This window comes from Xenia sp. Carnegie-2017, unplaced genomic scaffold, assembly GCF_021976095.1.
Source record: "Xenia sp. Carnegie-2017 unplaced genomic scaffold, XeniaSp_v1 HiC_scaffold_16, whole genome shotgun sequence".
In the NCBI taxonomy this organism is placed as follows: domain Eukaryota; kingdom Metazoa; phylum Cnidaria; class Anthozoa; order Malacalcyonacea; family Xeniidae; genus Xenia; species Xenia sp. Carnegie-2017.
Window position 1 is genome coordinate 3616792 of NW_025813469.1, and position 141616 is coordinate 3758407.

General features: G+C 34.8%; 15 protein-coding genes and 6 long non-coding RNA genes across 30 annotated transcripts in view; 5 read left to right on the top strand and 16 right to left on the bottom strand.

The window, feature by feature from the left end:
* The window catches only part of LOC124437002, a 7469-nt gene extending 5340 nt beyond the window's left edge, over nucleotides 1-2129 (bottom strand). Inside the window, exons 1-2 of one of the 2 annotated variants that reach the window (XM_046987008.1) lie at nucleotides 1864-2029; nucleotides 1-432 (exon numbers count right to left, since the gene is read on the bottom strand). The exon at nucleotides 1-432 is cut by the window's left edge and continues 1309 nt beyond it. Coding sequence is in view for 1 of the 2 variants with exons in the window: in XM_046987009.1 (XP_046842965.1) it covers nucleotides 1864-2017 (154 nt within the window). In the remaining variant the exon portion in view is untranslated. Of the gene's footprint in view, nucleotides 433-1863 lie in introns of both variants that reach the window. The other variant, XM_046987009.1, reaches the window with a different exon arrangement.
* A 9403-nt stretch (nucleotides 2130-11532) lies between these two features.
* On the bottom strand, nucleotides 11533-14987 carry LOC124436766. Of its 2 annotated transcripts, none has more exons than XM_046986729.1 (3): nucleotides 14657-14987; nucleotides 13304-13613; nucleotides 11533-12572 (listed from the first exon to the last, which is right to left on the bottom strand). In XM_046986729.1, exons 1-3 carry the CDS (start codon nucleotides 14847-14849, stop codon nucleotides 12515-12517), a joined length of 561 nt encoding a protein of 186 aa, XP_046842685.1. In that variant the 5' UTR covers nucleotides 14850-14987; the 3' UTR covers nucleotides 11533-12514. The 2 variants fall into 2 exon arrangements, with proteins under 2 accessions (XP_046842685.1, XP_046842684.1); XM_046986728.1 differs by having other exon boundaries at nucleotides 13304-13616; nucleotides 14657-14983.
* Nucleotides 14988-24975: 9988 nt separating this feature from the next.
* LOC124437320 lies at nucleotides 24976-29887 on the bottom strand. Its single transcript, XR_006945650.1, has 3 exons — nucleotides 29603-29887; nucleotides 27345-27708; nucleotides 24976-26773 (listed from the first exon to the last, which is right to left on the bottom strand). It is a non-coding gene; the product is annotated as an uncharacterized LOC124437320 (long non-coding RNA).
* Nucleotides 29888-30998: 1111 nt separating this feature from the next.
* Nucleotides 30999-36182, bottom strand: LOC124437012. Its single transcript, XM_046987020.1, has 3 exons — nucleotides 35879-36182; nucleotides 34336-34735; nucleotides 30999-32983 (listed from the first exon to the last, which is right to left on the bottom strand). Exons 1-3 carry the CDS (start codon nucleotides 35943-35945, stop codon nucleotides 32887-32889), a joined length of 564 nt encoding a protein of 187 aa, XP_046842976.1. The 5' UTR covers nucleotides 35946-36182; the 3' UTR covers nucleotides 30999-32886.
* A 1683-nt stretch (nucleotides 36183-37865) lies between these two features.
* Nucleotides 37866-45720, bottom strand: LOC124436759. The gene is made up of 2 exons (XR_006945470.1): nucleotides 45388-45720; nucleotides 37866-38531 (listed from the first exon to the last, which is right to left on the bottom strand). It is a non-coding gene; the product is annotated as an uncharacterized LOC124436759 (long non-coding RNA).
* LOC124436758 (52 kDa repressor of the inhibitor of the protein kinase-like) lies at nucleotides 40074-44502 on the top strand. Of its 3 annotated transcripts, XM_046986723.1 has the most exons (3): nucleotides 40074-40251; nucleotides 43382-43476; nucleotides 44418-44502. In XM_046986723.1, exons 1-3 carry the CDS (start codon nucleotides 40127-40129, stop codon nucleotides 44486-44488), a joined length of 291 nt encoding a protein of 96 aa, XP_046842679.1. In that variant the 5' UTR covers nucleotides 40074-40126; the 3' UTR covers nucleotides 44489-44502. The 3 variants fall into 3 exon arrangements, with proteins under 3 accessions (XP_046842679.1, XP_046842678.1, XP_046842677.1); XM_046986722.1 differs by lacking the exon at nucleotides 40074-40251 and having other exon boundaries at nucleotides 42595-43476; nucleotides 44321-44502; XM_046986721.1 differs by lacking the exon at nucleotides 40074-40251 and having other exon boundaries at nucleotides 42595-43476.
* Nucleotides 45721-47220: 1500 nt separating the features above from the next.
* On the bottom strand, nucleotides 47221-50735 carry LOC124437674. The gene is made up of 3 exons (XM_046987651.1): nucleotides 50518-50735; nucleotides 48099-48483; nucleotides 47221-47562 (listed from the first exon to the last, which is right to left on the bottom strand). The coding sequence occupies exons 1-3, from the start codon at nucleotides 50693-50695 to the stop codon at nucleotides 47502-47504; spliced, it is 624 nt and encodes a 207-aa protein (XP_046843607.1). The 5' UTR covers nucleotides 50696-50735; the 3' UTR covers nucleotides 47221-47501.
* A 1028-nt stretch (nucleotides 50736-51763) lies between these two features.
* LOC124437673 lies at nucleotides 51764-58624 on the bottom strand. Its single transcript, XM_046987650.1, has 4 exons — nucleotides 58447-58624; nucleotides 55212-55364; nucleotides 53609-53927; nucleotides 51764-52912 (listed from the first exon to the last, which is right to left on the bottom strand). Exons 1-4 carry the CDS (start codon nucleotides 58508-58510, stop codon nucleotides 52813-52815), a joined length of 636 nt encoding a protein of 211 aa, XP_046843606.1. The 5' UTR covers nucleotides 58511-58624; the 3' UTR covers nucleotides 51764-52812.
* A 2294-nt stretch (nucleotides 58625-60918) lies between these two features.
* Nucleotides 60919-71613, bottom strand: LOC124437672. Of its 5 annotated transcripts, XR_006945797.1 has the most exons (5): nucleotides 69400-70060; nucleotides 68404-68523; nucleotides 64969-66513; nucleotides 62993-63322; nucleotides 60919-61264 (listed from the first exon to the last, which is right to left on the bottom strand). XR_006945797.1 is itself a non-coding variant. In XM_046987645.1 (4 exons), exons 1-3 carry the CDS (start codon nucleotides 71600-71602, stop codon nucleotides 68409-68411), a joined length of 678 nt encoding a protein of 225 aa, XP_046843601.1. In that variant the 5' UTR covers nucleotides 71603-71613; the 3' UTR covers nucleotides 65826-66513; nucleotides 68404-68408. The 5 variants fall into 5 exon arrangements, 4 of the variants coding, with proteins under 4 accessions (XP_046843605.1, XP_046843601.1, XP_046843603.1 ...); XM_046987645.1 differs by lacking the exons at nucleotides 60919-61264; nucleotides 62993-63322 and adding an exon at nucleotides 71371-71613 and having other exon boundaries at nucleotides 65826-66513; nucleotides 69400-69730; XM_046987647.1 differs by lacking the exons at nucleotides 60919-61264; nucleotides 62993-63322 and adding an exon at nucleotides 71383-71605 and having other exon boundaries at nucleotides 65826-66513; nucleotides 69400-69730.
* A 3686-nt stretch (nucleotides 71614-75299) lies between these two features.
* LOC124436888 lies at nucleotides 75300-77721 on the bottom strand. The gene is made up of 2 exons (XR_006945527.1): nucleotides 77409-77721; nucleotides 75300-75790 (listed from the first exon to the last, which is right to left on the bottom strand). It is a non-coding gene; the product is annotated as an uncharacterized LOC124436888 (long non-coding RNA).
* Nucleotides 77722-86432: 8711 nt separating this feature from the next.
* On the bottom strand, nucleotides 86433-90774 carry LOC124437247. The gene is made up of 4 exons (XM_046987241.1): nucleotides 90463-90774; nucleotides 88118-88228; nucleotides 87222-87531; nucleotides 86433-86490 (listed from the first exon to the last, which is right to left on the bottom strand). Exons 1-4 carry the CDS (start codon nucleotides 90668-90670, stop codon nucleotides 86433-86435), a joined length of 687 nt encoding a protein of 228 aa, XP_046843197.1. The 5' UTR covers nucleotides 90671-90774.
* Nucleotides 90775-92320: 1546 nt separating this feature from the next.
* Nucleotides 92321-96666, bottom strand: LOC124437257. The gene is made up of 3 exons (XM_046987249.1): nucleotides 96398-96666; nucleotides 95580-96054; nucleotides 92321-93372 (listed from the first exon to the last, which is right to left on the bottom strand). The coding sequence occupies exons 2-3, from the start codon at nucleotides 96038-96040 to the stop codon at nucleotides 93291-93293; spliced, it is 543 nt and encodes a 180-aa protein (XP_046843205.1). The 5' UTR covers nucleotides 96041-96054; nucleotides 96398-96666; the 3' UTR covers nucleotides 92321-93290.
* LOC124437258 lies at nucleotides 95830-97568 on the top strand. Its single transcript, XR_006945630.1, has 2 exons — nucleotides 95830-95900; nucleotides 97259-97568. It is a non-coding gene; the product is annotated as an uncharacterized LOC124437258 (long non-coding RNA).
* Nucleotides 97569-98195: 627 nt separating this feature from the next.
* LOC124436633 (histone H1-delta-like) lies at nucleotides 98196-99234 on the bottom strand. Its single transcript, XM_046986603.1, has one exon. The coding sequence runs from the start codon at nucleotides 99131-99133 to the stop codon at nucleotides 98618-98620; it is 516 nt and encodes a 171-aa protein (XP_046842559.1). The 5' UTR covers nucleotides 99134-99234; the 3' UTR covers nucleotides 98196-98617.
* A 599-nt stretch (nucleotides 99235-99833) lies between these two features.
* LOC124437358 lies at nucleotides 99834-105013 on the top strand. Its single transcript, XM_046987335.1, is given in 4 exon segments — nucleotides 99834-99885; nucleotides 101020-101476; nucleotides 102784-104174; nucleotides 104177-105013. Coding segments are annotated over 2 exon segments (2043 nt in total). The 5' UTR covers nucleotides 99834-99885; nucleotides 101020-101476; nucleotides 102784-102796; the 3' UTR covers nucleotides 104842-105013.
* An 823-nt stretch (nucleotides 105014-105836) lies between these two features.
* On the bottom strand, nucleotides 105837-111553 carry LOC124436667 (golgin subfamily A member 6A-like). Its single transcript, XM_046986637.1, has 12 exons — nucleotides 111129-111553; nucleotides 109904-109962; nucleotides 109447-109501; nucleotides 109295-109339; nucleotides 108626-108725; nucleotides 108230-108309; nucleotides 107085-107162; nucleotides 106873-106974; nucleotides 106606-106671; nucleotides 106439-106509; nucleotides 106286-106357; nucleotides 105837-105975 (listed from the first exon to the last, which is right to left on the bottom strand). The coding sequence occupies exons 1-12, from the start codon at nucleotides 111459-111461 to the stop codon at nucleotides 105915-105917; spliced, it is 1122 nt and encodes a 373-aa protein (XP_046842593.1). The 5' UTR covers nucleotides 111462-111553; the 3' UTR covers nucleotides 105837-105914.
* Nucleotides 111554-111609: 56 nt separating this feature from the next.
* On the top strand, nucleotides 111610-113117 carry LOC124436668. The gene is made up of 3 exons (XM_046986638.1): nucleotides 111610-111899; nucleotides 112051-112185; nucleotides 112871-113117. The coding sequence occupies exons 1-3, from the start codon at nucleotides 111698-111700 to the stop codon at nucleotides 112975-112977; spliced, it is 444 nt and encodes a 147-aa protein (XP_046842594.1). The 5' UTR covers nucleotides 111610-111697; the 3' UTR covers nucleotides 112978-113117.
* Nucleotides 113118-113206: 89 nt separating this feature from the next.
* Nucleotides 113207-118182, bottom strand: LOC124437252 (the record flags this gene model as incomplete). Its single annotated transcript, XM_046987244.1, has 3 exons — nucleotides 113207-114476; nucleotides 115527-115634; nucleotides 115990-118182. A coding segment is annotated over one exon (1077 nt), but the record flags the coding sequence as incomplete, so codon positions are not given.
* A 1688-nt stretch (nucleotides 118183-119870) lies between these two features.
* On the top strand, nucleotides 119871-137952 carry LOC124436792. 2 transcript variants are annotated; one of them, XR_006945489.1, is made up of 6 exons: nucleotides 119871-119877; nucleotides 131570-131699; nucleotides 132367-132502; nucleotides 132935-133023; nucleotides 133570-133773; nucleotides 133854-134030. XR_006945489.1 is itself a non-coding variant. In XM_046986763.1 (6 exons), exons 3-6 carry the CDS (start codon nucleotides 131610-131612, stop codon nucleotides 137288-137290), a joined length of 450 nt encoding a protein of 149 aa, XP_046842719.1. In that variant the 5' UTR covers nucleotides 119871-119877; nucleotides 124726-124730; nucleotides 131570-131609; the 3' UTR covers nucleotides 137291-137952. The 2 variants fall into 2 exon arrangements, 1 of the variants encoding a protein (XP_046842719.1); XM_046986763.1 differs by lacking the exons at nucleotides 133570-133773; nucleotides 133854-134030 and adding exons at nucleotides 124726-124730; nucleotides 137156-137952.
* On the bottom strand, nucleotides 136590-138679 carry LOC124436793. The gene is made up of 2 exons (XR_006945490.1): nucleotides 138559-138679; nucleotides 136590-137260 (listed from the first exon to the last, which is right to left on the bottom strand). It is a non-coding gene; the product is annotated as an uncharacterized LOC124436793 (long non-coding RNA).
* Nucleotides 138680-139459: 780 nt separating this feature from the next.
* Nucleotides 139460-139970, bottom strand: LOC124436878. Its single transcript, XR_006945522.1, has 2 exons — nucleotides 139787-139970; nucleotides 139460-139706 (listed from the first exon to the last, which is right to left on the bottom strand). It is a non-coding gene; the product is annotated as an uncharacterized LOC124436878 (long non-coding RNA).
* Nucleotides 139971-141616: the final 1646 nt, after the last annotated feature.

Genomic DNA, 141616 nt, shown 5'->3' on the forward strand with positions numbered 1-141616 from the left:
TGAACTGTAAGATAAAATCCTTGAGATCTTAAAATATGTACGACTGTCTTCAGTTGTAACTGTTTGGGAAAGCATTAAAATTTTTTTCTGATCCCCACTGATTCTTTTTCCGTTTTCGTGCATTCTTACGTATAAAGATGACTAATATCACCAACAAGACGACGATCGTAGGTGTTGTAACTGAAACAGGTATGATCCATTTATGTTCTGAGTGAGAAGTGGTCGACGTCTCATCGCTATGAATTTCACTGGACGTAGATAGATATCCTTTGTATCTGCATGGGTTTTTCGGGAGTTTGTAACCGTTTTTTGTGGTCAAGATTCTCTTGAGACTTGAAAGTTTAGGACTGGTTGTCATAATGTCGTATTTTGTACTTGTTGACGATGTACCCATTCTGGTAATCGATGAAACAGACGTTGAAAATAAGAATTCTGCAGTGAAAACGTTAGTGAATGTGTATCATATACAAACCTTTTAAGAACAAATTATAATTTGAACTTATGCAAATATAATTATTTGTCCGATGTAACCGTAGAAACAGTTGAGTGAACTCTTCAAAATGATTTTGAAGAGTGCATGAGCATAAAATGCAATCGATAAGAAATGCCAGCCATTGTCGAAAATACTGCTCACTGTAACTGTACTTGTCCTTTGCCAAACTGAAGCGCATGCAGTGCATTTCATTTATACAGAACTGCTGGGGCACTTGCCCCATTTGGCTTAAGCTATCCACGGTTGTATACTTATATAATATCATTGTTGGGATTTGTTTAATGAAATATAGCAAGCTGTTTTTTTTATGATTATCCCAATGCATGGTTGTCAAGATTTAAAAATGTCCTGAGCACTTGTTGACACATGGGGGAATCCCCTTAGGAAAAATTGTACAATGACAAACTCGTTCCATAAAGGCTCTTTTCCACTCATCGCAAAACGTACTCGTAAGCTCGCAGCGAGCTTACTATGACTTGCAGCATAGTTAAATTATTTGAACAAAATTTGTTGATTGTGCGAACAGACTCTCAAGCTTGAAGCGAGAGATTTTGCGATCAGTGGAAAAGAGACATAAGGCCCAGTCATTCAAAAATTCATTGCACTAATTTTAAATGAATACAGAAGGATTGGACGTAAATAACAAATTCAAAGTCTTATCACTGAGCGTTGGCGTAAATTAATTCTTTGGATGACGGGAGGGTTTTAGCCTTTGTTTGGCGTTTCATCTTGTTTGTCGTATATACAACAGCGCATAAATTATTTTCATAATAGTTATGTGGTCAATGTCTTCGATACGCTTGCTATGTATATCTGGACTAAAATATCTAGCTTTTACTAGAAATTGGCAGGCAAATGTCGGTCGCCAAATTGAATGTCTTTTCAAATGCTTCCATCGCTTGAGTGAATCAGTCTGAAAGTTTCTGAACTTAGAATCACTCTTTCAAACCAATATGACAATAATACATCGACAAACTTAAACTTATAAATAATAAATTGTTCTTCTGAGCACGTGAATTGTGTTTATATTGCTCTTGAATACTGACAGTCAAATTTAAAAAATTATGTAATTAGCAAAAAATTTGAGCTATGCAAGTAAAATTTTAATAGATTAAAATCCTCAATTGGTCGATGTCTACGAATAATAATGTGGCATTAAAGCTATTCTGATTGATTTCATGATTTGATACCTAATTTGTTGTATTGATTTATGAGTCCAATTAATATAACTTTTATTTGAAGAGGACACAAGCTTCCGCATAGAATTTTAAGAAAGAAGGTAATAAACAATTCGAAGTCAAAATATCGAAGGCAAAATATTTCCTTTCGAAGTCATAATTTCAAGTCAATAAAATGAATGGTTCACTTACTACAAGAATCCTCGCATTCCTTAGCGTCCATTCCTTGGTATTCACAATTTTCCAATTTATCCGGGCAGGGATGACAAGCTTCATCTAAGAATAAAGCTAGATATTGTCCAGGTTCACACGATTTGGACAATCGAAAGAGGCAAATAAAAGGCATAATGCACAGAGATCATTCACCAAAACTGGGCATAATATTGAACCTTTTTATCGAAATATTCAGTGTTTAACCTTCCGTTGGTTCTCGCTGATAGATCGAAAAAGTGTTGTGATGCATGCTGGAATAGCTGTTGCATAAAATTGTTTTTTGAGGGGAGGGGTGGGAAGAAAGATGACGTATTTTGCATAACTTCGTTAAGAGTAAAGTCATTAGGTAAAATTATTTTCCTCGTCATTCTTTTTAATCGTATTATATTTTTGGGAACTGACATGTATCTTACGTCATGGTCGTGAAATGTGCTAACTAGCTTCTTAAACTGCAGTTTATATTTATATTTTCTCAGATGTATTTGCTACGCATTGTCATTTTACGGTCAAGATGGGGTAGAATTCAACTCTGAGTCATGAACTGTGAACTCCTTCGTGACCATTTAATGTTCTTGAAAAAATAATCTTGAAAAAATGTAACGATTTTCATCTTATGATCATGGTTTTACAGGCTTGCGCTTTAGATGAAATATCTTATCATAGTAACTGTTTTCCATCTTCCCGCTACTATTCTCTTGTGTCGTTCTTTTGTTTGTATGACTCCTATTCTCAGTATGTCCTTGTGACGTGTAGAGCCTTACCAATCAATATGGAAGAAACCTAACGCTCTCAAAATTCGTTGTTTACTCTAGTAATTCGTAGGAGAAGTTATCAATAGTATATTAGAGTAGTCGAGAAAATTTATCTAACTTATTGACTTTCTACACTTGTTCATTGGGCTCATTGCTGAGTTTTGCAGACATCACACAAGAAGAAAAAGGTCCGACATTACTTTCAATAGATATATGTACTTTTTAAACCTGTTCTATCGTTATACTTATCGCTTCATAGTTAACACATTTGGGGCTTTTTACTACCAAAACTAAAGTTATTAAATGTTTTTGTGTAGTCAAAACCCTCCATTTGCTCAACATATTTAACGATGTTTAATATTCATTTGAAGCGTGATCTTTATAACAGTAATACTTCAACGCTATATTTCTACCGCGTGCTATACAAATTTTAACCTTAAAATATTCATTGCTATTGTCGTTGTTGAATTTTCCATGCCAACGTACATGCACAGTGCGTGTTGAACTGCATTGAGAATGTAGCGTTTTATCGTGCTTATTGAGACCGCGCGTTTTATAATGACGCTTTAATAGTGGCAGCATCTCCCACAGAACGAGATTGGTACGCAAAAGTTCTTTATGACCTTTGAAATTTAAACTTTCGAAGGTCCCAAAGAACAAAAATTTACATGTATTTTATCATAAGAATAGAATGATGCCAAGCAAAAGATTAAGGCCGCGTCCACACGTATACGGAGGTTTTTTCAGTTTCTCCGATATATGAGGCGTGGCAGTCGGAGCAGTTTATTTTGTAAACTGCACCGTGTCCTTCATTGGGTTGCTCTTTGCCCTTTGTGTTCGTTAGTACTATATACTACTGTCTTTTGATGTGAAATCAATGTTCACCAGTATTCCACTTAATCTGGCTCTTACTTGTAGAACAACCCTCATTACAAACACCACGGACGTACTGCCATTACCAACAGAAGACATTATGGAGCTACTGAAGCTCGGCCTGACCTCAACATACTTGCTGAAATTATAATGCAATCTATAGAGGAACGGGCGCTCACGACTTACAAACATGCACTACCTTTTTGGTTCCGCTACGTAGATGACACAATCACAGCACTACATGCAGACGAGATTGATGACTATCACACTCACATCAACAAACAGAACAGCCACATACAATTCATCAAAGATGTTGAAGAAAACAGAATTCTTCCTTTTCTCGACTGTTTGGTAAAATAAGACAATCAAAAATTACGAACAACAGTTTATCGCAAACCAACACACACTGACCGACTAATAGACCAATCATCTTACAACCTTACATCAAACAAAGCCACCACAGTAGGAGCATTAATAAGACTTGCACAAATCATGTATGATTCACCGGACGCTCTACACAACGAAAACAACTATCTCAAACGTGTTTTTGACAAAAAAAAACTATAGCTCTGACTTCATCAAACGCAACACTTACAAACCCAACTAACCCAACGAAACGAACAACTCAGCGACAACAGCAACGATACCTTACATCAAGGGTACGTCTGAGACTATCTCGCGTATCTTACGACCATACAACATACGTGTTGCTCATAAACCAATCACAACGTTACGACAAGTACTAACGAACATAAAGGACAAAGAACAACCCAACGAACGACAAGGTGCAGTTTACAATATATACTGCGCCGACTGCCACGCCTCCTATATCGGGGAAACTGGCAGGAACTTAAACATAAGACTTACTGAACACAAACGAGGTACAAAGAAACAAGACAAAACTAATCACATTGCCAAACATCACCGACTCACAAACACAACAGTGACTGGGACTCGGCAAAATGCATTACTTTCAGCATTGACTATAGACAACGGCTTACAATTGAAAGTTGCAATACCAACTTGGAACAAACCCCTCTGAACAGGTCACAGCAATTACCGGCACCTTACAAACGATGTATTCACAATACAAACAGACGATTAACTAAAAACATTACACTTCACACTAATCCACAATGACAATACTCAATTGACACCCACGCATTCCCTGTACACACAGTGCAATGACATAAGAACCAGATAACAAATACGGCTAACCTGACATTTACTCCTCATTTGACTCTGAAGATGAGTACCGATAAGGTTGTCGAAACGTCAGTCAATAACAACAAAAATAGTCCTTCTCAGGACTATACCAACCTGGATGATGCACATTTACAAACATGTAACGATACTCCCTGGTTCAAACCATTTACTTTAAACACAAAATATATTTGTAATCAAGGCTTTGTTCGACATGATTACTCCAGTTGAAACGTAGTGTTGAAGATCAATGTAACATGTTTTTTTGTGTAACTCAAATAAAATCATTTTTCATGATCGGTTTTAAAAATAACATTTTGTTCAATGAGGGTGCACAAAGTGATAAAAATTTTTGTGCTTCTGGTAAGTTTCCAAGTAAAAAATATTAGCCAATGTAAGGGGAAAGACGCATGGCATTGGTGAAGTGGCTAATGGTACATGGTACATGGCATTTGCAGGCTGCGGCCTACAACCTCCAGGGATTAAGTTAACAAAGAAGAAAACGACCAATGTTGTTCGAAACAAAAGTTGTTTTTTAATTAATATCAAATTGTAAACCGGCAGTGCCTCTATGACGTCAGGTGAAAACGGATTATATCAAACAAGTATTCAAATTAAGGACCATATATTTATATCGCACAATCCCTAAGAAATTGCAGACGACACTACCCGGCGTTGAGAGCAGATATTTGGTTTAATTCTCAAAAGGCAGATAACAAGGTAAAGCAGATTTCATCTTTTTCCTTTATGCTAGTAGTATTTGTTTCTCGAAAAACACAATACATGTCTAGTGCAAACGTGCATCAAGCATGCCATACTTAACATGGCTTTTCCTTCCCTGAGAAGTAAGAATAAACTATAAAAACTGCGAAAGTCAATCGATAGTTTACATTGAGTATCGCTTGAAATTACCCTAAACGCTGGTTTATGAATATCAAAATCCACGGTCTCGCACGGTATCTTGTCATATATAATCATCATTTATAAAATGTATGATATCGTAATTAAGTAAGGTTTCCTCTTGTTGTTTCACTTAAGGTAAAATGGGACCGAGGGGCAATAAATATGAATCTAATCTACGTGCCTTAGTGCCTTCAAACTTTGTTTGACTGCTGTCTACGGCATACTATGGTGAAACATGTAATTTTACATGGTGATAAAGAATACCTAATATGTTTCTGTTTATACCCCTTTGCTGACTATTCTATCAAAATTAACCTGGTAATGGCTTCTGTTCGAATTTGTAGCTTGAAATAAGATTTTCCGCAGATGGGGATTTAAAGTGAGACGTCTAGACAAAATATAATGCAAACTTAATGCATTTATGAAGTCGTTTTTGAATACAATTTACATAATTTTGTTACGATTTAGGCTTGTTCTATTTTGCTCAAACTTTCGCACGTTGAACCTGTCTACCAGATGATACTGAGGGCCAATATTTGTAGTTTCAAAAATATTTGTTCGAACTGACTGCCATGCTGGTGCAATGAAAATACTACAAACTAGCAAAGAGTAGCGATTCTTCATACTTTATTAATGACTGCACAGCCATACTTCGTTATGAATTCGATGAGGCAAATTGCTCACATGGGAGTGTCGATAACATATCGTAGGTTTTGGACAGATATATTCTAAACGTCCTACAATTAAAAAACGCGGTTTTCACGAAAGAAGGCAAAATGACTGTCTTATGTTTGTTACTTGCACTGCTATTATATAAATTAAAAGTAAGCCGAAGCTGGAAAAAGGCGAAACATATTTAAGTGTGAACGACGTTTACACAAGGGAGAGCTAATAACCATTCCTCACCATTCAATTACGGAAAAGAGACCAAAATTTTCAATACACTACATGTCAATTAGCCTTTTTAAAAACGAGTCAGGGCGTTTGGTATCGTTACTGGGTATAGTGTTTGTTGTTTGCTAGTGAAAATAGTGCGAATTCAAAAGGAGTTCATTTGAGAACCCTTAAACACCGTTCCCAGTAACGATCCCAAAAGCCTTCGCGCACCGGAGCTTGCCCCACTCCTATGCTCATTTTTGAAAAAGTTAATATACATTTCATTTCGTTACACATTTTACTCCAACAATGAAACCCGTCACTTCAAACGAGTGATTCTGATCCATGCAGGGGCGAAACTAGAACGTTAATTGGGGGTATATATACATATATTCAGCTCTGACCTGCGGACTTCTTTTGTTTGCGATGTTAATTTCAAAAGAAATCAGCAGGGTTGAGCTGAATTTATGAATATTTACCCATCGTTCTAGTTTCGCCACTGGATCCATGCCATCTATGCACCCAACTGGTGACTCGTCATCTTCAATGGCCAGTTGTTCAATAATCATTCTTTCTTCAGTTGACATTAATTTTCGTTTGTGAACGTTTTTGTGAAGCGTTGTAGACATCATTACAAGGAGATGGTTAACACATGTGCCCATTGACATAAGAAATCAGTGGTAGAATCATATTTTGTCCAAGCCGAGTGAGTTATGCAATTTATGTTTGTGCTCTAAAAGTGGCCAAATCTTTGTCTAAATAACACGTTTTTATTTAGTTATGCTCATTGCATTTATTTTTATTTGATTCGCCCTGAATTACATAGTGTAAGTCCTCGAATATTTACAAAATTAGGTATTGCTAAGAACCTTCAAGAAGCCATATAGGGCTTTTGTTCAAGGTTCCTATTAAGTGTTTAAGGTAGTTGTTATTTACATAAAAAACAGTTAAAACAATCAATATAATGATGTGATAAATGTTAATAATTAAGCATACGTAAAGGGAAACTACAGAACGAGGTACTATATACATTGTAATTTATAATATATTATTCAAGTTTTGCACTAAACTTTGAAGCTCCACCGTTCGAGCACATGCAACCAGTAGAAACATCCGGGACAACTTATATTGATAAATCCTGTTCATTCTTGTTCGATACGACAGAAGTTCAACGCAGAGTGCTTCTTAAAATATAATTTAAGTGTCTGTGTCAAAGGAGAAAATGACCACGTACAATGAATTCCATGCCCTACCCTCTTTTCATGGACAATTAAGCTATTCATTGGGAACAATTCAACATCCCATAAAAATACACTGTAATGGTATACTCCTCCCCCTCAGCTTTTGAGCATGCTATAGTCATTATTTGTACCTCCCAAGGATCAACTGTTTTTCATGTGAGATGCATTTTATTTTAGGTGACGATTTTTACATGATGGCAGGTGGTGTTTTCAGAACAACTCTCCTTATGTTTACTTTTGCTCAAATGGTAAGAACTCATATGTGACGTAAAGCTGTTGTCGACTCACTCCAATAATGATTCAAGTTAATTCTATAACTGTGAGGAGGAACAACAGCTTTTACGCTCTTTTTATCTTAGTTGAAAGGATAAGATGCACGAAAATGCTGTTAGCATAATACATAAATATGTATCTGAAATGCACAGTAGCTACAAAAGTTTAATCTTCTACAAGATGTACAATACTGATGTTTATCGGTGACTTTAACGAAGGTTATTTCTATATTAGAAACCGGTTTTAAATTAACATAGAGGTAAATCAATCAGCCAACCATGAGCCTTAAATCATTGTAATCTTACCGTTCCCTAAAATACACGAAATTTACATTCCTCAGATTGTTGCGTACGCTGCCATGTTGTTTTTCAAATTTAATATCAATACCACACAAATTTTCCAAGCTTCAGTGCGTAATGCAGCGCAGGCTCTTTGAATTTCAAGTGCACGGTTGGCAGATCCATCAAAGATCATAATAAATTTTTCATCACCATTTTTATAAATGCATTCATAAAAATGCTTATGGTTATTAATTTCTACATAAGAAATTCTCATCCAGTCACAAATATTAGAAAACGCTGTTTCAACTTTTTTTATAATTTTATCCCCCTTCCTTAGATTTGCCACTGCTGTCAGTCTATAGTCATGAATATAATAAGCAAGGAGCATGCATATGTAAACCAGCGAGCTGGTTTCAATCATAAATACATGTTAAAGGAAAATTAAAGCGTTTGTCTTAAAGTTATTTGTTTTGCACTGTAATTTTGCAACAAAAATTAAAAAAGTTTTTCGGTTATAGCTATTAATGTGACAAATCTATTCACTGCCTTCTCCTTTACGATAGATAATGATGGTGGTCGCGATTGCCTCAATATCATCCTTCATGGACAAAGTTGCTTACAGTTTGCCAGACATGAATAAAGATACGTTTATGGAGTCTGGGTTTTACGGACGACAGGAGTGCTTTATTTTTGTTGCAGTCAGCGGATTAATCATTTCCTTCCTATCTTGGCTTATTGCATTTGTACGAGTTCACCATAAATTAGGTCTTGCTTCATGTGTAAGTACAGTACAGCCATGTTTTTATCAACTACATCACTAGAAACGGGTGTTTACAGTTTGTTCAATTTTTGGGTGAACGTGCGACTTGAGAAAAGTTAAGTTCAGATAAAAATGTTTTCAAAGCCCATGCAATACTTTCACTTTGTCACATTCGAAACGATCTTGTGTACGTCATTGCTGCAGTGAAATATTAACAAATATTGGCTTCGGCTAACGCCAACCTCTGCCTATACTCGATAATATTGAATATTACGCTTAAAGTGCCTATATCACGTTTCTGCAGTTAGGCTATACATGTAGATAGTTTAGAATATTTTAAAATATTGTCAATATATTTTATAATTTGAAAATTTGATCTTCGTACATTTTTTAGAGCTTAAATTGTTGATTATTTTCCTGACCGTGACATTAAAAAAATTAGTGCGATAGCTAGATATGACGTCATATCGGGAATGCACTTCAAGAAAACACTGTATTTTACACATAATTTTCCCAAAAGCACAGCTATGTTGTCGCATTACATACGTGTAGGGCATCTTGTGTCGAGGATGCTCAAAAACGTCTAATTTTCAGAGCCCGTGCAAGCTCGATAATTGTAGATATGACGTCATAGTTACAAATGTCTGGGAATTATATGCAGGTGGCCGAACCAGTCTTAAGGCTCTTTAACACTCATCGCAAAACATGTGCTGCGAGTGCCTGCGAGTGACTCACAGCGAGCTTACCATGACTTGCAGCATAGTTAAATTATTTGAACAAAATTTGTTGATTGCGTGAACAGACTCACAAGCTCGCAGCAAGAGCATTTTGCGATGAGTGGAAATGAGCCTTTAATTGAGCTTGTTTACATACAGTAAATAATATTGTGATTTATTCTTACGGTAGATGGTGGGGTTACATTTGTTCATGTTTGTTCTCCTGATGGTGTCAGGATCGCTTCTAGCAAAAACAGACATGGCTTACCATGCCCTATTTATATGTGAAAATAAGAACACTTTGGGCAAGGATGCGCACTGTTATCAGTTGAAGATTGGATTGGTAAATATCAGTATTTTATATTTTATGGCATGGCAACATATCATTGATTTTTGTCGTAGTCAATATATCGATGTCTTCTGTCAGCATTTGGAGATAAACAGTCGCTTTTCGTAACATCTGTTTGACTTCGTTTAAGTCATAGTTTTTGGAAACTTTTCAATTATTATTTTCAAATACTTTGATTGCTGGTTTTTATAATCCGAGCTCTGCGCGTGATCAATTATCTTATATAACAGCAAAACACTGACATTAAACTCAGTGGCGAATCCAGGGTTGGTTAGAATACATTAACGGAAATATATTTCCATTTTAAAATACTTTAGAGTGAATCCTATCGAGAGTATTTTGGCCTAAATATTGCTTGGAAATTTTTAACCACCAGCATAGCTAAATAAGCATTTGAATTTAAAATGAGCTATGATTCACTTTGACTTATCCCAGACCCTCCATTGATTGTTTTACTCCTCCTTTCGCCAATTGTCCTGGGACTGTGTATAACAAAACACTTAATGCACATGCTCCCTAGGGATATAGTAAGTTTTGTTTTCCTAGAGTGTCAAGACTCGAGGAAAACAAAACTGCTATTTCCCGAGAGAGTGTACATTAAGTGTTTAGTTATATAGGAAAAAATCATAATTTCGACAGCTTTTCAATAAAATCAACGTCTTTCGGGGGACATTCGTCCGGCGAAATTTCGTTTCAAAATGTCTAAGGAAAACTGCAGCATTTTTTGTCGATTTCCAAGTGTTTTCTGAATCTTTTTTGAGATTAATAGTTGAAATTTATCGCTTTGTAAGATTGACATCATTTTTTTAAAGCAAACATGTTTTTCGGCCACATGTTTGCCTTGAAGCAATTTGTCGTGTATTTTGAATGCCTTATGACGATTGTACTGCTACTACGAAATTATGGCATTATATTGAAATGGACGTGCAACATTTTTTCACTTGTGCAATAGATTATACAATTATCCAAATATATCCTTCCATGTATCCCGATCTCAGTGGAGAGAAATACCAAATTTGGTTGTTAATATAAAATCCAGTTGTACAGCTCGGTATACTTTTATCGTTGTCAACACCACAAATTCCGGACCTCTGACGAAAATTATCGGTAAAACAGTTTTAATGTTCGAGATGTAGGTCTAACCTTATCAAACTACCCTTTAAAATGGCCGTAATTTTTGTTGACTTTTGAAAATTAACTATTCATTTTCAACAATGCTTTTGAGTGAAATCATAGTGACGTTTAATCAGAAATGGTGACGTCATTAGGAAACGTTGAAAACTTTATGTCTCTTACAGATTTTTGGTTTTATGGCTGTCCCATTGTTTCTGGTATGTGCTGTTATTTTCTACGTGTCAGCGTTTTACGGTGAATTGTACTTCCAGGAATTGGGAAGTGAAGTAAATTAAAAGTTCCGCGAAGACAGTTAGTATAGTGTTTAATTTGTATCTCTTCATTATGTACACGATTTATAATGTCAGAAAATATTGAGAACACGTCACGTGACAGAGAAAAGTCACGGGGCAGTGCAGGTCTCATTATAAATTTGATTGTTAAACGCAATATATAATTGTCTCGTAGTTATTTCTGTAATTATTATTTGTAATTATCATTATATTTTATTTTATATTGTTACTGAATAATTATTCTTCAAGTAGACGGTGAGCGATTTTGCTGAAAAGCTCTTGTTTGATTTCAACAAAATATCTTGCTAAAAAGGTTTGGCTTATTTTCAACTGGGTCAACCTATAGACTACCTAAGTGCTGTTTGTACTGCTATGTCAAACTTGTGGTATTTTGTCTCAGTATTAGCAAGTTCAATAAATACTATTTTTGGATGAATATCAAAGTTCATGACAAACGAGGCATTCAACTTCGCCCATAGACGGGAGGATGAAAGTGAAATTGGTTAAAGCCAGACACGACAGATTGGTTTTCAAAACTTAAATTTCTTCCTGATACCAACCCAAGGGTAGTACAATACGGCTTCCTAAATCCTTTGAAATCATTTATTTTGCTGATGATATCAAAGCACAATGTTATTGCGGTCTAGAAAAAACTTTTGCATGTGTATGAGCTGCTGCATAATCTTTAGTCTTTACATTTCTCTTAACGTAGACAATTAATTTATGACCTCAGTACACGTGTTGTTAAGTTCACGTGACTATATCTAGGACAATAAACACTATTATTAACACCAAATAAACACTATCTATGTATATATTAAAAAAAGTATATTAAAGCTGCATAGGTAATAAATATTCCAACCAGCAAATTTTCTTTTCTCTGCTTGTCGTTGATAGATCCACAGTTGTTTTGTAGGGAGGTGTGGTCTTGTTTGGACTATACTTAGTCGGCTACCTGCTGCTGAAGCATGTCATGGTTTTATGATCTCGAAATCGTTTAAACGGACGTCGTGTCCATTTCGTCGATGATATCTTGAGACTTGTACAAATTTTTCCTGAAAAATGAAGATACGATAATAAAATCAACGTCCACAAATACGGGTGCCGTGTAATAGAAGTAAAGTTCCGTTTCTTCTATCTGATTTAAAAATCGCCGTGGTAGGGTTTCCTCGGGAAGTAATTTCATTGGATCCCCCAAGCTAAATTTAATTTCTGATTGGTGAACAATAAAGCATTTGTATGATGAGTGAAGCTGAATATTGTCGATAACTTTGAGTTTGAGAGATATTAAAGCTGGTTCAAAGGATACATTGTCCTTTCAAAAGAAATCTCAGTGTAAATTGAATAATAAAGTGCTCAATATGAAAGATTGTTATATGCAGTGCGGTGTGCGAAGATCATATCTTCATTTAAAGTGCTCAATATAACACACAAGTTTAATAAAAATAAATTCATCGATTTTGAAACAATATCATTATAAACTACAGCGTTAAAAAGAAGCGTGTTTTACAATGTAATAAATGTACGTGACGTAAGGTGAACTAGACCCACTCACAGCACCTCACGGTCAAACACAAAAAGCGAACTTCGAGGCCCAATAAGTAAAGGAACATCAAATTTTCTTCTTATGAAATATAATGCAATTGTTCAAAATGGTCAACTCTATCTAACTAGATTATTATCCCGTGGGTCAGATAGGCACTTTAATAGAGATTGTTTGTATTTTAAAGATTTTATGTATAATTTGTGCATTGTCATTGCCTTTTCTTGTTAATTGCTTGCTTACCTTGCACGCGTTTTATGACGATAAATTAACAGAATTACGGCAGCTAGAACTAGGAAGAGCACCACACATAATATGATTATCCAAACAGGAAAATCTTTGCCATCGACGTCAATTGTTACTGGTGCTACCTTTGTTCCTGACGAAGAAGTTGACATAATCGTTGAAACATGGTGGTCTTTGCTTAGAGAGGGAATTGCAGATGAAGGAATTCTTGTAGGTTGTTGGGTAGTGCCTCCTTTAAAGGTGCTAGTGAGGGATGGAATTATTGTTGCGGATGGAGCTAGAACAAAGGCGGTAGAAGGTGATGGTTCTTCTAAAGCAAAGTAAAAATTTTATCTTTAACATCACAATCTCTATAATACCAAAACACGTATTGATGCATGCATTTGAACACATAATACCGACGTTGATATCTCGTGAAGGATAACAATAAGATCTTAAAAAGAATCCTTTTGGGAACTAAGTATGATCTGACTATGGGATTCTTCAAGACACAACTAAGTCTAGCTCTTAAATGTTTATATAAGCTTGGATTTTTTTTCACAAATCGTTTCATAATTTTTTTAATTTGAGCAAGAAATTGTTTCATGACAAAGTTAACGCAAGTGCTTATTCATAATAGCGTAGATCATAAAGGAATTATTAGGATTGTGATGTACTTGTGAAGATTTCAGGCACATCGGCCGCATAGCACAAATGACGTGCGGCGGCAGGGAAAACCCCGAACGATAAATGTCTCACTCAAGAACTTTAAATATGAGTTATCGATGATTCCGATGGTGACACATCAGTAATGTACTTGTATACAAACAGATTATAATATAGACCTTCCTGGCCATGCAAGTGTCATATAGAATTGATATAATTATAAGCAATAATTAATTACTTATCATTGCTAAGCCAAGTTGCAATGTCATGCACGCGTGGCAGCGTGGGCGACCCATATTGTGTAATCAAATAAATCGACGTAAACATTGGTGTTTTCTCTCATACTTTTCATGTTTTTAAGCATTTTGGACGTATTTTGCTCCCAATCATTGGTATGATTTTTACATTTAGTCCATAAATCTACTACATTCTATGAGTCTATACCATTTACCATTTCTATAGCTCTACTAGCTACAAATTTAACTATAAGTCTACGACAATATAAAACATTTCAATACAGGGAAAATATTTTCTTTTCCAGTCCCTATGTAGAAATGTAAGCAATTGAGTTTATATTGTGTTGCTGGTATTGTATTACGGTATACTTTATTGCAATATAGCATGAGTAATGGCTGACGCAATCCAATGCAATAGGCTCGTTGTAGTTAAAGAATGCGCAAATGATACATGATATTGAAAACTTACTATGACAATGTTTCTTGCAACGATCTTTGTCTAATCCTTGATCCGCACAAACTTCTGGACAAGGATGGCATGTAAACTCATCACCAAAAAACTTAGTTGGGTAAAATCCTATCGGACAGTTTATTGATTGTACAAGAGAAACGAGTAAAGCCAACAAGCACAGATTTTTGAGCCACAGAATACTTAAATCCATGGTGAAGAAGGTTTTGATAGTTTAAAGGATGAAGTTTGTCCAATGCGTTCAAGTGAAGTAATTTCGATAGGTTATTTGAAAATCTTTGTTCGCTTCGTTCTCCCTTCGTCGAAGTGCTACAATGAATAACCTTAACGCCACAATGTTTGATGTGTTAATGTGACTAGTATTTCCGTTGACGTAAAAGGTATCCGGTCGTCATTCTTTGCGGCAAAGACCTTATCTGTTGGGTTTTGAGTTATACAATCAAAAGCGATAAAACAAATTTTGAAAGATTATACTCATGGTAAGTCCCTTTAGCGCAAAAGAACATCACAGAAAGATCTCGAATTTGTTCCAACCTAAACGACATCCAAAACATGTTGACTGATTGGCTGAATTATTTAATAATTAAGTTTGATGTGTGAACATGTAAAGCTGAAATAGTTGTGGTAAAAGATAGCGTCGAAATTTTAGTGCTTTAATTGCTGTTTTAAGCGCTACTGTCTGGTAATTTTCATCAACTAAATTGGGTTGGGATAAAATGCGGATTCGGACGGACGGATAAAAAGAATAAAATGTGGATTGAGGACGAAAAGAATAAAATGCGGATTGCTGACAAAAGGGGGAAATGCATAGTAATGACGAAAAACATTGTGAATTAAGCTTAACAAAGTAAATAAAAAGAATAAAATGCGGATTGCGGACGAAAAGAATAAAATGCAGGTTGCTGACTAAAGGGGGAAATGCACAGTAAAGACGAAAAGCATTGTGACTTAAGCGTAACAAAGTAAATAAAGCTGATTACAGGTCAAACATGCACTGGCAAATCAAAACAAAATACTTAAATATTTTATAGCCCAACAAATATCATAAATATTGAACTTTAACAACTTTCCAGCGATATGTCATGGCCAGTTCATTTCAAATTTATACTTACTTGATTTCGAAATTGACGTAGAAATATAATATGTTCTGAAACTTATAATGATCTAACCCATGATGGTATTGACAGCAAACTTGGAACGAAATACGGCTGTTTTTAGATAAACACAACTTTTGTTTGCGTGGAAATAAACATTTCCTTTTTTGTTCTGAATTTCACCGGAAAGAAGAAAATAATTTTTTGCATTCTTGAAACGATTGTCAAATCATGAGGAGGGGAAGAAGCTTGTTCACCATGTTTCAGATGTTGAGAGCAGCTAAAGCATGTCCCTAGCATAGAATGACAAAATTGCAGAAGATGAAACTCCATTTGTTGGCGTTGAGTGATAAGGTGCTGGTTGAAGGTTTTATATGAGATATGATATATAGTTCATTGAATTTTTTAATACATGCTAATATAGCTTTATCTTGCAAAGCGATTATCCAGAGTTAAGTAAAATTAAGATACGCTCTTTAATTCTTCCTGTCATTAAAAACTAACTCGAGTGTAAGTAATTTAACGACTGTTTTCGAGAGTTACTTATGTAAATGGTTTGAACCCGGGAGTATCGTTACATGTTTGTAAATGATGATCGTCCAGGTTAATAAAGTCCTGAGAAGGACTGTTTTTGTTGTTGTTGACTGACGTTTCGACAACCTTAGCGGTAGTTATCTTCACAGTCAAAAAGATGACTTTTGACTCTGAAGATGACTACCGCTAAGGTTGTCGAAACGTCAGTCAACAACAACAAAAACAGTACTTCGCAGGACTTTATTAACCTGGACGATCATCAGTTACTTATGTGTAATCATGGCAATATTTTTTATAGTTTCTAGACGTTTCTCGTTATTCTAAATAAACCGTATTTTGTAAAGAAAAAAAAACACATTGTATTCTTTGTATTGTGCTTGTTACTTTACTTTTCTAAATTGTCGTATGGACATTTTTAGGTTTGTGAAAGTTTTCGACTTTGGATGATACATTTTTGTTCTACGTATTTACTGATGAATACTTCATTCAAATTAGTTCGAGGAGTATTGTTATTGTAAAAATTCTCATAAATCGGAAAATCAAGAAAAGGAATTTCCACTCGTAGGAATGTGTAAGTTATTATCAATCCAGTTTGAGGACTATAAATTGGTAACAGAGGATGCAATGTTGATTCAATGGGTAGAAGTAAAGGTAGAAGATCAAGTTTGGATATTTTGGTAGGGTACGGTGTACCGCTAAAATAGCTAATTCGACAGTTGCATGTTCACAAACCAAAAAAAAATGTTGTGTATAAAATGCTTCTCGAAGGAAGCATAATGTCTACGAGTTACTCGAAGCGAGCTTACCATGACTTGCAGCATAGCTAAATTATTTGAACAAAATTTGTTGATCGCGGGAACAGACTTGCAAGCTCGTAGCGAGAGCATTTTGCGATGCGTTTTAAACGTCGCATTTTACATGTGCCGAATGCATTAAAGACAAAAGAAAATGAAATAAAATTCCTCGTCATCTTAAGTTTTAAATGCATTCGCCTTTAAACGAGTGAAAACGACGCTTGAAACGAGCAATCCGCATTTTATACTTTTCGTCCGCAATCCCCATTTTAGTTTTTCGTCCGCAATCCGCATTTTATTTTTTCGTCCGCAATCCGCATTTTATTTTTTTCGTCCGCAATCCGCATTTTATTCTTTTTGTCCGTCCGTCCGCATTCCGCATTTTATCCCAGCCCAACTAAATTGCTAGTGGAGAAAGCCTACAATGTGACGACCGCTGTTTATTGATAATTGGGATTCTTTCTCAAGGATGTTTGTTTATAATTTATTTGTGTTCTTTGTTTGCAATATGCGTTATTTCCGCTGTTATGGGTGTTCACAAATGATGTAGACATAAAAATAATGTCAATGCAAGTCTCACATTGATACACTCACTGGAATGAGAAACTTCAGGTATGAATAATGTGTGTCAATGTTTTCGTGCTTTTATAGTTTTGTCCGACAGTAATATTACATGAAATATTCCTTTAACCTTGGTCTATGTATCTCTGTATGAATTTTTTCCAGAAATAGCAACAATGATATCGACTTTTAATATTCATATAGTGTACTTTCAGGGACTTTTGTATCGTCATTAACTATCGATGATTATGAAACGGTTTTCACATTAGTTTGCTAGTGATTTCATTTTGGAAAAACAATGTTTATAGCGAAAATTCTTTTTTCTTCACGAAGTTGAACTCGAATATATGGAAAGATTTGCAAAAATTTTCATAGACGTAAATAACTAAACAAGGGCATGTTTTTGTCCACTTTAATCTTTGACACGCCCATCTGCCAATCACTGTTATTTTGATGGTTTCTTGGGAGTTGAGGAGCATTGCCTCGATGATGCCAAGCCAAGTTTTTTTTACACAGTCAAACGTTGAATGTGTTCATGCAATCATGTTATGTCGTTTGAAAAACGCTACGGAATAACTGTTTGACATTTTTGTAGCTTCTGAATACAAACTGTCTGGTTGATGAATTTCTAAAGCGGCTTTATCATACATTTTGTGTGATTTGGTTCTAGCTTGCAAAAGTGACGTTCAGTTTACTAACGGCAAGAACGTTTTATAGGCGTTTATGTAAGTTTATTATTTTTCGTTTTTCTTCAGTCCAGATCAACACAATAATGATATGTCCTACAATTGTTTTGTTATTTTACGAAGAGCTTTATTATGAAACGTTTTGACATAGCGAAGGAATTTGTTATTTTGCATCTTAGTCTTCATTTGTATTCTCTCTAATAATGAGCGTTTCCATTACAAAATCTCGTGACAACGAGGCTTGTGTACGTTGTAATTATTTCTACCTCCTTTAAATTGGTGTGAAATCGTATTGTTGACGGGAATTTGTGTACGTATTAAGGGTTGTTTACTTTTAAGCCCGGCTTTATATGGCAATAATTGCGAAAAAACCTAACATGACGAACATTTCTGCACTTATAACGACTCTTGTATTAGTTGCTTTTGCTTTTTAGATCGTTTTCATTCAAATGTACGGCTTTTTGGTCATCAAAATATTAAAAAATACATTTGTCCGACGCCATTACACAAAAGAACGAAGACTGACCGTAGCTAACTACCATGGTAATTGTGAGTTTAAGATGCAACTGCTACGATTAACGGCTACGGTGGCCCGTGTAATAGGTAGACTGAGGCGAGTACGGTCAATTTGGGCGCGAAATTTAACCGTTGTTTACTTTAAGAAACGTGTGGTGCTCGCGACGGTAAAATATAAAATGTCTTTTACACAACTTAGAACAGCTTTAAATTTGGCTTTTGCGGATAAGTTTTTGACTGGAGAAGAGTTCCACGTTTTATATAACGAGTATGAGTCAACAAATCCCTCGTATCCTTACTGGGAATATGATTCTTTTTGTTTGGATAGCCTAACTTCGTGTGAATGTGAATCAAACTTCAGATTAGCAAAAGAAGATATTCCACTGTTAGTCGAATATCTACGCCTTTTTTTATCACTTTGTGTGCTCCCAAGGGACTCGATGCAGTGGTTTAGAGAGGCTATGTATACTGTTAAAGAGGTTGGCGTATCCGTGCAGATATTTTGACATGATTCCAACATTTGCTCGGCCTGTGTTCAAACTGTGCATGCTATCGAACTCTGTATTACACTGGATTTACGAAAATCATGGCTTTCGTCTAAGATCTTGGAATCAAACATTTCTGTCAAGAATTTCTCTGCAAGAATACGCCAATTACATTTCGATGAAAGGATGTCGTTTAAATAATTGCTTTGGCTTCGTGAATAGGACAGTTTGCCCTATTTACAGACCAGGAAAGAACCAAAGAATTGTGTATAAAGGGCACAAACGTGTACATACTTTTAAGTTTCAATCTGTGTCACTGCCTAATGGTTTGATAGAAAATCGTTATGGCCCTGTTGAAGGCAGTTGCCATGATGCCACTTGCTAAGAGAGTTTCATCTTCTAGAATCATTGGAAAAAATTGCTGTTAACTCTGCTGGAGGTTTGCTGTGCATATAAGGTGACCTGCATACCCACTGCGACCAAATTTGATGTGTTCCTACCGTGTTGGAGAGGTTCCTGTAATTACAGCAAATATGAAAGCATTTAATGAAGGTATGAGCTCTGTGAGAGTTTGTGCTGAGTGGTTATTCAGAGATGTGTCTGACTATTTTAAGTTCATTGACTTTGTTTAGAAATATTCTTACTTGCTTTTATGGAAACATTACCTCACAGGTGTTTCAAGTGAAGCCTCCAACAGTTTATAATAATTTAGCTTAAATGAAAGGTTACAGGGTATTCCAAATAAATATTTTTACTTGCTTTATTGAACATAACAATACGTTCAATCTCAATGTTCAGCATAAATAACAAAGGAAGTGAGTATTATGTTTTAAGGAAATGGCAGTTAAAAATTTACTTGGCTAATTTCCCCAAAATGTCAGTCATCAACTTAAGCTGATCATTTTGCATTTTCAATTGCTCTCTCTGAAGTTCAGCTTGAAATGTAATTCTTTCCTTCTCAGAGCAAGTTCTTGTTTTCGTAACTCTGTGTCTCTCTCTGCTTTTTCTGCCAAAAATGTCAGGGCATCAGAGCTACGTCTTCTCTTGCGTCTTTTTCTCGGACTTCCTTCTCACTTACTTCCTCCGAGTCTGTATCAGGGTCTTCATTCTTCTTTGCTTTGGCCAATGTTGTCATAGCCTTATCTCTGCAATCCAAAGCCATTTTCTCTTTTTCTTTTCTTTCTTTTCATTCTTTGTCACAAGTATTGAAGGTGATTTCATAATTTCCACTATTTCTTCCAGTATTTTCTTCTTTTCTGTTGGAGGGTCAGGGGCAATACCACTACTTGATTCCTCTTCTCTACACTTTTTTTTGTGCTCTGTTAATAACCGATAAAAGTGTTCTCTTACACGTCTTTGATCCCTAGGTACACTGGAGAAAAGTGGATAGCCATTTATCTTATTGGACACCTCAGTCCATTTCACACCAGCCCCTTTAGTCCCAGGTTTATAAGCAAATGGTTGAGTAAACAACACCTCTCTGAGAAAAAGCACATCTCTTTCCTTTGTCCATTTAAATGTTCCTCTGAAACAAAAAGCATGTATACATATTGACTTCAGTGATTACAAAAAAACAGAAAACTGTGAAGCCAAAAGCTTGACATTGAAAGGACAAAGAATAATACAAATATTTGTCTTTTAACATGTTATCAAGCCAATAATTTTCTTCTTCTTACTTATTTCGTAGCTTTTCTTTTACCAAATTTTTCTCAAGGATTTGCTAGCAAGAAATCGTGCTAAATGTATAAGCATGTCAATATCATAGAAAAATTTGTCATAGATACTAGAACTATATATAGCAAGCCACATATTGTATGACTCATAACATAGAGTAAGTTAAATTTAACACTTTGGAAGACATGACTTAAAAATATATATGAATATTAACCTTACCTGTCCGTTATATCATTTCCATCCATATTTTCGCAAAAAAAACACACTTTGAAATACAGTATTTTCACCTAGATTTCGACCGTTGTATTTACTACGCTCAACAGCTCCAAAACTAACCGTCGTAGAATAATGACCGTCTAGTTTTGCATTTCAGACATGTGCATTATTACTCATCCCATCTATTTTTCTCGGCCAACGGTAGCCGTTTAACGTAGCTGTTGCATCTTCAACTCACTACTTCTACTTTAAGCCGGGTCAGCCGAAATTTTAAATTGACTGAAGAATGTGGACTGGTGACGCTTACTGGGGATTCAGATTGTGTTTTGAAGATTAAACTTAAGAATCCAGCCTCAGGCAAATATACTATTTTATGATCTTGCAATTGCTAAATTACACAACATGGATAATATAGACAGGTGAAAGAAATTGCAAGAGCGTTTTCATGTTTCGCAGTAGCTAATTACCGTTAGTATAAATTGATTTTAAAAATTAATTCCAACAGATAGCGAAGAAATATGCTAATGATGTATTGTACTTGTCGTTTGTAAAATAAAAAAAGGTTAAAAACGAAGAGTATCAGTGAACCAGCTATCGAGCGGATTCATCGACACTACATGTGACACAAACTAGAGCTGCCCTGTCAAATATCGTGTGTATATTTCCGTATATTCCCCCTCCACAATTCCTTTCTATCCTCGGTCATTTCCCGTCCATTCTCCTGTTATTTCTCAGTCCCTTCACTTCCTCGCTGTTTTCCCTTTCTCTAACCCTTCACCTATTCCCCTTTTCATGTTTTAAAGATAGCCGCCAAAAAATTATATGAAAGTCCATTATGCTGGTCCAAATTTGAACGATAATTTTAAATATGCTTCAGTTGAAAAATCATATTTCAGTGATTAAGGTCAATGAAAACGCTTTTGCAATTTCTTTCAACTGTCTAAACTATCCTTGTTGTGTAATTTAGCAATTGCATGATAATAAAATATTGTATTTGCCTGAGGCTGAATTCTTAAGTTTAATCCCCAAAACACAATCCGAATCCCAAGTTCGCATTTTTCAGACAATTTAAAACTCCCTCCATTCTACCCATTCGGCAGTCTGCCAGTCCGCATGTCCGCCAGTCGGAGTCCGCATTTATCCACGCCCCTGATTTATTTGAGGCCCATGCAAAGACTTGTAAACGCAGTTGAAAACAAAAAGACGTAGGTTGTGTGGGGAGAAATGGGTCAATGGTAAGATTTTTGCAATTTTTGCAAACATTTTCAATGAATTGAAAGTTTGGCAGTAAGAACTTTACTGCTACATAAAAAATGTATTTTTTGGCGTAACTGAATTAACATTTTATCATATATGACTGCCATTTGACTGCTATTTTCTTTTTCCAGCATTCTTGAGTGTTGACCTTATAAATAAACCCATCTCAGGTTGGAAAACATTGGGGGTCATTCAGAATATAGCTTGAAAATCGTCAGGGCATAATGCTCATTGAATACAATAAGTCAAATTGCATTTCACCAGTCTTCACTGTTTTTCCTGCATTTTGCCATTAGCTCATAACATGTGATTTATTTCTTTTGGTTCTCTTTTACAAATAGTTCGTTAATTTCTTTAATTTTGAGATTGGGTACTTTGAGGTTATTTAAACAATATTTTATCGGAAATGAAACCGATTCATGTCTATGCAAATGAATTTTTTGAGCTGTGCTCCTCGTGTGTCTGAACGTTCGTTTTCACGTTTTTGAAAAAGTGTCAATTCATCAGCAACTGAATATACATTGGCCAACCCATTCTTCCCCGGCAAATCAATTAACAAACACCTCATTATTAAAACGCTAATATGGCGAGACCTATGGCTTAGCACACCAAAGTCTTTTTTTGTTCCATTACGTTCCTGAATGGCAATTGATTCTTATGAACATGTGCTGTTACGTTTGTTTCAAAAGATTTTTTACGGAAGCTAAACATGCTCTCACATTTACCAATTTTGTCCCTCCTCACCCTATGAAGATTTAATTAATAAAAAACTACTCGCCTTTTAAATCAGTCGACATTATAAATTTGAGGGAATAATTGATCCTCAAGGAGGTGTAAACGCAATTGAAATGGATTTTATTCTTGTGAATTTGCAATGTACACAGTAGCCACAATTCATAAGTGCTATCGTTTTTAATTGTTTGTAAGTTCATGCTGAATCGTGTGAATTTTAAACTTCGCTTGATTTCAAAGTGAAGCAGTTTCTTTGATACTACCATGTAGAGTGGTATATATCGTATATACAGGTTCAAGGGTGTCACAAGTACCCCTTAATCTTATCAAAATCGAGATTTGTTATAATTTGATTGTTAGTATTACACGTGTCAATACGTCGTTCACGAGAGTAAAATAATCATAATTAAAGGCCAAGACTTCTGCTTCTTTTCTTCTAAGGATTCACAAAGACATTGAAATTGGATTTTTCTATTAAATAAATTTTAATCTTTCAGCTAATTGTCTTTTCTATACTATACTTTTCTATTGTGCTTACATTTATGCTTATGTCACATGCTTTGTTTAAACTTTAGGCTTAGGATGTGCTTATACTTATTTCATAATGATCCTTTGGAATTGCTGTATGCATATCACGTGTTTTCTTCTTTTTGATTTGTTTCTCAAACGATTTAGTCAAAGAATTATTTTCTGCAAGGAGACAAGAAGGGTATTTTTCGGAAGGTATTTTTCACTAAGTCGTTACGTAGTTATCTTAATTATGAAAGATGCCGACTGTCCATTGTTTGGCATCTTAAACGCTGGCGATAACTCAAGACACATGCTTAGAGCAGGACTTATCATGGAATATTATTTGATTTTTGTTTTAATATCTTTAGCATAATTTTAATTTAGAAAATGATCAAAATTAAAAGCATGAGAGGTGATGAACATCTTCAGCTCGAGTGGGGCATATATATATAAATATAGACATGAAGCTGCATTGTTACTAATACATTGAGCAAACGTTGCAAGTATTAATTCAGCCAAATCTATCAACACTTGTATTATTTTGCCAGTTACAGCAACCATATTCTGTGAATGACTGCTCAGACTTATAATTGACTCAGGTAACGGCTTTTGGAAAAGTAATTTTATGCAAAAAAAAACGCATCGTGGAAATTTTCAATCAACCAATATAAATGACGTCATCTGCATTAATCAGCTGTCAAATGCAGTAGATGATGAAAGGATTTGTATGAACTGCTTGACATCTTGTTTACTATAAATTAAAAAATACAGGCCATAGCTTTCAGGTTTCAATGCTCGCAGAAAAAATGTCCTTGTGGTTCCTGGTGCGCGCAGCTCCTTATACTGTGAGTTTACACATCATCATTCAAGTTATAAGCTAAATTAGGTAATATGTACTCAAAGCGTGTATACCTTGCTGAACAGTAGATAAAAAGCATATTGAGCAACTATATTACGTAGGATTATAGGCAGAAAAACTTACTAATATTATCGTATTGCAGCTGTATCAGCACCATATGCACTGATTTATAGCAATAATGTCAAAATTCTTAGAGCTCATGCTTAGTAAGTGCGACATAAAATTACGCTGTCTCTTATGGAAATGAAAATCACCCATTTCAGATGAAAATGTAATGACGTGATTTTGTACAAAAATTAAGTTGCCTACCCCATTCTACATTTTAAACCATTTTAACACTTTTAGTTATGACAGAAAATCGATCCTGAAGAGTATTTAAAGAATGTTGTGAATCATTTGAATTTTGTTAGAAAAAATAATTTTAAGTTATTCATCAGTACACTTTAAGTGATAATAATCACATTTGTATCTTTGTCTCACACATACGTAAATTAACAGTAATCAAAATAATCATTATTTACAACCATGTTCTAAGCTATCTCCAAAAGTAAATTTACGGAAAATTTAATTTATGTAGAAAATTTCAAAGATCGAAAACTTTTATGGAAAAATAAATTATTGAAAACTTTTGAACTGCAACGAAAATTAAATAAATTTTTAACTGCCTTTATCGATTTTCGTTTTTGATCTCTTCAGACTATCTGTCACTACTCGTGATGATTTTCGCGTTAAACATAGTTGTCGCAAAACACTGGAATATTGTCATGCCATCTCAAAAGAGGCGCCGCAATCAAAACTGTATTTCGTGGCTTATTCATAAGTCATTTGAACCTTTCAAGCTTCTGTCGAAGGAAGATAAACGTATCTGTTATTTTTCAAATTTAGCTCATTGTGAAGAGAATCAAGTTTTGTACACAAATCTGAAATGATAAACCTTGCAAATGGTGATGACCCGACAAATGAGTGATTGCACGTATGAAAACAATTCGTTATGACGTTGTATAAACTTCCCTGTTGGTCAGGCATGTTCCAAATGAACTATATGGCAATTCGCATTCGATTTCAGTTCGCATCATGCACGAATTTTAGACGCTAAATCGTTGCCACGATATACTTGGCAACGCTTATTTGTCGTTTTGCGTATGTAGCAAGATTTTCTGTTTTCGTATAACTTTCGTTGATAATTTTATATTTAAGAAATAAAAGATGTATACTGTGTTTACAGGCTTATATAAACCGAGGAGACCTTTGGAAGAACTCGAGAATAGATCAGTGCAACAATATAAATATACGAAAGTCGTATATAATATTGTGTAATGAACGGTTATCATTCCGGTTTTATATGGATAAACCCTGAATTCATTGAGTGTCGCACAACAATACGACAACATTCATATCAATTTTATATATAAACTAAAGTTTAGAAAGTGTTAACTTTAGACGTAGAAATGTCATTGTGCAAAGCTTGTGGTATGGGCACCTCGAAGCAAAAGATTGGAAAATGAGCCTGTTATGATATATATGATGAATATATTTGTAAAAATTAAAAAAAATTTAATAAAATGTATCTTCAGATGCATGTTCATATGATACAGGCGGTAATATCACTCCAGACAAGATCCCACAACCAGTGTGGGAAACGCGGACCAGCCCGTTTGTATATGGACCTCATCTGAATGGGACGATATCTCACATTAACCAGGCTAATAGTTCCCTCTAGCACAAACTCACTTCTTTGTTATTCACATTTCTCCGTCAAATTTATACAATAAGTTTTTGAATGTTTAAAAGAGACATGTACGAGAACAAAAAGAACTAACTCGGTTTATGGCCAGTTTACAAATAAATTACATGTAGATAACTCAAATGAATTATGCGTTCCAGAGCCAGCTCAGGTCGCATATATATCTGGTTGCATACCGATGCTCAGAGAAACTTGGTCTGGTTAAGCGAGCTATACGTCTTACCTTGCCCGCCTGTTCATTTGAACTGGCATTAATCAAATCACGTCCTTTAACGATGATCATGCATATACAATTCTGTTGTTATAATGAAGCAGCTCAAGAGTTTTCCTGTGATAATTTTAAAGCTGCCCAAAGTGTTCAGAAGGAAGATTGATCATAGTTTGCCAAGTTTCCCCATGAATGCATCATTTCTTCACTTCCTGTATGTGGTACCACCACACTTTGGAAATTGTTCCTAGTTTTGTAAAACATTAGGTATAGATTTGCTATCATACTCAAAACACTTCATTTAAAAAATAAATGATAAAAAAAAACTCCAAAAAACTTAATGTTGTAAGTCATAAAAGCAAGAGACAAGATTTAAAGCAATATTTCGACTTTATTTCAAGTTAAGTCATTATCATCTAAAATAAAGTCGAAATTAATATTGCTTTAAATCTTGACATATTTGAAAATAAGTCGAAATGATGCTTTAAATCTTGTCTCTTGCTTTTTTCAACTCGAGTCTGGACTTTACAAGATGATGTTTTTTGGAGTGCGTTTATCATTTATTTTTTAAAATTGTCGGCTAGAAAAATTTTGGACATTTCATGTTGTTATTGATATATGACACATAAATGTATCCACGGCATGAGTTACATTCTAGCATATGTAGTTTATCGATTATCGATGGTAGAATTGGTCTTTGAAGGATGTATGTATACTTTATCATTATTGCACTAAACTTCAATTCCACCGTATCAAATAATTTGTTTTACCACGCGGCTTAATTATAACCATCCGTATAAAACACTTATTCTGCTTACCTTGGAATTGATGTCATTGTGGCATTTTGCGTATTTCATGATTTGTCGATGTTTGTAGATACAACCCAACACCAACATTACGATAATGGTGATCAGACTCAGAGGTACGAAAACCGCGACGAGGATGACCTCTGTAGTATCCGACTTCGAATGATGATTCAACGGCAGCACTAGGTTGCTGGTGGACAAGGATGATTCATCCGTTTGGTTGATCGTTATGTTTGTTTGAAATGTTATCCAGGGTTTGGAAACATGAGTGACGGAAACGGACAAAGGGAAGTCGTAATTTTGATTTGTTTGCTCCATGAAGATGAGCTGGAATGGTTGCTGATGATGGCAGTCAGAGTAGTCAAATATTTTGTCTCTGTGAAAGGAAAGGAATCAGTGTTCTTTGCTAAACTTTCAGGTAACATTACATTTTATTGTATTTGCAATCTGATGGGATTTTATTTAACCGTATCTTGTGGTAAAGCCCCTACTATGCCATGCCCTGCTGCTATTTAATCGTACAATAGCAACACTTTCTTTGAAAAACAATATAATACTCGGAAATTTAAGACCTCTTTATTTCTGTGTTGACGAACATCCTTAACATTTTTTTGAAGGTATCCACTTTATGTTTATACATGCCCCATACATCCACACCTAAACATGGATTACATTTCAGGGTGGCTAAGCCCTCTCCCCTACTTTTCTTAGAACGGGGCAGTGCCCACTTTTCAATGAAACAGCAAATTTATTAATGAAGAGAATGTTTCCTATAAAGAATATGTATCTACAATGTAGCTGAGTGGAATTCTAAAATTCAAAATGGCGCGTTTACTTAGCAACATGTTGTAGATTGGTACTCATAATTTCTAAAATTCACCCCCCTCCCCCCCCCCTTTACACTTTTATGTTTCTTCCGATGCCCAGGACTACATTTCGAAAATGTGTCTGCTTGCCAAGAATTTTTAATATGTGTACTGATCAAAATTAGGCAACTATTCTTCGAAAATTTGCTCTTTCATTTCAGGGGTCAGTTGCACAAAGACTGCATGGATAGCGTTACCCATTGGATAGTAAAACTATCAAACTTGTAAAAAAGTTATTTGTACTTTCCTTACGGCATAGAAATTTTTGTAATCTTGGAAGCAATATTTTTTTTAGTGAATGCTCATTTCAAATCTTATATTTTCCCATTTAAGAATTTTTTTAAACGTTCGATAAAATTTGCTATCCATTGGATAGCGCTATCTGGCCTTTGTCCAACTGGTCCCTGACTATTAGCTGTCATGATTATATATCACTCATGACGCCAAACACGGCCGAGAAAATATTTTATAATGTTGTTTGGATAGCCGATTTTATTTCCATTTTAATACCCACACAAGAATTCAGCTTTGGTCAATATATGCTGGCATAGATTACTTGTTGTTGAGCGAATTTGATATTGCTAGTTTAATTATGAACATAAGCCGTCATCCTCCTCGTATTGTTTCATACAACTTGATCGTTTGACACAAACATTGAGAAAAAATAGCATTTAACTATTAAATAAAGTATTCCGAACAGAAAAAAATTTTATTGACGTTATTAAAATTAGGTGCAATTTCTAAGGTATCTATGATAAAATTTTTCAATTTGGTGAAATTGTTCTTTGATGATGGCGATCGAAAATTTGCTTTTAATGGAACTCGTCTGTGATGTCTGGGTTGAGCCAGATTTTGACGTCATCTTAGATAGGTCGCGTTTATAATTTGCATTGACAAAAACCTAGCTAGCATGGTTTAACAAACTTAAGCCGTCCTGACAACGGACAGGGTTTTGAAAAAGGGAACTTTGCCAACTTTATTCCGCGATACACATGGAACGGATTGAGCAAATTAAATACTTTTTTAATGGATACGCTAGAATCACATCTAATTTTAATAAAACCAATAAAAAGTTTTGTTAGGAGGTACCTTACGTGAACATAAAAAAGCACAGATAAATTACTTTAATGCAGAACTGCGTAATTGTCGAGTCTTATATGTTGTTGTTTAGTCGAGTACGGAAACTGACTTCCTGCTGCAATAGGGGAACTCCCTTTATGCACAAAAAATTTATGGAATGTCAGCTATGATTTTTATAAATATTTTGAATAACAATATAAGACAAGAATTCAGATTATAATAACGCTCGTATAGCTTTAATTACATTATATATCATTGTCGTTTTCCTCTTTCAAATCAAGTAGTTAACAATAGCTCTGTTTGTATAATAAATGATTTACTTACTGCATGAATGTTTACATATGTCTGCATCTGAGCCCTGATCGTTACAACCTTTCAATGTCTCCGGACAAGGATGACATGGCCCTTCAAGAAACCTGACACGATACTTGCCTGGCTCGCAATCTTTTGACCCATCCACATGTGTGAGAACACACCTTAATATAAACAAAATGATGGCTTGTTGAACACCCATGATATCGGATTTAGTGCGAAAAGCGAAGTTGTGATTGAAGTTATCCTTGATGAATAGACATCAATTCAAATAATTTCCTTTACGTCATTGATTGTCACATGACAAATGTCGCGTTGTTGTATGACGGTTATATCATTATACCGTTGTAGGAGATGTGCTAGTGGGGTGGTATTTGTTTATCTTAAATGCGCTGATGAAACAGTTACACACGACTTATTCTATAGTTGACGACAAAGAGTACACAATCTAGTCAAAACAAAATGCAAACTACAATAATTCGTTTTTGAGTATATTAACATTTGAAAATAATTTAAAAGCCGTTCGAATGGTAAAATTTTATTCCTTAATTCATCGCCCATAGCGTGGTTATAAAATATTTTAATTTAGAATTTACCTGCTATAATTTATTAACAAAAAAACGCTGGAGAGCCAACCAATGTTTTGCAACACCGGAAGTATAACTTATGAATATTTGAAAGGCAAATTACATGTTTGTTTATAAAAAAACACGTTATAAAAACAACTAGTAGCTTGCCCTTGACAAGTTTCCAACTAGTCAGAACAAAGATACGAACTGACAAATTACCGTATCTCAATTAAGTATTTACTAACATTGAGTGAAAGGTCATAAAAATCAAATTGTCATCTTGTACAACGACAAGTGTGAATAGTTTAAGACACTCAATTCACAAAAGTGATTGCAAGAATTGCAAGAATTTCTATTATAAATAAAACGCATTTATTATGTATGTTCTCATAGGCAGAATGGAGTTCGCGTTTGAATGATAAAAGCGTAATACAGGAAACATAGAGTAATGTTTCACCTTACTTTAACTGTATTGTTGTTATTATTCATTTTTTATTTGCTGCATGAACACGAACGCAAGCAATAATAAAAGATATAACAATACGAATGCATTCATGGAGTAACAACGTGGCTTCAGCATATAGCCACGTTGGTGCCAGGACTAGCTCGTGACCTTTACACGTGAGTATCACATGTCAAGAAATAGTTGTAGGGAAATCCCAAGACTTCATTATCACTGTAAGTAAGCACCTAAACAATCTGCTATAAAAACTAGTGCAATTTTGCAAAATGAAATAAAACAATTTTGAAACTCAAAATAATAACATTAAATGTTAGGATTAGATCAAAAAATTCAAAATAACACCTAATGAAAACGAAAGCAAAATAAGCAAAAACTCTTTTGATTTGTAACTTTAGGGATTTTATTGAAGTTTGCATGTGACATATAATAAAAAATTTTAAGTAAACATACAAATCGTGCCAAATTTGGTAGCAACAAAGCATGTACACAACTAAAACGACATTAAGAAAAAAGTCTTTCCATCAAACTATATAACATCTCTGCAATTACAAAACCAAATAAAATAAATCAAATTTATAAATATAATAGTATTTTTCAAACAATATATTGACATGCTGCATGCCTTATATTATTCTCATTGCTCCAACTACATAGGTGACAGCAAACGTCTCTCTGGTTAGCTGCTGAAAACGTAGTATTACTTTAATTTTTCTTCAATGTCACAAAACAAAATACAAAATCTTAAAACGTTATGTAAGCGTCAAAAAGTACTACAGATGCTGCAAAATTTTGTTTGAAATGTTTCAGATTGTATGGTGAAAACATATTCGAAAAATTAACACTCCTCAATTTATCTCAACGTACATATTCACGATGAATGTTCCAGGAGATCGAGGTGTCACCTATGCAGTCAGATTACATAATTATGTGCCTTTGGCACTGTAAAAATAGATAATAGATAAGTTTCGTCAAAAACTATATACAAACTATAAGATAATTTTTTGGTAATCACACAGGAAGGCGTGCCATAAACGATTGCATATCTTCGCTGAAGACTATAGAGACACAGAAACTTTTTTTATTTTTATTTAGACTTTAGCTGAAAGCAAATTACCTAAACAGGTATTGGGCGCTGGTCCTTTAAAAGTTTTTTAAAAAAGAAAATCAATAATTCAACAAGAATGAAAAACACAATTTTCTCTTAAGTTTGATCTTAGATTGCTGTGTACAAGTTTAAAATTTTCCATTACCGTTCCCTCCAGGCTATACCGGTTCAACAATCGACGTAGTATCTAATCCTGCTCGCTTGAATTAAACTGCAGAGATAGTCAAGATACGAAAAAAGTAAGTGAGAATGAATATACGAATTACCAAATGATTGAATGTGCGTTGCATTTAGGGAAAGTATTCACGACAGTTTTCATTATATGATTATCAATCTCATAGGGCACAAATGTAATTTCAAATGGACATCAAGGCAAGTTCAATATCATCCAACAATTATCTATGGCACGACTTGTCCATGTGATCTTTTAATTTATGAAAAAGACAATATAAAATAACCTCTGTAAAGTATGAACGCAAATATTTCAACAATCGTTATTAGATTACTTACATGTCAAAATTCTACCACAAAAATTAAATTTCTCAGCTGAAACAAATAGTAAATATGGCAAATTAAACATAAACAAACAATTCAATTATTTATCCGAACTAATCAAATTATCGAAACTGTGATATCTTTTTTTATTTTTACGATTTTTATAACATTTTTTATAGAAATTTTTCGTCTTATTAAGTTGCTATTTCTTTTGAAAGACAATGTAAAATAACGTCTGTAACGTAAAAACGCTAATATTTCAACAACCCTTAATAGGTTACTACAAAATTCTACCAAAAAATTGAAATTTCATAATTCAAACAAAAACGAAGTGTAACAAATTAATAGAAATTTTTGAACGTAAATAAAGTCAATAATGCATGCTCTTTTTTGTTTTTTTCGATTTTTATATTATTTTTTGTGAATTTTATTTTTCTAAATGTAAAAATTTTTTTGTATGTTTTATTTTTCGGTAATTGACGAAGTTTCAGAAAAATCAGGGCTCGTAATATACAGATGCTGTATTACTAAAGTGGTTTTTTCTTGTCTGGCAAAAAATGGAAAACATGAAATACGCAAATGTATGTACGTCTAAATAGACTTCTCGTTGAAACTTAAATATTTAATTATGATATTTACGAGTCTTGATGAAATCCATTCAACTTTAATGTGATCCTTCGAAGAATTTATTTGTTAGATTTTCATGCAAGTCCATGACATGGGATGTGGCTTTTCCAGGCGAGGCAATTTGACTTCCATCACTGCAACAAGATATTATTCAACTTAAGTATTATGATATTTTCAATTTTCAAAGTAATGGAAAAGAAAATTACAAGTTAAATATTTTGCTGTTCACAATGTTAACATGCAAAAACTTATAAGCTCCTACTTGCGCATTGGTGAAAAAGTGCTTTAATTGCTTGCATGATTAATATTCTTTCAATTTACTAATGCTGAAATGTTCTCTGCTTAGTTGTCTTTCCGTGTATCTTCTTCATTCTACATGCATGTATTCTACATCATGGTTTAATCTCAATATGAACTAAAATGGCTTTGGTTTACAAGAGATATTTTTTATATAATAACCAGAAGAATTTAAGCAATTTCATTGGTTGAGAGCTATGACCTATAAGAGGACATACGCACGGAATCGACGTCACAGGAAGTTTCATGTTTATGAAAACCAATAAAAACAAACAAATGGCGGATATATTTGAAAATTTATCGCAATACCTTCCTGAATGGGAAAATAAACATTTTCAAAGACCTAGTTGAGGCAGTTAACGTATCTGAGTAAAAAGTAAAGAAAAAACCCGGTTTTCAAACATTAATTTGCATTTCGTCTTCGATAACAAAATTTCAAGAAAATTGATCAGCCATTGTTTGTTATTTTATTAGCTAATCACATTTTATCACGTGATCAGGCTAGCCAATAGCATTTCTTAAATACTATAGATCACTCGCACCGGCAGCTCGTGGCTACTTTTCAGTTTTTATCACAATTGACTTCATACCCGTGTATCTATACCTGTATAGACAACGGTTAAATGTTATCTATTTGTTAAATAACAGCGTCTTGATTTTTGCATGATAGCAACAAAGTATAACTAGATTGTTGTATTGTCATTAGCGTTGACTTTTGCATTGGCTTTACCATGAGCACGAATGTTTGCATTATTATAATAGCATTTCTCTTAGTATTATTATTAGTATTAGTATTGATAATTTATACACTTGGCTAATAAAAAAAATTGTAAATGCATATTAAAATCTTAGTCTGCATTTTTCTCTAGCACTCTCTTGAATGTCCCAAGAAACACTTCTTAACACAAAATATTCGCAATTTTTCTTTGCCATCAAAGTTTGTAATAGTTTCATTAAGTTTTAGCTACAGAAGAATGAAGTGCTGATGCTCGTAGGATAATGCATGAGAAGTGGAAGCTAATTAAGGCTTTAAGTTCGCGTGTGCTTTCCACTCATGTATTGAAGCCATACGTCATTGAGAATTCATATTGAGACTTGGAGAGACTCCAAGTAGTAAACTTTCAGGGGAAAAACTATGAAATAACTAGCCCTAAAGAAACCTAAATTATCGAGGAATGTTCAGGCGTACCTGCTTGAAGCCATCAGGACATTTTGCCCTTCATTGATCTGTTTGTTTTTACCACGTTTACAAACGAACAACTTGAGAATGACCCCTAAAGCTGCAGTGACAATTACAACCAGGCAAGCAAATGTAGGAGGTACCCACGAGTTTTTCCAAAAACCTCGTTGACTCGAACTCTCAATCACAGTCCGTTTTGTCGTGAAAAGAGTTACCGTCTTATTACTCGTCTCACTCGAGGTATTTCCTGGTAACTGATGGTGAATTTTTTTCCAGGCCATATGTATTGTGCTCGTTGGATTAATGAAGGCAATCGTCGTTGTCGCGTTTATTACTCTGGACAGTGTCAAGTCGATAGTTGTCGCGGAGGTGGTCGTTGACGGGAATATACTAGTCGAAAGCAATCCTCCTACAGGTAAGATGTTTAAGAAAGTGTTCAACTTTACATGTATTGTATGAGATAGACATGTAAATCACACTGTATAAATTTTATAATTTTTTTAATTACTGCTAGAGAGAGTGATGTCAGATAAATGGATACTGGTTAGAACTTAGTTGCTCCAAAACGAATTCGATATTACGTTCATTGTGTATTGGTTTAATGCAAAACTTGACACGTTCTGCGTAAACAATTGGTCATGCAATGCCAGTTGACAGCCATTTTTCTTTGTTTGCCGGTTGGCCACTCATTAATTTGACACTTCATTACCATTATTCTTAATGGTCACCTTAAGCTAGATTTGACACTATAACTATACTACAAAAATGCATTGTCGCCATATTAGAAAAGGGGTCGGCAAATTTAGATGGGTCTATATTTTCGTATGTTACAGTGGTTTCAAGAAACTTTCAAATTACTATTCTTCATATCAAATAGCTGTCTGATTAAATTTCTTAGCTAAAATTTGATATATTAATCCAAACCACAGAAATTTGTGGTTTGATGTTTGCTGGAAAAGATATACTTCAATTCACTGTAAACATTTTATGAAGTCAAAATTTCGAAAAGGAATCTTTACAATAATAATATCAATCAATCTCTTGAGAGATTTGTTTGTTTTCCTCTTTTGAAAAAACATGTCGTTCATGTCAAGTGATTAGTTATTTTGTGATGTTTACATCCGCTTGGGCGGTATTTGATATGCTTAAGATGTTTTCGACAAATTTAGGCTATTAAATACCTTATATGAAAAGGTAAATAGGTAAAGGCATTTACAGTTGATATGCTGCCTAAAAAACTAAATAACCTTTATCAAAATATTGCTGGCAAACTGTTGTTCCATGTATGCCGGTTTTTCCCCTCATTGATGAGGGAAAGCCCCTTTCAATGCGAGTTTTAACAGTTTTATTATCTTAAAAATACGCAAAACTGGGCTTTTTGTCACTTAAATAAATGAAGAGCGACTACGTGCACTTCGATATGTGAAAAATTCTTCAAATTGAATGCAGATTTTGACTTTCGTAACATGTATGGCGTAAGCAAAACAATGAACTTTGACACATTGAAATACGTTATTGTTAAATAATATAGTTGTATTCAATTTTCACTTACTGCATGCTTTATAGCATCTATCTGCATCCCGTCCTTGATTTTGCAATTTTTCAATTTCTTTGGACATGGATGGCAATTCCAATCTATGAACTCGCTCAGATATTCACCTGGTTTACAACCCGTTACGATGACGATGACACTTGACACAAACAGTATATTGATTAACACTTGATGCATGTTTCTAGTTTATATACTGAAGCGATATGCGTGAAATTTAGATAGATTCAAAAGGAAACCTTTCTCGTCCAAATGCTAACGTTTGCTAGACGTTTAAATAGCATCACAAAATAACATAGTTTAACAATAATAATTATTTCCGATATACATATTTATCAGTCAATATACATTCCGGCATAATTTCTTGAGGGGCTAAATTGGTAAATAATTATATAGTGCATTGCTATGCGACAACTTTCCGGGGTCGAATCGTCGTGTCAACGTTTGAATGAATGCCGCTCTAATCTCTACGTTAAGCAATTTAATTGTTGTGATATCCATATACTTACTTGTCATTATCCACAGATATTTATTGAGATCTAATGGGTTTTTTTACAAAAAATGTCTAAGTTAAAAGTTTTGATAAGAGCATTCACAGTCATGCTTGTTAACTTATATTTCTTTTTAAAAATCCCTTCTGACTTTCTTAATTAACGAGATGCTAATAGTCGTAAACGTCATCGTATCCCTATCACTATTAATATCAATATGAGTAGAAGTGCGGTCGAAGAAGACGTAATGGAAACAGGAATGATTGAATTTTCTAAATTGCCTTTCGTTTCGACGTATCATTGCTCTGAATTTTACTGTATATGGATGAATTTTCCTTTGACCATGACCATCCAGTTGAAGGTGATGATTTCAGATCATTATGCAGATCGCAATTTATGTGCAAGGAAATGATCTAATTGATTTTGATGGAGCTAAAATGACTTTACTGTTCAGCCATGGCAGTGGTATGTTTCCGTTTAAAATAGCCTTAATTAAAGACTGGAGTCATGGAACACCATAAACAGATCTCTTCTATGGATTCTATTTTCAGGAAGTGGTTGCAAACTAAAGATATGTTGTAGGGTTGTATCAGTTTTATTAGGGAAATTATCTCCACTTTTCTTAAAGTGAATACGACATTTTATCAAGCTAAACAGCTCTATCATTAATTTATATTAGTTTTTCTCCTAAACTTAGAATCGTTTTGCTATAGTCTTGTCTCGAAACTAACATCATTTAAATTAGTTCTCTTCTTAATCAAAATATTTCAACTCTGGCCGGGGTGTTGATTTTCCGTCAAGGTATCAAAGCTTGTATGAATATAGCTATCAAAAAAGATCAATAATGTAAATGAGTTGTAAAACGAAAACTATTTTTAAGCAGTTGGCAATCACGAGAACACAAACATAAACAAGGCATCCAAAATAAGATGTACGTCTATGAAAACTCACTACAGCCGGTTGATGCAATTGCAGAGCTGGATTAAGGTGGCTCCAAGGGGGGCACCAAAGAAAACGAGCGAATAGGGGCCATCCACCAAATCAGTCAACATGCTCAGCTGATTATACAAGTGACGGCGTGGCAAATAATAACAACATTAGTCTTTTTAAATGTGCAAAAGATGTTCAACAAAGTGGTAAAAAGTGTCGAAGCTCTCAACTTAACAACCTAAAAATTACAAATATTATAGGACAGCCAAACAAAAATGTTCTACTGCTCTTTTTCTATCTCCAAAATCACGTTGGAAATTTGTGTTTAGGGACTGGTTGTGCTTCTTGCATGCATGCTATTAATTGTTTCCAGTATTGTTCAATGCACACGCCGTTACATGCACTTCCAAATTTTTAATTTGCTTATGCATCAAATATCACACACAATAGAAATTTTTTAGAGAACATTACCTACGTAAGAAAGGCTACCTATAAGGTGGGCTCCAGGCTTTTTAAAAGGTTAATCCAATATACACTTCATATGGCACGAAAAAAGGAAACTCCCATCCTTCAGAAAGTGGTCACGTGATTTTTAAAGTTACAAGCCTACTATTACACTCATGATGTATTCTGAAATGTCTTTCCTAAATATTTAATATGGCATTGACATTATGGGTAATTAATATAAATACCATCCTATAAAATGTCTTATTTGTTTCTTATTACATGTTAGTGATAGTGATTTGTTGAATCAGCTTTCATTTTCCGAGATGAAATCTTATTTCACAAGATTAAATCTTTGTTATCTCAAAATTTGTACTAGTGTATTTACTAGTCACTGATATAACACGAGCGGATAGAAAAACACACTTGTCCTAAGAACATTCACACATCAATTTTCCAAAAATTCCTTTGCAAATTTTCGTGCGAACTCGCTCCATCTTCGTAAGTTTTTACGTAACAATATCACTAATAACAGCAAGATAACGATAGCAGGTGTAACTGAAACAGGAATGATCCACTTGTCATCTGTATCGGTAGTAGTCGACGTCTCATAACTATGAATTCTACTGTATGTAGATGGAGCCTTTGTCTCCCATGAATTTTTGTCTGGAGTTTGTAACTGTTTTCGGTGGTAGAGAGTTTAGAACTGGTCGTCATAATGTAGGTTTTTGTACTTGCTGACGATGTCTCAATCGTGGTATTCAATGAAACAGGTGTTGAAAATGAGGATTCTGCAAATGAACACGTTATTGAACTTGCACTATGCACAAATCTTTTAGGAACAAAGTATAATTTCAACATATTCTCATTTTCCCAATCAATAATCATTTTCCAAATTGGAAAATGGATACAGTTGTGAGTGGTCTTTTTAAACAAATTAGAAAAGTGAGCATAATGTAGAATTGATAGCTATTAATCAACTCTCCGTGTGATTTCCCTTCTATTTTGACAATCGACAAAATAACAGACAAATATAGAAGTGTTGGAGAAATCCTCGGGCTCTAACTTAATTGGAATAGTAGATTGAGCTTATCTTATTATACGTAAGAAATGCTCGTTAGTTAAAGTCAAAATATTGACTGTGGCTATAAGGTTATTCTTCATATGGAAATTTCGAGCGCGTGCAGTGATAATTAAATAATATAACTGCAAGGGCATTCACCCCATTAGTCCTAATCTTGTCACAGTAATTTCATAAGCCTTATTACCCAATAGAATGGTTCTTTAAAGAATCTCTGTAAAGGATTTGTTTTTTATTACTTATTTGAAACATATATCGGTCTTGAATTTTGTTTCATGAAGTATAATTGTATCGTACATTGAACCTAAATGTGGTCTAAACTCCTTGGCAATATGCTGAGCTCTTTTATTTTGACACATGAGGAATCTCCCAATAAGAAATATTGGGCGGCGCCAAACTCGTTGCATGCAGCCCAGTAATTTGAAATTCCATTGCACTTATTTTAAATTAATACATAGACCAAGTTCAAACGTCGAACTTCATATTAGCCAAACGCATTAAAAAACAAAAGATAATGAGGAAGTTCATCTCATTTTCTATCGTCTTTAATGCGTTTAGTGTATTAAAGTTTGACGTTTGAAACAGGCCTCAGTCGGAAATAAATAATTTAAACTCTAATCAGTGAGCATTGTCGATAATTATTCTGTTGATGTCAGGGGCGGATCTAGGGGTAGGCACCATAGGCAAGTGCCAATGGTATGGTGAAATTACCAAAATATACTTCGACTTAGATTCGATACGAATTTATCGAATTATGAAACTATGAATAGCACTTTATCGCAGTCAAATCATCTGACTTTTGTTTAGAAATGTTGTGCAATTAAATGACGTAATTTTGATATGAATCGTAGTCCAGATGCGTATGATTATCTATAAAGCTCCGTGTCGTTAGGCAAAGCAGCCATTTTGCCTAAGTCAAGAAGGCGATCTAGCCATTTGATTGGTTGTTAGCAATTTGCCTAAACAAGATGAATTTGCCTAACTTGACATCGTGTATAGGTATTCTGATTGGGCAATTTTTGCAACCGTATGCTTTCATTGGTCAATTTTTTTAACTTGAGCAATTCCAACCAATCATTGCTGTTGATAAGCATAGTTGAGCTAGGCAAATTAGGCAATTGAAAATTAACATACACTCGTATTGTTTCTGAACAGCCTCTGTGCTCAGTTTACGGTTTTGTGATATTTTATAATGTCTTCATTGTGTTGTGGTAATTTATACGAGACTGCTCAGTCTGCGTTGGCCAAAACGATTTAAAATGCCTTAATGAGCTTTATTCTCGTTTATTGGTCGACGTTCGACCTATGTTTACTAACGAGCAGCTGTTAGATAGAATTTATGACCCCGACCATACTCTGTGTCGAAATTTTGGAGCTGAAATATATGTGCCAAAGCACGCTCATGACGGAAAGACTTGTACTGCAATAAGGTAAATATATTATAATTATATATATCGTATTGTAGTATTTATATATACGTGTAAAATGGTTAAATCTCAATTTCGCTAGGCTATATCTTTGTCTACAGTCAGCAATTCATTCATACAATGCAATCAATCTACCAAACAAAATATTAATTTCTTTTCTTGAATATTTTTAAGATCTGAAGCTTCTGGCAATTGCCTCTACAGTTCAGCTTCCTAGTTCTGGTAGGTAAATAGGTCCCTACTTTGCGAATTTAACATTGCTAGCTATTTATTCATGCTGCTTTTTATGCTTCAACACCCACAGCTTTTGTCTGTTATAATTGAGCATTTATTCATGCTGCTTATGCTCAACAGCTTATAACACATGATTACTTTGCCCAAAGCTTAAACAATCTTTGTTTGTCAGTGTCTAAAGAATGTTTAGACACTGGATATACAACAGATGAACTGGTAAAACAGGAGGCTATTTTAAATTGTAATGACCAGAAATGGTCATCTTTTCTTTGTATTTTGGGCCTATCTTCTGTTTTAGGTAGAAAAATTCATACTTTTTATCCTGATTCTGGTGAAAGTAGATATAAATTGTTATTTAATCGTATTGTTCAGCCCCGGTTATTAAGCCAAAGAGGTTTGGATGCTATTAATATTTTGTTTTGTCATGAAGGATCTGTACAACCAGGTGAGACTTTTCAGTCTAATCATTTTGTGCCTCTCATTTTCCATGCCCACAGGTTGAAGCGAAAATTGTCTAATTCCTGTACACAGTCTAATTCTAGCAGCTCAACAACAGAGAAACGAAAATTTGTCAAAATTTTTCCAAATATTGCACCAAAAACAGTTGACATTTCAAATTTTTTTACTTCAACTAATAGGCCTGCTGCCCAACCAACTTTTAAAAGGATGCCCAATGAGAGTTTTTCTTCTGCTGCAGCTCTTGCTCAGACATTAAATAAAGCCAATAGTCTTTTGCTTCACACATCATCCCAGGAACTATTGCCTGGTATTCCAACTTCTGGTGATATGCAACCTGCTGTTTTAACCCATAATTTTGATGTTTCCTTGTATAGGGAGAAAGTTAAGGGTATGGATAATTCTGAAATATGTCATTTGATAAAAAAATGTATATAAACCAGATAAAAAGTATCATTTTCCTAAATCTAATGGCAGATCATTTAGGCATGATTGGCTAGACCAGCATGAATGGCTTTGCTATTCACCTTCACAAAATGGTGCGTATTGTCTATCGTGTGTGTTGTTTGGCAATAGATTCCCAGGCAAGGCCAGTAAAGTAAAAAAAGTTGTTTACTGAACCTCTTCAAGATTGGAAGAATGCTAAATGCTCTTTCACTCAACATGCTGGAAAAAGTAAAGGAGGGAAGTCGGTTTGCATGCATCCACATCACCAATTTTGATGCTTTGCGTTCCCAAATATCAGGTACTCTGCAGCCTATCGAGATGATCATGGATGCTGGTATCAAGAAAGAAATAGAACAGAATAGGGAAATACTATCTCCAATTATTGATTCTGTCATTTTTTGTGGACGTCTAGGTTTACCTCTTCGTGGGCATCGTGATGATTCCAAGTATCACCCTACTGTTGGTTGTTATTCATCTGGAGGGTTGGTAATTTCATTGAAACACTCAATTATGGAGTTAGGAGAGGGGATAAAGTTTTAGAAAATCATTTAAAGAATTGTGGTAAGAATAGAAGTTATATTTCTAAAACAAGTCAAAATAAAATCATTAAATGTTGTGGCCAGGTAATCAGTAATCAGATTATTTCTGATATCAAAAAGTAAGTTTTTTCTGTTATTGCTGATGAAGCATCTGATTCTTCACATAAAGAACAAATGTCTCTTGTTTTGCGCTTTGTTGATACCGATATGAATATCAGGGAAGAATTCATTTCATTTCTTTTTGTAAGTGGGGACTAAGTGGTGCTCAACTTGCCAAGCTACTTTTAGAGGCTCTAAAGGAACTGACTTTATCAATAGATGATTGTAGGGGGCAAGGTTATGATGGGGCTGGTTCAGTTGCTGGTTGCACTAATGGTCTAGCAGCTCAAATTTTAAAGCTTAACCCAAAGGCTCTTTATACACACTGCTATAGTCATAGGTTAAACTTATCCATTTGCGATTCTTTGAGTATACGTGTTGTCAATGATATGTTGAAACATGTTAACAATGCCACTAATTTTATTAAAATTTCCCAAACTCGCAATATTCCCTTTGAAAACATATACGTAATTCAGAAACAAACTCGAAAAAGACTAGATTAACAGACGTTTGCAAAACTAGATGGGTAGAACGTATCGAAGGTTTAGATACATTCCAAGAGCTTTTGTACCTGTATACACCACCCTTAACGATATGTCTGAAAATCTAGATGGTGAGTTCAAACCGTCGCTTCAGTCTGATGCCTCATCTTTGTTTCAACTTATTGACAGGTTTGATTTCGTCGTTGCTTTAGTTATCACGAGAAATATTCTTGATTCAACTCTTCCAGTAACACAGTTATTACAGGGTAAGAGTATCGATATAATGGATGGTATTCATTTAATTTCAACTTTGAAAACTGAGGTGGTGAACATGAGGAATTCCTCTGATTTTTATCATGACACCTGGTATGACGAAGCGCTTGAACTGGCAGCAAAAGTTGGCATTGAAGAATGGAAACCAAGAACAGTGCGCAAACAAACGACCAGGGAAAATATTCCCCACACAACCATTTCTGAGTATTATAAACGTGCAATTACTCTTCCTCTACTAGATCATTTGCAATCTTCTTTAGAATCACGATTCGACCTTGAGAGTGTGAATGTCTATAAAGGCCTTAGCATTGTACCGACGAAAATGATGTCCATGACAAGAGATGGGGTGGATTGGAAAGAGCCATTCAAAACTGTGGCTAACTTTTATTATGATGATTTGCCAAATCCTTTGGCCTTAGATGCTGAACTTAGGTTGTGGTACACTTATTGGGAGACCCACTGCGGCCTCCTTCCTGATAACATTGCCCAGACTTTAAAATCTGTTCATTTCGCCGGATTTGAAAACATTAAAATTTTACTACGTATTTTAGGAACGCTCCCCATTACCTCTTGTGAATGTGAACGATCTATTTCTTCCCTTAGGACACTTAAAAACTATCAGCGAAGTACCATGGTTGGGGAACGCTTAAATGGTTTGGCCTTGATGCAAATTCATCAGGAAATTGTACCAGATATTGGTGAGGTTATTAATACTTTTGCTGTTGGAAATACAAGGCTAAAATTTGCATGAATTTATTCATATCCTAGTTTTTTATTTTGTTGAAATGTCCATATGTTAACCATTTATTGTGCGTTGTACACAATAGTAACGTCAATAGAATTTGCATCAAACTAATAGCTCGCCCGATAAAGGTTTTTTCCTATATACATTCCAATCTTAAAACTGCTGAGTACGTGTATGGTACTCGGCCGTTGTCGACATAAATTTACTTTCACAAAATTGTTAAGCATAAATAGAATAATTTTTCCTTACACCAAATTTTAGTCTTCACAAAGACTCTTTATACAAAGCTCTATTTTGACTATTACATTACATTTACATTCTGCTCATTTGTTGGCAAATGAGAGTGCACATTTTAGGTGGGGGGTAAAGGGTTGGAATTGACTGGGATGGTGTAAGAAACTGAGCAATCTTACATCCATGAAATGTCCCACATAGTCACCCATTTCTAACCAAACTCCTTTTGCTATTTGCTAAAGGTGTGAAAGGCGAGTTTCTGGCGCCTTCAAAAACCAGAGTGCTCATTTTTAGGTGGGGGGTAAAGGGTTGGAATTGACTGGGATGGTGTGAAAAATTGAGCAATATCACATCCATGAAATATCCCATATAGTCACCCATTTCTAACCAAACTCCTTTTAAAGGTGTGAAAGGAGTTTCTGGCGCCTTCAAAACCAGAGTGCTCATTTTTAGGTGGGGGGTAAAGGGTTGGAATTGACTGGGATGGTGTGAAAAATTGAGCAATATCACATCCATGAAATATCCCATATAGTCACCCATTTCTAACCAAACTCCTTTTCAAGGTGTGTAGGCGAACTTCTGGCGCCATAACCAGTCTGCTTAATTCGGCTCTCACAGGGCTGTCCATGCCGGATCACGATTTTTTGTTTTGCGTTAAAGTGTTCCTAGGCATGCTGATGAGCCCTGATATGGGGCGAAACAGTCTTGTGTGCATTCAATATTCTGAATAGTGAAAATCAACGACCTTGTGATGTAAGTATAAATATACAATGTTTTATGTATTTATACGATTGAGATCTAAATTCTGCATAGCTGAATGATTAGACTGTTTGATTTAAACAATTTATCGAAAGCATAAATAGTGTAGTATGTTTTGCAAAGTATGACGTCATAGGTTTAGCACTGAATGACGTCATAATGTTTTGCCTATGGTATCCAAAATCCTAGATCCGCCCCTGGTTGATGTCGGGAGACAATTTTTTGTTTGCTGGCGTATATTCCACAGCGTGTAAGTAATTTCCATAATAAATAGCTGTGTCATCCATGTCTTTTATACGCTTGCTATGTACTGAACTAAAATAACTAGTTTTATACAAGATGTTAGCAGGCAACGTCGGTCACTAAATTGAATGTCCTTTCAACTAAATACTTGCTTCGCTTGAGTCAGCCAATAAATGATTATAATTTCAGAAAGTTCCTCAACTTATAATATAATCACTTATTTGAACCAATATAACAATATCCCATTGACAAACTTAAACTTATAAGCAACAACTTGTTCTGCCAGGCACGCAAATTGTGTCTACATTGCTCTTAGATATCAAAAGCCAAATTTTAAAATTATATAATTGGTCATGAAAAATTTGAACTATGTAAGTAAATTTTGAATAAAATAACGCTTTACAATCCTTAACTGGTCAATATTTACGAATGTGAAATTAAAGGTATTCTGATTAATGTCATGATTTCATACCTAATTTGTTCTTTCAATCGAAGTTCAATCGAAATAGCTTCAATTTGAAGAAGACATGAGTTTCCGCATAGAATTTTAAGAACGAAGGTTGCAAGCAATACCTTTCGAAGTCAATTAATCAAGACGATAAATGTGATGAATGGTTTACTTAGCTACTACAAGAATCTTCGCATTCTTTTGAGTCCATTCCTTGATGTTTGCATTTCTCCAATTTATCTGGGCAGGGATGACAAACATCATCTAAGAACTTTGCGAGATATTGACCAGGTTCACAAGATTTTGACGATTTGGAGAGGCAAACAAAAAGACACAACGCGCAGAGATCATATACGAAATTTTGGTGCATACTATCGAGCCGTATTTTCGAAACATTCAGGGTAAAACCTTTTGTTGGATCTCGCTGACAGATCGAAAAGTTCTAGTAATGCATACTAAAATAGCTATTGTATTAAAAATAAACCTTGAAGGAGGGGGGGGTAAGGAAGATTTATTTTGCATCACTTAATTAAGACAAAAGGACATTAATTGCGCGAAATCATTTTCCTCTTAATTTCTATTAAATAGTAATAATTTGTGTAAATGAGATGTGTGTTACAACATTATCCTCAAGAAATGTTTTAACTATTTAAACAGCAGTTTATAATGGCACCTTGTGCTTTTTAAGAGATTTTTGGTATGTTCAAAAAAGTAACTATTCAGAAGAAAGCACTGTGGTGTAATGCGTCAAATAATTACAAGTTAAGTCTTTAAATATGCGCGCTAGTTATAAGACACTCCTAGTCATTAGGGCCTGTTCATATGAGCCAGGCTGGCCGCTTTACCGGGCAGTAGCGAGTTCCCGCCTCTATTAGTACTTGCATATAATTTCAAATTTCGATTAACATGAGAGGTTGTCTGGTCCGTCTTGCCGGGATCTCGGTATAAATGCGATCATGTGAATGCACCAAGCAGAATAGACCGGCTCATATGAACAGGCAGTTAAATACTTGTTTATAGCCACAAAAGTTGGAACTATAAAGAAACAATGTAGAAAACCATATGCTGCCAGTTGAAGGTGTTTGGCTTCATTATGCAGAGTGCTGTTTCGTTTGTGTGCATATGTGTGCAAAAAAACTGGTTTAAAGAATATTGATACATTAATGTTAAATAATGGCTATAGTATGTCCTGGTTAAGAATTGCCAAAAATATGAATCTTGACTGTTATTGCATCATCAAGCAATTTGGAATCCCCTTAAAAACTTGGAGGAAAACGCAAAACAGATCTCGCTTAAGGATATTATTCTTGGTTTAATAGCAAATGGACCTTAGCTATAAATCAGAATTTGTTGTCAATTAAAGCGGTGTCATTATTTGTCCTTTTACGATTATGATGGGGGGCTAGAAAAAAAAAGGAGTCTTACTGTGAACGTCTTCGTTACCATTTAATTCTCTCGCTGGATGGTTGGAGATAAAATAATTTCTGAGGCAAGGAAAATCATATTTGAGCTGTTTAATGCTTGCCTTGAATCATGGTGCAGTGTGTAAATGACCTTTAGTGTACATCTTCCGGTGCCTTTTAAATGTTGGTTTAAGACAATAGGATAATGATAAGACTTCCTAATTGCCATGATTTGAAGCCCCATGGAAAACCGGTAGGCCATCATTCAAAATTGAGAGCAATGGAAGACAGTTCACAAACGCAAAGAGTTTCGAAGCACAGAATTTAGTTGAAAAGATTTTAAGCATCATTAAATTTTTCTGTAATGTCAAGTTTTGAAATGGCCATGAATTTTCAGCAGATGCTATTGACTAACTTCACAGCCTTTCGCTGTGTGTACTCCTTTGCAAAAATCGAAAACTAACGGCTTTCCATAGAGAACAGTTCTTTTTGTCCACTTTTAAAACAATGTTTATGCTCTGCCTCTTATTAAATCTTAGTCGCTTGCTCATCACTCTTGAGCACTTGTAAATTAGCCACACAAAGAAAAAGTTCTAAGATACTAAATGTGTGAAAGAATAACAGATAGTTTTGCTTCTTCTCAACGCGGTGGCTATTATAACAGTGTTTAGAATACACGACAAGCAACGAAAAATAAACACGATATTTTACACATATTTTTCAAGTACAATAAATCACACTACATCACTCTTTTACTGTTTTTTTTATCAGCAGTTGATTTTCAAGCATGAAAAGAAATGCATGCGATACATCGTTGCAGCTTCAAAGTGTAAAATTTTTAGCTATATTGCAAAATATTCTAGCAAACACTGCAAACTACTATGCCTTCATTTAGAATGATGACGAAGTTATGTTGTCCGGGTTTCCACATGTGTCCTCGTCTCTGTCGCTCCTTGAACGTAATTAAAAAAATTATTCGTCATTTTACAAAGTCTTTCCAATGCATGGTAACAGAAGCCAGAAAAATTTTCAAAACGTTAAGACGTAAATGTATTTTGTCATGCAAGCTAAAATCGACAGTGACGACCCTTTCATGAAAAACTTAGCTACAAAATATCATGCAGGAAGTGCAAGACGACAGTGACAACATATGAGCCTGTATTTATCTCTTTGAATGAAAGAAATGCCCTTACGATTTCATGCATGCCAAATAAAAACAGCGGAATTTTTGTACATTGTCCTTTACATTTGTTTTTCAGTATGATCAAGCATAAATGACTTGAACTACAATTCTGTACAAGTGTGCAATCATGTACAAACACACAATCTCCATTTAGTATGCCATTATAACAGATTATTTAAATAACTCTCGTTAAATTCTATTCAAAATACACTCAGTGGCAATTTTCACATTATATCACTTTCTTTCTTTGTTGAGATTAAAATAACTTCTTTATGACTATGTTTTTGAAACTAAGTCGTTCCTACCTCATCAGAGCATTGCTGGTATCTGCAGGTTGACCTTCTCTGTTTCTTTGCTGATCAACTTCTGTGCTGTTCCTTCCCCTTCGATACATAAGAAACCCAGCAACACCAATGACGAATATCGCACACACGCTAGCCACGCATACAACTGCAACAATTACAAGGTTCACCGAGCCACTGGTGTCATTCTTTCGCATATCAGTTGAGCGACTCCTGCGCTTTTTACTAGACGTGTATATCATCAGTTGCGTATGAAATGTTTTCCAGACATCTGGAAGCTCCGTCGTTGGATACTTTATTGTCAACGTCGTGAACCCATTTATTTTGGTTGGCAATGGTGATGATATTTTTGTGTCGAGTGATGCAATTGCTGTTGTGAACATTTTATCTGTAAGTAAATAGTTTAGTTATAATACATAGATATCTATCTAAGCAAGAATTTCAATGTTTTCCGATAGCGATTAGCATGGTTGTAACGGCAAATAAAATGATTTGCAAGTTGACTGTAAATTTTATAACATGCTCATTGACCGATGAACTTTCAAATACATTATAACTACTGAACCCGTTATATGTCGTCTGTAATGTTGACATATGTGGCCAAACAATGCTGTTGCCACTGAGCTTTGTAGCTGCCGGGCAGAAATCGAATTCTCAATATGACGATTAAAGCCAAATGCTGAGATCATTTTTAAGAAAGGCATTAGCGTTTGATTTTATGATACTTTGAAGAAGGAGTCTTTAATAATGAAAAAAGTTTTTATAGATTTTGGATTTTTGAGTTTTTGGAAGTCTATACCTATTCGTGAGCAAGTGGGATGAAAATGTCTTGAGTCAAGGCGAAAGTCACTTCCTTTTTAAAACAAATATTAAGGCTTTCTTGAAAACCATCTGTTGAGCTCCTTATCTCTATATATAGATAAAGTACATAACTGACATAACGTCTTTACCTAAAGAATCTCGACATTGTCAGCCTGCTGTGTTTAATTAGTCTTTTTAAACTTTAATAATAATAATAGCTAATCTTTATTGAGGATGCCAACATCACTAAAAAGTGGTTTACAGAGGGGTCCTCTAAAAGTAACTAAATCTGATATAACTATTTAAAAATAAAAAGAAAAAGAATACAATGCTCATATGTTGTCACTGTCGTCTTGCACTTCCTGCATGATGTTCTTCTATGTTCTTGTGTAATATGTTGTCAAGAATTTTCAATTCGTGTATTAATTGTTTGTAGCAGTGAGTAAACTGATGCAAAATATAGTTGTTGTTACTGATTTTAGTAAAAATCGTAATTCAGACTCGTGGAGTGTATGGCCAGTGCGATGGATCACCCAGTCGGTGGGGCACTGAATGTAAAAACAATAGATGTCTATAGAAAGAAATCACAATGATCTATAGTTTACATAGCTCCGAACTAAACTTGCGACCTGAAAACGTCACTGTCACTCTTTTATTCAGTTAAAGCTTTCGGGCTCTCATACATCAAAGAGTGTAAAGAAGGTCGCAGTGTTATGTTGTGCCTCGCAGCCCCAGGGTGAATTGGCTGATTTTGGGTGAGTCTATTTTACCATGCACGTCAAATAGATTATGCTGCATTTAGTACATGTCAAGCATAAGTGACTTAAGCACGACATTTGCTATAAGAGACCAAAATTGTACGAATGAATGCGCTTGACCTTTCTAGAATCAGGAAATATTTAAGTGGCTTTATCGGAACGGAATATATTGCAGACAAAGCACTTTCTTGATATTGTGTATATTTCGTTATATTTTCAACCTATATAGTTTGTACACCATCAGAGAATATATATAATATATTAATATATAGTTTGTACACCGAGACTCATTAAAATTTGAAATTCTGTTAAGAGTGTGTTGGTTGAAGACTTTTAAATACACGCAGTTATTTACGAGTTATGTATTTGAATATATTGATGTCGCAATTATGCAAACTGTTTCCACTTTATATGAATGTAACATTTTATCAATCTAAAGAGCTCTATCATTCGCATATGTTGTTTATGTTTGTTTTTCAAGTTTGTTAAACCCTAAATAAATAAGATTTGGCATAGATCCTTTATTAAACTTAACATACGCATTGTTGCGAACTTTGCATAATGTTAATTTTGTTATAATTATGAACGTCATAAAGTTATCGATTAGCTATTAACAACATTTTCACATTAATGCCATCTCCGTGTTTTACTAATCTTAGTCGTTGTTTCGTCGGCTTATACTAACCATGAATTAAACGCTGAATCCGACAACGTCTTTCTTTGTTTGTCAATCGTTTTCTAATATCTTCTCATTGTATTAACAATAGCTTATCATTTAAAATGTTTGGTAACATAGGTGATAGAGATTGTCCAACACACGAAACTGATAGAATAGATGATAACAGTACACTTGTTTTACTTACCACATGAACTCCGACAACTTTGAGCATCTTCTCCATGACTGCCACAGTCTTTTATGTTTGTACTTGGGCAAGGACTGCAGCCTGAACTCAAAAATTTACTGGCGAACTGCCCGTAAGGGCAACACACTACGCCTTTGACAAACAGCGCCACTACTGCGAAAAGCTTACCAAACTTCATTGACCGTTCACTTTAATTTAATTCGCGTGGCTGAAAATTAGTTTGTTAAATATTTATAGCATATCACGTGCGTCCAAAGTACAACTACTGATGCAATATGTTAAATAATGACTATCGATAAAACCTTTCTTGCTAATGCGAAAAATTCCGAATTTTAATTTTGTCAATTTTCAAAGTAGAAAAAAAACCAGGTTAGGATAATTTTGAGTTTATTTAACAATTGTTGAGCTCAAATACTTAAGAGTTGCCTAGAATACATGGGCGTGTCGGGGGAGGCATGCGAATTGAAAAGCCCAGAATGTTGGTCAAAAAAGACTTATCGGCCAAAATTCATTGGATAGTCGGGCAAATATGTGATAAGAAAAAGAACTGTAGTTGAAACATAAACAGTCAACCGTGGCAAACGTCACGCTGACACATGCCAGGACTTAGATTGTGACCATAACAATCGATGAGCGTTTTGTCGACGCACAAAAAATCTAAAGTTAAAAAATCCACTAATTTTAACCATTATTAAGATAACATATTATTATGATAATACACAGTGTTCGCTAAACAGCACTTATTGTACGACGGGAATGATTTGTAGTCATTGTAGTCATATAGCTATATTGCTTGCAGAATTCATAATTAAAAGTCATCAAATTGTTTTTTCAAAACAAGGACATAGACACAATTATGAATAATATATAGACCTCTCTGTTTATAATGATTTGACTGCTTGCGCTTTAAAATACATTGTAGCCATTAGAACTTTAAAGTTGTGTGTAAAAATTGATTATATTTATACAGAAATAATTTGAAAATTATTCATTTATTACACACTCGTACTCGTTCAAAGATACCGTTTCTAAGTGAAATTTTTGCAACCGAAATAATTATAAACTCGTCCATAATTCTTTATATTTAGATCTAAAGTTGTTCGTTTCGGCTGGTCCAATCTTTAACATGTTTTGGAGAAACTGATTGCTTACTTTACGTCACACGTAAACGGGGCTCCCGGCTGTAAATATTGACTGCTCGTGCTTACCACCCTATAACTTCACTGCTTTTTGCGTACATAGAGAATAGACGACTGGATTTGCTGTAATTTTTGTCACATAGATGTAGGACATACAATTCAGCTTATTAACAAAATCCATATTATTAACAGTACTATACAAAATATAACAAAAATGCTACATCAATTATGTATAATTTCACTCAACTCATCACTGAGTCTTTAGCTTATGCTATGGCATTGCATAAATGATAAAGAAATTCTGAGTCTGCATGCATGTTGACTTATAGAAACATGTATCTAAGTTGATGCGTAAAAAAATTTTGATTGTTCCATTGAAAAACCACGGTGCATTGTAACTAGCTAGCTATATCCATTTGTGCAGTATTCAACAATAATTTATTCTAACAAAACAGACCTAGAATTCAAAATATTTTATGAAAGTTGTAAACTTTACTATGAACGGAAAATATAGTTTTAAGTATTTGTATAGTGTACCTTGGGGATATTTCTCGACTGTGATTGGTTGATTGCTCAGTGCAGTTTATATGTAGTTGCTACTGCGAAAAAGTGTAATTGCTCTGTTGAAAAGCTGTAATTGCTCTGTTGAAAAAGATGTAGCTAATTGCTCGATAAAAAAGTGTAATTGCACTGTAAATACTGTTTCCTGATTTGTCAAAAGCAGTGAAAGCCAAACAAACTTCTTTTCAATAAAAAAAAATGGCTGCAGTTCTAAGTTAGCAAAGATTTCCACAATTGCAGATGTTTGAGAATCAAGAATGCAAAGAATAAAACAAAACAGTAAGTATACTGTTTTTTGGTGAATGTTTTTCACAGTTAGGCCGCGTAACAAGCCTTTCTGAAGCCATTAAAAATAACGAAGCGAAACAAAGTTAGACGGTGCGGTCAAGAAATATCTCAAAGTACATTATTATTAAGTAATAATATAGTTTCTCGTACAGCTAAGGCTAAACATGCACTTGTGAGTATTTTAAAGACTGCAAATTGCACTCGTCTTTCGGACCATATCGCTGCGTTCTTTAAAAAACTCACTCGTGCGAGTTTACCCGTAATTGCACTCGGATCTATACTACATGACCTATACTAGTTGTTGTTGCTAAGTAGATAGTGTTTCTTGTACACAATTGCCATTGACCTGAAGCTGTGCTGACTTGTCGATAACCGATTTTACTGATCCTTTTTGATTTTCTTCAATGCTATAATTGAAAAGAAGATGAAAAATTGGACGAAGAAATACAAATTTGAAGATGATATATATACAATACGAAGCTTCATAATTTAACTCCTAACTAAGTCGAGAAATTCCTCAGGCAAACGCAATTCACCCGGGTTTCGGTGATTGTTCTAGCTCTGAGTGATATATTACTTTGGCCAGACATTGTCAACAAGTACAAAATAAACCGGCTTCTGGAAAATAAATCACTTTTTCTTATGTTGAAGCTCCCTCCATTTCAGATGTCGAGGATTTGCCATACAGTAAAGATTTTGATGTAGTTAATCAGTGGTGTTTTTCAATTTTGCTTGACTGCAAACACTAAATACTAAAGCATAAATACAACACACATAATAGCGTCATTGTAAAACATTGGTTTTTTTTGTGGGCGAGCAAATCATGCAGGGGAGCGCCAACTAATACTATCATAAAAATGATGCCAACTTTTTCTTCTCTCATACAACATGTTTAAATCTACAACAGTCTGACGCAATCTCGAATTGAAGAGTAGTACACTTAGCAAGAAATATCAGGAAGTTGGTAGTAAAGGAAAGCTGACTTAACAAAAATGCACTCATGCAGCATATATTCAGCAGCCTTATGGAAATAATTTGGCTTGAAAGAAATGAGATGAAATTGACTCGTCGTCATCTTTTTCATATTGTGTGCTGTTCTATACCTTTCTGAAACCATTTCGTCATCGTGTCCAGTAAGAGGCAGATCACTGCCAGAGGGTTCTGCGTTTGCTTCTGCCTCTGTCATTCTCAAGTTTCTTCGATTTCTTATCTTTAAATACGCGATCACAGCCAGAACAATGATCGACACTAAAGGTAAAACAACGACTAATACAACCACCTTTGCAACGCTCAGGCCACTTTTATTTCTTTTTCCTCCATTTTTTCCGTTGTATACAGTATTCTCAATTTCGCTTGTGGCGATGGTTGTCCGGGTCGTCGGCAGCCGGGTGTTGGGCAGCGACACATTTTCAAAAAATGAGCCTAAAATTATATAGTGTGAAAACGACTAGTCAAAAATGGACTGTTTTCAAGCGTTTTCAGGGAGAAAATGGACAATGGACAAAGCAGCCATGTTGGTGTTACTGGCTTAATTTAAGGGGCTTTTTTCAATTGGTACACCATGCAAAATGGCAGCTATGACGCCAGTTGAAAACGCTTATACTAAAAGGTCATTGCACTTATACAGAATTTAAAGGATTATTGAGATTAAGTTGTTTAATGAGTGAGTGTTGCATTTAAAGTTACGGGAGCGATGTACGTTTGACACATAATACAATATATTTCATAATTAACATATTAACTTCTCGGTATAAATATGAGCTGCAGCTCAAATTAACGTAAACACAGATGTTTTCGAAGTGTTTGCTTTCTACGATCTATAGATTACTAGGCTTAACTTAAATGTTTTTGTTCTGTTGTCAAGAGAATGATTAATTTTTCGACATTCGTCAGGACAAACGTTTATGAAAGTGATGCAAGGAAATTGCAGAGGTCATATATCTGCACTACTCCCTGCATGGAAAGCATATTAAAATCCGTTATCTTTTCTCATCTGCCTGAGTAACACGTAAGATTTTTTTGTGATTGTTAGGCTTTTGTGAAGTATACCTGACTGTTTATGCGCCGTATTTGTCTTTGTGATGTAGAATCTTGTTTTGAGTTGTCGAGTAATCTCTAGATATCTTTAATATTTAGCACTGTTTCAAAAATGTGTTTCATACACGGGTTTTATGAAGTTGGTGCAGACCTATAAACTCTTAATTGAACTTAGAAATGAGCTTAAAACTCGTGATTATCACGTGATACTGGGGGAATCCCCGTTCACTCATTGAAAACGGACACCCCATGCACTAGCTGATTTTTATATAACGTTATTGTTTCTTTCCAACTATACAAACAACAACTCAATATGAAGCGTTTTATGAATATAAAACACTACGCAAACAAAGATCATCGAACTTATTAATTCGTACTTGAGTTGATTGAACATATATTTTTACATTCGAAGACATACTAGCAACGACCCCGTAAAGAGATTCGCCCAAATAGAATATAGCGAACTTAAACACTAATTACAACAGCATATAGCGGGAAAATCCGCGAAATATCCTCGGTGTCGATTGTATTGAAAAATTTGCCTGCTTTCGTGCGTAAAAGTCGCCAAATGTTGTTAAATATGTGTAACAAGTTGATAAACGTTACGTGAATTTGCACATTCCAACACGGCTTAGTGTTAACTAAAAATGAAGTATATAGTCTACTTACGGCACCATTTAAGACAGGCTTGCTCATCTTTTCCTTGTTTGCTACAGTCATCATACTTTGGTGGACAAGGAGTACATCCATAATTCACAAATTTACTCGGAAATTTTCCATATTCACAGGTTGATGAACTGATGGCGACGTAAGAGCACATTGCTACGTACAAAATATTGTACAAATACTGATCGATCTTCCACTTTTATCTTGTCTCATAACGCACTTTATTTAAACGTATTTTTAGTATATGTTAGAGTTACGAGTGATAAAGACTTGTTCTCGAGTAAACTCTTTAAAACATGTATCGCTACTTTTCACTAACGTGCTTTTGGGTTGTCTAAGACACGCATGTCCTTATTATTTACATGTCAGCACATTTTATGGTGTATTGATTGGTTAAAATCGATGGAAACGGAAGCTCGTAATGCGTCCTTATCACTGATCTCGAAATAGGGCTGTATCAAGGGCAAATGTAATGTGGATTTACAAGAGAATAATCCTGAATTTTCAATATATAACTACATGAACATATCTAAGGGATAAATCAGTATGTAGAATTGCAAAAAATATTAAATTTTAATATCGGATCAAATGAAAGACAAAACAGTTAAACTATAGCTGATGATTTTAAATTCAAAAGACATTTATTAAACGTCCATTGGTTATAAATTTTCAACAAAGAAAATATTACCAATTAATGAGTTATTGCAATTTATTTTTCCGACATTTAAAAAACATCTGTTCAAATTTTTTCATACGAGAATAAACTTTATCATGAGCTTGCGATTTACGCGATTACTTTAGCGAGCCAGCGCTAAGTGTATATCTATACTATATATAGTCCACAAAGTATATATGCATATCAAAAAATGAATAGACTAAATTTTGGCGATCTGTCAGGCTTTTCTTCAGGGTAGCTAAATCTTTGTGTTGTCAAAGTCTTTTGATGTATATATTATCAACGATACTATATAAATATATATATTGTTGACATTAATATTAAATCTTAAAATGGATTTTTATCACTACACACCTTTTAGCACATGCTTAATTCGAAACAACTCATGTAAACATGCATGATTGCTTATAAAGCAATCGATCTGAATGGATCACGATAAAAAATGTGTAGCGTGAAAAATCATTTTTATAAGATTTAATAATTTTAAGTTATATTTTATGTAAAAGGTATTCTAAGTAAGTGATTACCTATTCCTCTTATCACAAGCTCATACATCATTGTATATCAGGGAATAATATTAACTATTATTATATGGCAAGCGTCACTTCTGAAAAAATGGCGCGCTTTGATTGGCTCAGAAACATTTTTCTGGTCCGTTATTTTCCGTAATAGACCACGGCCCAAAGCGTGTAATTTTATAGTCAATTTTTACAAAAACAAACTTTGTAAAGCGAACAGCAAAACGCAAAAAGGTCGAAACAAAAAACCATTTACAAACGTGAGTCAAAGGAAAGCACTCTGAAAACAGTTTAGTCATCCAGATGAAACAATTTGAAACGATTTATTTTTTACTGACGAAAACTAGAAAGTGAAAACCAACCCGCACGAAAATTAGCAAGGACGAGAAAGAAAGCAAGCTTTTTTCAGGTCAAATAATGCCATATAATAAACCTTTTGATAACTTCCCTTTCTCTCGGTCTTAATATTGCTGAGAAATATCGGACCTCTGTCTTCTTGTACAAAACGTCGCGCTCGGTTATATTAAGGGCTTATTAATTTGTTATAAATATATAAACCCCTTACACTATAATATACCATTTGTCATGCGCTTGATGACTTGAGGAATAGGTATTCACCACGATAGATGTGCAATTGAATTTGATGCAAAAAATATCTGCTTCGTTGTACGTATAATGTTGCTCGTACAGTGCGTCTTCAATAGTTTAATAAAGTGCAAATATCACGTGACAAGTGGGTGTGAAGGCGTATTGACACGTTAAGCATTTTGTAAACTACCTTGTGCGTCGTCAATCATTAAGTATTTTTCAATTAAGTGCAATGATCACGAAATTAGACAGTGAGAAAGGCATTTTCACTTATCGTGCATTTCTGAAAACATTTCTTGCAAGCCAATAAAAATAACGTACTCCTACACTATAGTTTTTCAAGTTGTAAGAATCAATAGTAAATTGTGTTAATTGCAAAAAATTTTCATCTCTTAAACATACTGTCTGGGGATATTTACTGCTCGCAACTTCCTTATTAAACTTCCTCATTTTAGGTAGATGAAGAACGTATGTGATCAACGATCTGTGAAAATGCCGCGTTCACTTAAACTATCGAAGAGTTCACGTTGTTGAGATTGTCATACGAATGTACTTCATTGTTATGGTACTGAAAAAATTCCTTGGTCTCATCCTGTTCGTCATTCCTATTCAAATATGACTGGGCATAAGTTACGAGAAACATATTTGATAGAGATTATCTCTTGGCACAATGTTGCTGCAAATTGACAAATATACTATATGTTGTATAAGCTATACACCGTCACTAGGAAATATAGTATAAGCTAAAATCTGCACATGGCCAGTCTTTCAGTTTTCTAAAGGTGGTAATAATCTGCTAGGTCAAGTAATGCGTAAATTCAGATTTTTTCTACCACTCACTGTTCTCAAATAGTTTTGCTCCACAATAGTTTAGTGTGTGTATGGTATAGAATCTCCTTTGTAATATTGACTGTCAATTACATGTTATCTAAAATAATGCGATTCTATAAAATTCACAATTATATATGTAGAAAAATTTAAATCTCTCAATGCTGCTAAGTAATCTATCACTAAAAACAATCTGAAAAAACAACTAACAAATAATCTCAAAAGTCTGTTCGATTTTTGTGATTTATGATTGAAAACATAAGAGTTCTCGATAAAGCCATTCAGACGACCAACTTAATAGCCCTGTAACTGCCAAAGATAAGCAATTTGAAGTTCACTAGTTGGTTTATAATTTTTTTCATCGTCAGATGATTTTCAAGCATGTTGAAATGTCAGTAAACAGTATCACCAAAAGTCCTCGGGACTCTAATAACTTATTCAAATAGCTATGTCCCAAAAACAGTGATCATTCATTATGTACATTGTTTTACTCCCATTCCTTCACACACTGATGAATATCAAAGAAGTAACTTCTCATGTCCAATTAACCCCTATGCAAGAAAGACCCGTGTAACACAGGCTGAATCAAGCAATTTATTTATGATTTCAGGAGTTTGTATCTTCCTACCTTTTATCCAAATAATTGCTGTCCTCGCTTCTTGTTGAATTTTTTCGGATAAAGTTGTCCCCATATTTTATTTTCAATAAAATCGTGACTCCCAAAATACTAATAAGCAACACCACGACTAAAATTACCAAACATCCAATTTTCCAAGCATCTCCAATTTTTCATATTTAGAAAAATACATTGCTGAGTCATTACGATTGCTGCTTGAAGAGATTGTTGTTAACTGAAAAGCGAATGTTTTCCACGACGACGTCTTATGTTTCGTCATTGGGCTTGTACCCGCAAACACCGAGCTTTTGCTCGTTCGTAATTCCAGGGTAAGTTTATGTTTTTCTGTTGTAAACAGTGTTACTAGTTGATTTTTTGTTGGTATTTTCTTGATCGATTTATCTTTTACCGTAGTAAATATGGGTGCTAAAGAAATTGAATATAAGCTTAAGTTGCTTAGCAAAGCATGGTATCAATGGGGGAGGGGGGAGAATCACGTCATATTACTATGAGCACAGTTGAGGGGGATGGGATTATAATTGCGTGTTCATGAACGAAACATTGAAAAGTATTTCATTGATAATGAATGCCTTCTTAATGACCTGAAGTATGTTAAACATATAATTTGTGTCGGCTGCATTAGATTTAGTATTTGTAACCAAAATGTGATTCCTCACAAATGGCCGTTATGAAATCGATCGGACATACAAAATATCGAATATTTATTAGTCTATAAGCACGAAACTTTGATCATAAAGACGGCTTGTACTCACCACATGAAGTAAAACAAACATTTGAATTAGATCCTTCTCCTTTGCAGTGCTTCAGCTTGCGAGGACATTCTACGCAGTCCTCTAAGAAAATACTTTTATATTCTCCCAATTTACAACTTACCGCCAAGTAAAATGGCAATGAAAAAATTACTAGAAATTTCGTGATGTTCAGTGAATTTTGAACGGTCTTCGGACTCATATTTCAGCCGGCTCGCCTGATCTTTAATATAGCTTCCAGTAAATGTAGTTAATAAATAAAATCACAAAGCTAACATCCTTATAATCACTTTTGTAGAATAAGGGATTTTTCAATGACTTAAGGGAATTTCCCGTATATCCTAAGCTTGCGATATTGTGGTGCAATAATTCCGCCATAATGGGGTATTATAATTTATAAATAGCGGACTTTGAAAGCGTATATGGGCAACAAGGACGAATTGCAGTTTCCAAGATGTAAATTTTCATTAAAGACTAATCATCGTAATTTTAATTTTGATGATCTAATTCTCTAATTTTCATGAAACGATCATTTTCTTATAATTGTGTATTTTCACTCAAAATAGACAATGTGTACGCAAGCCAAAAATTCTTAAAATATAACGTAAAATTGCAATATATTTCTTTCAACGTTTATATTATAATTTGCATGCACACTTCACCTAAGTGATACATGAAAATTATTTGTTTGATATTGGCAAGTATGTCGTAAGAGCACCCGATAGAATATAACGTAAAATATAGATAATGTGTACGTAGAATATAGATAATGTGTACGCAAGCCAAAAATTCTTAAAATATAACGTAAAATTGCAATATATTTCTTTCAACGTTTATATTATAATTTGCATGCACACTTCACCTAAGTGATATATGAAAATTATTTGTTTGATATTGGCAAGTATGTCGTAAGAGCACCCGATAGAACAGAGTAAATTTTTCACAGTCTGACATTTTCTAACTGTCCTAAATCCAAATTCTCAGACTTTCTAAGTCATAGACCCGAAAATTTATGTACACCTCAGCTTAAGCTTATATTTCACGGGAAAAATGGACTGTAAAAACAAAAATAAAAAATAAATGATCTCAAAGTAGGATTGTGTGTTATTGGTTTTGAAGTGAGGTAATGAGATTATTTTTTAAAGATGTGCGAGTTTTTGCGAGTATTTGCCTCTTTGATCCTTGTGGACAGATGGCGAGTGGTCTTACCACGGCAAAAGTTGAAAATACGCACAGCAAACTTTCCCTTAGTGTGTGTTTAAAAAGTGAATTTGACTTTAATATGCTATTGTGCATTTGATATAGTGCTTCACGCTTATATTTTTATATAGTAAAAGAGATGAGCTTTTTTAGCTTTTCAATGATATGGTTTTCGAAATGAGTCAGTACTCCTCAAATAAAATTACTCTTAAAATAAAAAAACTGCTGAAATTGCTGCATTCTTTCACTCTTGAGATGTTAGTGCAGTTAATGTGGGTTCCCTGCCTATTTAAACAAAAGCAAATGAAACAAAGGGGTTTTCCTTTATTAGAGTTATAGCATGCATAATTATCTTAATGTCACAACAACAATCTTATATTTTAAAAACACGTGTTACATACACAGAACTATGAAAAACTGTGACTTCTCAAGTTGTAATAATGTAGTTTCTCACATTTTCATGAGTAACTTTTACCTTTCAAAGGGTGTGAAATAAATTAATTATTTCCATGGCTTAGTTTGAAATGAATTTATTCATTATACGCTCGTTCTAAACCGAATTCCAGAAATCAGCTCATAAGCAAAACATCTGCAAGTAAACCTAAAGCTGTTTTTATACGAAAATCATCAACTCTGTAGTTATAGAGCTCAAATTATAATTTGTGATAATATATACCCGAACTCTATTGCTAACTTAACATACATCGGAGACCTCGGTTGTAGGTATTGACTGTTCATGTTCACCACCTTGTTCCTTCACCATCTATCGCGTCTGTGATTCTTGCACACCTTTTTTTGGTGGAGATTGCTCCGACATGTTCATAGTGGAGCTAGAAGATTCGGTTTGAATCTTGATGCTCCTATATTAAAAAAGAAGAACCATTGGACATATAACACATATTTGCAGATGAGATTCATTATGAAGGCACACAATAAAAACTTAAGACTACACAGAAATTCCTTAAAAAGCAAATAAAACTAAAGTAAGTAAGCCTCAGTGATTATCGGCTGTGGAGAATATTGATGAACACGACATTGATCGTCACTCCCAGTGGATTGTTCGTAATGATCTTTGAAAAGTAATGGTGAAATAAATCACCTACTATCTACGGACGATTTCAAACTGTTTGGAAATACTGAAAACCAACTGAATTGCTAAATAAACACAGCATGTGTTTTTACTGAGGATATCACAATGGAATGTTTTAGTTATGAATATTAGAAAAGTGATATCATTTGATGGGATAGTGTTGCCAAAGGGAAATATGATGAAATCAGAAGAAAGATATTTAGGATATAAGTATCTGAGAATCTTAGAGGCTGATGAAATAAAGCACAATGAAATGAAGAAAAACTTGAGTCTGGAGTATATAAGACGACTCCAACAAATATTAAGATCTAAGTTGTACGGTTTAAATATAATATTGGCAATAAATTCCCGAGAAGTAGCAGTAATAGGATATGGAGCAGGAATTTTGGATTGGGCAAGAGAAGAGCTAAATTATTTAGATAGGAAAACCAGAAAATCAATGACAGTGCATCATGGAGCACACGATCCCAAGGCAGACATAAACCGATTGTATATAAAGAAACTTTTGTAGTGGAGGACTGCTTGGAAATTGAAAGAAAACAATTGATAGATTATGTTGAAGATGGCTGTAACAGTTTATTCAAGGCCATTGGATAAGAAAATGTTTTAAAAAGGGAAAAAGGTGAGAGAAGTAAAGAAAAAGTCCAAGAAGATCATATAAAGAAGCCAGGAATCTATACACTTTTCGCACTTTGTTTTAAAAGCCAACCATAGATTTCAGGGAACCTAGGACACGGAATTGGTTGAAGAATGGAGATTTAAAAGAGGAAACAGAGGGTGTAAAAGTCAGCTCAGGATCAAGCTTTTAGTACGAAAAATATCACAAAGTATGTATACAAGTAGGATATTTTATCTGTGCGTCGAAAAAACAGAAGAGGCAATTGTCCATATTTTGAACGAATGCCCAACCTAGCGCAAAATGAATATAAAAATGGAGACATAACCTAGTTGTAAAAATTATAAACTGGAAATTGTGTGACAAATGGGGTTTTTCCAATAGTAAAACTTGGTACAATCAAATTCCTAAGAAGATTCTTGAGTTAGATAAGTGCAAAATCTTATGGGATTTACAATTCACACTGACCAAAGGTTGCAGCATAACTATCCTGAAATCGTAGTGTTTGTTAAAGTAAACAGAAAATGATCGTGATCGGCTTGTTGAGGACAGTTACCAACAAGATTGATTGTTGGTTGAATGTAATTGATATACAACGTTCAATTGAACTACTGCAAAAAGCTTGCCTCCAAGGAACAGCAAAGATCATACTTAGACTAATGAACACGTAATATCCTTGACTACTGGTTGTAGTGCGATGTCATGTGTTCATTGCTAGATAGGAATCCGAGTTAAATTTAAAAATAATAATGTAAGTAAAATACTATTTATACACATTAGATTTTTCAGACGTAATTTAGTCTACTCTCAATAAAGGACCTTTGAAAAATGCTTCACATGGTTTACATGGATGAAATGGTCAAGTCGTGGTGCTGCCCCTACCTTACGTTGTCGCCACGTACTGGAGAAGGCTTGTCACTCCCAGTGGATTGTTCTCCTGCTCTTTTTCTGTTCATCATGCTTCGACTTCTCATCTTAAAAACACGACAACGGCAATTGCAATGACAGAGACTGAAAAGGAAACCATAGCTATTACAACAATCTCTGCAACACTTGGGCGAATTTTCTTTCTTATTTTTTGATTGTCGACCAAATCGTTTTCTCGGATTGCATCCTCAAGTTCTTTGCCTGTATCAACAGTTGTCCTAGTCTTTGGCAGCAAAGTCGTAGTCGTTCTTAATTTAGTGAGTGGCCACTTGGTAGTAAACAAGCCTAAAATATACAATATACAATGGTTGTTTTAATGAACTCGAAACATTACATGACGAGTGTTTTTGTCTTGCTTCGGATTGTTTGCTTATATAATGACGTAACCTGCAGACTTTTTTACGTTGAATATTTGAGGATTGTACATATGCGTAGTTTAATATATTTATTATACTTTAATTAACATACATTTTTCTATCAATGGTATTCCTTTAGAAAAAGCAGATTACATTGACACTAGGAAATGTTTTCAAAATGGACACTTTCCATCATCGAGTAAAGCATGGCTCTCAAATAGTCATCCGAGTAAAGTTAATCGTATCATTCTATCCAAACGACTAAAAGTCTGAAATAGTCGCCTGACTCTCCTCATTGTTTAAGACAATTTAAGCTTCAATAAATTTACATTTAAATATATAATTGAGTAAATGATCATATATCAGCATAAATTCTTGAAAACGCCAAGAGGACCTTATACCGTTTGCTCGAATTTTTCATTTTTACCTCCATAAAATACAGCTCTTTGCGATAAGGCTTTTTTAAAGATAGCGGATGGATGATGGTTTATTTTACTCATGCAGATATCTGTTGTACATTCAATGCTAGCAGGATTAACAACTGGTCACGTGCTTTATTGAATATTTTCATTTAGATTGTTTTCAATTTTTTATGAATATGCTTTCCCGTACGTCGTGTGCAATGTGTTGTTTTGGGTATATAGTCGGAGACTTGTATCCTTGAAGATTTGTAGCTATGATTAATGATTATAGTTATTCGGATCGTTTTCACATGAATATCTCGTGATTCATTGCGGATTATAACCCTCACGCAATATAAAATTTTTCAAATAATTTTCAAACAAAGTTAGTTTTACCGTGTAGCAATTAACAAACTCTTTGCTTAAATTTCATGAATTTAAACGTTATGCGGTTGCTGGTTGCGCATGGCATAGTCCGACTGAATATGTAGTTTAAAATAATTGTTTCGTTTTTGAAGTCTGAAAAAATCAATCAGGCAATTTTGTCATTTTCGTAAACAGCTGAGATTGAGAAATGCTAAGAGCGTATGATTTATATAATGTTGTCAATGTATATATTTTTTATTTCCAATTGAAAACAGCCAGAGCGCGTTCATTTCAATATTGGTATGGAATACGCGTGTCAAAAGCCACATGACTTACGCTTCCATCAATATAGCTACCAACAAATTATGGGTTGAAAAAAAACATGTCAAATTCGAATTCTCGATCATTTGTTAAACCTTTTCATGCACCCTTTGACTTTGTTTAAATAATTTTACGTCCTACTATCAATGTCATTAACAATCTTTACAGAAAAAAATGAAAATACCACCCGCTCCGATAGCAATACGGTACACAAAAAAATGAGACAATGACCCCCGTCAATAAACTTGTAAAAAATGCACATATTGTGACAAAATACAAATGGTAAACAGTAGTTTGTCGACCTTTCATGTGAACAGAATTGTTGCCACTTACATTTTTGATGTTAATGACTTGACGGTAAAATGATTTGCATGTTAACATTTCTCAAAACTTAGTCGATATTGTGACCCTAACAGTATGAACAGTTTATAACTGCGTCGTGTAAACTTAGAAGTCATTTAACTCGCCTACTTACGATCTAAATCACGACACCAATTAAGACAGGCTGTTTTATCTTCTCCTTGTTTTTCGCAGTTATCAATTTTATTCGGACAAGGAGTGCATCCATTATCCACATATTCACTTGGGAATTGTCCCAACTCACAGCGCTTCAGTGCGCTGATTGCAACGCAACAAAACAGTGTTGCGTACATAAATAATGTAGGAACGCTGATCGATTTTCGAGTGGTTTCCCGCGTCGTAAACATAACTTGCTTGAATAGAGTTGCCACTATTTGAGTGTTGTCTTTTGAATCATTGCATGCCTATATATATATATATATGTATATTATGCCTGTTGCTCATTGGCAAAGATTATAACGCTGTTATGACTGGATTGTCTAGCTTTTCCAAAAATGGCGTGTTGATTGATTGGATTAGCATAGCTCACATGATTTCTCTTTAGTCCGAAGTACAGCGTCATGCATGCAATTTTTCATAGATAAAGTATTTTAATTTGTCTTTCGAGGAAAAGTGATTTATACTCAGTCAAACTTTTGCTGTTCATAACTTCTAAGAGACACTGATTTCAAATTTCAATCAGGTTTAATGGTATATAATGATCTGAAATTTAAATAGCACGATCAAACTTTGTGTTCAGGCTACACAAGAAACGCAACAAATTGTTAGATCAATCCAGTTACTTTGGTATAATTTTTCCAATGAAGTAAGATTGTTCAAAACTTGCACGAAGTATAATTATTTTTGTTTCGCAATTTGTTAAGATTAGAAGTAGGGAAGCAAAAACGCCTCATCACAATCCGGAAAGCTCGAACCTACGTTATGGAAGTGATTCAGCAAACATAGCAAAAGGCGCAGTAGGGAATTAACACTTAAAAAACTAAATTGCTTAGTTTACAATTTTTCTCTTAATATCTTCGTCATAAATACGTAACATTTTTCAAGACTATTGAGTGAATCTGGAATTTACAAAGAATTTATATTGGAGTAAATTTTCTTACGTTAGCATGTAATTGTGATGTGTGAGCGTTTCTGTTAAACTCAGTCAAAACTTATTGTGAATTGTTCGGCGAAACAAGGGAGACAAATCCCAACAAGAACAACTTTTTAACCGTTGATGAAACATTCGTGGACCATATTTGTCGTTGCTTGCAATAGCTGTTTCCCATATCAACCCCTAGGGGCCAAACAAGTTTTACAAATACTGCAAAGAAACTGAAGGTTGTTTCCTGAAATTGAATATCAACAAGTTGTATTATACAGAGAAGAGATTTTTGTCATGAAAGTTGTCTTTTAACAACAACAAGCTCTCTTAGAGTTGCCATTCAAAACTTTAATTTTTATTATGATATTGCCATTAGTGACGTAAAATAAATATTTTGTACGAGTGTCAAAGTTTTATATGCATAGACTACTAACTGCAAATCGATATATAATATATGGTGTTTGCAGGTGACATCGAAGCGGCCATGTTGGAGGACTGCATCAAAGAGCTCAACAAAGCATAAAATTAACATAAATTCCTTTCACTATATATGGAATTTTCTTCCAACATGCGACCAATGGAAACACCCTATACGAAGAGAGGTTAATTCAAACTTAGTAACTAGAATTAGTGATAATGTTACTGTTAGTGTAAGTGTAGAATTAAGTACCTTTGAATAAATCTCGTATGCTTTTTTTATAAATGAATTAAAGTACAGTTATTATAAGTTTACAGACAGTTTTATAATTTGACGTTAACAGTAAACCGCAAAAAGTCACGCGATCATAGGTTTCCGTTTTATCTTTAAACGGAAAAATCCCCTTTTTGCGATAGCAGATTTACGGCAAATTTCTTAGTACTTTTAATACAACCAAGTGACGTTTATGGCTCAATGTTATATTTTGTGTGAGTATACACCATGATTATGCCTTTTTTATTCACAAACTGTTAACAAAACAAGAATTTAGCTCAGGACAATGCAAATTGTAAAATACGCACGGAAAACGCCAAACGAAATTGAATTTTTTTGAAACGGTAAACCCCAACGGCAAGGGGATAGCTGACGTAAACGTCAAACTAAAACTTTCTAATATACTATTGGCTAGCAGTCCATTACTGAACAAGTATGCCGATCAAGATGAAATAATCACACCACTGTTCCTCAAATGCCTTCTAAACGATTATAAACATAGGAATATAATGCTAAGGGATCATATTATCAAAGTTAAAACAAAGTAGAAATAGTAGAGATATCTGAAAACCAGAATTTTTAGGACTTCATTTTCCCTCGTACGACATTGGAGCGGGGGCGAAAGTAGAACGTTAATTTGGGGGGTATATATTCATAAATTCAGCTGTGTCCTTCTGATTTCTCTTGTTTGCGATATTAAGTCAGCAGGGCAGAGCTGAATCTATATTTACCCCCCTCCCCCCAATTTGCGTTTCAGTTTCGCCCTGGGAATGGCGTTGGCCAAAATTAAACCTTTTGAAATGTTCCTAAATTGAAATATTTCAGTGAAATTGATGCCATTTTCATTCTCAGATTTCCTTTTTAACGAATAAAACGCTTGAAGTCAGCTTTATTTTACATTAGAGCGTAGGCAGTGACAGAAAATGGCGCCGGCCAGGAAAGCTTCATTATACGTCGTGAAATATCGAAAACATATTCTTTGTAAAAGATTACTACTTCTCAAGTGTGGCTGTCAATCATCGATCGTCATTTTTCAATTTTGTTACGATCCAGTTGAGGAGAGCTGGTGGGCTATATCTATTGCGTTTACTCAGTTTTTTTGAACTTTTGATAACTCTTGACCCCTGCGAGGAATCAACTGTGATCAACTCATACTGTGAATGGCTTATGTAAAAATCTTTACAAGTAATGCACAAACATTACATTTTTCTTTTCTTATAAACGATTGCAGTGCAGTTTATCTGTAATTGCATTGTTGAAAAGTTGTAATTGCTCTGTTGAAAAGCTGTACCTGCAACGTAGATAAGTGTAAATGCACTGTAAATGCTGCTTCCTGATCAGCTAAAAAGCAATGAAAGCGAAACAAACTTCTTTTCAATTTAAAAAAAACATGACGGCAGTTTTCAGTAAACAAAGATTTCCACAATTGCAATCGTTTGAAATTTAAGAATTACAAAAGAATGCAAAGAATAAAACAAAGCAGCAAGTACTGTTTTTTCAGTGAGTGTGTTAAACAGTCAAGCTGCGTAACGAGGTTTTCTGAAGCGATAAAGAGTAACAAAGCGAAAAAGATTTAAACCGTACAGTCAAGAAATATCTAAAAGTATATTATTATTACGTGATAAAGCAGTTTCTCGTGCAACTAAGGCTAAACATGCACTTGTGAATTTTTAAAGACTGCCAATAGCCCTTGTCTCTCGGACTTGCGCCATTTCGCTGCAGTCTTTAAAAAAGTCACGAGTACAAGTTAAGTTTATCCATTAATGGACTCAAAACTATACTATTACCTATACTAATTGTTAATTAGCTCAGTAGATTGTGTTTCTTGTACACAATTGCCACAGGTGTGAAGTTGTGGTACTTTGTCGTTAGCCGAGTTTGCTGATCCTTTTTGATTTTCGTCCATGCTATAGTTGAAAAGAAGATGAATAATTGGAAGTAGAAATGCAAATTTGGTTGATGATATACACAAGGAAGCTTCATAATATAAATCCTAAGATTTCAGGGGATCTAGGACACAGAATTTGTTGAAGAAGGGAGATTTAAAAGAGGAAACAGAGGGTGTAAAAATTCAGCTCAGGATCAAGCTTTTAGTACGAAAAATATCACAAAGTATGTATACAAGTAGGATATTTTATCTGTGTGTCGAAAAAACAGAAGAGGCAATTGTCCATATTTTGAACGAATGCCCAACCTAGCGCAAAATGAATATAAAAATGGAGACATAACCAAGTTGTAAAAATCATAAACTGAAAATTGTGTGATAAATGGGGTTTTTCCAATAGTAAAACTTGGTACGATCATATTCCTAAAAAGATTCTTGAGTTAGATAAGTGCAAAATCTTATGGGATTTACAATTCACACTGACTAAAGGTTGCAGCATAACTATCCTGAAATCGTAGTGTTTGTTAAAGTAAACAAAAATTGATCGTGATCGGCTTGTTGGGGACAGTTAGCAACAAGATTGATTGTTGGTTGAATGTAATTGATATACAACGTTAAATTGAACTACTGCAAAAAGCTTGCCTCCAAGGAACAGCAAAGATCATACTTAGACAAATGAACACGTAATATCCCTGACTACTGGTTGTAGTGCGATGTCACGTGTTCATTGCTAGATAGGAATCCGAGTTAAATTGAAAAATAATAATGTAAGTAAAATACTATTTATACACATTAGATTTTTCAGACGTAATTTAGTCTATTATCAATGAAGGAACTTTGAAAAATGCTTCACATGGCTTACATGGATGAAATGGTCAAGTCGTTGTGCTGCCCCTACCTTACGTTGTCGCCACGTACTGTAGAAGGCTTGTCACTCTCAGAGGACTGTCCGCCTGCTCTTTTTCTGTTCATCATGCTTCGACTTCTCATCCTTAAAAGCACGACAACGGCAATTGCAATGACAGAGACTGAAAATGAAACCATAGCTATTACAACAATCTCTGCAACACTTGGGCGAATTTTCTTTCTTATTTTTTGATTGTCGACCAAATTGTTTTCTCGGATTGCATCCTCAAGTTCTTTGCTTGTATCAACAGTTGTCCTAGTCTTTGGCAGCAAAGTCGTAGTCGTTCTTAATTTAGTGAGTGGCCACTTGGTAGTAAACAAGCCTAAAATATACAATATACAATGGTTGTTTTAATGAACTCGAAACATTACATGACGAGTGTTTTTGTCTTGCTTCGGATTGTTTGCTTATATAATGACGTAACCTGCAGACTTTTTTACGTTGAATATTTGAGGATTGTACATATGCGTAGTTTAATATATTTATTATACTTTAATTAACATACATTTTTCTATCAATGGTATTCCTTTAGAAAAAGCAGATTACATTGACACTAGGAAATGTTTTCAAAATGGACACTTTCCATCATCGAGTAAAGCATGGCTCTCAAATAGTCATCCGAGTAAAGTTAATCGTATCATTCTAACGAAACGACTGAAAGTCTGAAATAGTCGCCTGACTTTCCTCATTGTTTAAGACAGTTTAAGCTTCAATAAATTTACATTTAAATACATAATTGAGTAAATGATCATATATCAGCATAAATTCTTGAAAACGCCAAGAGGACCTTATACCGTTTGCTCGAATTTTTCATTTTTACCTCCATAAAATACAGCTCGTTGCGATAAGGCTTTTTTAAAGATAGCGGATGGATGATGGTTTATTTTACTCATGCAGATATCTGTTGTACATTCAATGCTAGCAGGATTAACAACTGGTCACGTGCTTTATTGAATATTTTCATTTAGATTGTTTTCAATTTTTTATAAATATGCTTTCCCGTACGTCGTGTGCAATGTGTTGTTTTGGGTATATAGTCGTAGACTTGTATTCTTGAAGATTTGTAGTTATGATTAATGATTATAGTTATTCGGATCGTTTTCACATGAATATCTCGTGATTCATTGCGGATTATAACCCTCACGCAATATAAAATTTTTCAAATAATTTTCAAACAAAGTTAGTTTTACCATGTAGCAATTAACAAACTCTTTGTTTAAAATTTCGTAAATTTAAACGTTATGCGGTTGCTGGTTGTGCATGGCATAGTCCGAATGAATATAATGTAGTTTAAAATAATTGTTTCGTTTTTAAAGTCTGAAAAAATCAATCAGGCAATTTTGTCATTTTCGTAAACAGCTGAGATTGAGAAATGCTAAGAGCGTAATATTTATATAATGTTGTCAATGTATATATTTTTTTATTTCCAATTGAAAACAGCCAGAGCACGTTTATTTCAATATTGGTATGGAATACGCGTGTCAAAAAGACACATGACTACGCTTGCATCAATATAGCTACCAACAAATTATGGGTTGAAAAAAAACATTTCAAATTCGAATTCTCGATCATTTGTTAAACCTTTTCATGCATCCTTTGACTTTGTTTGAATAATTTTACGTCCTCTTGTCAATGTCATTAACAATCTTTATAGAAAAAAATGAAAATACCACCCGCTCCGATAGCAATACGGTACACAGAAAAAATGAGACAACGACCCCCGTCAATAAACTTGTAAAAAATACACATATTGTGACAAAATACAAAAGGTAAACAGTAGTTTGTCGACCTTTCATGTGAACAGAATTGTTGCCACTTACATTTTTGATGTTAATGACTTGACGGTAAAATGATTTGCATGCTAACATATCTCAAAACTTAGTCGATATTGTGACCCTAACAGTATGAACAATTCATAACTGCGACATGTAAACTTAGAAGTCATTTAACTCGCCTACTTACGATCTAAATTACGACACCAATTAAGACAGGCTGTTTTATCTTCTCCTTGTTTTTCGCAGTTATCAATTTTATTCGGACAAGGAGTGCATCCATTATCCACATATTCACTTGGGAATTGTCCCAACTCACAGCGCTTCAGTGCACTGATTGCAACGCAACAAAATAGTGTTGCGTACATAAATATTGTAGGAACGCTGATCGATTTTCGACAGGTTTCCATTGTCATAAACATAACTTGCTTGTATAGAGTTGCCACAATTTGAGTGTTGTCTTTTCAATCATTGCATGCCTATATATATAAATATGTATATTATGAATGTTACTCATTGGCAAAGATTATAACGCTGTTATGACTGGATTGTCTAGTTTTTCCAAAAATGGCGTGTTGATTGATTGGAATTAGCATAGCTCACATGATTTTTCTTTAGTCCGAAGTACAGCGTCATGCATGCAATTTTTCATAGATAAAGTATTTTAATTTGTCTTTCGCAGAAAAGTGATTTATACTCAGTCAAACTTTTGCTGTTCATAACTTCTAAGAGACACTGATTTCAAATTTCAATCAGGTTTAATGATATATAATGATCTGAAATTTAAATAGCACGATCAAACTTTTTGTTCAGGCTACGCAAGAAACGCAACAAATTGTTAGATCAATCCAGTTACTTTGGTATAATTTTTCCAATGAAGTAAGATTGTTGTAAACTTGCACGAAGTATAATTATTTTTGTTTCGCAATTTGTTAAGATTAGAAGTAGGGAAGCAAAAACGCCTCATCACAATCCGGAAAGCTCGAACCTACGTTATGGAAGTGATTCAGCAAACATAGCAAAAGGCGCAGTAGGGAATTAACACTTAAAAAACTAAATTGCTTAGTTTACAATTTTTCTCTTAATATCTTAGTCATAAATACGTAACATTTTTCAAGACTATTGAGCGAATCTGGAATTTACAAGGAATTTATATTGGAGTAAATTTTTCTTACGTTAGCAGGTAATTGTGATGTGTGAGCGTTTCTGTTAAACTCAGTCAAAATTTATTGTGAATTGTTCGGCGAAACAAAGGAGACAAATCCCAACAAGAACAACTTTTTAACCGTTGATGAAACATTTCGTGGACCATATTTGTCATTGCTTGCAATAGCTGTTTCCCATATCAACCCCTGGGGGCCAACCAAATTTTACAAATACTGCAAAGAAACTGAAGGTTGTTTCCTGAAATTGAATATCAGCAAGTTGTATTATACAGAGAAGAGATTTTTGTCATGAAAGTTGTCTTTTAACAACAACAAGCTCTCTAAGAGTTGCCATTCAAAACTTTAATTTTTATTATGATATTGCCATTAGCGACGTAAAATAAATATTTGTATGTGTGTCAAAGTTTTATATGCATAGAATGCTAACTGCAAATTGATATATAATATAGGGTGTTTGCATGGGACATCAAAGCGGCCATGTTGGAGGACTGTATCAAAGAGCTCAACAAAGCATGAAATTAACATAGATTCCTTTCACTATATGTGGGATTTTCTTCCAACATGGCGACCGATGCCAACACCCTATACGAAGTGAGGTTAATTAAAGTACAGTTATTATAAGTTTACAGAGAGTTTTATAATTTGACGTTAACAGCAAACCGCAAAAAGTCACGCGATCATAGGTTTCCGTTTTATCTTTAAACGGAAAATCCCCTTTGCGATAGCAGATTTACGGCAAATTTCTTAGTACTTTTAATACAACCAAGTGACGTTTATGGCTCAATGTTATATTTTGTGTGAGTATACACCATGATTATGCCTTTTTTATTCACAAACTGTTAACAAAACAAGAATTTAGCTCAGGACAATGCAAATTGTAAAATACGCACGAAAAACGCCAAACTAAATTCAATTTTTTTGAAACGGTAAACCCCAACGGCAAGGGGATAGCTGAGGTTTGCCGTTTGTCGTAAACGTCAAACTAAAACTTTCTAATATACTATTGGCTAGCAGTCCATTACTGAACAAGTATGCCGATCAAGATGAAATAATCACACCACAGTTCCTCAAATGCCTTCTAAACGATTTTATCCTTCAACTTAGTCACTGAAGTCAATTATAAACATAGGAATATAATGCTAAGGGGTCATATTATCAAAGTTAAAACAAAGTAGAAATAGTAGAGATATCTGAAAACCAGAATTTTTAGGACGTCATTTTTCCTCGTACGACATTGGAGCGGGGGCGAAAGTAGAACGTTAATTTGGGGGGTATATATTCATAAATTCAGCTGTGTCCTTCTGATTTCTCTTGTTTGCGATATTAAGTCAGCAGGGCAGAGCTGAATCTATATTTACCCCTCCCCAATTTGCGTTTCAGTTTCGCCCCTGGGAATGGCGTTGGCCAAAATTAAACCTTTTGAAATGTTCCTAAATTGAAATATTTCAGTGAAATTGATGCCATTTTCATTCTCAGATTTCCTTTTTAACGAATAAAACGCTTGAAGTCAGCTTTATTTTACATTAGAGCGTAGGCAGTGACAGAAAATGGCGCCGGCCAGGAAAGCTTCATTATACGTCGTGAAATATCGAAAACATATTCTTTGTAAAAGATTTCTACTTCTCAAGTGTGGCTGTCAATCATCGATCGTCATTTTTCAATTTTGTTACGATCCAGTTGAGGAGAGCTGGTGGGCTATATCTATTGCGTTTACTCAGTTTTTTTGAACTTTTGATAACTCTTGACCCCTGCGAGGAATCAACTGTGATCAACTCATACTGTGAATGGCTTATGTAAAAATCTTTACAAGTAATGCACAAACATTACATTTTTCTTTTCTTATAAACGATTGCAGTGCAGTTTATCTGTAATTGCATTGTTGAAAAGTTGTAATTGCTCTGTTGAAAAGCTCTACTTGCAACGTAGATAAGTGTAAATGCACTGCAAATGCTGCTTCCTGATCAGCTAAAAAGCAATGAAAGCCAAACAAACCTCTTTTCAATTTAAAAAAAAAAACATGACGGCAGTTTTCAGTAAACAAAGATTTCCACAATTGCAATCATTTGAAATTCAAGAATTACAAAAGAATGCAAAGAATAAAACAAAGCAGCAAGTACTGTTTTTCAGTGAATGTGGTTAACAGTCAAGCTGCGTAACGAGGTTTTCTGAAGCTATAAAGAGTAACAAAGCGAAAAAAATCTAAACGGTACAGTCAAGAAATATCTAAAAGTATATTATTATTACGTGATAAAGCAGTTTCTCGTGCAACTAAGGTTAAACATATACTCGAGAGTTTTTTAAAGACTGCAAATAGCCCTTGTCTTTCGGACTTGCGCCATTTTGCTACAGTCTTTAAAAACCTCGCGAGTGCAAGTTACGTTTATCCGTCAATGCACTCAAAACTATACTATTATCTATACTAATCGTTATTTAGCTCAGTAGATTGTGTTTCTTGTACACAATTGCCACAGGTGTGAAGTTGTGGTACTTAGTTGTTAGCCGAGTTTGCTGATCCTTTTTGATTTTCGTCCATGCTATATATGAAAAGAAGATGAATAATTGGAAGTAGAAATACAAATTTGTAGATGATATACACAAGGAAGCTTCATAATATAAATCCTAAGTCCAGAAATTCCTCGAGCAAATGCAACTCGTACGGCTTTCGATGATTGTACTAGCTTCGAGTGATGGCACAGACATTGTCAACGAGTGCAAAATAATCCTGTTTCCGGCAAAATAAATATAAGAATCTTTTTCCTTTGTTGAAGCTCTCTTCAATTCAGATCGCAAAGAATTGCCATACAGTAAAGATTTTGATGAAGTTAATCAGTGGCGTTTTTCAATTTTACATTACTGAACACTGAACTCTATAGCATAAATGCAACAAGGACAATGACAGCATTGTAAAACGTTTGTTTTTGTCGTGGGCGAGCAAATCAGTGGAGCACCAACATACTATCATAGAAATGATATCAACTTTTTTCCTTCTTATTCTCTCATACAAAATATGTAAATTAAGCTATTCCAGTCTGAGACAGTCTCTAAAGAGTAGTACACTTAAAAGTAATATGAAGTTGGTGTTAAAGAAAACTTGATTAAACATGCACTTATGCAGCATTAAATGAGGTGAAATAGACTCGCCAACATCTTTTTATATTGTTGTATGCTGTTCTATACCTTGCTGAAGGCATGTTGTCACCGTGTCCAGTAAGAGGCAGATCACTGCCAGAGGGTTGTGCGTTCGCTGCTGCTTTCATTTTTAGGTTTCTTCGATTTTTTATCTTTAAATACGCGAGCACAGGAAGAACAATGATCGACACTAAAGATAAAACCACGAATAATACAACCACCTTTTTTTGGTGTATAGTGTATTCTTCACTTTGCTTGCGGCAGTGGTTGTCCGGATCGTCGCCGTGGGCAGCGACATGGTTTCAAAAAATGAGCCTAAAAATATACAATGTGAAAACAACGTGTCGAGTGGACTGTTTCAAGCATTTTTCGGGGATAAAATTGACAATAGACAAAGCGGTGATGTTAGTTTTCAGGCGTAATTCAAGTTTTTTTCAATTAGTACACCATGAAAAATGGCAGCTACGACTCCAGGTGAAAACGCTTTATACTAAAAGTCATTGCACCAATACAGAATTTATAGTGATCAGATTAAGGCCTGCAGTAGTTCAAACGCCAGGTGGAGTGAATGAGTGTTGCATTTAAAATTTACTAGAGTGATGTACGTTCGTCACATAATACAATACATTTCTTGATTAACATATAAACTCCTCGGTATAAATATGAGCTGCAGCTCCAATTTACGTAAACACAAATGTTTTCGAAATGTTCACTTTCTACAATCTACAGATTACTGGGCTTAACTTAAATGTTTTTGTCAAGTGAATGATCGAATACCTCGACATTCTTGAAGACAAACGCTTATAAAAGTGATGTTATGAAATCGCTAAGGTCATAGTTACACTAGTAAAACTCAAGACAATAGACACTCCGTATAAAATACACATTATTTAACCTAAACATTTCGACAAGTGTTAAATGTCGTCAGTCGTCATGTAAAACTTTGGCAGGCGTAATAGCTACACCACTTCCTGGAAAGGATGTCAGCAAAGACCATATTTTAATCCGTTATCTTTTCTCATCTGCCTGAGTAACACGTAAGTTTTTCTTGTGATTGTTAGGCTTTTGTGAAAGTATACCTGACTGTTTATGCGCCGTATTTGTCTTTGTGATGTAGAATCTTGTTTTGAGTTATTTCGACTATTTTCTACTTATCTTTATTATTTAAGGCTGTTTCAAAAATATGTTTCATACATTTGTTTTATGAAGTTGGTGCAGACCAATATGCTCTAAATCGAACCTAAAACCAAGCTTAAAACTCGTGATTATCACGTGATACTGGGGTGTCCCCGTTTACTCTTTGAAAATGAAACTCGTGAGCCATGACATAAATTCGGTTGGAATTTCACATAAAAACTGTTAAGTATAAAACTGTAGAAGCGTTCGCATAGTTGAGCAGGATACTACACGAACAAGATAAAAAAGACCATTTCATTTGTTAGTTTGAAAGTAATTTTGAAAAAATGATTTGGTCATTTTGTTATCGGACACCCCATGCACTTGACACCACATGAGTTTCATATAACGTTATTGTTTTTTTCCAACTATACAAACAACAACACATCATGAAGCGTTTTATGAATATAAAACACTATGCAAACAAAGATCTTCGAACTTATTACTTCGTACTAGAGTTGATTGAACATATATTTTTACATTCAAAGACATACTAGCAACGATCCCCTAAACAGATTCACCAAAACAGAATATAGCAAACTTGAACACTAATTACAACAGCATATAGCGGGAATATGCGCAAATATCCTCGGCGTCCACTGTATTGAAAAATTTGCCTGTTTGAAGCGTGAAAATAGTCGCCAAATGTTGTCAACATTATAACCTTATGTTTAACAAGTTGATAAACGTTGCGTCAATATACACATGGCATCACGACGTAGTGTAAACTTAAAAGTGAAGTATATAGTCTACTTACGACACCATTAAAGACAGGCTTGCTCATCGTTTCCTTGTTTTCCGGATTCATTATATTTTGGTGGACACAGAGTGCATCTATTACTCACAAATTTATTTGGGAATTTTCCATGTTCACAGGTTGATGAACTGATGGCGACGTAAGAACACATTGCTACGTACAAAATATTGTACAAATATTGATCGATCTTGCACTCTTATCTCGTTTCATGACGCACCTTATTTGAACGTATTTTTAGTATATGTTAGAGTTACGAGTGATAAAGTCTTGTTTTCAAGTAGTATCTTTAAAGTATGTATTGCTTCTCTGTTGTCTGTCTTTGTCCGGGTGAATATGCTTATTGCTTAAGTCATCATTTTTTGTGGTGTATTGATTGGATGAAAATGATGGAAACGGAAGCTCGTGATGCGTCCTTATCGCTGATCGCAATAGTGGATTTACACGAGAATAATACTGAATTATCAATGTTTAAATACATGAACATATTTAAGAGATAAATCAAATTTTAAAATTGCTAAAACTATGATGAAATATGATGAAATATGATTAAAATGCAGCAATTTTTGTCATGAGTGACCGTACTGTGGTATAGTCAAACAATGGGAAATGAACCAACAACTGCATGGAAATGTATTGAATAAGTTAAAAATAGAGGCTAATGAAAAATTGTTATTTACGATCGCAAACTGATCAATTCTAGAAAATTACCTGACTTTTTTATCAGTGATTCGGAGTGAAAGGGGCGAATTTAGTGGGGATGGACAGAGGGTGGCTAGTCCCCACCACTCCTTTTTAGTTAAAATTCTTAAAAATTCATCAAATGCTGTTTGTAGTTTATTTTTAAGATTTTTGATTTTCCATTTCCAATAAAAGTAATTTAGAGAAGATAATAAATATCGAATACGATACACAAGAGTTAAAAGCGCATCTACAAGGTTATATTACAAGGCTATTGGTTATGAATATTCAAAGAATGAAATATTACTAATGAATGAGCTTTTGCAAAAAACTTGCAATATATTTTGTATAACACTTTATCTAACTGTACTCAATTATTTTTTATGGCAGTATGAAATTTATCATGAGATTACAATTTACGCGACTACTTTGGCGAGCCAGCGCTAAGTATCTAATAGACAAAATGTTTAATATATAATGTCATAAATAAATATATATATAAATTCGGACCAACTGAATTTATAAACGGCAAAACATATCGACTATCCATGTAGTGAAGGACAAACAGGTCTCTAAAAAGGAACTGATTGAATTTTTGACCACTTACCACTCTTTGCTTAAGAGCAGTTATGTCACTGTGTAGTCAACATCATTTGCTGTTTACTTATAATTTAAGTAATTAAAATTGTTGCTTCGTCAGCGTAAACGTAGCAAAATTTAAAGAATCATTATTATTTCAGCTGTGTGTATGGTATTTGGTCTATACGTTGTGATATATGTATATAATAAATATACGTAATAAATAAAAATGATAAATATGTATAATAAATATAAATTCTACCAAAGTACATATTCCATCCGTAGAAACAAAAGTGCTCGTGCATACTACATCTTGTGCTTTGTCAATAAGTTCAATTGTAAAGAGGCATATTCACAAGTCGCAAATCTTGAAAGCATTTTTTAAGCCAATAAACATGAGCTTCATCACGCTAGTTTTACAAAATGTAAGAATCGAAATGAAATTGTCTGAATCTCTAAACGGTCGTTTAATTTCAATAAGGAAATGCGTGATCAGCTAATACTTTTTGTTTTACGTAAAAATCTTCAGAAGACGTGCACAAAATGTGAAAATGCCCCATTCACTTACTCAAACTGTTGTATTGTCTATGGAGTCGAGATTGTCGTACGAATGCACCAAAAATTCCGCTCTCTCATCGTTTTCTTCATGCCTATTAAATACGACTCAACGTAAGTTACAAAAAATGTATTTTGTATATTGGTTTTCTCCAGTCACAATATTGCTGCAGTTAAAACCATGGCAAATATGATTTCTGGCTTTTGCCACTTTCCAGTATAATTTTATCGTCCTATAAAACCTTCACTAATATTGTAGGCAAAAGTGCGACAGTTTCAACTTCAGTTTGTAAATGTGCCAAAAAACCTCAATGAGTCTATTAAGAAAAGAATTCAATATTCCCCCTCTAGACCTCGTAGACAGGGTTCCAGTTGATGAGTTGAATTGTTTTATTTGTCAATGTAATTGTTACATAGAATTTTTCGTAATTTTCCAGATTCTAAAGATCATGGCCCCATCTATCTCGAAAAAAGTGATTCTTCATAAATCATACTTCTTTATTACGCACTGATGAGTTATAAATAATAATAATTATTATTATTATTATCCCCGTTTGATGCAGGGATGAGTCAAGCCAGCTATGAGATGAGGTATGTATCCGGTATTCCTACCTTATATTGAAATCATTGTTGTCCTCAGTTCTTGTTGAATTTTGTGCGCTCAACATGGCCCCATTCTTGCTATTCTTTATCGCAATTCCGATTCCCAAGATACTACTAAGGCTGTGACTATAATTAAAAGACCGCCAACTTTAAAAGCATTGGCAATTCTTTCGTATTTAGAACGATATATTGCTGAGCCATCGTGTTCACTGCTCGATGAGATTGCCGTCAACTGAGAAGTGAATGTTTTCCACAACCACGTCGTACGTTTCGTAATTGGAGGAGCAACAGAAATTACTGAATTTTCCGTAGTTGACATTTGCAAGGTAAATTTATCTTTAACAGTTGTAAACAGCGGTGCTGGATTTTTGGTTGCCATTTCCAAGGTAAATTTATCTTTAACAGTTGTAAACAGCGGTGCTGGATACATCAATTACGGAAAAGAGACCAAAATTTGCAATATACTACATTTCAATTAGCCTTTTCAAAAGCGAGTGGGGCGAGCTTCGTCCTGTCAGGGCGTTTGGTATCGTTACTGCGTATAGTGTTTGTTGTTTGTCTGCATTTTACTCCAACAATGAAACCCGTCACTTCAAACGAGTGATTTTGATCCATGCAGGGGCGAAACTAGAACGCTAATTGGGGGTATATATACATATATTCAGCTCTGACCTGCGGATTTCTTTTGTTTTCGATGTTAATTTCAAAAGAAATCAGCAGGGCGGAGCTGAATTTATGAATATTTACCCCCCCCCAATTAGCGTTCTAGTTTCGCCATTGGATCCATGCCATCTATGCCCCCAACTGGTGACTCGTCATCTTCAATGGCCAGTTGTTGAATAATCATTCTTTCTTCGGTTGACATTAGTTTTCGTTTGTGAACGTTTTTGTGAAGCGTTGTAGACATCATTTCAAGGAGATGGTTAACACATGTGCCCATTGACATAAGGAATCAGTGGTACATTGAAATAGCAATAGAATCATATTTTGTCCAAGCCGAGTGAGTTATGCAATTTATGTTTGTACTCTAAAAGTGGCCAAATCTTTGTCTAAATAACACGTTTTTATTTAGTTATGCTCATTGCATTTATTTTTATTTGATTCGCCCTGAATTACATAGTGTAAGTCCTCGAATATTTACAAAAGTAGGTATTGCTAAGAACCTTCAAGAAGCCATATAGGGCTTTTGTCAAGGTTCCTATTAAGTGTTTAAGGTAGTTGTTATTTACATAAAAAAAAACAGTTGAAATAATCAATATAATGATGTGATAAATGTTCATAATTAAGTATACGTAAAAGGAAACTACAGAAGTAGGTACTACATACATTTTAATTTATAATATATTATTCAAGTTTTGCACAAAACTTCGAAGCTCCACCACTCGAGCACATGCAATCAGTAGAAACATGGGGGACAACTTATATTGATAAATCCTGTTAATCCGTGTTCGATACGACAGAAGTTCAACGCAGAGTGCGTATTAAAAATATAATTTAAGTGTCTGTGTTAAAGGAAAAAATGACCACGTACATTGGATTATATGCCCTACCCTCTTTTCATGGACAATTAAGCTATTCATTGGGAATAATTCAACATCCATAAAAATACAATGTAAGGCTATTCTCCTCCCCCTCAGCTTTTGAGCATGCTATGGTCATTATTTGTACCTCCCAAGCATCAACTGTCTTTCATGTGAGATGTATTTTATTTTAGGTGACGGTTTTTACATGATGGCAGGTGATTTTTTCAGAAAAACTCTCGTTACGTTTACTTTTGCTCAAATGGTAAGAACTCATAGGTGACGTAAAGCTGCTGTTGACTCATTCCAATAAATGATTCAAGTTAATTCTATAACTGTGAGGAGGAACAACAGCTTTTACGCTCTTTTTATCTTAGTTGAAAGGATAAGATGCACGAAAATGCTGTTAGCATAATACGTAAATATGTATCTGGAGTAGCTACAAAAGTTTAGACTACTACAAGATGCACAATACCGATGTTTATCCGTGACTTTAACGAAGGTTATTTCTGTATTAGAAACCGGTTTTAAATTAACAAAGAGGTAAATCAATCAGCCAACCACAAGCCTTAAATCATTGTAATCTTACCGTTTGCTAAAATACACGAAATTTACATTCCTCGGATTGTTGCGTACGCTGCCATGTTTTTTTTCAAATTTAATATCAATACCACACAAATTTTCCAAGCTTCAGTGCGTAATGCAGCGCAGGCTCTTTTAATTTCAAGTGCACGGTTGGCAGATCCATCAAAGATCATAATAAATTTTTCATACCATTTTCAAAAATGCATTCATAAAAATGCTTATGGTTATTAATTTCTACATAAGAAATTCTCACCCAGTCACAAATGTTCGAAAACGCTATTTCAACTTTTTTTATAATTTTATCCCCCTTCCTTAGATTTGCCACTGCTGTCAGTTTATAGTAATGAGTATAACAAGCATGGAGCATGCATATGTAAACAAGTGAGGTCAAAATGTTATGCTTGAACTGCTTCAAAAACCAATGCTAACATTGTATAATGCATCAAGTCCTTAAACTCTACTTCTTGTTGTAATTTTGTGTACCTATCTGGTCAAGCCTTTTCATCTAAGCTTATAAAATAGCAGCAATACAACGCGTCTGTCAGTAGAAAGTTTTTCGTTTTTATTGTGAGATGAAAACTAGTCGCAAACGCTCATTGGTCTATAGCTAAGTTTGCATTAACCTATGCGAACCAATCATGACTCACTCAATCATTTACTGATCAGTCGAAGATTATTTGCAATTCAATCATAAATACATGTTAAAGGAAAATTAAAACGTTTGTCTTATTGTTATTTGTTTTTCACTGTAATTTTGCAACAAAGTTTTTGGGTTATAGCTATTAACGTGACAAATCTGTTCACTGTCTTCTCCTTAACGGTAGATAATGATGGTGGTCGCGATTGCCTCAATATCATTCTTCATGGACAAAGCTGCTTACAGTTTGCCAGACATGAATAAAGATACGTTTATGGAATCTGGGTTTTACGGACGTCAGGAGTGCTTATTTTTGTTGCAGTCAGCGGATTAATCATTTCCTTCCTATCTTGGCTTATTGCACTTGCACGAGCTCACCATAAATTAGGTCTTGCTTAATCTTTAAGTACAGCACAGCCATGTTTTTATCAACTACATCGCTAAAAAGGTGTTTACAGTTTGTTCAATTATTGGGTGAACGTGTGACTTGAGAAAAGTTAAATTCAGATAAAAATGTTTTCAAAGTCCATGCAATACTTTCACTTTGTCATATTCGAAACGATCTTGTGTACGCCATTGCTGCAGTGAAATATTAACAAACATTGCCTTCGGCTAACGTCAACCTCTGCCTATACTCGATAATATTGAATATTACGCTTAAAGTGCCTATATCACGCTTTTGCAGTTAGGCTATACATGTAGATAGTTTAGAAGATTTTAAAATATTGTCAATATATTTTATACTTCGAAAATTTGATCTTCGTACATTTTTTAGAGCTTAAATTAATGATTATTTTCCTGACCGTGACATTAAAAAAATTAGTGCGAGAGCTAGATATGACGTCATATCGGGAATGCACTTCAAGAAAACACTTAAATTTTACACTTAAATTTCCCAAAAGAACAGCTATGTTGTCGCATTACATACGTATAGGACATCTTGCGTCGAAGATGCTCAAAAATGTCTAATTTTCAGAGCCCGTGCGAGCTCGATAATTGTAGATATGACGTCATAGTTACAAATGTCTGATGAATCATATGCAGGTGGCCGAACCAGTCTTCAGGCTCTTTCCCACTCATCGCAACACATGTGCTGCGAGTGCCTGCGAGTTACTCACAGCGAGCTTACCATGACTTGCAGCATAGATAAATTATTTGAACAAAATTTGTTGATTGCGTGAACAGACTCACAAGCTCGCAGCAAGAGCATTTTGCGATGAGTGGAAATGTGCCTCTAATTGAGCTTTTTTACATACAGTAAATAATATTGTGATTTAGTCTTACGGTAGATGGTGGGGTTACATTTGTTCATGTTTGTTCTCCTGATTGTGTCAGGGTCGCTTCTAGCAAAAACAGACATGGCTTACCATGCCCTATTTATTTGTGAAAATAAGAGCGCTTTGGGCAAGGATGCGCACTGTTATCAGTTGAAGATTGGATTAGTAAATATCAGTATTTTATATTTTATGGCATGGCAACACATCATTGATTTTTGTCGTAGTCAATATATCGATGTCTTCTGTCAGTATTTGGAGATAAACAGTCGCTTTTCGTATCATCTGTTTGACTTCGTTTAAGTGAGTTTTTGGAAACTTTTCAATTACTATTTTCAAATATTTTGATTGCTGGTTTTTATAATCTGAGCTCTGCGCGTGATCAATTATCTTAGATAACAGCAAAACACTGACATTAAGCTCAGTGGCGAATCCAGAGTTGGTTAGAATACATTAACGGAAATATATTTCCATTTTAAAATACTTTAGAGTGAAATCTATCGAGAGTATTTTGGCCTAAATATTCCTTGAAATTTTTAACCACCAGCATAGCTATATAAGCATTTGAATTTAAAATGAGCTATGATTCACTTTGACTTATCGCAGATCCCTCCATTGATTGTTGTACCAAAGCCTAAACACTCCCCTTTTACTGCTCCTTTCGCCAATTGTCCTGAGGTCGTGTATAACAAAACACTTAATGCACATTCTCCCTAGGGATTTAGTAAGTTTTGTTTTCCTAGAGTGTCAAGACTCGAGGAAAACAAAACTTGCTATTTCCCGAGGGAGCGTACATTAAGTGTTTCGTTTCAAAATGTCTAAAGAAAACTGCAGCATTTTTTGTCGACTTCCAAGTGTTTTCTGAATCCTTTTTGAGATTAATAGTTGAAATTTTTCGCTTTGTAAGATCAAGATAATGTTTTTAAGGCAAACGTGTTTTTCGGCCACATGTTTGCCTTGAAACAATTTGTCGTGTATTTTAAATGTCGTATGACGATTGTACTGCTACTACGAAATTATGGCATTATATTGAAAAGGATGGGCAACATTTTTTCACTTGTGGAATAGATTATTCAATTATGCAAATATATCTTTTCATGTATCCCGATCTCAGTGGAGAGAAATACCAAATTTGGTTGTTAATATAAAATTCAGTTGTACACCTCGGTATACTTTTATCGTTGTCAACACCACAAAATTCCGGACCTCTGACGAAAATTATCGGTAAAACAGTTATAACGTTCGAGTTGTAGGTCTAACCTTATTATAAGTTAACTATTCATTTCCAACAACGCTTTTCAGTGAAATTATAGTGACGTTTAATCAGAAATGGTGACGTCATTAGGAAACGTAGAAAACTTTGTCTCTTACAGATTTTTGGTTTTATGGCTGTCCCGTTGCTTCTGGTATGTGCTGCTATTTTCTACATGTCAGCGTTTTACGGTGAATTGTACTTCCAGGAATTGGGAAGTGAAGTAAATTAAAAGTTCCGCGAAGACATTTAGTAGAGTGTTTAATTTGTATCTCTTCATTATGTACACGATTTATAATGTAAGAAAATATTGAGAACACGTCACATGACAGAGAAAAGTCACCCTTAAACAGAAGATTTTATCTGCGAGCAAATGTTGTATTGCGGGGCAGTGCAGGTCTCATTATAAATTTGATTGCTAAAAGCAATATATAATTGTCTCGTAGTTATTTCTGTAATTATTATTTGTAATTATCATTATATTTTATTTTATATTGTTACTGAATAATTATTCTTCAAGTAGACGGTGAGCGATTTTGCTGAAAAGCTCTTGTTTGATGTCAACAAAATATCTTGCTAAAAAGGTTTGCTTATTTTCAACTGGGACAACCTATAGACTACCTAAGTGCCGTTTGTACTGCTATGTCAAACTTGTGGTATTTCGTCTCAGTATTAGCAAGTTTAATAAATGCTATTTTTGGATGAATAATAAAGTTCATGACAAACGAGGCATTAAACTTCGCCCATAGAAGGGAGGATGAAAGGGAAATTGGTTAAAGCCAGACGCGACAGATTGGTTTTCAAAACTTAAATTTCTTTCTGATACCAAAAAAGGGTAGTACAATACGGCTTCCTAAATCATTTGAAATCATTTATTTTGCTGATGATATCAAAGCACAATGTTATTGCGGTCTAGAAAAAAACTTTTGCATGTGTATGAGCTGCTGCATAATCTTTAATCTTTACCTTTCTCTTAACGTAGACAATTTATTTATGACCTCAGTACACGTGTTGTTGAGTTCACGTGACTATATCTAGGACAAGTAAAACTTAAAAGGAAATAACGTCTACAAACATCCTTAATATTTCATACTTCACCCTAAATTTGATAATTTTAGGCTCAATAAACACTATTATTAACACTAAATAAACATTATCTATGTAAATATTAAAAAAAGTATATTAAAGCTGCATAAATATTCCAACTAGCAAATTTTCTTTTCTCTGCTTGTCGTTGATGGATCCACAGTTGTTTTGTAGGGAGGTGTGGTCTTGTTTGGACTCTACTTAGTCGGCTACCTGCTGCTGAAGCATGTCATGGTTTTATGATCTCGAAATCGTTTAAACGGACGTCGTGTCCATTTCGTCGATGATATCTTGAGACTTGTACAAATTTTTCCTGAAAAATGAAGATACGATAATAAAACCAACGTCCACAAAAACGGGTGCCGTGTAATAGAAGTAAAGTTCCTTTTCTTCTATCTGATTTAAAAATCGCCGTGGTGGGGTTTCCTCGGAAAGTAATTTCATTGGATCCCCCAAGCTAAATTTATTTTCTGATTGGTGAACAATAAAGCATTTGTATGATGAGTGAAGCTGAATATTGGCGATAATTTTGAGTTTGAGAGATATTAAAGCTGGTTCGAAGGATACATTGTCCTTTCAAAAGAAATCTCAATGTAAATTGAATAATAAAGTGCTCAATATGAAAGATTGTTATATGCAGTGCGGTGTGCGAAGATCATATCTTCATTTAAAGTGCTTAATATAACACACAAGTTTAATAAAAATAAATTCATCGATTTTGAAACAATGTCATTATAAACTACTGCGTTAAAAAGAAGCGTGTTTTACAATAAAATAAATGTACGTCACGTAAGGGGAACTAGACCCACTCACAGTACCTCACTGTCAAACACAAAGAGCGAACTTCGAGGCCCAATAAGTAAAGGAACATCAAGTTTTCGTCTTATGAAATATAATGCAATTGTTCAAAATGGTCAACTCAATCTAACTAGATTATTATCCCGTGGGTGAGATAGGCACTTTAATAGAGATTGTTTGTATTTTAAAGATTTTATGTATAATTTGTGCATTGTCATTGCCTTTTCTTGTTAATTGTTTGCTTACCTTGCATGCGTTTTATGACGATAAATTAACAGAATTACGATAATTAGAACTAGGAAGAACACCACACATAATATGATTATCCAAACAGGAAAATCTTTGCCACCGATGTCACTTGTTACTGATGCTACCGTTGTTCTTGATGAAGAAGTTGACATAATCGTTGAAACATGGTGGTCTTTGCTCAGGGAGGGAATTGCAGATGAAGGAATTCTTGTAGGTTGTTGGGTAGTGCGTCCTTTAAAGGTGCTAGTGGGGGATGGGATTATTGTTGGAGATGGAGCCAGAACAAAGGCGATAGAAGGTGATGGTTCTAAAGCGAAGTAAATATATTATCTTTAATTTCACAATCTCTATTGTACCAAAACAAAGATTGATGCATGCAATTGATCACATAATACCCTCATTTCATGTATAATACCCTCGTTGATATCTCGTCAAGGATAACAATAAGATCTTAGAAAGAATCGTGTAGGGAACTAAATATGATCTGACCATGAGATTTTACAAGGCCCAACTAAGTCTAAAAGGATTTTAACTAACATCTCACCAAAAATTTTAAACCCGATCCTGTAGGGAACTTATGAAAGACCTCAGCATAAAATCCTATGTAAGATTTTATAAAGTCTTTAAAGGATCTTAACTAAGACGTTACAATAAAGCAGGATCCCATAGGGTCTTAACATTGGCTTGGAAATAAGAGTGAATATAAAGAAATGATGGTAATAAATTAATAAATGAAACTGGTGTAATACCAATATATACATGGTGCATCAAAGTAATAAATTATGACATGCAAGTGTGTATTAAGATATGCTTGATTTTTTCTTAAGTCAACAAAGAAGGTAATGAAATTTAGATGGGGCTCAGGAATTAAGTTTGACAAGATAACTACTTACGTGAAGGAATTTTTGTAGGTTGTTGGGTAGTGCCTCCTTTAAAGGTGCTAGTGGGGGATAGCATTATTGTTGTTGATCGAGCCAGAACAAAGGCGGTAAACGATGATGGTTCTTCAAAGCAAAGTAAATATATTATCTTTAATTTCACAATCTCTATGGTACCAAAACAAAGATAAATGCATGCAATTGATCAAATAATACCCTCATTTCATGTATAATACCCTCGTTGATATCTCGTCAAGGATAACAATAAGATCTTAGAAAGAATCGTGTAGGGAACTAAGTATGATCTGACCATGAGATTTTACAAGGCCCAACTAAGTCTAAAAGGATTTTAACTAACATCTCACCAAAAATTTTAAACCCGATCCTGTAGGGAACTTATGAAAGACCTCAGCATAAAATCCTATGTAAGATTTTATAAAGTCTTTAAAGGATCTTAACTAAGACGTTACAATAAAGCAGGATCCCATAGGGTCTTAACATTGGCTTGGAAATAAGAGTGAATATAAAGAAATGATGTTAATAAATTAATAAATGAAACTGGTGTAATACCAATATATACATGTTGCATCAAAGTAATAAATTATGACATGCAAGTGTGTATTAAGATATGCTTGATTAGGTCTTAAGTCAACAAAGAAGGTAATGAAATTTAGATGGGGCTCAGGAATTAAGTTTGACAAGATAACTACTTACGTGGCATTGGTATATATATATATATATATATATATATATATATATATATATATAAAATGAACTAAAATAAAATGGACAATTGTTTGCTGTCGCTACTCGGAGTTTCACGCCGTAGGGCGATCTTCAGGCAACTGCGTGATTCTTCTAATATATAGAATATTGAGCGCTCTTTTATCCAGGAATATTATCCATAATAATATATATATATATATATATATATATATACATATACCAATGCCACATAAGGTATATATATATATATACCTTTGTAAGGTATATATATATATATAAGTTTGAAAATTTGTAATCCAGGCATTGAATACATAAAAGATAAAAGTTTCTCCGGATTTTAAAGTTTCTCATAAACAATGTGCCCTCCCGGCTATCACCATAGTAAAATGGTGACTCCTGCACTTGGTACACAGGACGTACGGTCATATATAAATATATATATGTAAGTTTTATATAAGGTATTGTCACTATTTTTACTGGTTCGTCTGTATCTTCGTTAGGTTTTTCAGTTTGTGGTTTGTTGTGTATTTTGTTTAATACTTTGTTGATAAAGTTTCGTGGGTAATTGTTGTTTATGAATGTAGAGTATAAGTAGTTGCGTTCATTCTTCTTGGCTTCTGTATTGCAGTGTGTTTTAATTCTGTTAAAGAGAGTTCGTATGCAACTAATTTTGTGTTGTGTTGGGTGATTGCTATTAAAGTTGAGTATTGGTCTGTGTGTGTATTTGTTTTATGACAAACTTAAAGCAAGTGCTCATTCATTGTAGCGTAGATCATAAGGGGAAGTACTTGTGAAGTACTTGTGAGGATTCAGGCCCATCGGCCACGTGGCACAAATAACATGCGAGCGGCAGGGAAAACCCGTACGATAAATATCTCTAAAGAACTTTATATATAAGTTATCGATGATTCCGATGGTGACGCATAATAATGTACCTACTATATCTATGGTGCAGACCAATATGCTCTAAATCGAACCTAAAACAAGCTTAAAACTCGTGATTATCACGTGATACTGGGGTATTCCCGTTTACTCTTTGAAAATGAAACTCGTTGGAATTTCACATAAAAACTGTTAAGTATAAAACTGTAGAAGCGTTTGCATAGTTGAGCAGGATACTATACGAACAAGTTAAAAAAGACCATTTCATTTGTTAGTTTTAAAGTAATTTTGAAAAAAACCGATTTAGTCATTTTGTTATCGGACACCCCATGAGTTTTATAAAACGTTATTGTTTCTTCCCAACTATACAAACAACAACATATCATGAAGCCTTTTATGAATATAAAACACTACGCAAACAAAAATCGTTGAACTTATTACTTCGTACTAGAGTTGATTGAACATATATTTTTACATTCAAAGACATACTAGCAACGATCCCCTAAACAGATTCATCAAAACAGAATATAGCAAACTTAAACACTAATTACAACAGCATATAGCGGGAATATGCGCTAATATCCTCGGCGTCCACTGTATTGAAAAATTTGCGTGTCTGCGTGCGTGAAAATAGTCGCCAAGTGTTGTCAACATTATAACCCTATGTGTAACAAGTTGATAAACGTTGCGTCAATATGCACATGGCATCACGACGTAGTGTGAACTTAAAGTGAAGTATATAGTCTACTTACGGCACCATTTAAGACAGGCTTGCTCATCTTTTCCTTGATTGCTACAGTCATAATACTTTGGTGGACAAGGAGTACATCCATGCACAAAGTTACTCGGGAATTTTCCATGTTCACAGGTTGATGAACTGATGGCGACGTAAGAACACATTGCTACGTACAGAAATATTGTACAAATACTGATCGATCTTGCACTTTTATCTCGTCTCATGACGCACCTTATTTGAACGTATTTTTAGTATATGTTAGAGTTACGAGTTGTAAAGTCTTGTTTTCAAGTAGTATCTTTAAAGCATGTATTGCTTCTCTGTTGTCTGTCTATGTCCGGGTGAATATGCTTATTGCTTAAGTCATCATTTTTTGTGGTGTATTGATTGGATGAAAATGATGGAAACGGAAGCTCGTGATGCGTCCTTATCGCTGATCGCAATAGTGGATTTACACGAGAATAATACTGAATTTTCAATGTGTAAATACATGAACATAATTGAGAGATAAATCAAATTTTAAAATTGCTAAAAATATGATGCAATATGATAAAAATGCAGCAATTTTTGTCATCAGTGACCGTACTGTGGAATGGTTAAACAATGGAAAATGACCAACAATTGCATGGAAATGTATTGAATAGTTCAAAAATAGAGGCTAATGAAAAATTGTCATTTACGATCACAAACTGATCAATTCTTGAAAATTACCTGACTTTTTTATGAGTGATTCGGAGTGAAAGGGACGAATTTAGTGGGGATGGACAGAGGGTGGCTAGTCCCCACCACTCCTTTTTAGTTAAAATTCTTAAAAATTCATCAAATGCTGTTTGTAGTTTATTTTTAAGATTTTCGATTTTGCATTTCCAATAAAAGTAATTTAGAGAAGATATTAAATATCGAATACGATACACACTAGTTAAGAGCGCATCTGCAAGTGCAAGTATGTCGCCCCGACCACGTGCATTGATTTACGCCAAAAACATAGCGGCATGTAAATCGGATAACAAAGCAATTTATATTAGATGATGAGCATAAATCGATGGAAATATAGATAAAGCGTTAGCAGTTTTGTAGCCAGTCCGCAAATTTTGGTCCTGCTACGTAAATTTCAAAAGAAACAAGACATTGCAATTAATTTGTTTGGAAGTCTTTTGTTGTTACAGTGATTGAATACAGGAAATTTAGTATAGCAGGGGAATATAAGGAAGCCTTCTACGCTGTTGTAGACAAAACATCGGACAGTTCTGTTAAGGGAACTTCCAAAGATGTTAAAGAAGGAAAAGTATATAAAAACAGCTTATTAGACATACAATTTTTTTTCTACCCTTGCTCAAACTTGTAAAAAATTTGATTTTTTCCCACTGTCATCCAAGACTCCTCCATGCAAATGAAACCGTCTAATATATTCCACTTAGTCCCCCAAAATCCTTCATCCATCCCTAGAAACCTGCATGCAAACTGTTATTATACGGCCGATTATTCTTCCTGACTCTCTTTTTTTTACTATTGCCACAAAGTTTATTTTTAACCTTCTGCTTTAGCTTTCTTAAACTTATAAGATGATTTTGCCATGTTTAGCTAAATTTCCCGATAGTTTAATTAGTTTAGTGAAACAAATCTTTTGATGCGTTTTTATGGTCTCGTGTGACCAATATTTTCTTCCGACGGTTGTTGCTTTTTGTAAATTTATTTTCAAAAAGTAATCAAATCCCAGTTACAGTAAGGAAAGTTCACTGGCTCTCAAGATCAAAATAACGGTAGATATTATCATCAAAGAATTTTCTCGCTCAAATTGCATGAACCAATTTGACGAAAAGAAAGGCTAATTATAACAGCGGATCCAAGTTAAGACAAAATAAATGAAAAGAGAATTTTAAATTTATAATATCTTTATTACAAGGTTATTGGTTATAAATTTTCAAAGAATGAAATATTACTAATGAATGAGCTTTTGCAAAAAACTTGCAATATATTTTGTACAACACTTTATCTAACTGTACTCAATTATTTTTCATGCCAGTATGAAATTTATAATGAGATTACGATTTACGCGATTACTTTGGCGAGCCAGCGCTTAGTATCTAATAGACAAAATGTTTAATATATAATGTCATAAATAAATATATATATAAATTCGGACCAACTGAATTTATAAACGGCAAAACATATCGACTATCCATGCAGTGAAGGACAAACAGGTCTCTAAAAATGAAGTGATTAAATTTTTGACCACTTACCACTCTTTGCTTTAGAGCAGTTATGTCACTGTGTAGTCAACATCATTTGCTGTTTACTTATAATTTAAGTAATTACAATTGTTGCTTCGTCAGCGTAAACGTAGCAAAATTTAAAGAATCATTATTAGTTCAGCTGTGTGTATGGTATTTGGTCTATACGTTGTGATATATGTATATAATAAATAGACGTAATAAATAAAAATGATAAATATGTATAATAAATATAAATTCTACCAAAGTACATATTCCATCCGTAGAAACAAAAGTGCTCGTGCATACTCCATCTTGTGCTTTGTCAATAGTTCAATTGTGAAGAGGCATATTCACAAGTCGCAAATCTTGAAAACATTTTTTAAGCCAAAAAACATGAGCTTCATCACGCTAGTTTTAGAAAATGTATGAATCGAAATGAAATTGTCTGAAGAGCAAAAAGTTTTCATCTCGTTTATATACACCGCTTGGAGATAATTATTTGTCGTAAGCACCTTATTTTAAACGGTCGTTTAATTTCAATAAGGAAATGCGTGATCAGCTAATACTTCTTGTTTTACGTAAAAATGTTCAGAAGACGTGCACAAAATGTGAAAATGCCCCATTCACTTACTTAAACTGTTGTATTGTCTATGGAGTCGAGATTGTCGTACGAATGCACCAAAAATTCCGCTCTCTCATCGTTTTCTTCATCCCTATTAAATACGACTCAACATAAGTTACAAAAAATATATTTTATACATCGGCTTTCTCCAGTCACAATATTGCTGCAGTTAAAATCATGGCAAATATGATTTCTTGCTTTTGCCAATTTCCGGTATAATTTTATCGTCCTATAAAACCTTCACTAATATCGTAGGCAAAAGTGCGACAGTTTCAACTTCAGTTTGTAAATGTGCCAAAAAACCCAATGAGTCAATTAAGAAACGAATTCAATATTCCCCCTATAGTTAATACTTATAGTCTTCATGCCGTTGCATAGCTCTTTTTTTCTAGAAATATTAGGCTTGCTTATGCTGCATTATATTTGTGTGCGTGAGTTTGTTTAAGTTGAATTGGTGCCCCGCTCACGATCGTGACTAAAACACCACACGAGTACATACGAGTACATACGAGTGACATACGAGTACATACGAGTGACATACGAGTACATACGAATGACATACGAGTACATACGACTGACATACGACTATATACTGGTCAACAAATGAGAAACAAGTTTCTCATTCAAACAACACAATTTCTTCAATACATTGATATTGCGTTTACTTTTCCTTGTATTTGTGTGGACTTTGGGGCAACCTTTTGATGGATTTAAATGCTGAAAAGGTATTTTACTTTCATACTACATTCATTTGTATGTTTCAGTTGAATTTGTTATAGATATTTTGTCAATGCGATTTGCCAGTATTTGAGCGCTTTTTGACACACTTTCACCTAGGAAATACATATTTATGAAAGCGATTATACATTCATTTTGACTCTGAAGATGACTTCATATAGCACGTTTTCAAGGCATTATTTATACGTTGTATTTTTAATCGCTTTCATAAATATGTATTTCCTAGGTTAAAGTGTTTCAAAAAGCGCTCAAATACTGGCAAATCGCATCGACAAAATATCTATAACAAATTCAACTGAAACATACAAATGAATGAAGTATGAAAGTAAAATACCTTTTCAGCGTTTAAGTCCATCAATAGGTTGCCCCAAAGTCCACACAAATACAAGGAAAAGTAAACGCAAATATCAATGTATTGAAGAAATTGTATGAATGTTTTATGCAGTGCGGTGTTTGAAATTAAATGAAGATATGATCTTCGCACTTTGCTGGCAATTTAAGCAATCGTCTCAGGACCTGAAAAAATCAGGTGACTCAACGGGATTTGAACCCATGACCTCTGCGGTGCCGGTGCAGTGGCACCTTTGTCCAGCAAAGTGCGAAGATCATATCTTCATTTAATTTCAAACACCGCACTGCATAAAACATTCATACGACATTCCTTTCACGATAAAACATGAGCCCAACAATATTGACCTGCTCACCACTGTGTGACTTCATAACTCAGTTGGTCAGTGCACTGCACCAGCACCGCAGAGGTCATGGGTTCAAATCCCGTTGAGTCACCTAATTTTTTCAGGTCCTGAAACGATTGCTTAAATTGTCCAGCAAAGTGCGAAGATCATATCTTCATTTAATGAAGAAATTGTGTTGTTTCTCATTTGTTGACCAGTATATAGTCGTATGTCACTCGTATGTCACTCGTATGTACTCGTATGTCACTCGTATGTCACTCGTATGTACTCGTATGTACTCGTATGTCACTCGTATGTACTCGTATGTACTCGTATGTACTCGTGTAGTGTTTTAGTCACGATCCCCGCTCACATGTAGAGCAAACAAACTTCTCGCTAAGCCTGTGTTCCCTGCAACAAATACACAATATTCCCTGGCTAAGCTAAGGGAATATTGTGTATTTGTTGTTTGCAACTATCGCATAAATTACATCTCATTTGTGTTGTCATTTTGATCATATAATTCTGTAGAATTAATTATTACATTTGTGCTATTTTGAAGTCTCTTGCTGCTAAGAAGTACGGTGTGACTTATCAAACGTTTACACGAAGTAGCGCTCTATGACCTCATAGACAGGGTTGCAGTTGATGAGTTGAAATTCTTTATTTGTCTATGTTATTGTTAGATAGATTGTTGCACAATTCTGCAAATTTTAAAGATCATGGCCCCATCTATCTCGAAAAAAGTGATCCTTCATAAATCATACTGCTTTATTACGCACTGATGAGTTATTAAATAGTAATAATTATTATTATTATTATCCCCGTTTGATGCAGGGATGAATCAAGCCAGTTATGAGTTGAGGTATATATCCGGTATTCCTACCTTATATTGAAATCATTGTTGTCCTCAGTTCTTGTTGAATTTTGTGGGTTCAACATGGCCCCATTCTTGCTATTCTTTATCGCAATTCCGATTCCCAAGATACTACTAACTAAGGCTGTGGCTATAATTAAAAGACCGCCAACTTTAAAAGGATTTGCAATTCTTTCGTATTTAGAACGATATATTGCTGAGCCATCGTGTTCACTGCTCGATGAGATTGCCGTCAACTGAGAAGTGAATGTTTTCAAAAACCACGTCGTACGTTTCGTAATTGGAGGAGCAACAGAAATTACTGAATTTTCCGTAGTTGCCATTTGCAAGGTAGATTTATCTTTAACAGTTGTAAACAGCGGTGCTGGATTTTTGGTTGCCATTTGCAAGGTAGATTTATCTTTAACTGTCGTAAACAGTGATGCGGGATTTATGGTTGGCATTTTCAAGGTAGATTTTCTTTTAGCCATGGTGAATAACGGTGCTGAAGTAAATTTAAATGTGACGTAAGCGTTAACTCGCCTAGTTTAGCGGGGAATCCCCGAAAACCTTGTTCACGTGGTCAATTAAACACCATTCAGAGTTGAGAGCGTGGTTTGGGATTACATGCTCATATACAAACATACAAAATATTTAATTTATGTTGCCTTATTTAATTGGATTATGCTCAACGTGCTTTAGCTCTTTAACTTTGGATGGGCTGAATAAAGTGTTTATAATAACAAACAAATGATGTGATTTTCCACTTATAATACAAACATGCACTTATAATACCAAATATTTATTATTCTAAGCACAAAACTCTAATTTATGACTCTTATACTAACCACATGAAGCAATACAGATATTCGAATCGATTCCCTCTCTTTTGCATTGTGTTAGTTTGCGAGGACATTCGACACAATTCCCGAGAAACGTACTTCGATATTCTCCGTATTTGCAACTAATCGTCACGTAAAATTCCAACAAAAATTACGAAACATTTTGTGATGTTTAACGAGGCTTGCGCACTATTCTGACCCATATTTAACAGGTTACTTTGATATATTTAATTTTTAAACCTTACTTGTTGACACACTGACAATAATGATGTAACCCTCATTGCATTTGTATATATGCAATGAGGGTGAATCCTTATTGCAAATGCAAATGAGACAGAGGGGTTTTCCCTGTTTTAGTGGAGGGTTTTCCCTCAAGATTTGCTTACAGTTAAAATTTCAAGCGCACTTCCTATTTATAAACTAAAACCATAGGAGCCCAGAAATCTGTTTCAGATTTTTATTCAATCGATTTATGTAAATAAAAGTAGATTATTGATTAATATGCCATGTTTCTCACGCAAGCGATCTCGCGTGACTTCCACGTATTCGGTCGGTAATTTTCACTCAATGATAATTTTGTGTTGAGTTGGTTTCCTTTGAGTTCTATTAAGTTACCTGGAGAGGAAACGGGGCCTGGGAACTGTTGTCAAAACAGTGAACTGTAATCACAACTGGAATGATAACTCCCATAGTTTTTCCTATGATTGTTTGAAGCCAAACTCCCCAGCACCCCCACCCCAATATAATGCGTGTTTTTTGGCGACTGACGTTTGTTTTGGTTTGTAGGCAGTTGAAAACAGTGAAAAATAATTTGTTTTCGTTTTTTTGACACATTTTGTGCTTTAAAATTTCATCTACCATTCTTAGCGTATACCTCAGCAAGATGTTTCGAGGAGAAACATAATCGGCAAGAATTGTGGACGATTGTTTTCAACAATACCAAGTTTATCGGCCCGTTATATGCAATGTGTTCATTTCCTTTTCTCTCTTTGTATGCTTTACAAGGACGGCACAAGAATAGGGTGTTATGTATTTGAAAAATAAACTTGATTTTTACATATTTAAATGGTAAAATAGTTTTTAAGAATCCTTTTGCGAGGATCTTGCACTTTTCTTTATGACAGCTGTATATATATTATTTGCAGGTGTGTATATTTTCATGGTATGAGAAATGCTTCTAAAAACACATTTTTCTACTTGGCAAATTGCTCAATTTTTACGAAACTTGGTAGGATTGTGTATTTAGCATGGAACTACAATATTTTGGCGAATTGAACGTTTAGGTATGCGTGAAACTTTCAAAAACGCAGAAAAAGCAACAACAAATCGCGCGGACTTTCGGTAATTTTTGTCTTTGCTTTAACGTTTTTCAGCAATACTAAGTTTTAGCCAATTTTTTTTGACATTCTGCAAGTTTGACTAATACTCTTCAAATATAAAAGTATTTTGAAAAACTAACGCAAGGTTTACTTTTGAGATTTTATAAATATAAAAATGCCATATTTTTTACCAAAGGGACTGGAGCTATCTGCAAGCTGGCATCATATAGATTTTGTGTGCTTTGCTTCAATCACATTCGAGCATGTTAGTTCAAAACATAGAAATATACCTTTTATTACATAAAAAGGGTGTATACTTATATTTAACTTCGATGTTCGAGCCTAAAGGGTAAAAGCTTTTCTTAAATACTTCTTATGTTCTTTTTTACATTTGGAAGTAGAAGTGTAGAACAGAAGTTACCGGCTGTTTTGAGCAGCTACCGTTTGGCAAACGCAAAGTAACGTTGAATATCGATTATACCTTCTGTTGGCCTCAACATTTTATTGACTTTATGTCCTTGAAATATTGTCCTCGAGATTTAGTAACTGCAACTTGCCATTATATTTACAATTATACATCCCTAGTCTTATGACAAACTGCTGTCAAGTATAAACTCTATTAATTGAAAGATCTCTTTAGCTATCATAAAAATTTCTTCTGCTTTCACATTCTAATGCAGTGGAATGCTCATTATGTGCGATGTCATTGCACATCAAATAAATTCTGAGCTGTGAGCAATTATGAAATATTTTCAAGATTTTGCGCATGGGCTTTGGACATAAAAGCACTATGACACACTACATAACAAGCAAACAAATGTTCGAAGTATTCTTTTAGGCAGTGGGTGGCTCTTAAAAGAGCCGTTTGCACTCTTTGTAAACTTTTTAAGATCATATTGACAAGAATTTACTTCTTTGCTTTCGTTGTCTTTTTTGCCGCTGGCTTCTTTAGGGTCTTTTTTGGTGTCCCTTTCTTGCCTGCCGCTTTTTTTGTCGCCACTTTTGCGGCTGACTTCTTGGAAGGACTCTTCTTGGGCTTTGGCTTGGAAGGACTCTTCTTAGGCTTTGGCTTGGAAGGACTCTTCGACTTTTGGGGGGATTTGGCAGATGTTTTAGCTGCAGGTTTGTTAGGTTTCTTAGTCTTCTTTGCCGCAGGTTTCTTTGGTTTACTTGCCTTAGTTGCAGTCATTTTCTTCGCAACGGGTTTCTTGACCGACTTCTTGCTTGCTTCGCTCAGCTTGAAGCGAGAACGACTGTCTTTGCTCGGCTCGAAGCTTCCTACGTCGAGTCCTTTCTTCAACGCATTGTTCACAAGTTTCCCTGCGTTGTCGCCGACCTTGAAGTTAGCCAAAATATATTTCAAAATCGCCTGGCGACTCGCTCCCTTTCGGTCTTTCAAAGCAGAGATCGCGGTGGTAATCATATCCTTGTACGGTGGGTGCGCTGAAGGAGCTTTCTTTTTGCCACTGCAGACATGCTTGTTGTATTTGAAAAATATTGCTGCCGTATAAACCACTCAAGTAATTAATCTAAATGCTATGCAAGAATCGAATTTCGCGCTGTTTATATATATAAGCAGTTAGTCGGACGTCAACGTACGCAGCCACCGAACAAGACAAGATGGCCATGCGATGTGGAAAGTTTGTGTTAGTTGTGATAAATTGTCGACGATTTTAGCTCGATTTAAGGCGTTTTTCCTCGTAATAAACGTTTGAGGGAATACAAAGAATCTTAAAATATTTGATTAGGTCATTAAAATTTGTTAGATAATTGCTAAGGCGCGTGTATTTTCCATTTTATTGCAAATTTCACCTGGCAAAATCGAGGATTTTTTAAATAAATGACGATTAACATTTTACAACGGTGCTTATCTTAACAAATTACTACAAGATTATGGAATTTATGTTCTTACGTTTCATATAAGGTAGTTATCTGATTAGAAAATTCAAAATTTCATCAAATATTTTTGTGCCAAAGTTGAGCAGAAAGCACAATTCGTATCATCCTTCCTTTTAAATCCCACTATACATTTGGTGAAATAACACTGCGTTTGCGACAAGAACGCTGTTTTGTACAATGTTGTCACTTTGCAACGAACTAATGGAATATTTTTCTTCAAATTTTAGATAGTTGAAGAAAATATTGAGGAACTCTGAAGGCAAATGTCACTTTAAGGTATGAATTCCGGAATTTGTAATGAACTCTAGGAGAGTACCATCTCGACCCCCATTTATAATCTTTCAAACAACAAATTCATACGGCTCTAATAACAGTGCACAAAGAAGAATATAATTTGTTTTTTTAAAGTTGAGTGGTGCATAACATGTTGTGAAAGTAAAATGAACGTTGAGGTTTTGCAAAGTGTTGCTGTGAGCAAGTAGTTATTTGCATCAGAGCCCCCTATGATTCGCCCATGTCTTCCATTATACCATGGTATTAATTTCCATGAACGTTTTTGAGCAATGCACCATATTGCTGTAGTTTTTGAAGGTGTTGGGTACTTTTCTTAAAAGCATTATGGAGTTTTTTCCTATCAACTTTGCTCTATAATTCTTTTTATTGGGATTATCTTCATAGAAAGTGTTACTTAAGAAGTTAAGTTTTGTGGTAGATTTTTATAGCATATCAATAATAGGAAATCACATTTGGCATAATCAAATAAATTCAATTTATGGTTGAATCTCCAGCTCACCTGTATTATGTAGTAAACTTACACTGTTATTTTTTATTAGAAGATAACAATATTTGATATAATTTGAGAAATTAAATCTATATCTCTGTATTTGTCAACACCTAAAGAGGCATAATCCTCAGATTAATTTTGATCAAAACATATAGATCTGATTTATCTGATTATCAACTGCATGAATCTATTTCCAACTCACCAGCTGAGCATACTACATTCATAAATCAGCTTTGATCAAGAAAGATTGATCCGATTTATTTGAGTACAATTTGCATAAATCTGTATCAAACTCGCTGAACATGAACATGCCAAATCTCTAGATGAAATGAGGCTAAAGTAAAAGTTTGGGTTTTCAACAATCGAGATTAAAAATGAGTAATTTTGATTTCTCATGCCAGCACCAACTCAGACTTGTAAGACTTGCCCAGCAACATAAAGTTTACTTTTTTTAATTTGCTGTCAAACTTATTTTGTGATTTTGAAATGAACCAATATCAAAGGGTGACAGGTTGGTCTAATTTTGTGAAGAACACAAAAATTCTCATGTTGTCCGACTCCAACAAGAAGTGACAATAGTGAATTGACTAACTTCCTGTGTGTTGTTTTGCATTTCATTTCCATAGATGTAAATTTCAAAGTCTCCTCAACTCAAACTGAGCTCTTGTAAGCTTTGAAAAAAGATGGATGACTCAACTTCTTTGGGAAAAGTTGCTGGTGAATCTTGTTTAATAAATGAAGTACAAGGCGATAGTGAAAACCAAAACGGTTGTGCTGTACGTAACGAACAAAATATTCAGGCCCTAATGTCATTGAGAGAAGAATGTCATATGTGGTCCAAGAGGAGTCTAGCAGAGCATGAAATACTCGATATGATGACCATTAAATGTTTTTCCGTTTTTGACAGTCTATGCAAATTACGTTGGCTCGTAGTTCAATGCTGTTATTTGACCTACATGAGACAGTAGCATGCGATATCCAGCTTAGGCCTTTGTCGCCGAATGAAGCGAAGAAGATGCTTCATGTCAATTCATTGTTGCACCAAAAGAAGACTAGACGCTGGCTATAAGAAAACACTTCAAGGTAGAGTCTCTGTTTATTTTGTTTTGTTCTGCTTTTATCGCATATTTCGATAATCATAAGAGAGCGTATCGAAGCGTTAGCGAATGAAGAATATAACATAGCTTGACACATTCTGTTGTTTTTGTTTGATGTGTAATTACCACTATAATTTCGGGTCTTCTTTGTCTCATTGTTTAAAAATTATAGTAATATTGTAACGATTACGAATGCCGTTATGTAGACATGTTAAGTGTAAAAGAGTAACTGTATTGAACAGATGATTGCAGTCCAAACCAACGCGCACCTCCTATTTAATTGCCGTACAATTGAAATAGAAATGGAGGTTTTCGAAAACTTTATTAGATATTTTTCAAAACGCCGTTTTTATGTTTACGTGTGGACGGCGAAAAGGCCGGTTTTCGTTAAACGATTACTTAAACAATCGAATCCTGTATAATGATCCGGTCCAGCGATCGTATTTCGAAAAGAGGGATTCAAAGTGCCCGACTATTTTCCTTTGTCGAAATTTACGACGACTCAGAGTTAGCATATTGCCATGAATTTAGTTAAGTTTTACTAAAATCATTTGCCTTACAAAGCAACTCGCATGCTTTATGTTATGTCATATTTCCTCAGTTTTATCGTTTACGTGTGGTCAGGCGGAAACAATTCAAAGACTCTAAGTGCATGTTGACGCAAGTTTTTTTGAGAAGCGGACGAAAAATCTCCGTCTTAGAAATCTGGAGGCGTGTATGGACAGGGTCTTGATCGTGACTAATGGGAAAATCATTGCATCTTTTCATCGTCCAGGAATCTGTTAAAAAAGTTCGCTTGTTGTCATGATTTATGGAACATTTTATATATTTCGTGTGGCTGGTCGGGTTGTCTCGTATCGCAGTCAAAAACTAGCAGTATGCGACCATACTGTTACGCTTTGTTACTCCTCCGTGCAAGGGCTAGGTTTTTTTTTAGCATGTATTCTTTTTAAAGCTCAGTTTCAGCTTGTAAGCCTGCATGGTCACGTGTCTTGTTGACATTCTAGCTTCATTCTTTTACTTAGTTTTACTTGTCATGCTCTGGCTATGCTATGCATATTTTGTCTCGAAATTAAGTCATATCTATTTATTGCTGATACCCTCTATGGAATTTAATATACATTCATTATTATATACATCATATTATGTTCGTAACATGTAATGATATATAATGAGGCATATAAATTCTGTCTGTGGGATCTGCAAAGTTGTTCAAATAGCTGAAATAAAGTCTAAAGAATGGGACTAGTGATGATTGATCATAAATTCACTCTATATCCTTGTTCTTTATAGACCTAACTAAAAGATGGATTTTACAGTTAATCATATTAACTGGCTAAAAGTTGGCGAGATGATTCGATTGCTGCAAGCACAGGTCGCTCCTTATGTGGATGAAATTGTCACATCATTTCACCAACATCTTTGTCAATATTTTGAGAATACTTCGACCTGCAAGAGCAAATTTTGCACAAACAGAAGTAATGAAAAGCTGTGCTTAAGTTGTCAAACTTGGTGGAAAAATAAACTGAAGAAATTTCACAAAAAGAAAGATTGCCCAAACTGGCTGTCAAAAAACTGCCATCTTGAAATGTTTTTTGTAAGTCGATGGGAAATTGCAAAATTTTTTATGACGAATCTTGGATCTAATGCTGTGAATGTGACTGATGCCCAGTCCACTGATCTCTCCTCCTTGCTCAACTTCATCGAATGGACGAACGATGACGTCTACTCAATAGCAGGCAAACAACGAGTTATGATCGATTCCGTACTAAATGTGCGCTCAATTGTTCGAAATTCGTGGGCACATGCATCTGTGCAGGAGTTGATTGAAGAGGAAAAGGATCGTTACTTTGTAATTGGTCGTGATTTTCTCATCGAGTTGAAAATAGTTTTTCCTCGCGACCATATTGGCATGGCCATAGAAAAAGTTGACCATCTTCAAGAAAACGGAATTCCCAACTTGATGATGTCAGAAATAGAAATATTGCATCAACAGCGCGACATTTTACAAGAGATTAAAGCAAGTTTGGATCCACATAGCAACGAACTGAAGCGATGTGTCGACGCTATGAAATCCTGCCAAAAGAGACTTGAAGAAACTCCTGATTTGGGAAAAGAATTGAACACACAGTTTGAAGCTTTATCTTATAAAATTGAATCTTTACTTTCCGTTGTACGCGATAACAGCAAGGATTCGTCTACCGCGTTGAGCGAAATAAAAAATTGCGCGACTAAAGATCAAGTGCAAAAACATCGTCTCGTGAACTGTTTACCAGAAAGAAATCCGAATTTTATACCGCGAGCTGGGGAAATGGAGAAAGTTTTCTCTTTTTTAAATGATGAATGTGTAGTTCTCTGCATGCACGGAGGACCAGGGTTTGGTAAGAGTTCTTTGGCTGTGGAAGTGGCTTATCGGTTGTCAAGTGTTAACGATGCTTTTGTTGTGTTCTCAGATACAAAGCACTTAACAAATGTAAATGCCGTCATATTTCAGCTTTGTTGCGACTTGGACCTCAATCTTAACCAAGAAGACGATTTAAAAAAACAATTTTTGACTCAAGTGTTGCGAAACGATGGAAGAAAAGTGTTCTTTATTATAGATGATGTCGACGGTATCCTGGAAAATGAACAATCTAAATGGAACGATTTCATCAAGGAGCTCCGAAAGAACACCATAAAAAATGTCGTTTTATCACTACATCCAGGATGAAATACGCAATTCCTGACATCGAAACAGGAGAAGTAGCGATAAACCAGATGGACAAAAATTTAAGTTTGAATCTACTCAAAAAGCTTTGTCCAGCACATGACGTCGTGTTTTTAAGAAAACTGGCGTCTTGCTGCGGTTATAATCCATTGGCAATGTGCATTGCAGCGTTGCGAGTTGATGATTTTCCAAATCATAATGAACTCTTAAAGTACTTAACGGAAAACTCAAATGATACGTTACAAGACTCAATGCGAAATCTTAGTTTCAACAAGAGCATTCAGTTGTCATATGACAGGCTCAATGAAGAGGAGCAACGACTCTTTACAAGACTTAGTGTTTTTGAAGGTACTTTTAGTATTGATGCGGCAAATTCAATTTTCGAAAAAGAAAACTTAGAAACAATAAACATTCTAAAAAAAATTCATATGAAAAATTTGATATCAAAGTCAAGTGAACGGCAGTACTCACTTCACCCTCTCATTCGACATTTTTTGAATAAAAAGGGAGATCAAGGTGAGAGACTAAAAGCTTGTAAGTTGATGGTCGAGTACAACGAGCGATTACACCTCGAAATCGTAAGAAACCTACAAAAAAAAACCCGTGCTTTATCAGCTGATACTGACGTTTGCCTTCAAAACTAGAAATGAAATCACTTGAGGCATGTTGGTCGAAAGTTGCTAGTATAAGCCCGGCGCACACGAGAGCCATGTGCTTAGCAAAATGTCATTCGTGTCAAGTGGCGCGAGCAAGTTGCTCTCGTGTGCGCGTACTGTTTCCGACGACTTTTGCCTTTCCTGGCAGAACTGGCAAATATCAAACATGTTTGATATTTTTGCCACGCGGCGAAATGCTTTCGATTTGTCCGTGTGCGGCGTCTTGAAACAAATTGCTTTCGTGTTTTCATCACAGCGCATGCTCAATAATCTATATCAAACAAAATGGCGGCTTTCAATGAGTTAAATTCTGTGTTATTTCTGATTCCGAAGAACAAGACGAAATAGTACTTTACGCCTGTTGCTAATTCGCCGTAGACGCGGGCGTTTACCAGCTTCTTGTCGTAAAACATGGACGAAGCGGTGGATTATGACAGGCATAAAGTGCTATTTCGTCTTGTTCTTCGGAATCAGAAAATGACACAGAATTTAACTCATTTGAGGAAGCCGCCATTTTGTTTGATATGAGATTTATTGAGCATGCGCTGTGATGAAAACAAAAGCAATTTGCAAGACGCCGCACACGAAAATCGACAAAGCATTTCGCCACGCGTGGCAAAAAATATCAAACATGTTTGATATTTGCCAGTTCTGCCAGGAAAGGCAAAAGTCGTCGGAAACAGTACGCGCACACGAGAGCAACTTGCTCGCGCCCCTTGACACGAATGATATTTTGCTAAGCACATAGCTCTCGTGTGCGCCGGGCTATATAGTGCACGATTATGAAGTTTTTATCGCGATTACGAAAGTTGAAACATGAGTGTAAAAATATTTTAGAGGTTTGAAAATGTAGGGGCCCAAGAATTATTGCCATTAACGTTAAAGAGCATAATACTACAAACTGTGCTACTCTCCCCATTTGTTTCCTAAAATCTCAAGCCTTGAATACGCGATTATTGTATTAAATGAGTCCAGTGCGAAGCTAAAGAATTTTTCTTATTGCTTTTACTTCAGAATATTTACAAATAAACGCAGCCCAATTTACATAAATTATTATCTTATTAAACTGGAAGCCATGTTTTAATCGAGGAATCCAAATGAACCTCATCTTGTGGTGCGCATCTGAAAATATCAATTAAAAACAATTAGAGTTACATTTCATTATAGTATAGAAGAAAACAGCTAGACTATATAAAATTGTAAAGGCCATAGTGGTTTATTCGTTCTCCAAAATATAAGAAATGTTCGCATGTATTGCTAAAAGTATATTTTGATCACGAGTAACTTGCTGCAATACATTTGATGGTCGAAACATAGTTTTGTAGAAAACATTTTTGGTCGGCGAATGTGGGTAATATCGTAGCTATTACATCGTAAAATATACTATTAATGCAATCGCTGATGCTGAGGAATAATTGAAACTATACTATACTTGATGTTTGATGTGTTCTTCGTGATCAATGGAAAGTGACCATTAGTTGCTTGCTTTTCATGCGACATTTCTCTAAAACGAGCAAGAATAGATTGAATGAATTGAATAGTTGGCGAATAGACTTTACACTTCATTCTAATGCAGTAAACATACTTGATGTTCTCTTGAAGAGTAGATACATCATTTGTCAATGCCTTTATTTCGTTCATGTGAACTTCGATTTCCTGTGGAATAGAAAGGCTGTATTTACGATAGCCGCCTACCTCTCATCCAGGAGTCGATTATTTACGTTGACAAAAGTGTGTATGTGCTCTTGTTACCTTTTTCATGGTCAGATTTTGAAGAGCTAGTTTCTTGACATTCTCGTTCATTGACGAAATAGCTTCCTATCGCAAGTGACAAATGAAATACATCATTGCTGGCAAATATTGGACGATCTTGCTACTGCATAAAGTTTATCTTTGTAGTGTTGTTGGCAATGACTTTACAAGAGTGTTGCTTTGTGTCATGGAATTTTACTGAACTGAATTCAATTATTTGGACAACGATCGTCTTGATTTCTGATGTCTTACTTATACTGTGCTCACCTCGGTTGCGCGTTTTCGCTCGTTTTCTTTTTGCAACTCAACTTTTGCTAAGAGGGTTTTTTGATGATCATTCATCGCCTCGACCAGCTCGTTCCACTCATTCTACAATAACAACTCTTTTTTACAACAATAACCAACTTCTGATCATCTTCTGAAGATTGAATCAAGCTGTTCCTCGATGTCTGTATGAGAGAGGTTATGTCAGTGCTTACTTCATGTTCATTGCGAAGTCTTTCTCTTATTCGTTTTAGTTTCGCTATCTTCTGTAGTTTCCCTGGGTATTCCTTCTCCTAAAACGTGAGGAAATGCCGTAAGGTAGACAGTAGGTAAGAGGAGCACGCCACAAACTGCGTTTGAGAGCATTGCGAATGCTCGAATATATCGCCCCTGCAAGCATTGCACGTCTTCTGCAAGACGACTGAACGTTGTTTGCTTAGTCCAAACCAAAGCTCTGTTTTTCATATTGATATGTTAGACCTAATAATTAGACCTAGATTTGGTCAATCGTGAGCAAGTCAAAGACTGACAGCAATTTACAGGAGTGTATTATTTCCATAATTTCTTAATAGCTCTGTATACATCAGGCATTTCAAGTGAACGACAAGTTTTTTTTAAAGTAAACATGTTTCGGCAGGCTTATGCCATCTTCAGTACAAGGAATGACTATGCTATCTATTTACAGTTTTATTTAAATTACGAAAGTGAGAGTGTATCGAATTACTATAGATGATGGATGAATTATAGTGTATTATTGTAATGCGCACCTCGCTAATATTTATTTTAAGCCTGTTTTCCACTAGCCACGCATCGTAACGTATCGTAGCAAAACGTAACATGGTGCATGCGTGCTTATGAATTTAATAGTTAATAGGCACAAGCACGCATGCGCCATGTTACGTTTTGCTACAATACGTTACGATACGTGGCTAGTGGAAAACAGGCTTTAAGTTTTCTCTTAGAATGCTGCCTCTACACTTCATGGATATTTGTTGAAAATGGGACTGGCAAAACTTGTGGCTTATATGGATCGAGAACTTTTCTCCGGTTGTTTTTCCTGGAAAACCTTTCATGTCAGGGTAAATTATCCCAAGAACCTTTTTACTAAACAGAAATCTTAAACCAGTGCCCAGTGGTTTTGTAAATGATACGTCCCTTTATGCAATATGTCTAATGGGCATGTTAGCTGAATCTTACTCGTCAAATTTTTTAGAAAATGAAATCATCCATCTATTGGGGACTGTTGAATTGAATTTCAGGGTATTTCCTTCACGTGTTATATGTTTAGCGCGTAAGCGAAGACAAGCAATGACGTTAAAAGCAGTTTACTCAAAATGCACTCCATGTGACAAACCTCTACCTTATAATTCATTAATGTTTTTACTTCGTCAGTTTTGGAGGTCAGTATGATATCCAGTTCCTCCGTTTGTCGTTGAAGTTCTATGAATACAATTAAACAGAAATAATTCATGCGTTATGCGTCCATGTAGGATCAGAATTCTCGTTGAAAGAGGGATGTTAGTTTCGACGTAAAATCACAAAAGAACTTTTTGTGCTAATAAACGATTCACTTTGGCCAATTTAACATTTCAAGTCACAACTTTTCTGAAAGTATCTCTGTTGTTCCTGTGGGTGTGCGGGTGCAACATTCTGTAGCGGTAAGTTACCAGGCACGCTGCAAAAATTGTGTTGCAGGCCAGTGAAACTCCCCAAAAGGAAAGCTCGCGGGTATCCCTGTTGCTGTTTTATCACCAACCTTGTACTTCCTTCTCGATTTTCTCTAGGATTTTCTCGTATTTTTCAATAAACTCCATCGATTGACCCTTGTGTAGTTTTTGTAAAGTATTCATAGAACCCTGGAGAAATCGAAAGAAAACTACAGAAACCATTGCAAACCCAACTTTTCTAAATGTTCGTGAAATTTTCAGTAATGTCCAACAATTGGACACAATGACATGCATAACAGTCTTTTATTCAACTGGGTGACTGTTATGGCAAAATAGTTCAATAGCATAAGATACTAAATGAGAAAACCCAATCCAAAAAACATCATCTTGTAAACTCAAGATTCGAGTTATAATAGCAAGAGACAAGACCTGAAGCAATATTTCGACTTGATTTCAGAGTCCTTACCAAGCTAAAGCCTGCTTTCCACTAGTCACGTATCGTAACGTATCGTAACAAAACGTAACATGGCGCATGCGTGCTTGTGCCTATTGACCATCTAATTCATAAGCACGCATGCGCTGTTACGTTTTGCTACGATACGTTATGATACGTGGCTTGTGGAAAGCATGCTTATGCAAGTGGTCTTACTAAGCCATCACATCGAATCTTCAGTGGACAAGATGATGTTTTTTGGAGAGTGTTTTTTCTCATTTATTTTTTCAAATTATAAGCTGGAAAAGGTTTTAAGTATACTAACTTGAAATCTTTGGTATTTTTCCAGAAGTGACTTAGCTTCGAAATGCTGATAAATTGTAGAAGAGGACAACTGAATGATAGTACTTCAGATTATAAATTACATAATTTGGAAAGGGCTAAATGATAAATTTTGTCGTGGTAATTGAGACTTACATTCTGTTCTTCGGTCACTGTAATTTCTACTCTGATTTTATTATTTTCTTCTAGCCTTCATATATTAATGTGTTAAGGTTGAGTAGAAAATGTGTAAAATAATTTATTACAAATTCATGGTCAGCAATGGCAATAGCATGGTAAAACGTGCAAATGGAACAAAATAATTGCTGCCTAGATTACTTTACAAACATTAAACTCGTTGAAATTTCATCAACAGCAAACATTACCACTTTTACCAAAATTGCAGAATAATAGTTTAGGATAAATTGTTGGAAGATGGACACATAGAAATTTATGAAAGTTTTGTAACCTGGCTTTGTCTCTAAACAATCATATCTTATCGTTTATAAACTTTAGAAACCACGTGGAAAGATGAAATGAGCAGTTCGTAAATCTCCTGGCATGGTGAAGAAAAGATTCTACGATTAAGACACTACCATCAATGTAAGGATACAGGTTTTTATGTAGTTTTTTATATTCGATCAGCGACTTTTCCTTGGTTGTTATCTGCATCTAAAGCAGAAACAAAGTGCAAAATTTCGAGGAATATTTTACAAGCAATTCTTTTCAAACTACGCAAACATGGCGACCTACGTATCTACTGCATTTGATTACAGAAAATCGTCATTTTATTGCATTTTAAACGTATAAGAAGGTAGGTTTTATTTATTCCAATCAAACTAATGAAAACATCCGTGTCTACTATCAGTCTATCTTGACAGTTTACTTGCTGGCTAAAATAGCCATGGTTGACTGTGCTCTCATAATGTTTCCTGGTCATATTAAAAAGTTCGGTATTTTCTTAAGTTAACCACTGTTTGACAGCAGTAATAATTGTTTTTGGGTGAGGATTGTGCACATTTAAGGGAGTGAGTTCAAATGAGTATAAAGTTGTAGACATAGTGTGTTTGCAAATTATTTCAACCATTTCATGATTAAAAAAGTTGGCCCAACTCATAGATTATTATAATTGTCTTGTGACTGTTGTCAATAACGGTTTGACAAAGAACCACCAACAGTTTCTATTGCAAGTGTGTTCTTTTATGGTAAAAAGCTTTAGCATTTTTTTAACTAGAAAACTTTCACTCCTAGCACTTTTCACAAAGAAAATAAGTACACCGTATTACTAACTGTGAAATCTCCTCCACCTAAGCTTTAACAGATAAAATACTTGGCAAGTTAGCTTTACTTTGCAAGTATTCATTAGACTACTCAAACCAGTAATTTTAAATCAAAATCTGAAGCTTCTTGCTTTGCCCAATTGACCTAGACTTGGATAGTGAACACATAGTAATTTCAATTTGTGAACATTCAGTCTCGATCTTAATATATATCATTTTTTATGGTGATCTCCTTAAAGTTGAAGCTTGTAGTTCATTGCAATTTTGTATTCTAAATCAACTCGTTACAAAAGCCCTTACAGGGAATGGCATACCAGAAACAATATAATTTCCAGTAGCATTTTTGCTCACTGCAGCAGGATATCTTTGCAAGAAATAATCTTTCGATAAAATCAAAACTCTCATCATTCTACAGCAAGTTAAATACATATAGACAACACCACCCTGCATCAGTGCCTTCTTCTACCTTCTGGCAACACATAACCTTTCTTGCAACACATAACCTTTCTGGCAACACTTTTCCTTCTGGAAATACATAACCTTCTGGCAACACTTTACCTTAAGCCTTGAAAAAAGCTTGCGTTTTCCTTTGTCCTCTTCAACATTGATAGGTGGAATAAGATGTTTCTTGTTCCAACTGTGCTGACATTTGGAGCTGCATGCTGTGTGGATACTGAAACGACTAATTGGCCAACTGTCATCGTTAGTTTTACCACTGCCAGGGCTTAAACCTGTGGAAATCTTTGGCTTTTCATTTTCAAGCCGTGGCCTTGCTGTACGTTGCCATGGGCGATAGTCAAAGTCAACTTGAGATTGTTTTGCGTATTTGGACTTGTTTGCGGCGTTATTTTGTAGTATTTCCTGCTCTTGCATGGCATAGAGAACATCCATAGTATATTGGAGCTTGAAATGGAAAGTGTTTTGTCCATAAATGTTTTATAAATGTATAAAATAAACTTTTTTGACTCCTAGACCATCATCGGACTTTGACGCTCAGCCCTCGGTTCTGCTCGTTTTGCAGGCTTGGCTACCAAGTAAATTAAATTTTTGTATTGTCGGCCATTTTTATCTAATCTGATCTTTCATTGAAGAGTTTTCTTTAAATTAGCTCAAATTTGACCATAATAATGTCGTTGCGACTTTTTTCTCGTGCTGCATTGTTGGCAAAGTTTGCTCGGCGAAGCTTTGCGTCAGAAGTGGCGATTTCGACTCCACCAAGACTGGAGCACTACAGTCCTATTGAAATGGACAGATATGAAGTTGACGGATCTCTTGCAGGAAAAGAGAAAAAACCATGGACTGAACTCAGTAAAGAAGACAAAATTGCCAGTAAGTTGTTGATATTTTATCTGATCAATTTAAATTCTCTTTCACTTGAAAACGCCAAAATATTTTGCCTTTTTGTGGAAGAGATCAAAATAGTTCAAAGTTCATACACAGGATGCTTAAAGTTTTAAATATTCATTTTTATTGATTTTAGTATACAGAGCCTCGTTTCCTTACACAATCGAGGCAATGAACAACACAGGAGAGTCTTATACCAAAGAAATTGTTGGTGCTGTTGCCATGTTGTTGGCATTATCAATGTCATTTTTCTTGTTTCTGCGGAAATATGGTAAGAAAACCACATTAGTTCTTTCTGGTTGATGTTCATATTTTATATTATTGACATCATTAGGTTTGATGTTTGTGTTTCTATATGAAAAGGACTAGATGGAAAATTATTTTTTTGATTCACATTGATAGAAGGGATGTGTTTTTAATGACAAAAGCCAAACTAGAATGGGGTGTCTTGAAGTAAAACCCATTCAAGTGTAATGTTTAGCACTTAACCAAGTCATCGTTTAAGATATACACTTCAATACACAACATTACCTAATCATCTTCTAAGATATACACTTAATTATACAACATTACTGTCATGACACATTTCTCGACATGTACATTAAAGTTGCAAATCTTTTGTTTGTCAAAAGTGTGAAATTTTTACATGTGAAAGCAATGTTTTGAATGTGACTTCATTTAAACATTAATGATACTCAATGCATTTAAAATTTATAACTGGGAATTGTCAAACATATTATTACAATGTTTGTTGTGATTCAATAATGAAATTCTCTTCCACCCAAGAACCCTACTGTGCTTACTCATAGGCCTTTTGTACTTTGAAAATTCTGAATGTTAGCAAGTAACTTGATATTATAGTTCGTACCTGATCTTTGCAATTGACTTAACTGTAAGCATATCAATACACATGTAAGAAGAAGGACCCAAGAATCTGATGACTTCATCTTTTTTAGTATCAGCAGAAACTCCAAGAACTGTGAATGAAGAATGGGCAAAGGCGACAGTCGAGAAACTTCAGAAAAATCAGGCTAATCCAATTACTGGCATTTCCTCCAAATAAGATCTTCGAGATGTACACTGTCATTAGTTAAGAAAAATATTGTGTTTGAATATCTTTGTAATAATTCACATTGACTTGTTAAGTTTAGGATTACTATTGCGACATAAAAAATATTACTTCCCCATTGTTTTTCAATTTTATTTTTTTGTGATTGTTTTCAATTTTTTGTCTTAGATGGGTTAGTACAAAACGTGAATGTCCTTGAATTTAAATTGAAAAATTCAAAGCCTTAAAAGTACTTCAATTTAATAAGATGTGCTTGAAAGTGCTTGAGTTTGACGCTTATAAGATTACCATACTGGCGGCCAATCGTTTTTAATTTCTTACCTTCGTATACAGTCGTATAGGAACGCTGGCATTACGTCCATTACTAATTTATTAATACTGTGATATTTTTCTGTGCGTCAAAAATCATCTAACGTAGTTGGAAGAAATAAGAAATTAAGAACTCGGTATTTGCTATCTACTATCGTTTTTGAAAAAGAGATTATTATAAAGTGCACAATTGTCCTTTTAAATCGATTTTAAACACGTCGTTTGGACGCAGATAGAATGCAAAAGCCACGTTTTCCCAGAGAGCATCCTCACCAATTTCGGAGAATCTTTTGAATCGTTTGATTTTCTCTCCGTTCGTTGCCTGTGGATACCACATCCAACGACCATTATCATCTCTTGTTATGATGCTCTCTTTCTCTGGTATTACTGGGTATTTGGAAAATTGCTCATGACCTTCTATTGCTTTGCTCCATACTAGGACGGCGTGCATTATTTCTTTTTCGTAGAGGAAGGTCCCAAGGATGCTGAACTGGAGATCGTTTTCCAGCCCTATGTAGTTTCTATAGTGACGTAATATTGACGGGATGGGAAATTGAAAGTAACATTCGGTATCGCCTTCTTCTGGTCGAAACGCTTGGGATGTTGCAAACTGACTTCTTATGTCATCAAAATTGTCCACCCCTGTCTCAGCAAACTTTGACAAGTGTTTGCTTAAGTGATCTCGTAGTTTTTCGGGGACATCGTCAGGGAAAACTGGACTCCACCATGACAGGTTGGCAGATACAACTTCCTCTCCTTTCATGTTTATTTTCTTCTTTTGACCTCGAAAACCTCCGTCTTCAATGATCGAATTTGAAATGTTTTCACTCGTGAAATGCGCCAATTTCTCAATGGGAATACCATAGCCTTGCTGTTTTGCTTTCTGCAAGGCGTTCCACTGCGTTTGACAAACGCCTTTTTCCCATAATTTTGTCATTTTGATGGGATGAGGAAAAGGGCATTCATAATCAGAAATGTAGTCATAACGACGTTTTTTTTTGCTTCTTAAGTCTTCGGTCAAAGAAGGACACCATTCTGCTTGAGTCACATGTCTCTCTGGGCAAATGCGTTCTTCACCTTTACCACTTTCTTCCCCAATTAACCACTTTTCCATTGTGCCGTGCTTCCTCTTCATTGTAAAGAAGTTATGTGCAGAAACGTCTCTACTTTCAATAACGGCAAACCTTTAAAAAGCAGACAATAACATCAAATTTATCGTTAGTTTGACGTAACTCAAATTAGTGACCTTACAACCATGTTCATTGTCAATAACCGTAGAAAACGTATCAAACTCAGAATAAATGATCATATCAATTACGAGAGCGATTTGTGTCATTCAAAATAGTGTTATGACGTCAGTTTTCCGTAACTTTACATGACGATTTTTTACTTGGGGACAAGACGAAACAGCTCTAGATCGTATTTTTTAATGTTGTATTCTGGAAACCTATATATAGGCTATAATAATCTAATATAATACATTTATAACGATCATGAAACCTGTGACTTTCATATTTAGTATGACTCTGTGGTGAGTGTGGTTGTAAATGTAAAAGGTACTCGTATTTGTGGAGTGTACATGGACATGTACAAGTTTGCAAGATTGTTTTGAAGTTTGGAAATTAATATGAATTTTGTTGCCACTATCGGAAGTTCACTGGTGTAAACCTTGCAACTTAGCAACCAACTTCAGGAAATTTGGCAAAATTTGTGTGAAATCGACTGTAAAGCGGCCATTATTATGCACATTAGGACTATAGACATACCCCAAATTAAACGACTGTGATTGTCGCAATTTCCTTATAATTTCTAAGTTAGAGTCATGGAGGGAAATTTTAGAGTCGTCAGAATGTTACCGAGTTTGTAGAAGCATAAATATTTTCGTTATTTAGGTTGATGAATGGAATTCATTGGTATGGTTCACCATTTATTTGTCTTTGTTACGTTGACATGCACTTGTTATGTCAGACGTCATTTAGGTCTTTACCGAGACTTTTATCTTTGAGCTGGTTTGTTTTGTTGCTGTTCACTGTTTAGTTTTCTCTTTGGGTGATCTTAATTTTCGGCGATTATTGCGAATGAGTCTGTTTTCTCATAGTGCGTTCGAACATTTTACCCGTCGCCATGAAATGAAAGCTCTATTTACTTAAATTTCTTTAAGAGACTTCAAAGGAAATCACGTAAAATGCTCCTGGATCCTTCATAGTATAAATTATATTATTACCGGAACATACCTTTGAAATTGAGTAATCCTCGAAATTATTTCACGAGCAATAGATATAGGTAAGTTATTGCTTTCTCATAGGGTTGCAGTAAAATAACACAATCGTCATGTATGAATGCTACAATTATATAGTAAATCAAATACTTTAAATTCTATCAATTTAAATTTTCAATACATGTAAAGAATTGCTATAGAAAAGCTCCACAGGATTAAATAGTCATGCAAATAACGCAACAACCGCTTACTACAATAAGACACTCTTACAAATGTCTTAATACTAAGTACTTTTAAATATATTTTTGCAATTTCATTGGTTAACATTCCATATATATTTATATATAATCGTATCCTCAACCAAATTACTGCTTTTTCTCATCTCTTGTTCTCTGTCATTCCTAATGTTTTAAAACGTTCCTATTCTCCTCGACGAAACAATTGATCGACAATTTTTTTGTTTTGCATGGTGTTCTTACCTCACTTACTATTGAAGCTTTCCCAAAATTTGGACAGTAGCTTCCTTAAGCGATCTTGTAGTTTTTCAGGGACATCATTTCCTTACAATACACTGATGAGAGACATCAAATTTGTAAAGAAACTTTCTTTTCAAAGGAAAGAAACTCGACTTAAATATATAGCGTCTATATACGTTAAATGCGTAATGATTCCAATCCTTATGATTGGTTCAATTCATTATGCGACTTTTCTTAAGCAGGTGGTTTGTCGGTTTTTCGTTGGCTTGTCCATCCTTTGAGTAAAGTTTTAAACCAGAAGTTGCGTTTGAAAATATTGTGTTTTATACATAGGGTAATCTATTTTACGTTGTTAAAAAGTACAAAGCTACCTTTTGCTTTCGAGAAGGTCTTGACCTCTTCTAATATATAAAAATGTAAATTTTCGATTTCCTATGAGAATTGATTATTTATGCTAATAATTTTGGGCGAGATGTAATAAATAAAATTAGTATTTGCAGCTATGAATTTCTAGCAGCTTCAATTGTTAATGCAATGATCATGCCGTACTGACCAACTTTCTTGGAAATTGGTACTAACTTGAAAAATTGCACTGTATTGTATTTAAAACGTAGCAGCAGGCTCTAATATCGTGGCAACATGAAAGCGAAAGTGAAGGTGAACGCAAATGTTTTTTTTGTTCGTATGTTAAATAACAGACGTTGCATGTCAAAATTAGCATACTTTTTGAGCATGATGATATTCAAGATCTTTTAGAACAGAATATTTAACACAAGAACTCCTTCATTTTAAAGTTACATGTGTTCGTGCGTTACAAATTGCTTGTCTGAAGTATGCGGTGAACGAAAGCCATTTGATACGATGACTGAGATATTGCTTTTCCTAGACAATTCTTAGAAGTCCCGGTCATTTTAAGTTATAACAATTTACTTTTGAAATCATACGATGTCAATCAAAAACAGCTTCATGTATTTTTGAATTTACCAAACGGAAACTGTAAAAATATTGATAGAATCATTGCTTTCATCATAAAGGTTTCTTTGGCATCCATTTGCATGTAAGTAGATCATTGTTTAGAGATAGACGGGAGAAAAAGGATTCTTTGAACTACTGAAGTGGTCAATTGTTTAGTTTCTTTGAATGTTTATCGACATCATTGGTCTTAAATATTTCTCCGTGTCGCACATGAAATGCAAAAGACACACAATCATAACGTCTATACATAGGGAAAATCTTCCTGCTATCAAAACGCTTTATTTTTGTTCCTGTTGCCTGTGGATACCACATCCATTTTCCTTCGTTATCTTTCGTCACGACGCTGTTTCTTTGCGGTATAAGTGGGTATTTTGAAAATTGATCCTTCCCTGCGCTTTCACTGCATACTAGAACGGTGTGCATTACTTTTACCTTATATGCAAAAGTTCCCAATATTCTAAACTCGATCTTCTCGGCCCTGCCAACATGTTGTTGATAGGACTCAACTAGCTCACCGATTGAATAAATAAAGCTATGGGAACATCTTTGACCTTGATTGCGAATAGTATATGGCAAGAATGCATCAGAAGCTCCAAACTGATTCTTAATCACATCTATGTCATTGAGTTTGCGATTATTCAATTCCAAGAAACAATTTTTCATGTGATCTTGCAAATTACGGACAACATTTTCGTCGAATATTGTACTCCACCAAGAGAGATAAGCATATACGCTCTCACCACTTGTCTCGTTGATCTTCTTTTTTCCGCCCAAAAATCCTTTCGATCTAATTATATCAGCTTCTTTACTTGTGTGATGTGCTAGGTTTTTTATTGGAATTGCGTATCCTTGCTGTTTGGCAGACTCCAAAACTATCCGTTCGTTTGAACTAAGTATTCTGAGATCAGACTTATGTCTTGAGAAAGGAAAAGGACATTCGTAGTCAGAGATGTGATCGTAAGTTTTGCGTCTACTGAATTCTTCATTCCATTTAGGCTGCCATTCTTGTTGTTGAATGTGACGCCCTGGACAAATGCGTTCTTTACCAGTATTGCTTATACCTTCCAACCAATTTATAGTCTTGGTTGAATAGTTTCTAGACGTGTAAACTTTTGACTGTAGTTTGAGCTCGGCAAAAGCAAAACGCGCTGTGTACTTTGTGAAAATGTTATCTTCGAGGAATAAGATTGAGAGAACTCGAGATAAACTTGTAAACACTTGTTACGTAGCTTGTTCATTATGAACTGTAACGTCGTCATGAAAGACAATGAATGTTGTGAGAACGTTGTGTACTAAAAAATGTTGTCTCGTAGTAGTAAACTCATTATGCTGTGAAATTGTTATTAAAATTAAGTCAAATTTACGTGGCAACTATTGTTTCATTCTATCGATATTCGATGACATTCCAAGTAGATTCTACAATAAGAAATATAGGTTCGTTAGAGTTTCGAAACTAGCAACCAAGGTTGTTAACTCTAACTTGTGTACTAAAAAATGTTGTCTCGTAGTAGTAAACTCATTATGCTGTGAAATTGTCATGTAAATTAAGTCAAATTTACGTGGCAACTTTTGTTTCATTCTATCGATATTCGATGATATTCCAAGTAGATTCTACAATAAGAAATATATGTTCGTTGTAGTTTCTGAATTAGCAGCCTTTGTTGTTAAGTCTCCTAAACCGAAGAAGTAAAAAAAATCAGAGATTTGAGGCAGACAAATTAAAAATGCAATCAACAAACACAGTAAATTGAAATTATGTAGATGAACACTTATAAATAGAAAGTTGACGAATAAAAGAAGCTTGCTGCGAAAATCGAGTATTTACGTTTCAAGTAATGAAATACAATACACTGCAGACGTGAGCGTTCTACTCTACTTTTTTTTTTAAATGCCAAATTCCCAATATTCTGAACTCTATCTTCTCATCGCCAATATGATCTTGATTAAGTTGGATCAGTCTCGTCGATTGAGTACGGCATGTAATAGGTACTTATGCTTGAGTGCGAGAATAGTCAAGAAATGCATCGGAGGTTTCAAAGTTGTTTATATTTTCATGCATGTTGGGGATGTTAAGATCAATAGCTTCTAAGAAACAATATATTATATTACAGATTTTTGGCAATCTTCGGAAGGAATATTGGTCTACACCAAGACAGATAGCGTACACGTTCCCGTCCTACTCTACGTGCCTCTCGTTGATCATCTCTGTCCTGTCTTTAAACCTTTTAGATCCAATTATGCCGTCCTTGTTTAATGTGCAATGTACCAGATTTTTGACATGGATTTGATATCCTCGCTGTTTGGCATTCACCAAAACTTCCGTTTGTCTTAAGGAAGTTTGCTGAAAGTTGGCTCGTCACTGTCATCTGGATAAGAAGAGATGGAATCGTAATCTGAGATGTAGGATGTGCTTTAACATTCCATCGAATCCCTAATTCCATTCTGGATTCCATCACTTGCTTTGCTGAACGTGTCTTCCTTGGCAAATACGTTCTTTACCCTATTGGCTTATACCGTCTATCCATCACAAGAACCCTTTTCTCCCGCACGTCCCGGGAATTTGATCATTTTAACATGGAGATTTCAGTACTCAATGATGAGAAAGAAACAAACGTGCCAATTAAGAACAAGCAACGCCCTGAACCAGAGGGAGTAAGAACAAAACGAAAGACCAACATTTCGCCTGCCCTATCATGCAAATACAACCTGAAAACGACTGCTTCTGTCTTAAAGGATGAAACAAATTAACCAAAGGTCAAATTAATCTTACTGCTATTATTAAAATTAAGTTAAAATAAGCAAACCCGTCTGGGTGTGCTTTTGTAAAGAAAACAATATTATGTTCCACAAATAGAAAGGAACGGTTGTTGTGGGCACAAACACCATTAAGGGTGGAATGTAAGGCAGTGGGATCAAGTTTTTTTGTATGATATGATGAGTGAAAATTTTGTTTTGCTGTAAATGGAAGATTTTTTTGTATAAAGAATGCCAAATAAACGAGATGGGTGACTGCTGGGTGGTTCTGTGATGGTATAAAGTTGCTTAGATTGATTAAGTCGAGTAATTTGCTAGAGGTAAAAGAATTATAGTAAGAGTAGTGACACTCTTTATTGCTACGACACGAAACATCATCTATAAAAAATCACAGGACAGAACTTTATTTCTCAATGAAGCAAATCACACGTTAAAGAATTGTCGATAGGTGTCTTTAAGACCATGGAAATTTTAATTTCCCACACGGCTGGACCTGAAAGAAATTCATTTGCTTTCTTACCTTCTGCATTTGTTGCTGAATATTTATAAATGCTGCTTCCTTTAATTATCTACTGCATCTGCTGAAAGATTTCCCAATAGTTACTTTATATTATAATCACGAGTATATGGAAAAGCAATACAATAACCTTTTGCTCGATGTGCCCAAATAAATAAGGGATTCGATTTGCCATTAGAGAGCCATTGAAAATTTGGTAAAAACGATAGTACAAACTAACAAACAATAAGCAAAATCAATGTTCTTCCTATAAAAAACACCCTCTCCAAATAATGCAGGTGTACGGACACCAAGACACATACGGCTTCCCAAGCCCCTGGTTGTTATTGTGAGTTTCATGGGCGGATCCAGTTTATGTCAAAATAAGTTATAGTTACTCAGTTTTTAATTCAAATTACATTCTGAAAAACACTAAAATAGTTTCTAAAGGATATAATTTTACCAATGGACTAGCCTCTAAGGCGTTTAGAAATGTAAATATACGCCAAAACGTGCTGCAGTTATTTATTTTGACGTAGTCCGGATCCACCACAGGCCAGTTTCCTTCACCAAAATATGTGAAAAATGAAAGCAAGTAATTATATATACTTTGTGCTTGATTTATTTAATTAAATCACTAATGAATTTTTTTAAAATATTCAAATAATTGTTTAAAGTTGATGATGTAAGTTAAGCAGTCTATACATTGTAGAAATCATGTGTTGCTCATACAATGCCGGTGTGGCGGTCTGAGTTGCTTTTGTTTGCATGTATCAATCGGAAAAAAAGTATTGTAATTTTTATTGTTGTAAGGATCGTTTCAAGTTTCCTGCGTGAAACATCAAACGTTGTTGTAAACGAGAAAACTTCTTTCTTGCATTTATGAATCTTTCAAAAGAATTGAGAAATTTCACTGTAGTCTAACTGTTGTACTCTCTGTGATGATTATTAACAAACACACTGTGTTTAAAACTTTGTGCTTATAAGTAAGTTGAAAGGCATTCGAAGTCCTACTGTTGTTGGGTATTTCATTGGTTGACAATCTATGTATATTTATAAATAACCATATCCTCAACCAAATTAATGCCTTTTGTCATCTCCTGTTCTCTGCCATTCCTAAATTTTTACAACGTTCCTATTCTCCTCGACGAAACAATTGGTCGACAATTTTTTTTGTTTTGCATGGTGTTCCTAGCTAGATTACCATTAAAGCTTCCCAAAATTTGGACAGTAGCTTGCTCAAGCGATCTTGTACTTTCTCACGATCGAAATTGCTAAGAAGCTTTCTTTTCAATGGAAAAAACTCGACTTAAATATATAGTGACTATATACCTTAAATGCGTAATGATTCCAATCATTATGACAGGTGAAATTCATTATTCGACTTTTTAAAAGCAGGTGGTTTGTCGAGTTTTCGTTTGTCCATCATTTGAGTAAAACTTAAACCGGAAATTACGTTTAAAAATATTGTGTTATATTCAAAGGGTAACCTATTTTACGTTGATACAAAGTTTAAAATTACTTTTTGCTTTCGAGAAGGTCATGACTCTAAAAATATAGAAAAATGTAAATTTTCGCTTTCTTATGAGAATTGATTATTTATGCTAATGTTTAGTGCGCGATGTAATAAACAACATTAGTACTTGTAGCTATAAATTTCTGGCAACTTCAATTGTTAATGCAATGATCTTGCCGTCCTGACCATCTTTCTTGGAAATTAATACTAACTTAAAAAGTTACACTGTTTTGTGTTTAAAACGTAGCAGCATGTTCAAATATTATGGCAACATGAAAGAGAAAGTAAAAGTGAGCGCGAATGTTTTATTTTGTTTGTATGTTAAATAACAGACGTTGCATGTCAAAATTAGCATACTTTTTGAGCATGATGATATTCAAGATCTTTTAGAACAGAATATTAAACACATGAACTCCTTCATGTTAAAGTTACATGTGTTCGTGCGTTACAAATCGCTTGTCTGAAGTATGCGGTGAACGAAAGCCATTTGATTCAATAAATTTTACTAGACAATTCTTAGAAGTCCCTGTCATTTTAAGCTAAAATAATTTACTTTTGAAATCATACGATGTCAATCAAAAACAGCTTCATGTATTTTTGAATTTACCAAACGGATACTGTAAAAATATTGAAAGAATCATTACTTTCATGATAAAGGTTTCTTTGGCATCAATTTGCACGTAAGTAGATCATTGTTTAGAGATAGAGGTGAGAAAAAGGATTCTTTGAACTACTGAAGTGGTCAATTGTTAAGTTTCTTTGAATGTTTATCGACATCATTGGTCTTAAATATTTCTCCGTGTCGCACATGAAATGCAAAAGATATACAATCATAACGTCTATACATAGGGAAAATCTTCCTGCTATCAAAACGCATTATTTCTGTTCCTGTTGCCTGTGGATACCACATCCATTTTCCTTCGTTGTCTCTCGTCACGACGCTGTTTCGTTCTGTTATGAGTGGGTATTGAGAAAATTCATCCTTCCCCGCGCTTTCACTGCATACCAGAACGCTGTGCATAACTTTAACTTTATACGCAAAAGTTCCTAATATTCTATACTCGATTTTCTCGGCTTTTCCAACATGCTCTTGATAGGATTCGACTAGCTCATCGATTGAGTAAATAAAGCTATGGGAACATTGTTGACCTTGATTGCGAATAGTATGTGGCAAGAATGCATCAGAGGTTCCAAACTGATTCTTAATCACATCTATGTCATGGAGTTTGCGATTGTTCAATTCCAAGAAACAATTTTTCATGTGATCTTGCAGATTACGGACAGTATTTTCGTCGAATATTGGACTCCACCAAGAGAGATAAGCATATACGCTCTCACCACTTGTCTCGTTAATCTTCTTTTTGTCGCTTAGAAATCCTTTCGATCTAATTATATCAGCTTCTTTACTTGTGTAATGTGCTAGGTTTTTTATTGGGATTGCATATCCTTGCTGTTTGGCAGACTTCAAAACTATCCGTTCGTTTGAACTAAGTATTCTTAGATCAGACTTATGTCTTGAGAAAGGAAAAGGACATTCGTAGTCAGAGATGTGATCGTAAGTTTTGAGTCTATTAAATTCTTCATTCCATTTAGGCAGCCACTCTTGTTGTTGAATGTGACTCATTGGGCAAATGCGTTCTTTACCAGTATTGCATATACCTTCCAACCAACAATAAGACTTGGTTGAATAGTTTCTCAAATTATAAACTTTTTGACTGTTGTTAGAGCTCAGCAAAAGCAAAACGCGCTGTGTGCTTTGTGAAAATGTAATCTTCGAGGAATAAGATTGAGAGAACTCGAGAGAATCTTGTAAACACTTGCTACGTAGCTTGTTCATTATGAACTGTAACGTCGTCACGATAGACAATGAAAGTTGTGAGAACCTTGTTTACTAAAAATATATAAGTTAAATGTTATCTCGTAGTCGTAAACTCATTATGCTATGAAATTGTTATGTAAAAGAGGTGAAAACATACGTGGCAATTTCCGTTGCATGCTATCGATCAATTATTTTAAATAAATTCTACTATAAGAAATATGTGTTCCTGGGAAAATATATGTTCCTTAGAGTTTCTGGCATTGGCAGCCATGCTTGTAAAGCCTCCTAAACCGAAGAAAGCAAAAAAAAAAATTGAAGAATTTTTTCCAGGCAAACATATTTAAAATAGAAACAACAAACACAGTAAATTGAATTTATGGCAATGACGAATAAAATTATAAATAGAATGTTGATGAATGTAAGAAGCTTGCTGCGAAAATCGAGTATTTACGTTTAACAAATGAAATATAATACAATGATTGAAAAATATTCCATTCAGATTTTTAAATTATTCAACAACCAAGTCAATTCATCGCTCAAAACAAACTTTAGTTTTCTAGAGTTAAAATTTGAGCTTCATCAACTAATTCGAACGAAAATTTTTTCAACTAATTCTGTCAACCATAACAACGTTTGTAGTTACGTGCTTCGTATAATTTTTCCTAATTACATGTGCATGCAATTCATTATTGGATTTTTTAAAAACAGGTGGTTTGTCAGTTTCTTGTTTGATGAAAAAATTTAACATATGAGATCTGTCGTGTTAAAGTAAGAATTTGTTCGAACTAGTCGAACGACGTATGTAAATATTTGGTGATGTGTCGAAAATGAAAGCTATTAATTATAGAGAACGTAAGCTCTATTTAATGTATTATATTGCTGTCACTAAAATATCTATACAAATTCATAACAACGGTAGATCTCATGTCGTTTTGAAATAAGCGATTTACAATTAGTATCATGCGATGTCTATTCATAAACGGCTTTAATTTTTTTTAATTTCACAAAAAGGTCATTGCAAAGTTGTGTTAGCATTTGGTTTTCATCTTATTAGATTCTTTTAAAGAAGTTTAGCTTTTAAGCAGATCACTGTTTTGGTTATTAACAGGCTAAAACGTGCTTTGAATAACTGGTATCACTGAATTTCGGAGAAACGAGAAGAATAGTCAAGAAACACAGCGGAGGTTCCAAAGTTGCTTATAATTTCATCCATGTTGGGGATGTTAGGATCAACAACACCTAAGAAACAATTTTTCTTATGATTTCGCAGATCATTAACAGTCGTATGGAGGGATGCTGGACTCCACCATGACAGATAAACGTATACGTCCCCATTGCTCGTCTCGTTAATCTTCTCTTCCCCGCCTTTAAACCCGTTAGATCCAATTATGCCGCCCTTATTTGATGTGCAATGTACCAGGTTTTTGATTGGGATTCTATATCCTTGCTGTTTAGCACCCAGCAAAATATTTCGTTTGTCTTTGTGAAGCTCACTGAGAGTTGGCTCTTAGATCTCTTCTGGATAAGAAAAAGGCGATTCGTAGTCTGAGACGTAGATATGCTTTCCACTTTTCCAACTTCATATTCCGGATTCTTCCACTCGCTTTGCTTAACGTGATTTCCTGGGCAAATAAGTTCTTTACCATGCTTGCTTATACCGTTTATTCATGTTTTTTTTCCTGATTCTGCCATGGCTGAATGGATTTCAATGCTCTCTCAGTATAAAAGAAAATGCGAGTCAAAGAAGATTGGGTAAAACATATTATAATCCCTAATTTTAAATTCAAAGTACCTTTACAATTATGCCATTAGTTATGAATTTAGTAAGAAAAAGATTTGACCAATTGATGAGTTGTGTTCTAATTTATTTTGCTTAGTGAATGCAAATGCAATACGACAAATAAGAGTTTTGTTTGCGTGCTTCTAAAAATATAGTCATTGAGGAGTGAGGTAGAGAGATTAAAAGAGGATGTACTTTTAAACTAATGTGTACACAATAGGTTTGCATTAAAGATGTATTATAGGATGTACAAATCAAATCCTTAAGAAGCTTTTATAGTGCTCTTCAAGCCTAAATTTATTTAAGATTGATCACTACATACAGCAAACTACTTCTTATTTTTAACCCAGGAGGAATAGTTGTTTATAGCGACATGTTGCTGAGCTTGGCGAATTTTTTTTTGCGTAACAAAAGTTTACTTATTGACTAACAGCAGCCAGTATACTGATTGGCTTCTGTCACACGGAAATAATGTACGTCTTCCTTCAGAGTTTCACGTATATAGTCAGGCATAAACTGTAACGACGTACTCGTGAGAAGAGATCATGCCTTTATTTATAGTTGGTATTCAGAACAACTTCAACTGATTCAAATGCGTGTAAATGTCATCTGTTGTTCTAAGAAAGTAGGTAATAATTTCATGCATTTTTATTTACGTATATAAAAAATCAGACAGTGTTTTATAACTGGTAAATGATGAAACAAAACTATTGTTGAAGAGCAGTATGGATGAATATGTTTCATTTTGGCAGATAATGTTTCATTTTGGCAGAAACACATTGGTAAGCAGACTCCATCCTGTCACAACAGGTATAGTTTATATAATAGAACCTTTTGATCTCATTATTTATTTGATTTACTACGGATGAAAGAAAACTTCCTTGAAAAGCGACTTCTCAACGATTATTTTACAGCTTTCATTTATTTTTTCACGCTTACGTGAAACATGCGTGTAACGTGTCACACTTGTTATTCTGTTGCAACAAATTGTTGCGTCAAATGTTTTTAGATGAGGACTCTTTTAAAAAGCTTTTACTTAGTTGCATGAGCTGTACCCGTACGGTTTAATGACACTTTTAATCATGATGCAGCTAATACTTCTTTGTTGCATATATATAATTGTTGCTTCCTTTTAACTACTGCATCTGCTAAAAGATCTCATTTTATGGAAAGGTTTCTCACAAGTTATTTTATATTATTACCTTTTGCTCGATGTGCACAAACAAATTAAGGAATTCGATTTGGCATTTGGCAGAAAAATTTTTTAAAACGTGGATAAGTCTTTTCAATATTTTTACGGCAAAGGATATGTATTATTGGTTTCTATGAGTCATTAGCATAGTAAGGTAATTTTAACAGTAGAAAATAATTCGCACCAACGTTGTAAGCCCTTTTCACTAGACAAGTACCCTGGAAGTTTATGCCCCCTCCTGCAACTTAAACAGGTTTCCTGCGCCCTTGGCAGAATGTTTAAATGACGTTGTAACTTAAACGTGAAAGTAAACGCATCTAATTTTGTTTTGTAAGCTGACATTACAGACCGTTTAAAATTCCTCGGAAACTGGATGGTTCCCGCGTTCATTAATTGGAAAATTTAGTACAGCTGTAAAAACATAGTATAAACGATGAGGCACACTCCAAAAGTTGTAGGTGTATAGATATCAGACATGCACTCACGTCTTCCCAAGCCCCTGGTTGTTATTGCGACTTTCCTTCTCCAAAATATATAAAAAATGAAAGCTAAATTGATCATATAAACTATGTGCTTGATTCCATTTATTAAATTGCTATTGAAATTTCTAAAATATTGAAATAATTGTTTGAAGTTCCTGTCGTAAGTTAAGCGGTCTATACATTATAGAATTCATGCGTTGCTCATACAATGGCGGTGTGTGACGGTCACTGAGTTTGTGTTTGTCCCTGAGTTTGTATTTCATCCAGTATGTGCGCATTTTCTACACGTTATAACAAACCAAGTGTCTAGTAACAATATTTATAAACTGTCAAACATACATATGATGTGTTTTCTGGATCTAAAGAAAATATTATAACGTGCGCTTCTCGACGAGTTGATGTGTACAAATTTTAATTTTCAAAGATCTTTATAACCTACAAATGATGATTACTCAGTATACTTTGTGAATGTTTGTGTTTCTTTTTTGTCTCTTTCGTGTTTCTACTTATCCCACGTCATACCATCTTATCCCATATTTACTATCACGTTTTCATCCCACCATGTAATTTAATATTATGTAAATAGCCATTATATATATATCCCTCTATACTTGTAAGTTAATACTGTCTGATGATGTCTTCAGAGTCAAGACGAAACGTTACACTTATAAATAAATATTTTTTTATATGTTATTTTGTATTAAATGGCTCTTTTAAAAGCACTTTGCTGGGCTCTGATATTTATATTAAGAATTCGCTTTCCACTCGGTATATCCCTGGTCACAATGATGATTAACTTTAAAAATTCGTAGGTCGCTTGGAAATGTTCTACTATCATTAAGGTTTACTCAGCTGATTTCTCAATTTTTGTTTACAATTTACAAAGCGATCACTGTAAAATCTTGATCAGAATTGTGTCTTTGAACTTGAAGATTTCTTCCGCACATCATTTGTCTGTAAATAGATTATTGTTTTGGATAGTAACGTGATGAAGCTTGCTTTAAATCACTGGAAATCTCCGATTATATTTCATGTAAATGTGTTCCCAAGTTATTGATATAAAATATCTCTCCTTCTCGCACATGAAAGGCAAAAGACAAACAATCATAACGTCTATACTTGGGGAAAATAATCCTGCTATCAAAACGCTTGATTTCATCCTTTCCTGTCGCCTGTGGATACCACTTCCATTTCCCTTCGTTATCTCTCTTTACGACGTTGCTCTCTTGTATGTGTGGGTATTGAGAAAATTCATTCTTCCCCGCGCTTTCACTGCATACTAGAACGTTGTATTCTACTTTTGTTGTGTATGCAAAGGTTCCCAATATTCGAAACTCCATCTTCTCATCGTCAATGTAATCTTGATAATATTCAAGCAAATCGTCGATTGGATACTGAAAGTAATGGCTACATTTTTTGCCTTGTCTGTTCTTAGAATACACGCGAAATGCATAGGAGATTCCAAACTGATCTTTAATGTCATTCCTTATGTTGATATCGTGATCAAAGACATTTAAGAAACAATTTTCCATGTGATCTTGCAAATTATTGACATCATCTTCTTCAATGCGTGGAGCCCACCAACACAGATCAGCATAGACGTCCTCGTCGTTAGTCTCGTTGATCTTTTTTTCTCCTCCTATAAAGCCGTGAGAGGTAATTACACCATCCTTATTATTTGTGCAATGTACCAGATTTTTGATTGCGATTGGATATCCTTGCTGTTTGAAAGACTGCAAAATATCCAGCTCTTCTGTGCTGAGCTCGTCGAGAATTGGTTCATGGTTACCATTTGGCCATGGGTAAGGAAAAGGGCATTCGTAGTCTGATATGTAGTCGTACTCCCAATTTCAATCAAATCCTTCATTCCATTCAGGATTCTTCCACTCTTTCTGTTGTACGTGTCGTTTTGGGCAAATACGTTCTATACCGCCACTGTTGCACATACCGTCAATCCATTCTATCTGTGACATTGCCATGGCTAAACTATTTTACAATATTCAATGATCTTGTGTTGATACAAATTCCTAAACAAGTTACGTGCATCCTTAAAATATGATCCTCGAGGAGTGTGGTTGAGAGAAAATGAGAAAAGTTTATGAGCTGTAGGATGTACCAACCAATTCTTTTAAAAGCTTTCACGATGTGTTTCCACTCACACATTTAAATTTATTAATACTTGCACCGATCTAATCTCGTTTAATACAAGTTTTTTCAAGACATTTAACTCTGAATGGAAAATAATATTTTCGTATTTTCTCCCTAACTGACGATCATTGCTTAGCGCCACATGAATGTTTTTTATTGGTCTACAGAAGCGTTTATATTGACATTTGTCTACACGGAAGTAATATACGATATCATTTTCTAAGAAGTCCGATATGTTAACACACACAATGTAGTTGAATTTTTTTCAACTATAAAGTCATATGTTGGATTACATAGTTTATTTTCCTAAAATATAAAAAATACAACCCGTGCGTTGATTGGTCTTTCGTTGTGTTTGCATTAGCTTGTACAGGTCGATATGATCTGAAATAGAATTTACAAATCAATCATCAATGCTCGTTGAAATACAAACACATTTGTTTCGCATTAGTGTTGCTTTATAAAAGAAATAAAAGATTTTTTCTATGCTTGCACTGGCATACGCAAACCTCGGACATGTCTGTGAAAACTCTCCACCTGCGGTCGACCTGCACTTATCTGATCTCTAGTGCTCCCAAACGTACCTCGGTTTAGACACTAGTATCCCGAAGGTGTGAGTTCAAATCAAGTCCAAGTCACAAGTTTTTCATGTGCATATTAAAAAACCGTGTTAGGATTGATATATTATATATTAGACACCGTACGCATTTTCGCAAACGAATAGTTGGATCGAGTTGCAATGACAACAACAGAAAAATTGGATTTCATTGCGTGCTACGACTTGCCCTACTGCGAGTTTCATCTTCACTCAAACAAAACTGTTTTCGTCAAATATGCAAATCAGATTGTAGATATAGTGTTTAAAAATTAGCATATATTTCTTGAACAATTTGATGTATAAGAAAGAACCTGTTTAAATTTATAAGTTTAGTATGCGCTCTCGGTCATAATACTGTAGTTGTGTTTAAACGATATGTGGCAACGAAATATCCACAATGAACCAGCTAGTCAATGAGACAGGGAGTTGATTCAATGTGATATATTGTGATTGGTATTCACTAAAATATTGATACAAATTGTAAATGTCTATGTCACGTTTTGAAAATTTACATCTCAAACTATCCAATAACGATGGAAATCAGCTTATATGCTTTCGTTTACAATTTATTAAACAATCACTGTAAAATCCTTAACTGAATTATGGCTACAAACTTAGAGTTTTAGATACAATTAATGAATTTTCCAAATCATTGGTCTTAAATATCTCTTCTTCTGGCACATGAAATGCAAAAGACACACGATCATATATTCTATACTTGGGATAAATTTCACTGCTATCAAAACGTATAATTTCACCCCCTCCTGTCGCCTGTGGATACCACATCCATTTGCCATTGTTATCTCTCTTTACGACGTTGCTGTCTTGTATGTTTAGGTATTGAGAGAATTCCTTGCATAAAATTCATTCTTCCCTGCACTTTCACCGCATACTCTACTTTACTTGTACTATACTTTTTTCACAATAGTTGTAACTTGCTTGCAGTTTTGACTTTTTGTAATGCCTCAAAATTCTCTCACGCCTCGCTGAATGTCGGTTAGCCAGGGGGACCATGTAATCAGTCTCTTAGAAAGTATAAAAAGCCACGAGAAGGAGGTTGAGAAAACACGACAGGATGTATTTGTCAACCAAGATTAATAATAGAAATTTTTTCAGTGCGTTTTCAGCTCTCTATATTTTTTAATTCATTACAACATGCAGGGACCTATTTCATATTTGATACAAGTTTTTGTAACTCGAAAGGAAAATAGTAATTTTTAGTTTCTCTTAAGCTAGGCAAGCATTACTTTAGCGATGGGTATTTTTTCTTAATATAAGTGTTCGCTGATTGGCCGACATCAACCATGTAGATTAAGTAGTAGATCTTGTCAACTTGACTTGATATTAATATCTTGAATTGATGTTCCCGGCAACTTCAACAAGAGAAGATCTACCTGAACTTTTAGTTAAACAATAGGAGAGCTCTATATCAATAATAAGCTAATCAAATGAAGAATTTAAAAAATATTTTTTAAGTGACTGCATTCGTTACGATTGGTAACCAGCAAATCAAAATGGCATATAATGTTTTCTGAAACTCTCAACTTGAGAAAAATCTCAAGGAAAACTCAAGTTAACTCCAAATCAATCGACAAAGCATTTCGTGAGCATATAGGGATGTGTTGAATATTGGTAACACGATTAAAATCACCATAAAAATGATTAATTTCTGTCTATTGTTGATAAACGTTATGGCGATATTATATTTACCGACGACACTAATTGTAAAACGTCAAATCATTGTGTCAGTCAATTTGTACAAATGTTATAATAAATGCCCCTGATTGTGCCTTTACGCAGGCTAGCAAAGGCAATTGCGCAAGAGGAAAGAAGTATAATTTGTACTTCAAAATTTCATATCGAATGGCGACATTACTGGGGAAGTTTTATTTTAATACTTGGCGAGTTTTACCATTTAAACACCAATATCGTTTGGGATTATATAAGAAAGAGGTTTGTGCACGACATGTTGCTTCTGACTTTTAAAGATACAAATATGTTTTGTCTGAAGGGACTTGTCCAGTTGTCCTGTCAGTTAGATTACATAATTTGTCTTGAGCAAAAGATTTCTTTGCTTCGCTATCACACATCAACGCTTGCCTATCTCCATATGAGCACTCTTGTGTTTATCTACAAGTTTGGAAAACTTTCAATCTTGCCCTGTTCATTGATCTTAATCGCGTTTTCTTGATTGCATTCCGAAGTCAGACTCAGACTGTCAGGGTCCTGGAGTTGGCTACCTCACCTGTCGTGCTTGGTTTAGGTGTATGTAACTGAATTTTGAACAGCTAAAAAATTAGATTTTTTGGTTTGGGTAAAACAGGCCTCAAAATAGCTTTGCTGTAAGATGAAGTCAGTTCAATGCCTTGTCTTTTGTTGTGGTAATATTCAACCAGAAACGTTTGAAATTTATTCATATGACGTTTTAAATCAAGTATATCCTTGTGATTGGGCCTGATTGGCAATGCCTATGGATTAAAGATGAACAAAATTAAAGCATGGATGTTCTAACCCCTTCAATTATTTTACTAAATTGATAAAAACTGACCTCCCTTAGTTGATGTTAGGATACTTTTTAATCTACACATTTATAAAATGGTAGTTTATAATCATTATATAGGTTGAATGTTTGCTTTTGAAAAGCCAGAAAGCATTCTATGCCAATGTTATTGCCCGAAATGAAGAAGAAAGACGGATAGCTGAAAAGATTAAATCAAATCTCAATGCTTCAAAAATTGAAGTAGAAGACATATCAGGCATGCTTTGAATTAACCATATTTTTTTATTCCACCATAGAATACACCCTAGTGATGTAAACTGCAAAGTTGGTCTCTCACAAGTTTCTTAGACTATTGACTGCCATTGTTTTAAGATCTGCATGATTGGTAGAGGTATTTTACCAACAGGCATCTACTGTACGAGATTTAGCATTTTATTGCTTATGGCTTTAACTGTTTTCATCAAATGTAAAAATCTTATAGTTTTTCTACACAAGATTACTTAAGAGTTTGGACTCTGAGACTTGACTCAACTTGTCCCCTCTCAAAACTGTCAGGCAATGTACCTGACCTTTTAGGGGGGTCTTGAAGGGAGCTAGGCATTTAACATACTTTTTTACATTTGAATCTACAGTATGTTTGGACAGCAGTTTCAATGAAAAGGTTTGTAACACTACTTCTGCACTTTAGGTGGCTGTGGTTCCATGTACAGAATATTAGTGGAGTCGTCAGAATTTGAGGGAAAGCGCACCATACAACAACACAGAATTATAAATGATGTAAGTCTATGTTTTTAAAACTTGTTTTTGGCTGGCTTTTCTTTCGTTATTATCTTTCCAGTAGAATATAAAAATCATTGTTCATCAAGGCATTTTATACAGCTGTATTGCAGTCTGTTTGGGATGGTCAGTTCTCACAAAAACTGACTTTGCACTATCTTTAAATTGTGTTTCATGAAGTATTGAGGAAATACTGATGGGAAAGTGTGCCCTGAATCTGATTGGTTGAACAATCTTATAATATTTAAGTTATAGCAGTTATACTTGCCAGGGGTCTCTTTTCACTTTGGTTGCCTGCACCAATTGATCAGTTCATTATAATACCTGTTCAAATGTGAGCTGGGATTATTGTTTAACATGATAGTCAGCTCTGCTGCTGTAGCCATAGGACTAGTTAATGTTGATATTTTTATACTTATTTTCAAGCCATGCAAAATTTTTACTTGCTTCTTCTCTTGCTTACCCATTTCGTTTTCTCAAGTTTCTTTTCTCCTCACCTTTTCTACTTAAGACAAAACTAGAGCTTAAAACAAACTTTTTCCTTAGATATTGAAAGATGATGTAAAAGACATGCACGGACTGACATTGCAAACATCTTCTACGAAATAGCTCGCCGCAAACAGTTGGATGCTAGAGAATAAGTCTCAAGCAGGGGCGGGTTGAGACTACGTCACATTCAGCACGCGACGTAGTTAAATTCTTCACAGCAGAAGAAAAAATTAATCAAATTTTAAATGCCCCTAGTTGAAGGTAAAAACAATTTGCCGCATGTGGAATGAAGTCCGTTTTGTCGAAAGGACCAAGAGCATTTTTCTATTCGTCTTTTGCAGGTTCGAGTCTCGTCTTGGCATGGTGTAGTTTGTTTCGTTGTGTGAATAATGATCATGAATTCTTTATCCGAAAATTAAATAATTTTTTTGTGTCCTCACAACGAAAGCATTAGAAAAATAAACATATTGTCAGGGTTAAATAGTATTATGAGAAAATAGTGCAACAACTTGCATTCACTGAGCAATGTTATTGTTTCCAGGACCTAGATTAACCATGGGATTAAGGGATCAAGTGGCTAAAAATACTTATATTTCACTTGCGGGAGAAATACCCATAGCTAACCCGCACAGAGTCAGCACGCCTTAAATTGTGCTGAATTTGGAGACTAAAATCTGTCTCTTGATTGGTTTATTGCCGTTGTGCTGACTAACGAGCCACCGTTTTTGCTGAAATGTTCCAGCGGTGTTGTGCGAAATTCAGCACAGATTGAGATTGTTGATAGCTGATGTTTTATCTTTGAGCTTCAAAACCAACAATATTAATGAGAAGCATGGCATCTTTCACAGACCGAGTCGAAGATGCTTTTACGAGGAAAGATGAGACTTTTATGGCTCAACTCTACGGAGAGATGTTGGATTGCCTGAAAGTCAAAAGCATTGTTACCAGCGATAGTTTGTTGGATCGTCTCGGTGTTGATATTTTCCGAAATATCAATGCCGAATTTTACATACCGCAGAGTGCCAAGACAAAGAACACAAATTTGGTAGCCTTAAGGTTAGAAAACTTATGACATGTTATGCATGCATGCTTACACAAGAATATATAAGCAAATATGAATTGACTTGATGTGATGCCCGATGGATTTGTCATTTGTGTTTTATTTATGTGATTCAAAACAAAACAAATTTTCGAATTTCGATCATATTTAAAACGTTTCTATTGATTTATTTCTTGATGTGCTCATTAGTGTACTTAAGATAACATATACAAAAATAAACTGAAGCATGATATTTGAAATTTGCATAACATTATTTCAGATCTGCTACAAATGGCAACTGCCTCTATAGTTCATTGTCAATTCTGCTTGTTGGTGACAACTTTGTGGTGACTATTTTGAGGCTGATGACCTCTATAGAATTATTTTTATTTGCTGATTATTATTTTGCTGATTATAATAATCTTTTTGAAACTCAGCATAACAAACACTTTGATCCTATCTCAAGCATGGTGGCCATGTCAGTCTCTTCTGAAGCTTTTGATAGTGCTGGAAGTGGTTGTTCTGTTGCTAAACTGGTCAGGGCAGAAGCTGTGTTAAATGCAAAAGATATGTCATGGACTGCGTTTGTTTGTTTGTTGGCACTCTCTTCAGTTACATCCTGTAGCATTTTTTCTTATTATCCTGACATATACTCTGGTGCTTATAAAGGGAATTTAATATTTAACCAAAGAATTGAACCTCAAATTCTATCTAGGGCTTGTGCTTCTACTAGTAATTATTTGTGAGTTTTGTTTAGCTTTGAAGGCTTAGCTCCTCAAGCAACTGCATTCAAACACAGTCATTATGTGCCTTTGATACTTAGTGGGAAGGGAACTAAAAGAAAGGGAAGTAGTCACTTGTCACAAGCTAAAAAGCCCAGTATACAAACAAAGTTGAGGTTTACACCTTCTGGTCCTACTCAGACAACCATGACAACTAAGGCTCATCCATATGGTATATCTCACAGGTAAATGTCCCAGGTTTTGAGAACATAAAAGTATTGTTAAAGATCTTAAGTACTATTCCAGTCACTTCTTGTGAGTGTGAGAGATCGTTCTCTGCTTTGCGAAGATTAAAGAACTATACAAGAAGTACTATGGCTGCTGACAGGTTAAATGGTCTTGCTTTATTGTATATTAATCAGGACATTAATTCAGATATAGAAAAGAATATAGATCTTTTTGCAAAAGACAAAAGAAGAATTGACTAGCTTTCTAGTAAGGAGTGAAAGTTTTTGATGCCTTTTTAAACTCTTGACTGTAAAGATGACTGCTGCTAACCTCATTCAATATAAACACAAGCAATCGCTCTCAGGACTTTACTTCCCTGAACAATGGACATCTACAAACATTTTTTGATTTTTTTTGTTGGCAACTTCATTTGATAAATTGACATAAAATGTCAGAAGCCCTCAAAGCATATTTTACTGCGAGTTTCCTAGGCATGCTGATGAGCTCTGATATTGAACGAAATTATCATAAATCAATGATTTATGAGCAAGAGTTTTAGCTTTCCAACTGTAAAACGCAGGAAATAGCGTTTTCTGCAATCCAATTTTAAAATTTTACCGGGGACATGCTTCTGGACCCCATAGAAAAGTTGCGCTAACGGTGCGACATTGTGCCTAAGTTCATATACGAAGCTGGATCCGCCCCTGGTCTCAAGGTCATGCTTAGCTCGCTTAGCGCTTATGGTTTCACACCCGAAGTTTCGTATGAAGTGTACTTATTTGCATAAAGCAAAATACGAAAGCCGCTGTTTTTAGAATCCCCAAAATGAAGTTAACCAAGCGCGCAAAGCATGACTTTAAGACTCATAATTTTGTACTTGAACAGTAAAAAGGGTTTGCCCTAAAGGCTCTCCGAAACTCTCATATATTCTTTGGCTGTGTTAGTCAGAAATAAGAAAAAGGAGAGCGATGCATCGAAGCTCAAACGAATGTTCGAAAAAGCTCTGAAGGTCCTAGTACATCTCACTTGGCACGCCATTGTCATGTCATGTCATGTGTTAATAACTAAATGTATCTTTTCACAAAATATTGATGAAATGTTTTCCAAAGATTGATATTTATTTAGAAAATGTTTGCCACCCTTTTTACTCTCACTAATTAGTAATACCAAATTTTACCAATCACAAATCACGATATAAACTAAAAGCTCCATAATTTGAGTGTCTGATATGTTATCCTTTACGCATGCGTGTGTTTGTGCGTGAAAAGCATGCGACAAAACAAATAGCTTTGGAGGCCAATATGTCACTGCACCCTTTCTCCTACACAGATCTCTATGATATTCTAACAAAAGACTTAAGTTTGATTTTAAAATAAAAATGTTGTCAAAAAGTATAAGTTGCCAAAGTCAACAAAGATAAAATCCAAGGACCGTGTAAAGTTCACCAAATGTTAACGTCATATCTCTTCCAATTCTTTTTGAATTGTGGTCGCTCGTGTTTTGTGTACGGCGCTTACTCAGATCAGCAAGGTTCTTCTGAGGATATTTGGTATGCAGCAGCGTAGACCGTGATGGCATTTTCTTGACTTAACAAGTGCTCCATTGTAACATGAAGTTGCACAGTGTCCAATTACTTCCATCTCGTTATCCATAGGACTGTAGCATGTTGTACAATCCGCTGGCCAAGCCTGCTCACCTAACAGCAGGAGCAGAAGAAACCAGATCCTCTTGTCCATTGTGCGAGCTTTCAAAGTCTTATCTGCGAGGGAAAAACGATGATTTTCAATAATTGTATATCGTTCGGGTGTTCATAATGAGCAGCGAGGCGAGCGAGCTTTCTTGCTGTCCAAGGCATTCGACATTGGAAAAGTTTATGTCTTAAATGGCATTTTGGCAGCTGCGAAGGCTATCAGAATGAGCGATGAAATAATTGTCAGCAATATGCATTTGCATTTAATCGCGATTTGCATGCAAAAGCTTGCACGAAATCGAGGCGACTTGTCAACGTGAAGCCCAACGTGGTGTTTGTTTTTATCAAGGCACGCTATAATTTTTTTTACGGTATGTGTTCCTGTGGATGAATGCCCAATTGCTTTCAAGAGCTCTTGGGAAGTGGAAAAGGATATGGGTTTTAAATTATTTTTCCCTATTTCATGCAAATATTACCAAATGCAGACTCTGCTTGCCTTAATTTTTCAACTTTTCAAGTCTCATCTCATGAAATTTGTAAAAATTTATTCACACGCAGTTTGAGTCGTTTAAAAATATGGTCATCGCTCTCGATATGTTTAGAGAAATCAAGCACTTATTTATTGTCAATGTATGGATAGCTATGGACATCTATGGACATCTACAGAATACAAATAACTAAAGCTTATCTCCCTCAGATAGGGTTAAAGTAACATCTCATTTTTTCAAAAATTCTATTACATTGATTGTGTATTCGATAAATATTGGATGAATTTGTAATTTTCCTGAGCACCTCCCTATTTTTCATTTCACATTTAACTATGTCGCTCTTATTTCACCGTTCATTTCGTTTTGATGCATTGAAAATACGTCAATTCAATAAAACTGAACTCGCACAAATTAATCTTACACTCGGATTAAGTTTAGATTGATCGTCGAATGCACGAACTTAATTATTTAAGTAATTTCAAAATCGGCAACAATCCCAAAAACTCCAAGCTTTTAGCTCAAATTGCGTTGATGATGGCAAATTTTACGACATTTGAGATGTCCCAAGAGGTACAAGGTACAAGCATGTTACAAATAATCTCTTGATTGCTCAAATAATTAGCAACATGTGTGAGAAGATGTTTGCACGAATTATCGAAAGATTCCGTAAAGCATTATCAGATTGGACTACTGCTGCTGTACCGGTTGCTACACTGGCTTTTCGTGCATGTAACACAGTCTTTTACAGCAATTGTTTTAACCGTTTTGTAAGTATGAAGTTTTTAAGCACGCTGGTCGTGCAAAATCAATGCTGTGACGTCCTTTGTGCGGACATCAATGAGCGTCATGTAAATTGCAGAATACATTACTAAACATTACCTTGCTTCGTAAGAAAACTACTTACAATGAAGATTTCTTCTTTTTCTCGAGTTACTTGTCCAGCCGAGTGTCAAGTGAACTCTCTACTTGAGCGGTCGGTAAGCGTATACCGTGTGTCCACCGTTACTTCTGCATCCAATATAAATGTGAAACTCCCACATTGCAATAATTCCATTCATCTTTCGACGTCAATTTAAATTTGAAACTCCAATCAGAGGTTGCAATTACATATTAATACTTTGATGACTCGCCGGCCTTACGTGTTGCGTTTGCAAGTTTAAGAATGCTTTCGAAAGTTGGAAGAATCGAATCTAGAATTCTCGATTTTTCATTAATTTTTCTTTCAAGTTTTTTTGCGGGAACATATTTTGAGATTATGAAATTTGAAAAAAAATCAGTCGAGCACAGCTGGATACATGAATAAACACCCACTTCCAAAAACGTACAAGTGCCACCTCATTGTGTCGAATTTAATTTTTTGTGAATGTTTATAATGCTAGCAACAAAACTCTGTGGGTGTGTTAAAGAATTTAGGCACCAATTATTTTTTAATTAGCATAGGAAAATATCCATCTTGTAGTATAATTATCAATGAATATCTGTCCCGTGTGCGTCATGTTTGTTTCATTTGCGTTTGACGTGTCGTAGTCGTGCCGAATAAGAATTTAAATTAATCATGGAAGGCCGGTGCTGTTAGACCTCACCTGTAAACTTTCCATGACAAAGATTCCCTTCCCACCAAGAATTGTACTTAAAAATGTTGTTTTAGTCGGGTTTGCAATTGTCAATGTGAAGTAAAGAGTAAATCACAATGGGTATGCATTAATTAGATCAATATATACTGAGGATTAATCATTACGCATTCGAAAAAAAGTTGCAGAAAATGAATGATCGTACTAGGTGGAAGATCGACGTTTATTATAATACCAAAGTCAACAACACGCAATGAAGAAATGAGAAGCGTAAGATTGTTTTTCTATCCTTAATACCTTCGCCATTGATGGATCATGTGTTGTGTGAATATGTCTGCGTGACGATTTTAATGTCGATGTCTGACTCCGCGGGACAGGTCAAAAGCTACCCGAACACAAACATTTGCGTTTCCCGTTTGTGCTTTGCATTCTTCGTAGAAAAAGAAGCCATGTAAACTGCGAGAGTGTTGAAAAAAAAGGAAACGACACAAACATTTTGAAATGAAGAAATTTTTGGCTTTGCAATATATAATTACCAGGCTGCCAGCATGTCATGGGTGTAATATGCCACGTGACTGTAACCATGAACCATTGTCTAGGATTAAAGAATGATGTCTCAATAATTAATTAAATACAATATTACACAAAAATGCCCCATTTAAATAAGATCAAGACTTGACTGCGTTAATTTAGGAAGATGAAGACGATTTAAGCTATTACGGATCACCCGTTCAACAACCTGATCATGAAGAACAGGCCGCACTGCAAAGTACAAACTGCTAAAATCAACATTGATTCGTACATCGATGGACAAACGTGCGCAAGGATTGTTTTCTGGCAATCAAACATGACTACATCTTTATTCAATTCATACTTGTTAATTTTTCATTTCTTGGCCGACCGTCGATTTACCAGACTTAGCAGTTGAAGTAGACTTATCACTGCATTGACAACCTAATGTAATGTAGCCAGTGAGTGTATCGCCATTTTGGGGTGCCTCTGAACTGGCTGCCTGTGCATGGCTAAGCGCGCAAAGCATTACCGTGTAACTTATTCTTTAATGGATCAGCTTTTTCTGTCACGACTGGCCCTTCAAAGGGGCGGTAGCTACAACGTTGATTGGGGGGTGCATATTCATTTCAAAAAATTCAGTAGGGCACAACTGTATATATGATAATGCACACCCCTCCTCCTCCAATTAACGTTCTAGCTACGCCTCTGGACACAGTTACACAAATATTTTTATTGTTGAAGGTGAAAACTGTCATGACTTTTCCTTCGTATGTTCTTTGGCTTTTCAGTGGCGCTGGATTCTTGTCGCATTGTATCCTAATTGGTCGCCTGTTCCAGTGCGTTCATAAACTTATCTATAAAAGACGATACGACAATTTAATAGGCTATAACTTTCAACGCGCCTATAAAACAGTTGTAATTCCGTCGTCTTAATCTATATAGTAGCGAGCCTAAGCAAAGACTACGAGTACGAATACGAATTACGTCATTTTGGCGCGAAAACATTGCTGTGACAACAAAAACATGTAACCGTCATCAATCTGAGTACGATGAGTACAATTTAATAATTCAAGAAGTTCCCTAATAGTGTGCAAATCAACCATTGTTTGAATTTGCTCTTCCGAACATAACGAAGTACTTTTTGGGCGCTACGCCATACTAAATAGCGTTGTGGTTGAGAAATCCTGCTCAGAAACGCACCCCCCTGTATAAATTAGAGCACTCTTGAATTATTAAAATTAGCCAAATGTAACACGTGAACACCGCGTGCCATTTTTCAAATGTTTTGTGCGTGCTGTTTTCGAATTTGTTAAGTGTTTCTTCCCATTGGAATTGTTAACTTAATATTATGTCTGAGCCACTTCGTTTTAAATTTATGTTTGTCAAATGTTTAGTGGGAGCGTTTGAATTTTTTTATCATTGGGTTCGAACATAAATTTAATATTTGAATGCATGAACAAACTTTCGTAATATTGACTGATTCGGACAACCATAACACGTGGTAGAGCTGGTAAGAGCACCCTGAATTTGACTTCCCCATCCTTGGATAGTGACGGAATACATGAATATGCAACTGGCCGTGGCATATGGATAACGCTTTCTCTTTGTTTCGATTAGAATTTTTAGATGGTGTTATCCATAAAAAGAATGGTCAATTCTTAACAAGCATTGATTCGTCGCCTACAAAAGGATTACGGGTTTATAATTTATCTTTGTTTTAAGCGTCATGACGTCATCTACAAATTTAGAGATGTGATGAACATTTGTTTTTTTTGTTTTTGTTGTTGAGGATCGCGTGCATTTCACGTGATTGACACTTTGGGATTATTACAGAAGGGGGAATTGTTGTTAAC

What these genes read in the sequence shown, in the direction of transcription:
- LOC124436766 (XM_046986728.1), bottom strand. Translation starts at nt 14,849, where the DNA reads ATGGATTTAAGTATTCTGTGGCTCAAAAATCTGTGCTTGTTGGCTTTA. An exon ending in TTGCAAGAAACATTGTCATA is followed by an intron (nt 13,617 to 14,656) that starts GTAAGTTTTCAA and finishes ACTTTGCTTTAG; the next exon opens with AAGAACCATCACCTTCTACC. An exon ending in CGTCATAAAACGCGTGCAAG is followed by an intron (nt 12,573 to 13,303) that starts GTAAGCAAGCAA and finishes TTCATTTTTCAG; the next exon opens with GAAAAATTTGTACAAGTCTC.
- LOC124437247 (XM_046987241.1), bottom strand. Translation starts at nt 90,670, where the DNA reads ATGAGACGAGATAAAAGTGCAAGATCGATCAGTATTTGTACAATATTT. An exon ending in ACCTACAAAAATTCCTTCAC is followed by an intron (nt 87,532 to 88,117) that starts GTAAGTAGTTAT and finishes ACTTCGCTTTAG; the next exon opens with AACCATCACCTTCTATCGCC. An exon ending in CGTCATAAAACGCATGCAAG is followed by an intron (nt 86,491 to 87,221) that starts GTAAGCAAACAA and finishes TTCATTTTTCAG; the next exon opens with GAAAAATTTGTACAAGTCTC.
- LOC124436667 (XM_046986637.1), bottom strand. Translation starts at nt 111,461, where the DNA reads ATGGATGTTCTCTATGCCATGCAAGAGCAGGAAATACTACAAAATAAC. An exon ending in AATCGAGAAGGAAGTACAAG is followed by an intron (nt 108,310 to 108,625) that starts GTTGGTGATAAA and finishes TTGTATTCATAG; the next exon opens with AACTTCAACGACAAACGGAG. An exon ending in AGCGAAAACGCGCAACCGAG is followed by an intron (nt 106,672 to 106,872) that starts GTGAGCACAGTA and finishes CACTTGCGATAG; the next exon opens with GAAGCTATTTCGTCAATGAA.
- LOC124437257 (XM_046987249.1), bottom strand. Translation starts at nt 96,040, where the DNA reads ATGGCTAAAAGAAAATCTACCTTGAAAATGCCAACCATAAATCCCGCA. An exon ending in AACAATGATTTCAATATAAG is followed by an intron (nt 93,373 to 95,579) that starts GTAGGAATACCG and finishes CGTATTTAATAG; the next exon opens with GGATGAAGAAAACGATGAGA.
- LOC124437012 (XM_046987020.1), bottom strand. Translation starts at nt 35,945, where the DNA reads ATGTCCAAAGAAATTGAAAAATTGCAAAATCAAGGACGGGATGCAGAT. An exon ending in TAGATGCTATAAAGCATGCA is followed by an intron (nt 34,736 to 35,878) that starts GTAAGTGAAAAT and finishes TCTTACCTGTAG; the next exon opens with GAGGATTGCTTTCGACTAGT. An exon ending in GTCCTGATGGCTTCAAGCAG is followed by an intron (nt 32,984 to 34,335) that starts GTACGCCTGAAC and finishes ATCTTGTTGCAG; the next exon opens with TGATGGAAGTCAAATTGCCT.
- LOC124437672 (XM_046987645.1), bottom strand. Translation starts at nt 71,602, where the DNA reads ATGTTTATGACAATGGAAACCTGTCGAAAATCGATCAGCGTTCCTACA. An exon ending in TTGGTGTCGTAATTTAGATC is followed by an intron (nt 69,731 to 71,370) that starts GTAAGTAGGCGA and finishes TGTATATTTTAG; the next exon opens with GCTTGTTTACTACCAAGTGG. An exon ending in GTACGTGGCGACAACGTAAG is followed by an intron (nt 68,524 to 69,399) that starts GTAGGGGCAGCA and finishes TTTCAACTATAG; the next exon opens with CATGGACGAAAATCAAAAAG.
- LOC124437674 (XM_046987651.1), bottom strand. Translation starts at nt 50,695, where the DNA reads ATGAAGTTTGGTAAGCTTTTCGCAGTAGTGGCGCTGTTTGTCAAAGGC. An exon ending in AAGTTGTCGGAGTTCATGTG is followed by an intron (nt 48,484 to 50,517) that starts GTAAGTAAAACA and finishes ATTTACTTACAG; the next exon opens with ATAAAATGTTCACAACAGCA. An exon ending in ACCAGCAATGCTCTGATGAG is followed by an intron (nt 47,563 to 48,098) that starts GTAGGAACGACT and finishes ATTACGTTCAAG; the next exon opens with GAGCGACAGAGACGAGGACA.
- LOC124436633 (XM_046986603.1), bottom strand. Translation starts at nt 99,133, where the DNA reads ATGATTACCACCGCGATCTCTGCTTTGAAAGACCGAAAGGGAGCGAGT.
- LOC124436792 (XM_046986763.1), top strand. Translation starts at nt 131,610, where the DNA reads ATGGCGACATTACTGGGGAAGTTTTATTTTAATACTTGGCGAGTTTTA. An exon ending in TGGGATTATATAAGAAAGAG is followed by an intron (nt 131,700 to 132,366) that starts GTTTGTGCACGA and finishes ATCATTATATAG; the next exon opens with GTTGAATGTTTGCTTTTGAA. An exon ending in TGAAGTAGAAGACATATCAG is followed by an intron (nt 132,503 to 132,934) that starts GCATGCTTTGAA and finishes TCTGCACTTTAG; the next exon opens with GTGGCTGTGGTTCCATGTAC.
- LOC124436758 (XM_046986721.1), top strand. Translation starts at nt 42,618, where the DNA reads ATGTCTGAAAATCTAGATGGTGAGTTCAAACCGTCGCTTCAGTCTGAT. An exon ending in GGAAATTGTACCAGATATTG is followed by an intron (nt 43,477 to 44,417) that starts GTGAGGTTATTA and finishes TTTGCGTTAAAG; the next exon opens with TGTTCCTAGGCATGCTGATG.
- LOC124436668 (XM_046986638.1), top strand. Translation starts at nt 111,698, where the DNA reads ATGTCGTTGCGACTTTTTTCTCGTGCTGCATTGTTGGCAAAGTTTGCT. An exon ending in TAAAGAAGACAAAATTGCCA is followed by an intron (nt 111,900 to 112,050) that starts GTAAGTTGTTGA and finishes TATTGATTTTAG; the next exon opens with TATACAGAGCCTCGTTTCCT. An exon ending in CTTGTTTCTGCGGAAATATG is followed by an intron (nt 112,186 to 112,870) that starts GTAAGAAAACCA and finishes CATCTTTTTTAG; the next exon opens with TATCAGCAGAAACTCCAAGA.
- LOC124437673 (XM_046987650.1), bottom strand. Translation starts at nt 58,510, where the DNA reads ATGGGGACAACTTTATCCGAAAAAATTCAACAAGAAGCGAGGACAGCA. An exon ending in AGCCTGTCTTAAATGGTGCC is followed by an intron (nt 53,928 to 55,211) that starts GTAAGTAGACTA and finishes ATATAATTTTAG; the next exon opens with GCTCATTTTTTGAAAATGTG. An exon ending in GACGAAATGGTTTCAGAAAG is followed by an intron (nt 52,913 to 53,608) that starts GTATAGAACAGC and finishes TTTCAATTATAG; the next exon opens with CATTGAAGAAAATCAAAAAG.